This window comes from Rhopilema esculentum, chromosome 11 (assembly GCF_057945365.1).
Source record: "Rhopilema esculentum isolate cy_ngs chromosome 11, ASM5794536v1, whole genome shotgun sequence".
NCBI classification, from domain to species: Eukaryota; Metazoa; Cnidaria; class Scyphozoa; order Rhizostomeae; family Rhizostomatidae; genus Rhopilema; species Rhopilema esculentum.
The window spans coordinates 13,969,465-14,082,829 of NC_142825.1; the positions used below are offsets into that span (position 1 = coordinate 13,969,465).

The window sequence follows — 113,365 nt, forward strand, 5'->3', positions numbered from 1 at the left end:
TTTTTGTTTGATTGTAAAAGTTTCAATTGATGGAAACAGGCTGGGTACTTACAACTCACCTATCTGTAGTTGATAGAATATTAGAATATATCTGTAATTGTAGCATAACTGCAGCTGAATTTCATTAGTAAGTGCATAAACGGAAATGAAACGTGCCATTGATTCGATCAAAGTTGATAGAAATAGCCCTTTAAAACAAATGAATGAGTAAATGTTAGTCTCCACGGAGCATTCTTCACGACATTTCAAGAAGAATGGAAATCACCTTTAGCTCTATTTTTGCGGCTACTCCAAAAAAAACATTTCTATGACTGGGAAAGAAATTTTTCTTCCAATCATTTTTTAGAAACTGATACTCCCTTAAGATTTGATACTTGTGAAAATTTAACGAGACTCTAGAAAAAATTACCAATAGCATTGCAACATCAGCAAATGACAAAGTATTTGAAAAAAGTTTATGTTACTAGACGCTGAACAAGTTTATAACTTTACTTTCCACGCTCGAAGAACTAAGCTTTGAGGATCAGTCCCTCTTGCCTCATATTTTCTGTTCAAGAAACAAACATGGTAAAATCCAGATTACCTTATAATGCAGAACTCAGCAAAGCAGCAAATTCTACGGTCCTGAAATATTTCGAGGTATAGAATCTTGAATCAAACTTTTCATGTGAAATGAAATTTGAGAAAAAATCAATTTGCTGTGGCATGAAGAAGCTTATGTCCTACAACTTCCGTGTTCATCGAAATCAAATTTTTTGTTTGATTGTAAAAGTTTCAATTGATGGAAACAGGCTGGGTACTTACAATTCACCTATCTGTAGTTGATAGAATATTAGAATATATCTGTAATTGTAGCATAACTGCAGCTGAATTTCATTAGTAAGTGCATAAACGGAAATGAAACGTGCCATTGATTCGATCAAAGTTGATAGAAATAGCCCTTTAAAACAAATGAATGAGTAAATGTTAGTCTCCACGGAGCATTCTTCACGACATTTCAAGAAGAATGGAAATCACCTTTAGCTCTATTTTTGCGGCTACTCCAAAAAAAACATTTCTATGACTGGGAAAGAAATTTTTCTTCCAATCATTTTTTAGAAACTGATACTCCTTTAAGATTTGATACTTGTGAAAATTTAACGAGACTCTAGAAAAAATTACCAATAGCATTGCAACATCAGCAAATGACAAAGTATTTGAAAAAAGTTTATGTTACTAGACGCTGAACAAGTTTATAACTTTACTTTCCACGCTCGAAGAACTAAGCTTTGAGGATCAGTCCCTCTTGCCTCATATTTTCTGTTCAAGAAACAAACATGGTAAAATCCAGATTACCTTATAATGCAGAACTCAGCAAAGCAGCAAATTCTACGGTCCTGAAATATTTCGAGGTATAGAATCTTGAATCAAACTTTTCATGTGAAATGAAATTTGAGAAAAAATCAATTTGCTGTGGCATGAAGAAGCTTATGTCCTACCACTTCCGTATTCATCGAAATCAAATTTTTTGTTTGATTGTAAAAGTTTCAATTGATGGAAACAGGCTGGGTACTTACAACTCACCTATCTGTAGTTGATAGAATATTAGAATATATCTGTAATTGTAGCATAACTGCAGCTGAATTTCATTAGTAAGTGCATAAACGGAAATGAAACGTGCCATTGATTCGATCAAAGTTGATAGAAATAGCCCTTTAAAACAAATGAATGAGTAAATGTTAGTCTCCACGGAGCATTCTTCACGACATTTCAAGAAGAATGGAAATCACCTTTAGCTCTATTTTTGCGGCTACTCCAAAAAAAACATTTCTATGACTGGGAAAGAAATTTTTCTTCCAATCATTTTTTAGAAACTGATACTCCCTTAAGATTTGATACTTGTGAAAATTTAACGAGACTCTAGAAAAAATTACCAATAGCATTGCAACATCAGCAAATGACAAAGTATTTGAAAAAAGTTTATGTTACTAGACGAGCCATTCCTACGCAGATATCAAATGAATCTAAAGCTATTTTCTGTCGACTAGGATTATCATCCGCATTATCTATAGACAATTTTCTCTGCATCAACCGTCCTTATGCCATAAAAAGGGTACACGTAAGACTGTCCGGAATGAAACAATGTTCCATTTATTCAAGTTGGTTTGTAAACGATGCTCCGGCATTCATTCCACCTCCGTTGATTCGTTTTCTCCAATTATCCCTGACAGGAATGCAATGACTGTGGTATACTTTAAGCACTTTGCATGGGTTTAGCACCTTGTATCTCAGTCTTTCTTTAAATATCCACAAAATAACATTTTCCATACCATATGTATTTGGAGGGACATCTAATTCAGCGAATTTATCCGCGACCAAATCTTTTCTTATGTAAAATACAAAGATATCGTGGCTTCCAATATAAGGGTAACCATTTCCACAGTGTGCAGATGCCAGTGATGCACTGCAGTTCACAGAATGCCTTGTAAGTGCATACATCAACTTTTTTTCTCTCAAAACAATGTGATTAACCTTTTCCCAGCCTTCCCCTAAGAAGTTGTCTTGGTGGAGCATAATCACTACCTTTCCTTTTAAATATGTTGAAGCATAATTAATTGCATCTTTGATAGATGGTGATGCGAAATTGTTATGAATAACGAGTTTCTCAAGAAACTTTAAATCGAGCATTTTCAAGCGTCTGATGGTTCTTTCTCTTGCGACCAAAACGTGAACATGCGATACAAGTTTGTTTTCAAGATTTCTTTTGAGACACTCGAATACTTCAGCCATCCTTGCCTTTATTTGCTGATCAGTAGGTGGTAAACCATTGATTAACAAACCTTTTCTAACATCTTCGTGATCAAATGGCACAAATGTCGTAACCAGATGAAACAATCCAGGGTTTTCTTGATGGAATAGCCGTCCTGTTTCTGGATCCACTTCTGGAGACATTCTTGGTCTCGTGTCTTGCTTAACTGTTTCTTGGTAATGAAACCTCATGAGCTTTTTACGAATGTTCTTTGACACTTCAGGAAAGATGTTGACTTGAACAAAAAGGAAACTCAACACTATCAAAGCAGTAAAGGCAAAAATACGTATCTTGAGCATAGGAACCATCTTTGAAGCCGAGGATCTTTGTTGAAACAATATGCTTGGACAGCTCCAAACTACAGAAACTTTTTAATATAGATGTTTCACATTTGCAGCTACAAATCAAAGTTTTGAAAACGCGACTGAGTTATTCCTCTGGGTACGGACTGATATTCTCGTGAGAACAATATAACTCTAATCAAATTAATGCTGTTTATATCAGGATCGGCTCCAAACTATAGAAATTAGTTGAATTCAAGTATTGATCCAGATCCAGACAATTTGAATTCTTGCCGTATGACGCCGAGCACACATTGTCAACGTCAACGGTATGCTTTTAAGCATGCGAGGCAAGGTTCCCCAATTCCCTTTTGTTTGGGAAAGATTTATAAAGATTAGACTTTTTATTATATCATTACAAAATCTGAATATCATCAGTTAGTATTTTGAAGATTAAATAAATTAAATAAGTACCCAGTACCCCGTTTAAGCATTTAGTTCTGTCTAATTCAAATTTTACCCCTGATACTAGCAGTCCCTCTTCACTCTATAGCTGAAACTTTACTGAAGAAAGTTACAACTCAATAGTGTCACGCTTTTGCATCATTATCATCCAAATCCTGCATAAAAAGAACTTTTTGGTGCAATTTTAAGCTCTAAAATCAAAACATTTCTATAATCAAAATATTCTTTTGTTACCCTCATTTCAACAGCCCTCTCCAAACAAAAAGGTAGTGTCTGGGACCTTGCTCATTTAGAATTTTCTGTGCTAGATAATAATCATGTTCACAAAGGGGAACTGCAGAACTTGGATTTACATCATGCAGGTACTATCGACACATTTTCGTGTAAACAAATATTTTTTCACAAATTAATGCTTTGCTAAGCTACGTCGTGGCAACAAATTTCGACTTGATATTTCGATTTTTGAAAATTTTCTTATTCCTATGTTTTTATAGTTCCTCGTTTCTATTTCTATTTTTGTTAAATGCTGTACTACCTCAATGTTATAGCATCATATCATTAGCACAAAAATTGTACATTATGAATACAGCAGCAATTTTTTTGAGTAGATATTTTGATTCCTGTTTTCATTTACCTACATCCTTTTTTTAGGTGACGTCATTAAGATGTGATAACGTAGCATGCCAAATTTACAAGTAAAACTTTGTTTTGATGAAGATATATTAAGATATATTGGGTGAAGGCTTTTCAAAGCGAAGTTTGAAGTAAACTTTTCGGCGATGTTAAAACAAAAGGACACTTTGCTACTATCTGTGACAAATATTAATGCAAGAGCCCACTTGTTATCTGCAAAAAGCTCTAAGACAAGGGCTTATCATCCTGCAGGTTTTCACAAGGGTGACTGTAAAGGGGGGAGGGGGGTGGTGGAGGAGGCAAAAACTATTTTCCAACGTATCTGATTATTTATCAAGGGCCGTGGCCTTCTCACCCTCAGCTTCTGCAATCCCCATTGCTGTCTGTCTCAAGCGGGCCTCCTCTTAGGCCCTGTTCACACAATACCTGATTCAAAGCACTTTATCCGTAAAACTGGTCAATTTGATGAATTGTGATGTTGTTCTTGTAAAAATTGTTTTTTAATTGCAATCTGTCTCTTGTTTTTGAGGCTGTGATGATATTCAATAGTAATACGCAAGTAAGGTAAACAGTAAATTTTATCGCAAAATATCAAACCTGTTAGTCTTATTATTCCTTTATGTAATGGCAATGGTAATAAACATGCTAAAAACCAAGTACAGGACGATTTTTGTATGGTATTAAGTACACGGGTTTACTAATGCTGGGGGCCTTGGGCAAAGAAAGTAGACCGTGTGCAGAGCGTGATCAGCAAGGAATTGAATTTGCAGGGGCAGGGGCGAAGCCAAAACCTTTTTTCACTGGAGAGGGGGTGAAGGGGAGTCGGGGTACGGAACTGATTTTTGCCGACAAAAAGGGTGTGACCACTCTTTAAGGGTGTTGTCAACGGCCATAAGATAAAAAATCTTATGCTATACGTTGAAAGTTCGACTGCTAAATAAATATTAATTTTTTACAATTGCTACAAAAATGTTACTATTGTACAACAGGTTGAGAAAATGTTAAAGGCGCAGTGTCCCCATGTCCCCCTTTGACGACGCCCCTGGGTACAAAGACCGAGATATAACTTTTTGTTTGGGGGGGGGGGCAGCCCAGATAAATCAGTGTAACAACAGCCATTTTTTCAAAATAAAAGTAGCATAAGTTTTGGGGGCCAGGGCCCTCCGGGCCTCCAGTGTCTCGGTCCTTGCCTGGGTAGCATAAATGGTAAAGCTTATAAACTCTTTACAAAATATGAATATGTTTGGGCCTTCTTTGCTGCACTCTAAAAAATATTGGATGTTTTCGTACTAGATGTTTTGGATGTTTAAAAAATATTGGATGTTTTCAAAACTAAAATGTGTAATTTGAATTTAAAGGCTGTCGTTATTTTCTTTCGATACCTTCTGGCGCCATTTCGATCTTTGCATCCCACAATGCTCTTCTCTACCATTGAGGCCTTCAGTCAACCAATGAGTGATGTCATTTGCAGGTATCCAAAATGGCCGCGCGGTTGTTCAAAGTTTTAAATCACAATATCATAAGTTGAAAACATACCTGGAGACACAATATCATATCATGTTTTGAATTGAACAAAAATAATTTTTTAAAATTATGGATACGGTCTCGATGATGGATGAAGATCCAACACTTCCAATTGATTTTGATCAGAGGTGAGTAATGACGGTTGTAATACTGTTGTTCTTATTTTCAAATACTGATAAACAAAATGATCACATGTAATTACTGGTCCTTCAGTAAATGCAGAGAAAATGGACAGTTGCAAAGACAATGTCGTGAAATCTGATTTACTTCAAATTTAATTTCTGTAGCATCATTAACAACGCGGCGTGATTGCTCTTTTTGATTTGATTTGCCCAAAATGTATATTGTATACCTCGTTGCTATGCTATTTAGATGCAAATAGTTCAAGGCAAGATTAATTTCGTCAAATGCTGTGTTTGAAATTTTGAAATGTAAATCGAAAATATGAAACCTATTAGGTCTATAAGGTGTTTGTAAGTTTGATTAGTAAAGTATTCATAACGAAAACAAGTTATGTTATTGCCGCGCGAAATCTGATTCCTTAGGTATCTAATAAAGCGCTATATTAGGTACCCACGGTATAAGATTTTGCACGTTTACAGCCTAACCTGATAATAATGGTTATTTATCACGTTAACATCTCCTTTGGGTCAATATAATATATATACAATCCTTGCCAAAAGTCTTGGTACACCAAGCTAAAATTTTGCATAACTTCAGTAGCATCCCCCTCTCCCCCTTGAAACAATGTTGAATAACAACAGTTTCAAAGCTTGAAATTGGTCCAATGTCAGTTTATTTGCTAGGGTAAGTAATAGGCTTTTCAGCCAACATTGTTTTTGGGGGGAGGGGGGATATTTCTGTATCTTATAGCCGGAAACCTTTATTTCTTCAAAATCTTTCATTGGTTGCAGGGTGTTCCAAGGACTTTTGTCAAGGATTGTAGATATTTAAAAAGCATGATAATTCTAACTTTAGATATTGGCCCAAAAACCTTGAACATCATCATTGGATTTTTGATGTTAGAGAGGCGATTTTTGGCAATTGTAACTAAAATCAATATTGCAATCCCATGTAACTAACTCTTTAGAGTTATTACAGCATTCGTAATACAGAAAGAAAAATATCTTCTTTAAACCACACTTTCCATCCTGGATAGCTTCATTTATGCTGGCAGCTACACTCAATGCCTTGAACTTGCACCCCTAGACTGGAAACTTTGTCGTGTTGCCGCGACAAATTGCCCGCACATTCAAATTTTCTATCTGCTAACTTTTGCATACTGGCCGCCAAGTCCTTATTTGAATACATTTTACATTATTAACAATTCAAATTTCTTAAAAGTGTGTGATTTCAGGCATGCAGTCCTGCAGTCAGGTGCATGAACTTGCCCGCGCAAGAAACAAAGTTTCCTGTCTGTCTTTAAAACCATGCCTGTCATACTTTAGTTGTAATACCTTTGCCCAAAGGTTGCAGCTGATAGTGTGATGTTGCTTGCAGCTTCACTTGGCCAAAATCTTACATGTTTTCAAAGCTGGCAAATATTTTCATCTCCTCCACTGGCAAAACAATATGCTGCAGGCTACACTTCTAACAAAATCTACTTTACAACAATAAAGGGGAAAATACCCCGACTAGCAAATGTTATGACTACCAAGTTTCCATAATGAAGAGTTGAAACTATAATGCCAGTTTCATGCCAAAAGCCACTAGAGTTTTTGTAATAAGATTAATATACTTTTTTTGGATAAGGGATAAGAGTATCATCAAAAATACTGTGTGTCATCTGATCTGGGACAGGTTTTAAAATATAAAAAGTTAGATTCACAGCCATTGAAAGAGCCACAGCCATTGAATAGACTAAGTACTGTATCTAAAATTAGTACAAAAGCAATAGCCCAGGGACTAAAAGGCTCTGATTACCAGGAGGCCATTGCATGAGAGTTTATTATCAGAACGCCATTGACTCCATTATCAAAAGGCTTATTAAAGGGGCTGTGTCACATGGGGCATCTAGTGTGGCAACATGCCAGTTTGAGATAGTTGTTTGGTGGAAACAACCTACATTTAATTGCAAAATCAATATTGAATAAAACAGTTTTTTTTGTATCAGTGCCCATTGTGCGAAGCTTTTGCATTTTTGAATGTTTTATGAAAGGAAACAAATAATAAAGGTTCTTCCTTCATTCTTATCACCATATTTTTTTTGGATAAAGGATGGAGATACTAAAAAACAAAGACAACTCGCAGGCTACAACAACTTGCAGGGTGTGGTTTATAGAAATTGGCCGAAATGATGCTAAAAAACCTACCTTACTGATGTAAATCATGAACGGAAGGCATTATTGAACGAAAGAAAGAGAATATCTTCACCACAATTGAATGAAGCTTAATTTCCTTTAGCCTAGACCAAATTAACATTCATTTTTTGTTTTAATAGTTGATACATATGCAGAAATTTAGTAATTTTCCATTCCATGTTCAGTAAATATGATCAGAAAATATAATTTTTCAAGCTCATCGGTGCACCAAAGAACCATCTGTCATTATCCTGATGTGCAAGTCAGGCCAAAGGGGCACTCCTGTGTATTTGGTTTGTTTACAAAACCGTGACTCCATAGAAACCTTTGCCAAAAGCCTGTGTGCCATGTTAATATGAACCTTGTCTTTATTTATGAAACTTATTGCCTTTATTTTCCCTTCTTCAAAATTGCTGTAAACTTTTTTTAAATTTAAAATTGTTGAAATTATGTAATTACTTGTAACGCTTCACTGGATTTAAAATTTTTGAAAGTAGGAATATGAAGATATGCTGGTGATCTTATCAGATACTCTAAATTTTTTATGCAGAAATAGGCACTTGGCTATACTTGAGTCTTCCCCAAACAATCTTGAATGCAAATGGTGTTGAGAATCAGATGAGCAATTATATGTTACATATCAAACCTAGTTTGTTTCTTCTGGAATATGCAGTTAGTGAAAATGGTTTTGATTACACAATATTTAATTTCATGGTCAAGATCTGTGTAGTCTACAGCATTGCTGGTAGTCTACAGCAAAATCTGCCATTTCTTTGATGAGCACAACTAGCAATGTCTAATACCTTGCTGTAAATTGGGTTCGAAAATGCATAGTAAATTGTTTGTTTTAGTAGCTTTGACTTTGTTGTCTTTTATGGGTTGTTCAGTTTCAAAATTTCAGAAAAACCTATAGGGTCAGTAGGGTCATCAAAACCTACTGTTAATACTCAACTAATTTTCTCTTTTTTAGCACAAATATGCTAAATTTCCTGGAGAGAGATAAAACAGAAGATGCTGCAAGCCATAGGGAGAGTCTTCTAAGCCCTGAAGGATCACTTTCAGAAGCAGGTTAGTCCACATTTATTTACTGTAAAATCCTTAAAGTAAATATTTTCTTACCAGGGCAGTTTGGATGAACTTATTTTTCAAGAAATTGGTTCTCATTTGTTTCTAACAGTGGCTGGTCCCAACTGTCACAAACATTTATACAAATTGTCTAAATCAATTATATTTTCCTATATGCTCAAAATAGCAGCTCACAAAAGATTATATTGCAAACCCATTGTTTTTGGAAAGTAAGCAGACAGTAAGGTGGTTGGCCTCCGCAAAAAGCAGGCAGATGATGTAAAACTTTCTTGAGGTGTTTAAAAAGATAATCAAATTGAATTTTGATATTTAATCACCTATTTTCAGGCATTCACTACCTATATATCAAAAAGTATTTTCATGCCTCTACAAACAGGGAGACATGGCCAAAAGGATTTGAAAAGGCTGGTGTTGAATCCCTCTTCTTGTTTGTGTCAGGAGGGCATTTTTACAAAAATGTGAAATTAACCAATAAAATTCTTTGAAAAGTAATTTATTGAGTCTGCAACCGAATAAAATGATTAGCCAGCTCTATCTAGTGTTCCTAATTGTCAAAAATTAATTATTGCTCAAATTTAGTTCTTTTTTTGCTAATTCCTAGCTTCTGATTTGCTCTCAACTCAACAGTTTATTTGTTTTTGAAAATTATAATTTCGAATATTTTACAGCCCAAAACAATTATGTATTATTTTGTGATGGTTAAAAGTATATAGACAGGAAAGACTGCGACGGAAATCACTACTTCTGACTCAGCCCTAATGCATGAAAACCAATTCTTTTTATAACAAGTCATTGACAAGTTACATGATCCTGAATAAATATAGGCAATTCAAAAATCCAACAAAAATCCAAGCTGATCCTTTTGTAGATCGACCGCCTTTCTCGAGTTATTTAGGAGGTTGTTGAGATTTGCTTGATACAAAGTTTTTACATTTATTAGTAGAATTGTCTAGGTGCACCAATCCAAGAATCATACGAAAACGCTAGAATTTATGTAAAGTAATTGTTCTTTGATTTTTCTTTGATTTTGCGGTAATCACTTGGGACGAGATTGTTCTTATTTTGAATTCAAGTGCGGATTGGATTGCTTGAGCAAACGTTGATTATCATTATTCCCTTACCTATTGGATACACACGTAAAGTAAGTTTACTGTTCAGTTCTACAAATGAGAATTTAAGTGACACTGGAAATGCGTTGGGATAAACTTATAATATCTAGGCACAGGTTTGTGCGTGACATGTAGAAAAATTGCTATACATAATCGGTTTTTAAATTATTGTTTATCGTCGATAAAACTCTCAAAAACACGCTGGTAAAATTTGTGCGCTTTATGATTATATTCCTACTATTTTAACAATCCGCACACAACAGAAATCATGAAAATTACTGTTTTACTGCTCTCATATAATGCTAAATGCCAAATGTAAGCAGAGGTCTATAGGCTTTGGTGTATTGAGCAGGACAGTTCCAAGTTGTAACTCTATGTTCGATGGTTCTGTCTACACAAAGGAGTTCGTTTTCTCTCTTGGACTCCAGTGGTAATTTTTCTTTAGGCACGCGCCACTGATTGGTCAACTATACCGGTCTTGTGCTTGCGTTTTTCTGGTTGGGTTCGTGTTCTTTCGGACCCTTATTCTGGCGTTTTATGCTCTGAGGAGTGTCAGACGCCAATATGTGGTAAAATGTTGGCCTTTTTCAAAGCCATTTTCAAATTCTGTAACGCAAAAAAATTGTTCACTAAATGAATCACAAAATCTCAGCACTACAAACCCCCACCAAACAGTTGATAAACTATGATAAATTCAAACACCAATAATTTTGACTTACGGAGAAGATAAATGTGCGGGACGTATTAAGAAAAGCCCTGAAATTACCCTTGAGGGTCTCTGGCAGATGAGTTGCCTTTATAAACCCTGAAACCAAGGGTGCCACGGAGGGGGCTCTTTGTGGCTCAACCCCCACATTTTGGGACAACTTCCTATCAGTCTTTTTTAGTTGGTGAATAGTTTAAAGATTTTGTATACACAACAGAAAATCTTTAACACAAATTTGAGAATGTTGGGTGTCGTCAAGGATGTGACGTCTAGATGTTGACTATAGCACAGACCCCTTCCTAATTGTTTAGGACGGCACCACTCTCCACAACATCTAAAATGCATTTCTTACTTGGGTTTGAAGTGCAACCAGGTACTATTGGATATTCGTCTTAGCACTTCGTTTAATTTCTCTTCAATAAAATATTTGCTTAATGCATCTTCATTATCCCGTTCCGGCTTGCTTGATATAAAGTTCATGCATATCCCCGTGGAAGCTCTGCTATGGAGACACCAAGCAAGGAAACATACCAAACACCTAGAAACATATTATTTTTTATGGAAAACATATTTGTGAAATAATCATTATTTGATTTAACTGTAATCAATTTGTACATGATTGTTCTTCTTGTGAATTCAAATGCAGATTGGTGTGCACTATGTCCCGTCAGTCAATCTTTCGGGCGCATTTATGATTTAGGAAACGTTGATTATTAGTATCCAATTACCTATTGGATACACACATAAAGCAAGTTTATTGTTTAGTTTTACAAATGGGAATTGAAGTGACAATCAAAATGCATTGGAATATGCCTTCAATATCTAGACACAGGTTTGTGCGCGACATGTGGAGAAATCGCTATGTGATAAATGGTTTTAAATGCTTTGTTATCGGTAATGAAACTCTCTTACACGTTATGCTGAAAATTTTGCATTTTACGATTTTATTCCTAGTTTAACAGAAATCATGAAAATTCAATTTTTACTGGTCTGTCATTATTGCTCAGTGTTATATAGGCACGGCTGTATACTCGTTGGTGGATGGTTCCAAGTAATACCTGTCAGTTCCAAGTGTCATCATCCGACCATATACAGGGGCGCATCCAGGATTTTTGGTGACTATAGCTCAAATCTTTTGGGATCGGAACCACGCCCTCCTTGCTTGCGAGACACGCCCACTATATGGGCAAATGATAAACCATGTGTGTTTATAGTTGCTTCGTATTCATAAATATCCCTTCGAACATCCTTTTTCTATCTCCAGGGACGCCAGAGAAGGGGGTGTGGTGGTACAACCGCCCCTGTTGCCCTTTGACAGAAGGGGCAAGGGTTCTTTTTAATAAAGTTCCCCTGAAACTGGCCAATTGTAATAATCAGAGAGATTCATATGAAATTCTGAATTTCTCAAAACATGTAAAATAATTCCTTATGCCGAAAGCCAGCCAATGTTGAAGATACCTACATATAATAAAATTGCAGTTACGTATGAATTTGAAGAAGCTGAGAATTATCTTTCAAAAGCCCTTTTACTCAAGCCTGCCCCCCCTCTTGCCGCTTGGTCGTTCCGCCGTCCCTGTCTATTCCCTAGTAGGTCCTTGCCTTTGAAGCTACATTACAGGGGAACCAGGATGTGAAAACGAGCTATAGTCCACTGTTGCTTTACAGGGGACAGAGAGCGGAGAAGTACCGTGGATACTCATATTCTATTGGTTAAAAGGCCATTTTCAAACCTGACTATAGCTTCACTATAGCTCGTGCCAAAAATTATAGTACGGGTTTCATTGTCTTCGATGTCTTTTCCAGAGCAAATTCCCAGACCGACTTTAGCTCGGAATATCCACTGTAGCTCAATTCTGGTTGTTTACTGTCAAAAAAAAACGAAACTACTGATGCGTCTAAGTTTTAATATCTTATCTCGAGAGGCATTGTGATGACACATTGCCAGCATTGCATGTTTGTTAATCGCATTTGATAACCTATACCGCTGCTTTCAAATGTTGGGAGGCTTGATAGCAGAGGAAGAATTAGCACTTAACTTTGAATTCCGAAAATCAAACACGAAGATTTTGACTATAGCTCGGGCTACAGTTTCTATAGTCTGGATCCGCTCCTAATATATACAGCATTAATTTGATTAGAGTTATATTGTTCTCACGAGAATATCAGTCCGTACCCAGAGGAATAACTCAGTCGCGTTTTCAAAACTTTGATTTGTAGCTGCAAATGTGAAACATCTATATTAAAAGGTTTCTGTAGTTTGGAGCTGTCCAAGCATATTGTTTAAACAAAGATCCTCGGCTTCAAAGATGGTTCCTATGCTCAAGATACGTATTTTTGCCTTTACTGCTTTGATAGTGTTGAGTTTCCTTCTTGTTCAAGTCAACATCTTTCCTGAAGTGTCAAAGAACATTGGTAAAAAGCTCATGAGGTTTCATTACCAAGAAACAGTTAAGCAAGACACGAGACCAAGAATGTCTCCAGCAGTGGATCCAGAAACAGGACGGCTAATCGATCAAGAAAACCCTGGATTGTTTCATCTGATTACAACATTTGTGCCATTTGATCACGAAGATGTTAGAAAAGGTTTGTTAATCAATGGTTTACCACCTACTGATCAGCAAATAAAGGCAAGGATGGCTGAAGTATTCGAGTGTCTCAAAAGAAATCTTGAAAACAAACTTGTATCGCATGTTCACGTTTTGGTCGCAAGAGAAAGAACCATCAGACGCTTGAAAATGCTCGATTTAAAGTTTCTTGAGAAACTCATTATTCATAACAATTTCGCATCACCATCTATCAAAGATGCAATTAATTATGCTTCAACATATTTAAAAGGAAAGGTAGTGATTATGCTCCACCAAGACAACTTCTTAGGGGAAGGCTGGGAAAAGGTTAATCACATTGTTTTGAGAGAAAAAAAATTGATGTATGCACTTACAAGGCATTCTGTGAACTGCAGTGCATCACTGGCATCTGCACACTGTGGAAATGGTTACCCTTATATTGGAAGCCACGATATCTTTGTATTTTACATAAGAAAAGATTTGGTCGCGGATAAATTCGCTGAATTAGATGTCCCTGCAAATACATATGGTATGGAAAATGTTATTTTGTGGATATTTAAAGAAAGACTGAGATACAAGGTGCTAAACCCATGCAAAGTGCTTAAAGTATACCACAGTCATTGCATTCCTGTCAGGGATAATTGGAGAAAACGAATCAACGGAGGTGGAATGGATGGCGGAGCATCGTTTACAAACCAACTTGAATAAATGGAACATTGTTTCATTCCGGACAGTCTTACGTGTACCCTTTTTATGGCATAAGGACGGTTGATGCAGAGAAAATTTTCTATAGATAATGCGGATGATAATCCTAGTCGACAGAAAATAGCTTTAGATTCATTTGATATCTGCGTAGGAATGGCTCGTCTAGTAACATAAACTTTTTTCAAATACTTTGTCATTTGCTGATGTTGCAATGCTATTGGTAATTTTTTCTAGAGTGTCGTTAAATTTTCACAAGTATCAAATCTTAAAGGAGTATCAATTTCTAAAAAAAGATTGGAAGAGAAATTTCTTTCCCAGTCATAAAAATGTTTTTTTGGAGTAGCCGCAAAAATTGGGGCTGCAAGAGGGACTGATCCTCAAAGCTTAGTTCTTCGAGCGTGGATATTAAAGTTATAAACTTGTTCAGCGATTTACCGCTATCAAGCAAGAACCTATCAAACTTGTGTTCCTTATATGAATAATTTACACCGTTCTGTATAAGATAACAAGGAAAGCTGCTCGAGTAAAAATATAGAACCTTTTTGACCAGCCTGTGTGCTCGTAGGTTAAGGCAAAAAAGTCTATTAGCAAAACGGCTGTGCAAAATGGCAAAATTGCACCTCGCCAGTGATGTGTAGCAACCAGGGTCAGCATAGGCCATAATTTTACCTTTTCAAGCTTTGTCATGCAAAGGCTTTACCAAATAAACAATGACTAAAAAAGGTTTTTGACTTTCTACGAAAAAGTCTTCTTTCGACGAAACTAAATACCAACGGAGTAGAATTAAATTTGCAAGATAACTTCACTGACAGTAAGCAATAAGTCAAAGTCAAGTTGCATTACAGGACAATGAAAGAGGGCAGGCAAAAAGGCAGAATTTATACAAAGCCACGTAACAATCCTAGACCAGATGGTGAACGAAAGCACTATTTTCCGAGCTGAAAATCGACGAGACCAAGCTTGTCTCGCTCAATGTTCGGCATAGTGTCTTCATGTTGATTAGTTCTAGGTGGCTTTTCAAGGAAAAAGAGGATCTTAAGATTGTCAGGGTGCATCTGGTAAATACTATACGGAAAAAAGCTATTGTTAGTATGACTTGTAGACAAATTCATTCATAAGTTCAAGATATTACGCTATTTTAACATAAATTGTACAAAGCAACTTAACATTGAAACGCTTGCACTGCCTAAGTTCTGCCAAAATTTTCTATTAACATCGGCTATCTTGAATGTAACCTCCTATTTATCCTATATTCAGTTATAATAGATTTTTTGTGGTCAGCAGCCCAAACATACTGGCTACTGCGATTTTAAACCCTTTGTTGGAACTTTTTGGGATGGATGCACTGATCTATAAAAAAGACTGGATCGAGCTTCTAATGTGACCCGAGTGTCGCCATCCAAGAAGAGGGCCCCATAACAGCCCCTGCTAGGCGACGACCTCAAGTGTCAGTCCTAGCAATGTTTTCAGCTGTTCTGGCCTTGTTCTTTCTCAGGACTCAAACACACAGCATTGCAGCTCTCACGTATTCTCATCGTTCAAGGATTGTTTTGGAGGAATGGCTTCCCGCTATCGTTTTGGGCCCTCTTCCTTTTGAAAATAAACAGGCTACAAACTTTGGTGTTTCAAGACAATAGCAAGCTCGATCCAGTCTTTTTATAGGCCAGTGGATGGATGGTATAATCATCCGTTTTCTGCCGAGGAACTCCATTCATTTGTCAGTCCAAGAGAAGGTCAAGAGTGGTTTCTTCAAGAGAAGACACTCGTTTTTTTAGAATTGAGCTGCACGGTTCCTTTGCGACGCAAGTTGTGTTATTTTTGACAAAATTTTTTTGTGTTAGTCTATTTTTTTTCAGCACAATCATAACTTGAAAATACCAACCCAAAGCAATCTAACGATTCCTTTTATTAAAACATGCTCGTATTCAAAATTTTGTTGTCGTTTTACAGATAACAAACACGCTGTCCAGAAAATGGAGCCGAACACACCTGAAAGAGGCACACTCAGGGAACATGAAGAGGTGAAGATAAATACATTTTTATTTTACAATTTTCGCCAGGTTTTCGGGAATTTGATTCCAATTACAACTGGAAAATTTGGCTCAAAGTTGGCTTTGAAGTGTGAATTTGGTCTAAACCTCTTTGATGGTTCAATAGGTTGTTGAATTTTCTTACTAGATTTAGATTGCTCTAGTAAGTATTGGAATATGTTGGTTTTCAGATCATTGGAAAGTTTAAAAAGGAGAACTTTGGATTGAAGCTGAGGATATATTTCTTAGAAGAAAGATTGCAAATGGCTTACGAGGAGGATACGGAAGACGTTTTAAAAACGGTGAGAATAATTTAGCTTTCTTTTGAAATCATTTATCGCTTAAGTAATGTTAAGTTGATGCAAAGAAGATGCAAAGATGCCCCCCCCCCTCGATGTTCAAATGTAGCAAATTTTGCCACAAAATGGAAGCTATCTTTATAGCTGTAGGAGTTCAACTTGTCGGCTGGACAGTTTTGAAAAAAAAGTTTATAGATGGTTTCAAAAAGAATAATGTCATGAATGTCATAATCAATTTTTTTATCTCTTGCCAACCCCATTTTATTTGTCAGCCTTTTTTTCAAGTTTCTGAAAATTTCCAGCATTAACCTCCCTAAGTGATTTGTTTTTAAAGATTGTTGCTCGTCCCATTTACGACTTTGCTCTGGGCCGTTCATTTCCGCATTGGATCGCATCCTTTTCCGCTTGGTTTTTAAAGTTTTAAGAAAGCGAATGCGAGATGTTAACTGAGCTTATATAAGATCTCGCGTGCAGATGCACTCAAATACAAGCCTTTTGCTTATCCTGTTTGTATCAAACATGGTTTCGTCATAATTTAATTTATTGGAATGTTGATTACGGTAATAGATTGCTTCTTTTAATTTACTTACTCGGGAATGAAATACCAATGCAACATAAAGGGCATAAAGCTCCCTCAGAAAAACTGCCATAGACATCAGAAAGGTCAGTCATGAGGCTACATTCCCACATCATCGAGAGCGAATTGGGCCGTTGGTGCATCGGCGCAAATCGCTCAACCTACCATATAGGGGTTACTATAGGAAGTTACACAATAACCCCCAAATATGATTGATAATTCGGATGGAATGGACAGGAAAAGCCTCTTTTCCCCACTAATAGCCGATGCACCAGTCCTACCTAATAGCATCAGAAAAATCTAAGATGCCTAAAGGTATGAGAGGTTTTAACGATGCCATAAAAGAAACTTAACACCCAAAGTTATACTGAAAAGGCACTTAGCATAAAGAAACAAAATGAGGGAGGGAGGGCTGGAAAAATACAATAAAACAGCCTAGTTGTATTGTGGCTTCACTAATTAAGATGAGACCCACGCTATGCCAAAACCTTAAATACCCCTAGATTAACCAAGGGAATGAAAACGCCACGAAACACACATCTTACCCTAGTTATACAAATCAAATTCACAGGAGGCCGAAAGACTACCCGCATTGCCCATAAACTAGTAGAGCAGATACAAGAAAAACGCGAGGAAACGTGGCACAAGAAAACATAACGAAATAGTAATAACAACAATCTCATGCGATTAAGTTAACGCTCAAAAGCTCCTCGTGAAATAAACTCTGATTAATTTACATTTAATCATCATGAAATGAATCTCATATTTTCATCATTATCCTTTTTTTTCTCTGTGCAATAGACCAATTCGACTTACGGCCTCATTTTGAAAAATTCTTCAAATTATTTTGTACAAAATTTTTGACCTCAGATTCGGATTGCGAGCAATGATATAAGTATACTTTGAAGTTTTTACTATGGTCTTGCCCACGAAATTGATTTTATGACGACAAAAAGATAAAAATTTTATAACCGATTTGACCGTGATTTCCGACTAGGGGGGTAAAGTTTCACCCGGAATGATTTTTGCGGTCAAATCCCTTACAAGTTTTCAAACTTCATTTCTCCGTAAAATCTAAAATATAAGCACAAACAATATGAAAAATTGTATCCGGCCTAAAATCATGGTGATAAAACCAAATTTGAGCTTTAAAAAGTCGTATGATTAGGTTAGGAGAAATTTTCAAGACGAGGCCGTAAATCGAATTGGTGTATAGCCTGAAACCTAGTCAGTAGCCTGGAACCTAGTCAGTTGCCCGAAACCTAGTCAGTGGCCTGGAGCCAAATCAGTAGCCTGGAACCTAGACAGTAGCCCGGAACCTAGTCAGTGGCCTGGAGCCTAAGCGTAGCCTTAAGACAAGGCTGTACTCGAGAGCCAGGACAATAGTTCTGCGCTTTGTTCCAATTTCACTAACATTTATTTTGCTAGACTTAAGCTTTGAGAAGTCAATCCTATTTTAATTGTTTCTTTTATAGAATATTGAACTGAAAGTTAACATCGAGCAGCTGAAAAAAGAATTAGGTGAAAAGCAAAACCTTCTGATCAAAGCTTCGTAAGTCATTTTATCTCGAGGATTTTCCTATAGGTTCCTATTTAAACTTTGGCTATTATGTCAGCTGGTATTCTTGCACCATTTTTGTATCAATAAATTTATTGCTTTTTGCCTTTGTTTTAGAATTTTATCCTATAAAGTTAGACCTTTTAGTTGGGACATCCTATTTAATTAGAATTTTAATACGCCTTTTTGTAAACAGCACCCCAGTCCCGATTAAGTCTTAGTAAAATAAGAGACAAACCTCTTGAAAGACCTTTTAGCTTAAAGAAATATGCAGGTTGTGAGCATATTGCAAGCTAGCTGAACATATTGTGAAAGGGTTTTTGAAATGCTGTTTAGGGTCTCCTTACGGGGGATAGACAGAGAAGAGCGTGAGTGGATGATGTGAAAGATTAAATGAACATTAGGGACAACGGTACCCTTAAAAGAATGGCTACAGACTTTAGAAGTTGTTCGGGAGATGAATCATACCCGTCTCCCAGACATGCACTAGTCCCCGTTTCATGGTCATTGCACATGCAGATTTTCACTTGAAGCCCTGGCGGGAAATTGTATGGTCCCAGACAGAACAGCTGTACGAGTACTGTTATTGATGCGCATGTGCTATGACCCTGCAACACTGATTGGTTTAGGACGGTATTGTTTCGAAACAAAGGACTGCAGGTTTCGTCCCCCGAACAAAATGAAAAACATGGTTATCGATCTTATATGCACCTAGATGCTACTATTAATGATCAGTGAATGAATCGATAAATCTATGAACAGACAAATCGATGAATTCGAGAGTCAGTTTTTTGTTGGCCGTTATTGTTGCCAAGTCGTGCTTGTCTTGTGGATATTGGGGGCATTAACTAATCAGATCTTTAAATGGGAAAGATCATTTTTTCCACAGCCTGTTGCTTATATTTTTTGCCGAGGATTGCACAAATTAGCCTATACATTTTCTATGCATTTTCAAGATCTGCTATTTAATTAACTTATAAGAAGCCTTATCCTTGAAAAGTATAGAAATTTGGATCGTTTTGTCTGTTAGGCTATGGTAACTGGCAATAATGAAGTCCCTTTCATGTGTTCCGAGTATATTTTTTTTTCCTTTCTTTTTTTGGAATTCCAGAAAAGCAATAGAAACTATCACAATCGAAAGTGAGAAGCACATTCAGAAGGTATGTGTATCGACGTCATAAAATCAGATTATGGAAGTAACACCAGATCTCGTGTCTATAATATTTATTGCCAGGCTTGAGTGTAGGTTGCTGACTGCCTCACTTTGTATGAAATAGTGTCTTCAGTGTATTCACGTTTTAATCGCAAGGTATAACCCAGCTACAGAAGGTAACAGTGAAAGGCAACAGCATGGTCTATGAAATTTTCTTTTATTTCAAACATTATTATATCAGATGTTCGGCTGCCTTTTCGAGAAGTTTTTGCAGAATTGTTGGTTTATTAGCATTTGTGCCTGTGACATCTATAGATAGGATTACCGTGTCAGTTGTTTTTATTTTTAAATACTCTGCTACAACAGTCAGAAAGACCGTATAATGCAGCTAAGGAATTCTACCCGAACTTCCCAAATCGAATGTGCAACATGATTGCGTTTTGACTTCAGTCTGGATTTGATTTGTAGTCTTACTGGCTCTGTAGCCGTGAGAAAGATCAGTTGAAATTATGATAATTTAAATTGCGAAAATATGATACAAATAACATGACCCCAAGATATTTTTTAAAACTGTGTTTTAAAGAAGCATCCCTTTAGAGAAATAAAGATGGCTTTTCCATTTTCCAGATGCTGTTTGTTCTTTATTTGCGGAAATAACATTCCGTATTTTTTATCGAGTAGAACCTGTCCTGGAATAAAAGCTCCATTCAGCAATGGGCAACTTCACTTTTAAAACAGGGGATAGTTATTGGTTATGAGTCATTGAAGAGATAAGGTTCATTACATATACCTTTGCCAAAAAAGTAATGAATGGTTTCGGATTAGAGAAAAATTCATTTTACCGTCTCGAATTATTTATCAAGTTAAGCATAAGCCTGTGTTTATTCTATCATTATCGTATCACTGTCGGCGTATTCTAAGTTTCAAAAGTAAGTAGAAGATAGAAACTATGATTGAAAAAAAAATATAGTAGACAGTGGCTTAAGGGGTTATTCCTTAAAAAGATAATGCTGAAAAAGATTGGTAAGAGAAATTTGCAGATAATTTGTTACCAATTTTCAGATAAAAGACGAATTCACAGACCAGTATGATCAAATGCGCGATGAGTTGCAGAAGGAAATCGACCTCAAAGCTAAGGTGTGACAGTTTTATAACTTTATCACTTCAGGCTTTTGTCTGTAACTTCTCATGATTAGACAATGTCTGTACGACGGTCGAAACCCTGTTACTTTTATCTATACCCAGGTTTGAATCAAAAGATACAACACTATTGGTTGAGCTGTACCCTTTCCATTATCAAATCATCCACTTACTGTGGCTTTTGCATACAAATTGCCTGTATTTTGAATTCTGTTGATAAAAAGTTGCTCTATGCTGTACTGATGATTTTCACAACCTTTTTCATGTGATTTATCATATTTTGTACTTTATGATTTCTTAAATTTTTGAAATACTAATTTGCCTATTCAGAACAATTGGGCGAATTTTCTCTAAACCTCTATTTTTGTTGAACGCATTCCCTTCAAAATTCTCATTTAATATTGACATAGAAATGACGAATTCCGAATGTAGCCATTTCATTTTCGGAATGGATTCGCTGTCTTAGTAACAGTACGTACTTCCTTTCATATCTATTAAAAATAAAGTTCATTTTCTTTGTTGGTCGCCCTTCTTCTTTGAATTTGACGCAGTTATTCTCAACTTATGGAAAAGATATATGAACGTTCCATAAACACAATGGTGATAGAGCTTTTCAAAATCATAATGGATTCAATTCTTGAATGTGTCGTATGTAACTTATTTTCACCGTTTTATATCTATATTTCATTAGAATGCTGAAGAAACAGAAAAAAAGATCGAAAAGTTAAATGAAGAACTGGTGAGTGAACTGTTTTAGTATGCAGTAATACTATCAACCGGTAATTAAACATGCAATGATAAGGGTACTTGACTGATGGGTAGCCTCTCTATACCCTTCACGTCTGCATTCCAACTTAACAATTGGCCAGTTGGTGCCGACATGTTGGTAAGTGATATGGGATGGGAATGACATGCGAAATAGATCGGTCCTGCTGTTGACTTTACCTGATTTTTGAAAGTGGTATGTTTCTCTGTAAAAGTATTTTGAATATTTTCGGATCATTTCAATGGTTGCTTTTACAACATGAATGATTAGCTGGTTAATTGGTTGTACTTTATAGAAAGAGGACATCTTTTGTCACTACTTTTTATCAAACTGGGATGGCCCCTCAAAAAGGCGGCGTGAAAGGAAAATCAAATGTTTCTGCACGACTCCGGGTTGGCGTATATTTAGAGTATCTAGCATGTTTCTTTTGCCATAAACACAGTCTGCTACTAAATAAGAATATTCTTTAAACGTCAGGAAACTTAGATAGATTTGTACTAGTCTTTTTTAACAACTTTAGCTGAAAGCGGAGCAATCCAAACTGCAGCTGCAAGAGAAGCTTAATGGTGTTGGAGTTAATCCAAATGTCATTGAAGAACTGGAACTGAAAAAAAAAGAGTTTGAGGTGCGAATCCTTATCTTCACAACACGAATACATCTTACGTTATTCTTACTTGTTGAGACATGAATAGAAAGGATTATTTTTATCAGACAAATAATGAAGGCAGTAAGCATTGAATGTCATATTTTCAAATCTTTGTGTTGCAAAAGTTTTGACTAGAACTTATAGAAAAGTTATTTTCTCCTTCATATATGATGACCCTGATATTTTATTTATTTCTGTGTTTCCTCAACCCTTTTTTATTAACACTCACATACAGATTTTTAGCATATGCTATTTAATAAACATCACAGTTTCTCGCAGTAATATGACTTGTGATTAATGCTTGTTTTACGCAGTGGTGGACAATGTTCCTGAATAATAACCAGGAGTACACAGTTTTGTATTATGTTTAGGTGCACATCGATCTATCAAGCTAGCTGAAAGTTCTATATTTTCTTAAAACATACTTTCAATTTTTTCCAGGATAAATTTCAACATGAAATTCAAGAAAAGGATGCGTAAGTTTTCTATATAAGGTATTCTTGCAACTTACCTTATGGCTGTTAAAAATTCCTGATGGCTAGAGGTATAAAGATATTTAGTCAACTAATAAACGGTGCGGTGGTTACTTTAATGTTTGTAAAAATTCAAAGGATTTCACCCAAAAAATCTCAAAATTTTTGTTTATACAGATCTTATAAATCCAGAAGATATAATTTGAATTTTCGTCTTATGCTGGTGAAAATTAGCGAGATTTTGTTATCAACATGGCATGCTTTTAAATAAGCACAGTGTATTCAAATGTATTCTTCTAACCGCATGATAAATATTTTTAATGACAGGAAAATAAGGGAACTAGAGAAGATGAAGTCAAGTTTTGGTACTCCAGGCGAGGTACTGAATATCGTAACGTATTAAACATTATGTATTTTTGTCTTGAAGAAAGTATTTTCTTATCCTTTTCTTATTGAAGTGTGGTAAGATTATGTACAGCAGTGGAACAGATTAATTTGATGTACAGAGCAATTGTACTACGAGTTTTGATAGAATAATCAAGGCAAACATTGAATAAATTCTGCTGGTCAAGGAAGTGACCTTCCTTCCTTCATGGATGCGTCACGAGATATATTTGAAATCACAATTAACAGCCCTACGACATTTTCTCTAACGAGATATTTTTCCATTAAATGCAACTAAAATTGAGATTTACCGTCTTGATTAACCGTCTTGATTAACCGTCTTGATTAACCTTCTTGATTAACCGTCTTGATTAACCGTCTTGATTAACCGTCTTGATTAACCGTCTTGATTAACCGTCTTGATTTACCGTCTTGATTAACCGTCTTGATTAACCGTCTTGATTTACCGTCTTGATTAACCGTCTTGATTAACCGTCTTGATTAACCTTCTTGATTAACCGTCTTGATTAACCGTCTTGATTAACCGTCTTGATTAACCTTCTTGATTAACCGTCTTGATTAACCGTCTTGATTAACCGTCTTGATTAACCGTCTTGATTAACCGTCTTGATTAACCGTCTTGATTAACCGTCTTGATTAACCGTCTTGATTAACCGTCTTGATTAACTGTCTTGATTAACCGTCTTGATCAACCGTCTTGATTAACCGTCTTGATTAACCGTCTTGATTAACCGTCTTGATTAACCGTCTTGATTAACCGTCTTGATTAACCGTCTTGATTAACCGTCTTGATTAACCGTCTTGATTAACCGTCTTGATTAACCGTCTTGATTAACCGTCTTGATTAACCGTCTTGATTAACCGTCTTGATTAACTGTCTTGATTAACCGTCTTGATTAACCGTCTTGATTAACCATCTTGATTAACCGTCTTGATTAACCGTCTTGAAAGACCGTTTTCTTGGGTTTTTCCGCGATATCTTGGTAAATTGTTGGAGATCGCCGTCTTGTTTTTGCTAGAACAGGACTATCAATCTTAGCCCTTTTTATGGTCGAGTAAGGATAAATCATGCGATTAATTTTAATTATTTACTTTATGCTTTATGCTTTAAATATTTTAACAAAGGGGATAATACTCTTGAAGCAGAATGATATCATGTTTTCAAAAACTTTTTTTTCCTACACGTAGATTGAAGAGCTTCGAACTATTGTCACCGAGAGAGACGTAAAAATTGAGGTGCAAATTTTTGCTTATTTATTTTACGCATTTGCGTGATACGTTATTTTAATGATCAAGATTATCTTTTAATCATTATTTGATGTTTATTCTGAAAGCTATAGCAATAATGCTATTGAAGCAATATAGCATTTGCGCATGTGAACAGGGAAAACAGCTTGAATCTTCCAACACACTTGGTACATCTTTTGATTGGTCTTCTTTGCTTGGTGCAGTAACTGATGTCATTTGCAATGGCCTTGGTCAAACAAGAAATACCGTAAATCCTCGAATTAGCATCCTGAGGGCTTATTTATTTTTGATATTTTTAGATAGGGGCTTATACGAGGGAGGGGGGGGGGCTTATAAAATTATTGTAGACATGAATTTGGTGTGGTAATTCAATAAAACGCCATAGGCAACCTCGAATGGCAAAAATCATCAAATGGATGTGTCCAATTCGAGAAATCACGGTAGCAGAGGGGGCTTATTCGAACGGGGGGCTTATTGACAATTTTAGTTCTAGGGTGGAGGCTTGTTCGGGGGGGGGGCAATTCGAGGATTTACAGTATAAACATTTGTCTATTTTTACAAAATTAGTTTGAAAACTGCGACCTTTAATTGAGCTCTCCAAAGAAAGGTTCCAAAGGCCTTTGCCTCCCATTTAAACTGACTGCTCTATATTTTTTCTGGTTGCATTTCCTCCACCCATATATATAGTTATTGAATCTATAAAAACGTCACGTTAATCTCTTAGAACCTCAAAAAGGAGCTGCAAAGTATCGCTTCACAGAGCCCTGAGAGATCAAATCAACACTACGAGGTTATTCTTTCTATGATGTTTTAGTTGAGTTTTAAAAGCCTGATTTCTGCCTATTCATTCATCAATTTAAGCCTGTGAACCCTGGGAGGTTAGATGTAGGCTACTAAATATGCCCAATCATCTCTTTTTTCTCTATCAAAGTTTTAAAATAACACAAAACAAATTTTAAAATATTTGGGTGCTATCTAAATAGCGGGAATGGACAGTATGTAAATTATGTCTCATGTGTTGGTAATTTTATTTTCGTGATTATTTTCTAGGTTCTCTACAACAAGTTAGAGGCACAAAATGCAGATAACGAAAGTAAGCTGAAAGATTTGAATAAAGAGCTAAAGAAAAAGACAAACTTGGTCGAGGTGAATATTGTTTGCATTTCCATAACTTGGATGGAAATTTTAATGATAGTCTTAAAGCGTGAACTTTTCAAAAGCTCTTCTGTTTTTTTATTTATTTTCATTATTTATTTATTTTACCAGGAGCTGAAAGACTATATCAACAAAACGGAGCGTGTCAATAAGGTAATTCAAATATATTTCTTTGTAGTTTTCTTTGTTATTATCATTCATATCGGCCAGCTGAAAATTTTGAGACTTTCTATTCGCTTAAGTATGCTATTTTTTTTTATTCTTTTTGGTTAATTTATAGTCAGTTAACAGTCATTGACTTGAATCAGTTTTCTGTCGAAAAATTCTCACTGTTCTAACATCAATTATTATGCTAGGGCCTAAACCATTTTTTTTACTTCCTCATGCACTCCATGCACCAAAACTTTTAAGAAAATGTTATTTTCCAAAAAGTGAATCTGTTCGTAGATAGAATTCATCATTTGACTTAACTCAGACGATTTAACTGAAGCAATTGAAACTGGCTATTTCCTCATGATTTTGAACCTTTAACATTCCCATCTTAAAGTTTTCCATACTTTTGAGCCAGTAAAAAGAGGAACTGAAAATTGTTTTTAGCTTTAGTATTCTACCCTTTAAAGTCACATTCGTATTGATTACAGGAATTGAGAAACAGCGTTCACGACAAAGAGACAGAAAAGCACCGTAGTTCAATGTCTCTACAAGAACATATCAGGGTAAAGCTTTCCTTTTTATATAAAAGATATGTAATCGTTCTTGACTCATTCTTGGTAGAAATTTACTGAAGCTGATAACATCAATTGCATGTGTTGAATTTTGATAAATAAATAATATTTTGTCATTTCTTCCCAGTAAAAGTTTAAACTGAAATTGTTAGATTTTTTATTATTCTTCCTGTCAAAGTTCCTAGGCTACATAGATTATACAATAGCTTGTTAACTTGTTATATTATGTAAATCATCCTAAATGTTGTTAAAGTGTTATGTTAATTTGCTTTAAACTTTCTGATGTCCTTTAAAATGATTAAGCAATGAATTTAACTGCAAGTGTGCGAATTTTGAAATAGAAGTATTTTGTTAAAATTGCCCGGGAGGTTAGTATACAATCTAATTCTATTTAATTAAAGGTCATATAAATCATAAAGCATCATAAAAATGATCAAATATTCTGTTAAACTCACATTTAAATAGCATTTATAAACATATGTATTTTTCTAAATTTAATTTGCATTTCACAGTGGAAATTAAATAACAGATTGAGAGATTTATTAGCTTCAGTGGTGAGTTTTTCCGGTTAACTTAAGCAATGACATAAATTGATTTATTATAAATGTACAGAAAATTAATTATGAATAAACTATATAATAAATGAATATTTAAAAAGAGAGCACGTAAAAACAAATTAAATTTTATCAACATTATATTGTACTGAATCTTTTAAAAATTTCTTTAAAGAAATCATGTTTTAATCAAAATAAAAAGAGTTAATATATAGCCAATTTCTTTAAATCAGGTATAATGATATTTCGTCTTAATAGCTTCTAGATTTCTTAATCTCAAAAATTTTTGTGCCGATGAGAAATTTTTCTTGGAATTTTATATAACTTGCAGTCCACAAGAGAAAGAGTTGTTGAATAAGGATAATTTTAAGGAAAAGTAATATTATTTCTTTACAGAGGCTAGACTTGGCACTTTCAAATAAAGAAAAAGAGGTACTTTCGCTTTGCTGTCTTTTTAGATTAATTTACTCCTTAAATACCCCTTTATGAAATTAATCTGTCAGAGCTGAATTTTCTTTATGCGTTTTATTGACATCAATGTGAATATTGTAAAGTTGTACCTAATTCACTGCACAAAGGAGTTTTTACTTCAACTCTCTTGAAAGAGACAAATGTTTTACATGCTGTTGAAGTTTAAGCACCCTTTAGAAAATTTACCGTTTCATGTATTTTTATTAATATCAGTTTAAAAAATTATGTTTGACCACCTTTTTTAATCTATAGCTTAACAGATGCCATTCTCAAATCGGTAAACTTGAAGAATTTATCAGCAAGCTACAAAATGAACTAGCTACCCAACAAGAGGTAACCTTAAAATGTATTTATACATCCATACATACACAAATGGTTCATCTTATAGCTACTTTTATGATGTTTACTGTTGTGAGAACATTTGCATATGTCCCTTTCATTTTCTTTTTGCATCTAACCAGGTAAAAGATAACGAAAGTAAAGGTGACCAAGAAAAGCTAGAAGCCATTGCCTCTTTAAGAGCCGACCTTCAAGAAAAAGAGCTTTTGTCTAAGGTTCGTTTGATTATATGCCTCGTATTTGGATATCTGTTTTATGTAAATTTATTTCTTGTAATAAGAATCCTTTTCTAGAAGTTAAATTTTAAATTAAAGCTTTAACGGTATGTCTCCATTTTTTCAGCGTTTTTCAATTTTCCATTAACAACATAGAGCAAAAATGTTTTTTATGCGCGCGCATGCTGACGTGATTTGCCTTCCCGTAAAAGTAGTGTCGTTCTGCCCCGATAAGAATGATGTAAAAAGATATGAGCAAGCAAACCTTTAATTTGAACCTTTATTCTACTTCATTTTTATGCATTATCTATAAATATATTATCTATTCAGGGCATCAAATTAAGGCTTAAAGCACACTAACTCGTTCCTTGTTTCTCTATGCTACACTGTCAAGCTAAAATATCCTATGCCTAAGCCTGTTTAGCAAATAAGCAAATAACAACTTTTTCAAAAGTAAATTTCAAAGCGTTTACACGTTTTCCGGAACCTAAGGCGATATTGTACAAAAACCATGAGCATTTTCTCAATCACCAGCTCAATGGCTTTTTTTCAGAAATACAAACAAGTTCTTGACGACAAAAACAAAGAGCTTTTGGTTGGTGATTTTATATTTTATATAAACATATAAAGCTTGTTTATGCCTCTCTTGCTTTGCCAATAAGCAAATATTGGCATGCAGTAACCTATGTCATTGATTAGAGAAAATCGTCTAAAATGATTCGAAAATCACCAGGACGTGCCGCATCTTGGCAAGCTCTAAGATTCTGGTTACTATCTGTCTCCCTTACTTAGATTTTCAATCTGATATAGGTTTAGCCATTAGTGTATTATAAGGATTTTCATTTTCTTTCTTCCACAACACATGTCCCAACAAGCAGAGTTGTCTCCTTTGATCTATTTACCATGCTATGTAATGATAGATCAATGGCATATCTTTGATTTGAGCAGGGCATGTGGTATTAGATTTTTAGATTGACAAATTAGTAGTGATGCAAATTTGCTTGTATATTAATACCCTCTAAAGGCAGTATCCGCGTCTCACAACCTTTCAACACCTTCTAGATAGCACTTTTAAGTTTGAGACTGAATGATCTTCCAGACTAGCTGTAGAAATGTGAAACTCTTATTTTTGTGACACTTTCACAAGTAGAACCTAATTTGCTTTGACTCAAGTGTTACTAAGACTAAGAATCAACAACTGCAAACCTTTTCTTCTAGTATTTTAATAGTGCCAAAGTAAAGGCTGAGCAAGATCTTCAAAGCTGTATTGCTCAGAAAAATGCTGAGATTCAGGTGAAAATTTTAATGCTGATGACCTTTTTGTTATAAAGTCAAGATTTTAACAAGTACAGTGAACATTAAAGGTGCACAGAACTTCTAGATATTATCAAATTCTTAGCTAAATGTAAATGATCCACCAGTCATCATTTATACCTTTTTTCCCATCTATGACAACTAAGATCTTTGTTCAATTTGTCCAATGCTTTCGTTATTTGTTTCATGCCTTTTTCTTTCTTGCAAAGCATATTCGAGCCCATTCATTCTAGAGAATCTTTTAAACTAGCTTACTTTGTTTTAGGCAATTAACGAGCATTTGAAGAACATTGACCAGATGAACAGGGACAAACTATTGGCTTTAGAAGACCAGTGCCAGGTTTGTAATGCCATAAACTATACATGTTTGTACTATATTCTAATACCTGAAAATTTGCGAAGAAATGCTATTATGGAGTATGATTAGCTTTTTGCTGTCTGAATAAGACATGCCTATTGACTAAACAGAAAAAATAGCAATTCTTTTTGGCATTTTGTATGTGAGTTTTCCTTCTATTTTTAATTGTTTTGCTAAGAAACCCGGGAAATCAGTTTAAGTAGATTAAAAGTCTTTTTTCTGGCAGTATGCGATCTTATGGTGGACGAGTGACAAGGGCCAAAGTTGAAAAATGCATTGTGTTTAGAAATACTGCTAGAAAAAGGAATGTTTCTTATGATTAATTTCATTTTACACCTCTATTAACTAAAGAATTTTTCACCAAAGAGCCCTACGTTCATGTTGGCACAAATGCACAAATGATGGTCTTGTTGTCTCAAACATTTTTATACTGCATTCATTTGAAATTCAATCCAATTAACAGAAATTACAAGAAGAGTCACAGGTACAGCTGAATAACAAAGACAAGCTTATCCAAAGACTGGCGAATGCTCTAAGAAGTAAAGACATTTTGATAGAGGTAAGTGTTGAAGCATATTACTTACTGTCTTAAAAACTAATTTCCATTTGTTCAAATTATCATTTATTTTTTAGCCTTCGGGTCTTGGTTAAGTTAAAGTTTTTCATGTGAAACAAACCGCTGGCAATAAATCGTTATACCATATCTTGTCGTATCGTTCTTTGTAATGCACTTTCTCCTCTCATTTTCATAATTTTCCTTCTGTTTTAATTATAAAATAACTTCCATAGCAGCCTTTTAATGGGAAATTATCACATCCCTTTATAGGAGCTTGTCATTCCGCAAGATATATCAGAAAGTGGATCAGAGGTAGCTTCACATCCTAGAACACTGCTATATTATGTTAAAATCTGATATTGAAGGATCTCTTCCATTTGCCATTACCGTTATATCATATATGAAAATATTATATTAAAATTGTTGTCCATTTCTAATTCTGTCTGGTATTTGTTCACTATATCGATTTACGCCCTCGTTAATTTCATTTTTATTTGGATTTTACAGTTTCCTCTCTTCCGCTGCTTATATTTTTTTTCCTGAATATTTTTTGAAATGTTTTTTTGCAGCAGACGCCACAAGATTCCGGTTCTCAAATACATGTTCTTAAAAAGCTTAGAGCGAAAATTAAAGACATGGATCATGCCTTAGAGGTGAGAAGAATGAAGAAGTATTTTTTGTTAATTTCACTTTCCACTTTTTTAAGAGCCAAAATTCAACATGATATAGGTTATGCAAGAAACAACGAAGACTTCCCAATCTTGATTGGCGTGTTATGGTATTATGTATGATGGGCGTATTTTGGTTCTCTATTGTATTTTTTATTCATTTTTTCATTAGTCACTTGCTTTTTCTATACTTGAATCTGCGTGGACAGCAATAGCAAATGTGCATTTTTCTAATGTATTGTTTTATGCTTAAGTAAAAAAACATTCTTCTTCAGACTAGCCTTGATGAGAAGTTCAAGTTGCTAACGGAAAAAGACAAAGAAATTCTCGAGCTCAAGCGGTTATTGAGAGAGAAAGACAGGGAAATCGAATCGTTAAAAACAAAAGTTGCCTCAAACGAAAGAGATATTCAGGTATATATATTCTGTTTTCCTATTTGATAAATATCTCTAGGAGTCTGATCCAGGCGTCTCCCCTCCATTAACAAATCCTACCCTTATTACACTGTTGGCCTAATTTCAAGGAGACTTTATCCCATAAAAGCGATTGAAATCTTTGCAAGAATACCACAAAGACGGTTGAAAAGTGAGACCGGCAATTGATAAGCCTTGCATCTTATTTTCTAATGCTCGTGCTGTAGAGATTATTTTTCTTCCCAGCTTCACTTTCTTAATGTATGTTCATTATCTTGACAAAATCCTCACCTTCGAAATAGTGGTGTGTATGCAATGGGACAACTATCTTCTTTCCTTTTCATACTAATTTGGATCTCTTTTTTGTTTTAGAATCGACAAAATCTCAGTTTAGAAAAGGATCAAGTATTGCAAGATCTTCAAAAGGCGCTTGAATTCCAGGAAAATTCCTTTAAGGTAACAAAAGCAAGTTTATAATTTTGTATTGCAGTCAGTCACCCGAATTTTGGATAAAGACATAACACGATTTTTTTAAGTAACAAAAAGTTAATGTTTATTGAATGAAACGTAGGTCATTGTAACAAAATATTGAAATTCTTTGAACAATAATTCATCCTGCATTTTAGGTGTCGAGTGAAACAGCGGCCAAGGAATTGGAATCATACCAGTTAAATGCCATGAAGCTTTCGAAATTACTCGATTCAAAGGAATCTCAACTTAGAGTAAGTTCTAAAGATCTAGTTTCTTCCAATTTTGTGTCCTATGCCAGCTTGGGGTATTTTGCGTATTTAGTTGTGTATTGCCAAAGTTTCTTTCTTGGACCCTTCATTGATTTATCAGCTGACTGTACTCAATTGCAAAGTCGAAAAGACATGCTGCCAATATTCCTGCTGAAGAATTATGGGCAACTCTGGGTCTATGTTAAAACCCTTACCTTTCTTGCCGTAATTCCCTCCTAGAAAATCCATTTATATATTTGATTTGATGGCAAATTCTATATCCTTAACGGTTACAAAAAGTCGATTTGCGAGTCTTCCCTTACAAAACTGCCTTGCAAGTAAGCTTCTTGTGGCTATAGGGTTATGCGTTGACGGCAATCATCATTAAATGAGGATGATTGTATCCGCAAGTATAGCTTTTCTGACACCTTTTTGGTTAGGCAGCTATCTTCAACTCAAATTGAATCAATACTGAATTTTTAACCTGAATACTTTTGAAACTGCTTTATCACAAGCGCTGCAATGGTATTCGTTATTTTTCTTTTGCGATGCTTTGCACCCTTACATTCGTTTACTGTTTCCATCATATTCTAGGAGCTCCAAAAGTATCTGATACAGAATTCTGGCGTTGTGGTAAGACCAATCTTTAGTTTTCTATTTAGTATCTTCATTTTTGTGCACTATGACTTATATTGCTGATCATGGTACAGGTTATGAATCTAATATTTTCTATAAATCTTTATCTTTTTGCAACTTGGGATTATATGTAGTATATACATGAAAAAGAATAAACTACACAAAAGTGATATTCAGTAAGAAAACTACACTAAGAAAAGGCAACTTAATATATATCTTAACCTTGTTGCTCGTTAACGAAGTGTCACTTTAAAAGACACAAAAACGTACTGCAAAGTCTTATTTTCTACCAAGCTCCGTTTCCGCCTTCATATTAAATCATATTAGTCGATTCATATCTATATACAACAGTAATAATAAAAATACATACCTTATGTATACAGGTAAACTCGTTAAGCAGTCGTTAAGCAGAATAAATTTGCTGCTATCAACCAAGGACCTGTTAACCAAGTGTTCCTAAAATACATGTTTTTAAATAGATGTAATTGAAAAACTATTTATGTCTAAAGAATCTTTTGCTTTCGTTTAATCATACTGTAAATTGCATATTCGCCAATTCTATTTTTTCAGGATGAAAACGGTTTACGAGAAATAAATGAACAAATGGATGCCCAAGGAATAATTATGCAGGTCTGTTAACATCTCTGCAGTTTAGTTGTTTATGCTTAAAACTTCAATTTGGTCATTTATGTCATACTTTCATCTGACAATGTTGCCAGCTCAAACAATCTTGTGCTCTGTCCTATGTGACCAGTATATTTATTGCACAAAATTCACGTAGGACTTCCATTTTCCTCCAAAATATTCACTTCAATCTATGGTGCTTTACACGCATTAGTACCCCTCAATATTTAATAACTCATCCGACGATAATATCTCCCTAGGAACTGACTTCAGAGAGGGATGCTGCCGTAAGCAGAAACGAGATTAACAAACAGAAGTTCATTGCAGCTCTGAATTCAAAAGATGCGCAGATAAGAGTACGTAGACTGTGCACAGCTGTGACCAATCAACTTTTCTATTTATCTTCGTCAACCTTTATTTATGGGGGAAGACTTTGATTAAGGGGGAATGCCATCATCAATTGGCTTGAGCAATCTATAGCAGATTGTTTTAGAGTCGGCTATATAATGTTTCGGTGCTGGCCAGGACTGAGGTAATAAACAATGTGCATGATCTATTGTTTTTTATTTAATATATATTTTTATTTATTGACCCTCGTCAATTACTTTTTAGGATGCTTTTTCACGAATGGGAAGGCTTATGGAGGAGAAGAACGATGCCATAAAACAGCTCAAGTCCCTGGTCGAGCAAAAGAATCACGAGTTACAGGTAAAACTTATCAAAATGTCGTACTCTTTCGTGTACCTAAGCTTGTAATTCTAGATAGTTTTGACTAAATATTTTATACTTTTACTCCATTTTGCCGATAAAGTACTGTTCCTGCCTAGTTCTATTGGCTCCTTAAATATGTTGTACAGTGTTGTTGCTTTGACGTTTGTCAAGTTTGGTCTCATGTTTCTTGGCATTATATGTAAGTGATACCGTTTTTGTTTATGTTTAAAAGCATCCATCGAAAGCTTCCCAAACATATCTCTTTACGTGTACACATACCAGATAGTTTTCTTCAAATGTTATTAGCTGGAATTGTGTTTGTGTAGGTGGTAGAGAAGAAGTTGTCCGAAATAAGAACAGAAAAGGACTCCTTCGCTGCTGCAAATAAGCAAACTGCGAACGAGAAAGATCTGTCAATCGAGGTATAACATTAATTGCATCCAATTTCACTTATTGCAAGTACATCACACGCACTTCTACACGCTTTGTTATTACACTAAATTGCAATAGAATGTATAGAAATGCGTGCCTTTAGTTGAAAAAATCAATAGAGTTCTGCTTGTTGTACGTCTAATAAAAAGTAAAAATTGATACAATAAAGCAAGGACTTTGTACAAGAAATGAATTGTTAGTACGACTTTTAGCCGAAAGCTTTTAATAATTATTAATTTACTAACTCGGGAATACCAATCCAACATAAAGGGCATAAAGCTCCCTCAGAAACTGCCATAGACATCAGAAAGGTCAGTCATGAGGCTACGTTCCCACATCATCGAGAGCAAGTTGGGCCGTTGGTGCATCGGCGCCAATAAATACAATGAAACAGCCTAGTTGTATTGTGGCTTCACCAAGCAAGATGAGACCCACGCTATGCCAAAACCTTAAATACCCCTAGATTAACCAAGGGAATGAAAACGCCATGAAACACACATCTTACCCTAGTTATACAAATCAAATTCACAGGAGGCCGAAAGACTCCCCGCATTGCCCATAAACTAGTAGAGCAGCTACAAGAAAAACGCGAGGAAACGTGGCACAAGAAAACATAACGAAATAGTAATAACAACAATCTCATGCGATTAAGTTAACGCTCAAAAGCCCCTCATGAAATTAACTCATTATCATTTTAGCTGAAAACCATGCACACGTCCCTTCTATAGATTTTCAGCATTCATCCCTTATTTCTTCGATCTCCTTAAAAAGGAATCTCACGAACATCAATGGAAAACAGTTCTGGCAAGAGGCCACACTGTATATGTGGAAATTTAGTATGCCCTTATAGACGGAAAACGGTTTTTGAAGAGATCACGTTTTTTTTAAAACCAGTATGCCCAAATAAAATGCGATTTGGTCATTCTGCTTTTTCGAGCCAAATTATAAGCCTACTTATTGAAGCGTGAATCCAACAATGATTCTTACGTTGATGAAAGTGCTATAAATTTGAAAATCTTCTAACAGCCACGAAAATAGAAGCAAAGCGAACAGCAAAAATATGATGAAATATGACGTAAACAGCTAAACATGTTATACCAAGATCTGGACAAAACTGGCACTGCATTTTGGGTTATGATACAAAAAGGTCATCCCCAGTCATTTCGGCTATTCAATGTGCTTGTCAAAACATTTGACTACAGAAATTGTAATCCAACGGGAAAAGAAGAAAAAGAAATGGAATGCCAACACTTTTTTGTTTCTATCGAAAAAACACTTACTAGCAAGAGTCAATTTCTCCCTTTTTTCCTTCCTGCATATGCCCCCGTCCATTAAGAGTTCCTTCCCTAATTTAAATTTGTTATTAGTCATTAAATCATTTTTGTTTTAAATGATCGAGTCATTTAACATACATGATATATGCCCACTCGTATACAATTCTATTACGGTAGGAAATTGCAATCTTGATTACATGCGTTGTGTGTAATGAAGAAATATCGCTACAATTTCCTTTTCAGAACTTAACTAAAAGCGGACTCGAGAAGGACAGAATTATAAGTGAACTCCAGGTATAGAATTCTTTCTTCTTCAGTTATTTTAAATTCCTCTTTATTGAAATGAATGGCATCAAAATGCCACGTTAAGCCCATTCTGTTGTCTGTCGATGACAAGCGAATTTCATACGCGAAAGCATTATATTTGAGTTGGTAAATAAACGAAACAGAGATAAGTCCACTGTGTCATACTATGGACCCTTATCAGGGGTAGAAAATTCGGTCCCCCGCGCACCCGAGACGACAAGTTTTTATCTTCGGGAGACCGTTTTTCACTACAATGGGTAAGCGCCGGGCGACCAAATTTTTACTGGAATTGTCCATCCCTGTCGCATGAGTTCCGCTTTTGGGAGACTACAGGCCATATGCAGGAGAGCACTGAAAGAGCTGCTGGTCTCCGACCGGGGCAGCACTCTTTTACTAGAATGGTCCATCCCCGCTTATGAAAACGCAATTTCTTGGTTCTTTTTTTTGTTTCAAGGAAAACTTGGGTATTTCATAATTGTTTTTGCCTTCAAAACCAACTGAGGGGCAAGTGAAACGTTCGAAAAGTATTTCAATATGGCTACATTATTACCCCTGAAATAATTCAACACATATGCAAAATCCCCAGGTTATTAAAAAATTGTTTGTATTTTTTTTGCAGGAAAGACCAAATATTCGACCGAATGACATGAGCCAATCCTTGCATTTAGAGATTGTGAGCAATGTCAATTTCATGATCATAATCTTCGTTGCCTTCCTCCAAATTATCATCGTCATTACATATCGACACTTGCTCATCGTCCTAAATTATCATCATCTGCCATAATCATTTCAGCATCGTTATTACCATCCATGTTATCATGATCAGCCGCCTTTCATTTGCTGCTTTAATTATGATTGCAATCATTCCAACATCTTGATCAATCACCTCCATCTTCATGATCATCCTTAACCTTAGTACCTTGGTAAACATTTGTATTTTTTTTCAAGTTTGCGTTTATTATTTGTTTAGGACTCCTTGAAAGAAAAATTGCAAGATGTTAAAGAGCAGCTACACCTCAAAACAGGTTAGATATAACTCTATATTCTAGAATCAATTTTTGCTTTCAAATATCATTAACTTTAACCGAGCAATTTTCCCATGATAGCCGTTCATTTAACCGGACTGTTTCTACTTAAAAACGTGTTCCTATAATCACTGTTTTGCGTCCTGCTTGCATTTATGCATAGAATTTGTGTCTCAGAGAAAATGCTCTTGGCATGACTCGTTTCTCTGAAGCCTTACCCACATGTGTCGCTGGAGAATATTTCCTGTCAACATGGCTCGGATTTTGAATGCCCTTGCGTTTAAGAAGTCGTCTTGCGTACACTTTCGGTTTAATCACAGTTTACTTAGACGCTGCAATGATTTTTCAGATGCAGTGGAAGTCTTGATTGCAATATCCAACAGTCTCTTCACATAAGCCTTTGTGAATATACCCCCAGACGATCCCTTATTGCTACCCCCAGCTCGTAGGAACTAAAAAATGTTACAAAATCATTTTTCATCTTTTTTGGTTCAATATTTCTCTCCCAGATGAAGCAAATGAATTCAAAGTCGAAAACAAACATCTTCGCCAAACGCTGGAAAGTGGAAAAAAATCGGAGGTTAGTTCAGCAGTAATGTCAACCACTCTTAAGCCGTAACTTTTTTTAGGCATTAGAGTGTGTCTTTTGCAATATTAATCTGTATTAGGTTTCAAAAATGTGGTCTTTCCTTCCCCCCGTTTTTAGCCTCTATTGAAGTACAATATGATTTTTCTACAGAATATAGAAATAACAATGAAATTTGACACCCTCAAAACTGAACTGGAAGACAAAGACAGGAGGCTCCAAGATGCCAGGTTTGAAATATTTAATCGTTAATAATGTTATTTGAAATCCTGACATGACTGAATTAAAGAAACATGTCTGAGCTATTGTGTCATCCTTATTTTGAGAACTTTTGGCAACACCTTCCAATGATTGGTAAATTGTTGGTCCATATTTGTTGGTTTATGAAGATAAAGTTTCTTATTTTTCAATGTATCATCATGACCATTTGCTAATTTTATTTTGTACTTGTTTGTGTTTTATGTAAAAGGCACATTGCACATTGTCTTTCCTTTCACATTGAATCTTATTTTCCGTAGGGGTGAGCTCTGGGAACTGCAAAAGGAAATAAGTCGTGCTGCAACGCTTACTGTATGTATTTCTTCTACGTTAATTATATTTGGTTTTTTTAAGTATTAAAGGCTCTTTTCATTCACAGCAATTGTTGTAGTACTGTTCGGTTTTATCGCGTGAACTAAAAACCCAATTAACTTTTATAGGAAAGTCTACAGCAAAAGATTTTCAACCTTCAAGCAGAGAATGGTGATCAAGCAAGTCAGATTGAGAAGCTTAGAAAAGAGTGCCAAGAAAAAGAAGAAACATTGGGCGTAAGACTTATACGATAGATTGCCATTTATGTTATTCTATCAATTCATTGACATCATCTTTGAATAGCTCAGCAGCGCATCGACAGTTGCATTTTCCTCCAGCTGCAAAAGATTATTAAACGGCATTGAGTTATGATTAATTGAGAGAGTTTACCCAGATACGCTAAGTCATGATTTTCTTGCTTCAACGCTGTTGGTGGGCCTAGAATTGATCACATGTATTCATCTTCCGTTCAAATCAAGGTGTCAACAACGGATGCCGATATCACATGAATCTACAGCGATCACATCACATGCAAACGAACCCCTTTAGAAAGACTTTTGTCCAAATTCTAATCTATTTTCAAACTTCATGTGTAAAGATTGACTCCCGTTTTTCCCAAAAGCATCTTATACCAGCAACATTGAAAACTTTCTGTATTTTTAAAGGAACTGAGGAAAGATGTCAGTGGAAGCAAAGAATTGAACGAGGCATTGCAAAAACTGAATCAGCAGAAAAACAGCTTGGAGGTCTGAAGTTGATTAGAATTACAAGGCTAGGCTTACTCGTCTTCGTCTCACAATTTACTTCCAATATGCTTGAAGTTAGCTCATGTCATAGATTCTACAATTTGCATTTTAATACAGTTCTTCCTAACATAGCTAATTGCCTTTACTAAAAATGAAATATTCAAATCTGCCGAGAAGAAATCATGAAAGCATCATTCATTTAAATCTTGTATGTTTTATATTTCGCCCCTTCGAGCTCTTCACATTGCTATCGATTCGTTATTACGCCCACTCATAGTTTCCTGTTCATATTTTTCTCTAATAAAAATCCTTAAAATGTGAAATTTCCTGGCTGCAACTTCTGTGTGGGGTACGCCGGATTATCTCTGTTCTGTTCAAACTAGCTCGCTTTTTCTTAGAATGCTGTCAATGAACTCCATGTTGAGATGGAAGTTGTTCAGATTTCAAAACGATCTTTAGAAGTAAAACTAGCAGAGGCTGATGATGTAATCCAGAAACTGAGAGACGAAATATCAAGAAAGGCCGAGTTGTATGATTCAAAAGTGAGCTTTCTTGTTTATTATATTTATGAGATTACTGTAATAATTACCGAGAAGGTTTTTTTTGCCCAATGGTTTTTTACCCAAGTTTTTTGAGTAAATTTTAGTTTATTCTTAAAAAATATATCGATTATATATTGCAAATGGCTTTTTCAAAAAAAAAAACTGTAATATAAGGTATTGAAAACCTTTTTGTGGATGTTTGAGCAACTGTTCGGGTTTTATTTTGCGATAACATCGACGAAGAATGTGTCTTTTTACTCTAGGCCCAAGAATGCGAGGATCTGAGAAGGGAAAATCACGATCTGAAATCTGAGTTGGAAAGGGGAAGTAAAATCCCGCAGCGATATGAAAAACCCATTGGTGGAGGCACCGATGAGGTAAAGTTTGACTCCTATTGTCAAATCAACCTGGTAAATCATATTGAGATATCTGGGCATTAGATAACACAACTGTGTGTTTTATTGTCAACCTCTTTCGTAGTTGTTCTTAAACTTTCAGGTTTCCGCAGTTTACCGAAATTTCAATGTAATAGAACAGTGACAAATTAAGACAAAAAGATCGCTTTCTTATGTGTAAAATTTATTTTTACGGCAATAGTTACACTTATACTGTCTCTATCTACTATTAGATATAACCAGATAAGAAACACAACAGTAGTAATCTTTAATCACTGTATTACAATTGTTCCCTTGCTCTACAAATTCTCTCTTCTCACACTCCCAGCTCTCTCTATCATTTCTTGCCTGACACGTGATTAAGTCACATGATTGAGTCACTACAATGATAAAGCCCTTTGGGTATTGTGGAATAACATTACTCTTTGATATTGCATGTCCAATAACACAAGCGAGGGGCAAATCACGTACGAGATTAGTAATCACTAGTGATTGATTTATGATTAAATCAATTTTGTGTGTGATTAATTTGATTTTTATTGATTAAAGTGATTAACTTTTGATCAATTTGTGATTTATTTGTGATTATTTAGAAATTTAATCATAGATTCAAAAGTGCTCTCAATTAATTTCATGCGCAATAAACGTCGTTTGAACGCATGACGGTAAACTAATTCATAAGCTTATTTAAACAACAATATTTCATAAATTAAATGTCAATCTATCATGTCAGTTTAGCAACGATCTTGAATTTGAAAAGTGAATTCTGTTCATTTCAAGACTGTATCTCCCAGGCAAAGTTAAATATTGTTTTATTAGTTTTATTTAGCGGCGATGGCGCACTTGATTTTGGCGCGTGCACCAGTATGGCGACGAGCCTACGTTTCTTTCGCACAGTGTTCTACTTGTTAATGTTGGTTGTATGGAGAGCAAATTCAATGAATTTAAGAATAATTCAGAACGTCGTTTAGAGGACACAAGAAGGTGTCTTTTGATAGTGAGTAGGTCTTTTATAGACTTTTGTTCAAACAAGATAACACGTATTTGCTAATAATGCACCAACTCATTGCTACAGGCCTCTAGATGCAATAATTCTGTATTTTCTTCTTTTAAGGCTTGTTTCATTTTGTAGGTAGATTCAAAGGAGCTAAGGGACTTGCTTAAGATGCAAATACAAGAACAACAAAGACTGTTTAAGGTGACGGAGGAAGAACGAGCTCAGTATCTTAAGCTTATAAGTGAACTTCAAAATCAAAGTGCGTCAAAGTGAGTGAATTATTTTCTACTTTTGTAACCACGATAAACGATACTATTCGTACTTTCCACATAAAATATTTTAAAAGCCTTGATCGTTTGTTTGGACCCGATGTCAACATTGGACATTAGAGCATGTTGTAGAATTTTCATATAAACCAACTCGGACAAGCTAGTATTGTTACTAATTTGTCCATCTTGCTTTCAGAGGAAACGCTGAATTGGAAGACGAACTGAAGTCGGTGAGTGACCTGCGATTGCAGTACGAAGAAAGCATTCGTCATAATGATGCTTTGCGCCATCAGTTAGAGACCCAAATCCAATCCGCGTTGAAACCGTTAGCACAGCCACCGTCCTCTGAAAGCGAAATTCATAATTTGAAAAGGAAGCTTGAAGAAAGTGAGAGCTGGAATCGGTCATTGCAAACGCGTCTTGAACAACTTCTACCTCGTGCGGCTGGAGTAGGCGCTTCTGTTGACTTTGTTGATGGAACGGGCGCAACAGTTTCTGAAATTGATGGCTCTTTTCAGAAGCTTCAGCAAGTATGTTTCAGTCTGTTATTGTTTTTACTGTTTGCTGGTCTGTCATAAAGTACTCTGTGCCGTACTAGGCAGAGCTGTACACGCTTTAATGTAATAAACAGTACGGTTCTGAGTTGCTTTAGTTATTTTCACGATTAATGCGATCATCAGGCAATTTATATTTAATCTGATATTACTGGATATGTATGACTCTGCAACCGTTGTCGCTTATTTAAGGCCTTTTGCTTTTTGAAAAGGAGAAGCAACAAGCGCTACATGAGATAGAAGAGCTAATATCAACACGAGAGCAGTTGAAAGGGAAGCTGGAGGAGGCACATCTAGAGAGGAATAACACAAAGAAAGCATTAGATGATCTGAAACGCCATTATGATAGATTTGCTCAACTGCGAAGCAAAGAAATTGAAACACTTACTAGTAACTGCGAACAGGCGAAAACGGTGATTAGAAACATGGAGGAGAAGGTTACTTCATTGTATTCACAACTACAGTCATTGAAGGGTGGTAAGAGTGCCGAACAAGAAAACTTAAGAAAACAAGTTGATGGCCTCAGTGCTGTTAATGATGTTCTTCGAAAAACACTCAACGAGAAAAGTGAAGAACTAAAGGAGGCAAACGAAAATGTAAGTAATTTGCATTACATGAAATGTATTGCATGAATATGAATGAATAAGTCTTTTTTTCTGCATTTTTACTCGAATTGGTGACTTTTGTCTCATTCAGTAGCTCCGTGCGGAAGGGAATTACCGGTGAAAAACACCCAAACAAACGTCTAGTCATAAATTTAAAAAGGTATATATCTTTTGTCAGTTCCAAATAAAACAGATGTGATGCAACCAGAAAGTATTGCGCTATCAAAGTGGCTTTCCAGCAGTTGCAGGCACCTAGGGCGGGGACGAGTCGGGACGGTCGCCCCCTCTCCCAAATACTTTGGAGGCCAAATGTCTTTTGTTCTTAAACAATGGAAAAATTTGACGCCATCTTGTGAATATAATATGCTTGCTGCCCCCTCCCAATATTTGACCAAGAGTCCGCCCCTGCTTTCCAGTTATGAGAATCTTTGTTTACCAAAATATTTTCGGATATCTGGTTCAAAATGTTTCTAGAAACGCCTCCTCCACCCGTTATGCTCTGTGCTTATTGTTGCAATTTTTTAGATTTGTCTATAATCTTTTACAAAGCCATGATATTAATGAGCAATTTAGAAAATCTTTAATACGAAGGCCATACTCTAATTGAAATTTAAGCATGGTTTTTCTGTGTCGTTGTACAATCATGACTCTAAGTTGCAATTTTCGATACTTTCTGTCTTTTAATACTTTAAATTGTGTTGGCCTACCATAGGCCATCTATAGACTTTTTGTATTTGAACAGTAACAAAAATAAAAATTTCTCTTTAGGTACTTAAACAGAACGATGTTTGCAGAAAGCTGGAGAGCGTGAGGCAGTCCTTGGCTGACGATCAGAAGCTCTTGATGGAGCAGATCCAAGAAAAGAACGGACAAATTGCTAAACTCAGAAAGGATGTTGAAAGATTTAAATCTGAAATCGAAGAAAGAAAAGAAGATTATGGAAAGCTAGTGAAAGAGTGTGATGTCTTGCAAAGAGATCGACAGGTTCTTCGGGATTTGAATGAGCGCCTTCGCAATAAACTTGACGAAGTTTCACAAACATATGATAGCTTGAAGGGCACAAATGAAACCGAGATCCGAGCACTGAAAGATGATTTAAAGACTGCTAAATTTGCTCTTGAAGAACAAATGCGCGAGAATGAAGAGGCAACGGCTGTAACCATGCGACTAAGAGACGAGATTCGAAGTTTGCAGGAGTCATCTCGTGAAGTACAGAGACTCGCGGACGAGTTGAAGAGAAGTCAGAATGTTAACAGGGCATTACAAAGGCAGCTAAATGAAGATGCACAGGATCATGAGAGAAAGGTATCGGAGCCTGAAATGAATTTGATGAAGCAAAAGATCCAAGAATTGATAAATTTCAATCAAAAGCTGGAAGAGAAGTTGAGGGTCTATGAGAGACATGCAAAGACATTACGAGAAGAATCTAACCGGGAGAAAGAAGCTTTTAATGCCGAAAAAGAGGCTCAAACAAAAGAGATCCAGGATTTGACAAAAGACGTCTTGGAGTTAGACAGAGCAAATGCAGAGTTAGAACAAAGAGTTAAGGATCTGATTCATATGTCAGAGAATTCAAAAGTGATGGTTGACAGGTTGGTCCCTTTCTTCACTGCTCATTTGCTAAGCTCGTTGTTGAAGTTTTTATGCGGCTTGTTATCGGTATATCACCAAATGTCTGTTATTGCGCAACGGTTTGAGATTCAAGTAAAATTTCTTGCGAAAGGTCTTGTTGCATTGCGCAAGCATCTTTTTAACTCCAATTTTATGTGCCACTGCAATTCAGCAACAATTTGGCACCCATTAAATGACCTTGATTTGTGATGGTAAAAGAAATGAAACGGAAATTTTAAAGCTTAATTGACTAATTGAAAAGCTTGATTTTTTTCGCTTTACTTTAAGAGTAAATTTTCTTACCATCATTAATATTCTAAGTGAGAGTGAAAATCTTAACCAGTAATTCTCCTACCATCTTCTTTAACACGCAGTAATAGAGGTATTATTGCGTTAGTGCAACAAAAAACAAAATATTCTAAGGACCCTTGACAGGGGTCTTGTAGCAGTAACATAGCTCTCCGAGGTGATATGAGATTCTTATTCAAAGTCTTTGAACTGTTATATTTATCTTTCAAATAGAAAGAACGTCTCCAATAAGGGCTTTTCCTCTTTTACAAGATCATTCAACTAGCAAGAAAAATATTGGAACTAGCAAGAACTGTGCAAATAATTGTTGCCTACGTCATAACCCATCATCTGATTTTGTCACTATTTCTTTCTATTTGCAAACTTGTGATAAAGTTTTAGAATTCTCACCAGAATGGTAGCGGTTTTTCCTATTGAAAATAGGGACTCATTCATATCTTCACAGATTAGAGATGGATAACAGAACCAAACAGGAAATTATTGAGAAGTTCGAAAATGAATTCGCAAAGCAACGAACATTGTTTGACGTTTCGACAAGCGTAACCCCAAACAAAGGAGTGAGTATGTACTCGCAGACGACACCAACCAAGTTGACTCGTGAATACCAAAGTCAAACAACACCTGACAGCGCGTTAAAGGAAGCTTTGCTCAAAAGAGATGCATATATCGATGCTCTGAGGAAGCAAATCGAGTTTTACAAGATAGAAAAAGGAAAAATTGAACAGGAAAAGAGAGGCAAGCTGGAGGAGGATTCCAGCAATAACAATAACCTGATAGCTTTGCATATTGCTGAAATGCGTGAGCTGCGAAAAGAACTGGAACAGAGCATTCGCAACAATGATGCTTTGCGAAGCCACTTGGAGCATCGTCTTTCGGAAGCTGAAAAAGAGGCTGAGCAGATGAAAGACCCTCACGCCAGGGTTTCATTACTGCGGGAGAATGATAGGCTGCGTGCAAAGATTGCGGGTCATGAAATCGAGATAGATGAGATGAAAACGAAGCTGCTGCGGGAAGACCAAAGGTGATGTAATTTTTTTCTATAATTATTCTTCATTTCTTTTTGCTGATCTTTCGCTTGATCTTCATGTTTGAAAAATTCCCGGTACTACTTAGATTTCCCAATGCTTCAAATTGCATGCAGCTTTCTCGATTTTGGAGAGTTTCAGTGGCTAGCGCACACGATCCGATATTAGTTCAAAAATGCTTTGGCTAACCCTCGAACTAATCCTAATATTTTCTTAACTTTATTACCGATTCGCCTTATTTTTGTACGAATTTTCTGTACTTTTTACTTTTGAGTTTATCACTGTTCTGGGGAGGTTTTATAATTGGGTAGCTAGCACCTCCACCCATCTGAATGAAAATTTCAAAGCAGTGACGTAACGGAAGCAGCCAGGGCTCCTAGGGGCTTATCAGTTTCATCATCAGGTACCATCTTCTATCAGAAGGTTGGCTACCATGACCCTCCAACTATCCCAAAATCTGAGTTTTGGAGTTTTGGTTGGTCGTCATGGTCATAGATAAAACTAAGGGGCTTATAGTAGAGATGGGCCCCCAGAAACAGTGTTTTTAAAGGGACACCATCCCTCTTTTCAGGAGTTCTTCCGCCCGAAGCCATTGATCCCTGGAGTCGTAGCTCATCCACCCTCCTTGCCGGTCTCCCGCCGAGTTAGCCGTTGGCCATCGCTCGTAGCCCTAAGCTAGGGAACCCTGCCAGGTGGTACCAGTCGGGTCAGGCTGGACCTGTAAGCTAGTGGAGGGAAGGGACGCTTTAATTCCCTATTCGTGTCCTGTCGGAGCATGCATCAGTTTGGAGCCCCAAAAATAATTAGCAGCAGTAAAACAGTATAGACGAAACATACAATGCTAATAAACCGACCTATCATTCATTTGGAATGATATATCATACAGGCTTGAGACCTCTTTTACTCATTTCTCATATCAAATTACCAGCTTTAAAGTTAAATAACAATGACAAATTTTTGCTTAAGTTGCCTATAGTTTGGGGGCTCTTAGTTTTTGAAATAAAGGCAACTTCTTTAATCCACTGATTCAAGAGGATCACCAGGCATAAGAAACTTCAGCCTGCTCAAGTGCTACCCTTCTTGATGCTTGCATGGGCTCAAAGCCGTTCTATATCGTAAAGAAGGCTACAGACCAGCCCCCCCCCCCTCCGCCCCCCACACCCTTCATCAGCATAATGCCAGAGATCTTCAGTACCGTATCAGAACATATTCATCTTAGTTTTTTGCTTCTAAAATCCTATACCCACGTGTAAATAACATGCTAATACTGGCAAAAAGGAAATTCATCGCCACGAGATTGACCAAAATTTCTTAACTAGGTTCTTTCTTGCAGGTCTTCAGGGCTGTTTCTAGAAAAAGACAACCAAATACAGCAATTGAGGATTAAACTTGAACAAAGAAATTTGGAATTCGAACGAATGCAGACATTTGCTCCAAAAGAAACAAGCTCCACTGTTGCATCCCCAATACAGTCTATTGCTCATTTCACCCAGACAACTCCGATTAAGGCCATAAGTTTATCTAGCAAAGAAATTCAAGTAGATACAATCGCCTTAAGAGCTGCAATTGAGAAGAAACAGCTTGAGGAAAAGTTAACTGCTTTGATGGATGAGTTAAATAGTAAAGAGGTTGTTATTAAAGACTTGGAAAAAAAGAATGAGAAGTTTAGGGAGGCATTTGAAAGTGAAATTAAACTGAAATCGGAGATAAACAACATGAAACTTTTGTTGGAAAGCAAAGAGTCTGTGATAAGTGGTTTGGAGTTAAAAATCAAAGACCTCGAGGTCAATTTGACAGCGCAAATGAACGAATCTTTCCTTGATGCAGAGAAAAAAGCCACTAACGACGAGTTAATAGCTCTGCATATTTCGGAAATGAGGAAGCTTAAAAGTGAATTGGAATTAAGTATAAAAAATAACAATGAATTGAAGTCGCAGTTAGAACATCGACTGAATATGATCGAGCAGGATGCGAAGAAATTAAAAGATCCTCAATTACGATTGAGTTTGGTTAGAGATAATGATCTTCTTCGCACACAAAGTATTGAGAGACAAAATGCTGTTTTAAAGCATCAAACGACAATTGACCGCCTCGTCGCAGAAAGAAAAAGGTCAGTAACGATTTTATTGAAGATCATACATTCAGCATTTTATGATCTGCGCCCTTTTCTTTTAGCAAACTTGCTAGCCAGTGTTATTTTGTAAATTAATCTCAGTTCGTCATTACGTGTTTTTGAGAAAGAGGCGTCAATACATATTTCCTATATAGAATTTAAAGTCCTAGTCAAATAATTAAGCTTTCTATGTCCAAACAATAATGTCCACAAATTTTATACTACAAAATTTTAAGATTTCTTGAACTCTTTCCAGATGAGCAAGGCCAGGGATGGTTATTGTAAAAGGATTGAGAATTTCTCTTCTATTCTCCATATCTCTCTTTTGGAACAACCTTTTTTGGATTATTTGTAGTGATTATAAGAGCATAATCCTCTTTTGTCTCTTCGTAGCACTTTCCTGTCTGTAGCTGGTCTAAATTTGTATAGAATTTTAAACATGTGTTATGTTGATTCTTTTCTTTGCTGTTCAGTGATAAGGAAAGCATCAAGAAATTGCACCAGCAAGTTCACAACTTGAATAAAGTAACGGCAAACCTAAAAGAAGAAGTTACTTTGTATGATCGCTTACAAGAGCAGCTTACGGCGTCTGCTGCCAGAAAACAAGCTAAAAGTCATTCACCTGGTAAATTCCGAATATTTGTCCTTTTGCCTCACTATCTTTTGTCTCCTTATCGTTTTTCAAATTATTTGCTGAAAGAGGAATGTATTGTGGTAGAGATGTTTAACATATTTGTTTTTTTTATTATCAAGGTCTTGGAAAACTAACACCAATTTAGTTATCCCCCTCTCCCCCTTGCTCGTTCCTTTGTGACTTGTGTGATATTTGTTTAGGCAGTGCTTGTCAACTCTTTTTTATCCTCGGCACATTTTTTCATTGAAAAGATCACGAGGCACACCACCAACAGAAAATGTTAGCAAACTATAAAGTCGCTTTATCGTAGCATATGGAACAGGAGTAAAATGAACACAGTGAACAAGTATATCGTAATAGAATAAAATGTTTTTTCACTCAGTGTGAACCCTGTGCCTGTTTTAGAACAATTAGGTGAAATTTGTGAATTTTCCACGGCACACCAGACACAAGTATGCCGTGCCACGGTGGTTTAAAGACGCTGGCCTAGGCTATCGGAATTTTTCTCGGAGAAAAGAGAGAGAAAGTGGCAGTATTCGAAGGTGAATGGAGAGTCTGAAAACACGACTCGGGCTGTGTTGTGTAGTTTTAAAGGAATTGTGTGTTCAAACCACTATAATTTCTTATCGCACTGGTGCGGACATATTACCCGGTACACTTAATTCATAAACTTAATCCAGAATTAAAAAATTAGGAAACGTAACAAATATTTTGCAATTGAAAATATGTCAGTCAATAGTCTTATAGTTATCAAAAGTCAGATATCTATTTATGAATTAATTGAAATTTCTTTGTGTTATGTTGTCATCTTTCTTGCCCTGTCTTATATTAAATTTTCATATAACTTCTTATGCATAATACTATGATATTAAACATATTTTTACAATAAACTTCTTATGACATTATTTTGAAACTTCTTGTTTGTCTCTAGATAGCGGAATTGAAGTAAAACAAAGTCCAAATAAACATAGGCATACATCAAGATGGATTTCAATGCCTTGAACAATTAAAAATTATAAAATATTTTTTACCATTAGAATAAAATAGTTGAAATCAAATATTTTATAAATTGTTAAATTAAACCATAATGCTTAAAACATTAAAACAATATAACTGTTTTCAGATATAAATTGTTGTCTATAAATAACTATTATAAATTTATTCTTACTGCTATTAATTCGAAGTGTAAATAGTGATATAATTATATTTATATTTGTTACAAAGGTCAACATATTTTGCTTTAAAGTAAACTCTTTGTGGAGTTGTTTACCTAAAGGTCAATTAAATGTAGAAATTTACTCAGTATCTTGAATAAAATGAACATATTGGAAAAATTTTCCACTTTGTGTGTTTTCTTAAAGCTAAATTTGATTAAATTTACATTATTAGTACCTATGCTTTGCAATTTTATCAGTAAAACATTTATAATGTTCCTACATGTAAGGTTAATTTAAATCTGCATAAAAAATGAAACCTAAAATAATGCTGATTCTTTTTGGTTCCATTCTTGCTCAATGTTTATTCACTGGCGTAACACATGCTAAGGAATGGTTTGCTTTTATACTGAAAAATTTATGCAATTATAATTTGTTTTATTATAAAAATATTTAGATTCAATACTTCGCAACTGAGAAACTCATTTGTAGGAACAACCTTTATGTTTTCTTATAAATGGACAGGAAAAATAAAAAAAGGCTGAACAATTTCTAACAATAACAGCAAGAAACTCACCAAATATGAATGTATGTCTAAATAGAACCATGAAATCTGCTTGTATGTGGGTTATATTAAACCAAATTTTGAACAGATTATTCAAATCTAATTAATCTTTGATTTGATATTGCTCTCCCATGTAAAAATAGAAAACAGATAATATAAGTACCCTAGTCATGAGGGCTAAATTCTTGGGTGATTGGTTTCTTTTATCGGCGTAGATGTGGTGCCATCTGGTAGGCTGCAGTTTCTTAGTTGCAGGGCAATACTGCGCCTAAAATGTTACCCCGTATTATTAATGTAAGAGTCAGTTCTAACGACAGCCTAAGGGTTGGCGACGTTTACGTGAAATGTTGCCAAGGAAATGAATTATTTCCATGTTATGTATCTCTCTCAATTATTTTAAATCGAAGAATGTATTCTTAATGAATAGGATACAATTATAGCCACCTTTAAAGAAATTCTACATCAAATCTATTTTCATATACGTATTCTCAAGGGACTGTGTGATTTGCTTTTGAGCTTTAAAAGTTCTTTGGGCGATTTTCAATTCCCTTGAATCTGTGATTACCAGGTTTTTCCTATTCCACACAGCTTGATTTAATGAACTTTAATCACGTTTAATATGTGACAGGGTACGCTGTTTAGGTGCCCCTTGGGCTTTTGTTTTTTGGGCACAGATTGCACGATTGTGGAGTTTGTGTTTATTGTAGCAGTGCTCGAGTAAGCTTCACATTGTGTCTTTTATACGGCTAAAGCAACGAGCGTGCAAGTATGCATTGGCCTTGGGTATATAAACTTGAGTATATGGCCTTGGGCAAAAGTGCATTGGCATTGGTCTTAGTATAGTTTTATTCTCACACACTACAAGATAATCTGAAGTTAGACGTAGAGAGGAAAGGTTTTCCTTTGCGACCCTGCCCACCCTACCCATATCTAGATATTTCAGGTGTTTGGAGGCATGTTAAATTTATCTTTCTTTTCTTCGTGCATTAGTTAATGGCCATATGGCTTGCAATTTTTGCATGAACAAGGTGTTGCTTGTCGGCGGAAGAAGGCCATTGTTCTTCTTCTCAACCCCCTCAAAAACTGTTGGGTTTTTATTTATGGCTGTCTTTGCGATTGGCGCACTGACAGCCCAAAAATAAATGATCCAAATGACGAGAGAGCACCTCATTCAGTCTTGATTGATAATTGGTAAAATATTCTGTGGACCATCTTACCCTTATTTGCTAACGGTTTTTGTTTGGTAACCTGGAACAAATATTAATATTAGTTATGCATGGAAAGACCTTAAACCTTTAAACCTAGGATGGTTACAGTTGTTTTCCCATATAAGTCATCCAAACAGTCACTGCACCTTTTATATATTTCTTCGATGCAGTGTTCTTTGATGCAGCAATTACCATGAGAATGGCCTCTTGTTTTTCCAGATGCAGCTGTCTCAAGAGACAACACGTCAGATTCTAATTTTGACGCATCGTTGCTGCAAATTCTTCTCGAAGAGATCAGAAATTTGAGGGTTCAACTCCAGAAAAGCGCCGAAGCAAACATTGCATTGAAAGATAAGCTGGAGGAGCAGCTGGGGAGGTCGCTCAATTCATCAGGTAAGATTTCCCATTCGTCACTTCTCTACAGATTACGGCATCTGAAAAATCTATTTGCCCCCTGATGTGTCTACAAGGCTTTCGTCTATTCAAACTGAACATCTTTCTCGCGTAATCAAGGTTATTTTCATCATCAGGGCAAATTTAAAGCTTTTTTATACTATATTTTCTGAAATCCACAATCTTTCTGAAATCCATATATTTGTCTTCCAAAGGGTTCAGTTCTCCAGCAAACCCGACATTGGAGCCTAGGCCCAATTCTGAGGACGGAAAAGGCGGAACTGTGAGACGAGCGTTGTTCTCGACAATACCCCTTAATGATGGAGTCCTTAATGACCAGGCTTTTAACCAGCCCGGAAATGTGCGACCCAGATATCTGTCACAAGAAACACCAACAAAAGAAAATGGTATTCATTTTTGTTTTATTATCAACTTAATTTTTTTGTTTTATTAACTGGTATTTATTATATTTTTTGAATTAAGACATGGTGGCACAAATTTTGAGTAGCAAGGATTTTCTCTCCTTGTCTACAAAAAAATACCTGGATATATATAATTTTCATTTTGTTTTTCCACATCGCGAGAACACAGCTGAAAAAATTAGATATTCTCTGTTAAAAATCTGTAATGGCAATGCTATTTTGATGAATTAATTTGATACTATCCCAGCATTCTCTAATTTATAATTTTTTCTCAAGGTTCGCCGGCCTCGAAGTCGAAATTCCTATCACAGTCAAGTTTAGCTGCGATTGTTGATGACGCTGCGAATGAGCAAATGTTTATACGCGGAAAGCTCGAAGATTACGTCATACTTAAAAATAAACTCGCAAACTGCTGTCAACGCATTATGCTGATGCAGGACGTGCATGAGATTATACAGTCCCAGAGGAACATCACAGCCAACCAGGTGAATACTAATCAACATTGAGTTGAGTTTCTGGATATCGTAAAATTCGCCGTTATAATTGATGGTTGAGATCTTATGTTTCAATTGTTGTGGTGAGGAGTTCTAAAAACTGCTCACCAATAAATTTTTTTTTGATAAAATGCATGCCAGCTATTTTTCGATATTTGTATCACCACAATTGGCATTTGTCAAAGTGTTTCTGATATAGTTTTTATGTTGTCTGTAAATCTTTTATTTGTTTGCTTGATGATATTTAATTCATTGGCTTATAATGTGCTTATTCAAATTTAATTATATGCTTGCTAAGAATTCAAACCCTATTATCTTGATCAACCTGATGAACGCTAAAGATAAACTAGTGCAATTATGTTTTTTTCTACTGCGAATAAATACAACGGTAAATGTTTCAATCAAATCAACAAATTAAAGGTTTTCATCATGGTTTTGTTATTTAACAAGTTAGCTTTTTTATTTACAGATGACCGAGTTGCGGGATGAGCTGGACAGGCTCTCTATCGACCTTGGCAAATGCAGAAAACTAGTTGATTTGATGAGACCTGAAGAAAATGGGAAGAAAGAAGATATTCCTGACAATTCAATGCTACTTGAGGTGCCAGCATTCTTCTACTCCTTTGAATAATTCCACATGAACTACCTAAATCTGCGCCTCCATTAACGTTCTTGCGATGACTTCTTTTGTCATCTAAAAGGCTTCCTGTTTTAGATTAATTGTCTTTTCGGGGTGAAATAAACTGTATTCTTTGTTTACTTGTTCTGTCATACATATGATTGCAACTTTAAAATGGCAACCCTTTTTTTGACTTGCCCCTATTACATGAAATTTGTTCCTTTCCTGAGGAACTGCGTCATGATAAATAGGCCGTCTTTTTACCATGACGCATGAATAGGCCGTCTTTTTATCATGATTTTATCTAGGGGTTATTTTCTTTCGGCGTGATTGTTGCAGTTCCATATGATATTGGCATCCATTGTTGACAGTTTGCTATTGAAGGAAGCTGTTTTGTAAATCAGTACGAGCTGTGTTCTTTTGATCAGGGGTAGGCCTACCAAAAGCACTGCAGCACGAAAATCATGACTCAGCATTATTGGGTATACCCTCTCCTTTTATCAGGACTCAATGCCTTTAAACACGATACATGTCATAGCATGCCTAATATGAAGATTTTTCTTTGAAATGCTATGTTGATTCTTTCTACATCGTATTCTTCCTACTACTTCCTACTTCCTACACAATTTTGTGTAGTGATTCATATTAATGTTCTACATTTTATATAGCAAGTATTTTGCAGCTTTGTTTCAATTGTTAACCTAATGGATCAGCAGCAGACAGCACCGAAAGTGTTGCAGCAAGGGGATTCATTTTCACTCCGTTTTAAGTCACCCATATCCAAGAAATTCATGATGGCTTAGTTAAAATCTTTTACTGTAATGCTGGAAAACCGAGATTGTTGTATCAAAACATACATTACACCCAGTTTCATTTATGCGGAATTACTCCTGATAGCTTGAAAGTTGAATAAATTGTCCTATTTTAGAATCGGCAACTGAAATCAGAAATAAATAACCTCAAGAAACGCCTTTCCTATCAAGACAAATTGATCAAGTCATCTCTGCACCGCCTTGAGGTAAACATTTCTAGCTCTCTAAATTTCTTCCCTCTTTTCCTTTTTTTCTTATTTTCTTGTTGATATCAATTGATAGCTGTTTCCAGACAACAAAATTATCATTTTAATACACTTTGATAGACTTTGATGGAAGTAAACGATTCATTACTGGGTAGAAAAAATGGTATTAATAAATATTAATGTAGAAACTTTAGTTTATTTTCGCTAATTGAAAAAGTTAATTTTTATGGATAAGGTTGTAATATTGCATTTCCTTGGTGCAATATTCTTTGTACTAGTCATTTACCAAATGTTTTGCATTAATAGGTAAGTCCTAGGTGCCAGTATCAATTTATTTTACATTGTATCGATTACTTAACTCAAAATATATCTATTACATTGTGCATATTCAATGTATCAATTAATTAGTTGAAGTTATCAACAGCATATCTCTACATTTTGAAAGACTTTGATTTCGTAAAATGTGGACTCATTTAAAGCCCTGTACATTGCTTTAAGATGTTGATTTGGTGTTCTTTGAATAAGGTAATTTTTAAGGAACAAAACACGCGTTACAATGGACAATTTTGGTGAATATGACAACGATTTGGTTTATGAATTCAAGGATTAATTGTCAATTTCGACCTTTTGACATGCTAACTTTAATCTTCCATTCAACTGCCAGTATGGCGACAAATCCGTTGCTATCCTAACTTCTTTAAAAACGAAGACAAAATAATATTCACGCTATTTTTTTATAGGAATCAAACAAGGTTAAAGGTGATTTGGAGCATCAAATACTAGAGAAACGTAAGCATCAAATACGAGTTTAATTTACAAAAAAAACCTGCCAGGAACAGTTTCTACGCAAAACAATCAGAAAGACACCATAATACTATTGTTTTCAATCAACAATCGAATAAATGAACCTCAAAAGTTGTTTGGAATTTTGAATGGTAGGAATTGATCATGAAGGAAATATGGGAGTCAAAATTAGTTCCCATCTTGCTTGAGATCAATCCATATTTCATTGTAACTATGTCCTTTTGTTTCATTTTACCATAAGAATTACTTCTATGCCTAGGTATTGTCCAAGTACACTTGCGTAAAATAATTTTATTCTTTTTTGGAGTTAATTTTAGTTGATTCAATTGTTAAAAAAACAATTGTACGATTTGTGTTCATTGTTATTTAGTTTTTACAGCAAAATAAACAGGCAAAGCTCATATGGTAAAATTCTTAGTAAATTTACTATTCCTGTTTTAAATGGCAAAGCATTTGAAAATGGCTTTGAAGAAACAAACATTTCTCAACATACTACTGAAAGCTTTTTCGTCTGAAACTCTTCAGAGTATGAAACGTCATAATAAGGGTCCAAATGAATTTTTTTTCATACAAATTATTATATGTTATAATTATTAGCTTGTTTGTATCTTTTCTCGTACTTAGTTTGTAATTTATTAAATTATTTAATATATTGTATAATGGTATTAAGATGAAAATATTGTATAAAGTGAGCTTTTAAAATATTAACATTAAATTTGTTTTATTTTCCAGTGAAAACAACTCATGGAACAATGATCAAAGCAAGCCAGAATTTGGAGGTAATTGTTTTCAATTTCATTCTCGTTATTTTGACTTTGAATTTCTCAGAGCAACAGTTAATTATCTACTTTGGTCCACCGTGAAAGGATACAGCTTGCACGTGGCTTGTTTATGGTTCTAGCAAACAAAACTAACTTTCTCAGAAAATCACATAAAATATTGTTTTTGGTAAAATGCTCGGCACATTTTCCCGGACTTGAATTTTTTAATTACAGCAGCAGGTTATTTAGAAATTTTGATGACACGGGTACACGGGTTTAATATTATATCTATTTACAATGGTTATATATTATAGGGTACATATTATTTGACGTAACACTGCGAGTTACTACCACAATGCGTGACTAGCGTCATCACAATATCGTAATAGGCATGATTGATTGCTTTGGTATTTATGTCGAGCTTCGGTTTAAAAATTCACGAGTTCAGTTTTGATGTCATTAACTTCTTTGCAAGTTGTTTCCATCAATATCATTTTGACACTGAATATTGTTTATTTTGTTGGTTTAAAACCCGGTTGTATATTTGATGCTGTAATTTGATAAGATGTAACTGCATATATATCGATTTCCCTTAGGTGTAATTAATTGCATCCCTTCACTAAATCTTTTCATAAATTATCAACTTTTTTTTCATAAATTATCAAATAATCTTTACATAATCTTTTCATTAGCCATAACGAATTTGTGTGTGTTTGTTGCTGGCATTCTCGACACGTTGCGGTGTTACTTATTTCCTACATTTTTATCGATTTTTCGCCGCAAGAATTCAATCGGAGTCTTGTCGAGCAGCCTGCTCTCGTGGCTTTTCCTTTCTTCATACTTTTCATAAAAGACCGATATTTCTCCATTTGACAAAAACAAGTATTAAAAAACGCAGCGATATTAGGCAACGTAAACAGCTGCTGATATAAACAGTACAACCGTTTATTATGTGTATATTATGTATATTATGTGTTTCTTTGGAGTATGTTATGTGTTTCAAAAATATTCGAGGCTTTTTTCTTTTATTAAATTTTCTTTTGCAGGACAAGATTGTTAAATCAAAGACGCCACCGAAACAAGCAAGACCTCCGATATCATTATCCTCAACTAACTCCAACTAATATAGGTGAACAAAAACTGTTGTGCCAAAAAACTGTTTATAATTTCAAAACGACGTATCGAATAAAATGGCTTTGTAGATATATTAAAAGTAGTTCCGTGGTCAAACTTTTAGACATAAATTAGAATCGCTTTTTATAAACCTGTAAATTCAATATGGTTGTTATCATTTAACCTAAAATAAAGTTTTTGTTTTATCTTGACTTCATTTTACTGAAACTCAAGTGATCTATGACAATGAATTCTTAAGAATTAAAGATGACGAAACATTTTCAAGTACGAAAAAGTTTATGCCTTTGATTTTCTTTATCAACCGACCACCTATGGCAAAGACATAAAAGATCTTTCTCAGATTGCATGGCCTATGGCAAAGACATAAAAGAACTTTCTCAATGTATGCCCAATTACTGTCTCTACATCAAATTAAATGTTTAATAGATTTGGAAACTTCACGGAGATTATATTGTGAAAAATATCCCTAAACTGATTTCAGGGCCAAATGATTTTAGGACCAACTGATTTCAGGACCAACTGATTTCAGGACCAACTGATTTCTGTACTTGTTCCATTTAAAAAGATCTGTTCGATTCAAAGTCATAAGTAAAAATTCAATTTGAGGTGAAATTCTGGCTTCTAGAATGACGCTGTTGACAGAACAAATGATCTATTTTTTCATAAAACTTTAAACTGTTTGAGGGCAGGCATAAAAAGAAAGACGTTTTCAAGACAAACTTCCATGTTTCGATCCACAGCAGGATAAATATCTCTTCTAACTTGAAGTTTTCGATCTATGATTTGACACTTGATACTCTTAAGAGTGTCTTGAAAAGTTTGTATGTTTGAAAAGTTTCCAATTTGTCAAGCAAGCTCTTTCCTTTATGAGTAACCTTTTCTTAAGAATTTGAAGAGCTGCTACAAATGGCAATAGAGTATTCATTTAATCAAATGTTGCTGCCAAGAAATGATTAGTTGGCAAAATTGTCATTTATCAACTCACAAGAAGACATTTTCTAGAAGACGTTTCAAGAAGACTAGAATGACAGTGACGGAAGCTATATCGATGTTAAATAACATTAAGCATGCAGATTCAACAAAGTATTACAATGTGCGTGTGAATAAAGGAAAGGCCACGATAGCAGGCTGCTCGACGGACTCCAAAGGAATTCTTGCGGTGAAACATTGATGAAATCGCTGAAAGATCCGCGATAAGCAAGTATGGTACAAGAAACAAGACTGATCTCCAAATCCCAAGGCTAAATTTAGACTTCAGTAGAAGAATTTTAATCACATTGGTCTAAAAACCTGGAATTCTATCCCAAAACACATAAGAGAGTCCAATACAATAACACTGTTTAAGAATGGACTAAAAGTCATTTCCTAAGCTGAAGAAAAACATTTCCACAAGAATCCATGGAAGAACAGTACTGGTTTTTATATCTGTTTATTTAAATTATCAACTGTATTAGTTAACTTTTATTTGTAATTAGGATTTTCATAATTGACACTGAATGAATGTCGTGATTAGATAATTATTTAAAAAATTTAGTAAATAAGTAACACCACAACACGACGAGAATGAACAACAACAAACACACGTAAGCCAGTTATGGCTAATATTTAGCCCCGGCATACGGGGCTTCATCAAAGCAAAAAACATTACCAACAATACCAGGAAGTATAAACTGTCTACAGACAGCCTGATCTTCAGGGTTGGGACTTGCTGACAAGGGTTTGCGCAAAGTGAATCCAAAGCCGTCAGTCATTGAAGAGCCCTTTACTGTCTTGAAAACTTACCTATTTATTTGCTAAAAATTGTTAACTAATTATAGACCTCTTTCATTGTCGACAAACAAAACCCAAGTCATTTTCCATGCAAGCATATGTTCATAGGGTTTTGCAAAAGAAATGAACCTACTTTAGGTTTTATAGAGAAAAATCCCAAAAACATTTTCCTGATAAAATTTGCAGAGAAAGTCATCTCATAAACTGATATTGTGGCTTACAAAGAACATTTGAATAATACAAAATGCCTACTTGCAAGATGAGCACATAAAGATTTTAAAGGTAACACCCTTTTATGGGAATACAAATCAGTGCCTTATCTAAACGTGTTTCCCCACTAATAGTTGCTTGGGATTTGATAAAGTGGTCTGGGAAAAGCAAAATTATTGCCAGTTTCGTTTTTGTTCAACTAGGTAAAAACTGACATTTTCCAAAAGGTTCCCTTTTCTTAAATCTTCTACACGATGAATAATTGATAAGAGTTAATTTTAGACCTTCTTGAAAAGGGGTTGCTATCATAACCTAAAATGACAACCATCTGGCATTGATATCTTAGTTCGAGCCTTTTCATTCATTTTTCTGAGATAATTAGACATGTTTAGAATTGTTACCGGAGCTTCTTGGATTTCGCTGGTTCAAATAAGAAGAGAGACAGAATTGCAAAACCAACTTATCGTGTTGTGCTTAAAATCAACACTAGCCTAAGCGATGTTGAGTTGATTTAAAATAGGAGAAGAGCGGCAAGAAGAAGAAGTAGTATCAAAAGCATTGTTGAGGCTGGCACTGATAAAGATCTGGCACGTAAAAGAAGAAGAGACGAGATAGACAAAGATTCATCTTTTGAAAACGTTGGCAGCAAAGGAAGAGAAAAGTAAGCTATCCTGGGGTTGTTGAAATATATATGTAGTGTGATCACATGACATCAATATGTGCAAGAACTGGTAGGGAAGTAAGGAAAACATACATGGATATGTATTTGCAATCGCCATGCACGCCTCGTCTTGCAGTGCAGAACGTTTGGACGATTTGCTACAACCATCATTAATCGCAGATGGTACGATAATCATAGCCAGATAGGCAAGGCAAACAAGGAAATATATGGAAGAATTGGTGGGCATATGTTCGTAGTGTTCAATGTTGCTTGATGTATTGCTCTCAGTGATTGGTCTCGGTAATCTCGTGGAATTCCCTTTCAGCAAAGGGACTTCTTGCAGACTAATGGAATAACCAAACAAATTAAGGTGTCTACAACATGGAAGCCACTCAGAAAAGCTTGGTTTCATTGTCAATACAGACATGCACAAGATGAATGATGAATTGAGCAACTGGATTACAATACCTCTCGAACTGATTGGCCCCTTGATCGAAATCAAATCCACAAAAAACGAAGGCGCGGCCAGATCCATGTAGAAATTTGTGCTCTTGGAAAATACCCTTAAATTAGGCGCTGATTGAAATTCAATAGAGGAAGATACTTTTTCATCACGATTCAGCTTATGGTAAAGATAACAAGAACCGTAGCTCAACCAATCTTAGATTTATCGACAGCTTCAAACGCAAGAGATACAGATTGATATAATGCTAACATATATTTCTCTATTATCATTTTTTAACGCTTTTCAGAACTAACGATTTGTCCTTCAAATGACAAGAGCCTCGAACATGGTTTGGTACATTTTGGTTGTCAGGAATGCTTGAGAATAGGGTGTGGAAGAAGAGCAAGGAACCATTTAGTTCTGATTCATGTAACTGAGCTATGATAAATGCAACGCAACGCAACAGAGCTTTTACTGTCCGAATAGACATTAGCTAAAAACAGAGCTGTGCGTTTAAGTTTAAACCAACGAATACTATAGGCACGTTTTATTCATCATTTGAGCGTGTTTGATCGAGTTTAACTGAAACTTGCTAAACGACTCGTTAGTTTGTTTCATAAAATCTAAAAATTCACTTTCGAGAGTGCATGAAATAGGCAACGTATGAATAACATCGTTTTCTTGCGATTTTCCGTCCAAAATCTCACCTCTTAACACGAGCAGTTTCTTCAAATATTCAATTAAAGAACTGTTCGGCTTGTTCAAGCCCTGGCATATCAACAGTCTAGAAGCACGCCAGGATTTTGGCTTCAAGATCCCTATGCGACTAAACTGTCGTGTGCAAATATACACAATCCCAGCATTATAATTCGTGAAAATGTCACCGATTTGGCAAATTAGCATGCCTCCTTCTTTTAGCAAACTTAAACCAAGGGCTAAAACTGAACAAAGGGCATCTTTGGAAGTTTCACCACCAAGGACTTCGTTAGATTCGTAAGCAGATGAAAACAGCAAATCAATGGTCTTGTCGTTGCTGTTGTTCGTAATACCAATCATTTCTGTAACTGTTTTAACAAGTTGCGAACTCTTGTCACTGCTCTTGGATGTTGGAGTTGTGTTGCGACTTAATGAAGTGACAGAAACGCATTCACTTTGTCTTAACGGTGCCAGTTCGACTGTATCAATGGTGACTTTGCAGCTGTCTTCGTAGTTGATATTTAGGGCGCAGGGCGCACTGTATGTACTTAGATGCAGCAATTCTTCCAATTCTTTCACGACTGCTGCATCTCTGAAGAACATTTCTATATTCAACGTCTCATGATCTTCCCCAAAAATCACGTTTGACGTCAGACTTAACTGTCTAGCTTCAAACAAATCCTTAATTAAGTAGTTCGAGGCGAATTGAGTACTTGCAACTGTCGAAAACTTCTTACCTAAAATGGGACGCCAGTCAATAATTTCACTTTCTGTGATCTCTTGAAAAATGCCTGAAAACAGATGATAGGTGTACGAATGTGCCCCGACGTCTTCATTTGATCCTAGGAAATGAATGACAGAGAAATATTTCTAACATAAACCAAGATGCCTTTTATTTGACAAAGATAGCTTGTCTCTATAGGTAGGTGGATAAAGTTGATTGCAACAAAATGTGTCATTCTTCGCAAAGAAAGAAATATATTTAGTCATGAAAAGTAACTGAAAAAAATGAAAGTCAAGATCTTTCTTTGTTGACTGGCAATCGGGAAGAAATTGAAAAATTTAGACAAAGGACACAGAAAATATTCTGGATAATTCTTCTCCCTTATTCCTGGCTAAGTTGCGCCTTCAATATTCTGCGAGGCACACAACAAAAGATCAGGACATACCGTACGCTTAAAGCTTATATAAAATTTTATTACCGTCTAAATTGGCTCGCTCGAGCCATGTAGACCTCTTCTGCTGTAATCTTTCGTAGAAGTTGCCAGAAGTGAAGTTGTGACTGTGTTCCTTGCAATAAGAGCTTGGAATTTTGTCCGGAGAGGCACCTTTCACGTACGTCACAGTCTGGTTCGAGCCTAGAGGTCGTAAATCGAAATTTTTAACGAACATTTTGCATATGAGATCTTTTTGCCCATTTATAAACTTCTTTCTTTTGCCTGGCAAATGCTGGAAACTGCTGATATTAGAATGGATTGCTTGAATCTGGTGGCGAATGAAAAACTCTTCGCATTCCAGAAGCTTTGACAGGAAGCAATCGGGAATATCTTCAAGAGGAAAAAGGCTCGATGTGAAATCAGATGAATTGGTTCTTTGCATTATAACTTCGTAGAAATTTGTTCCAAGGACATCTAGGCCACGAAAACCGATGCAGACAATGTATACTTCCGAATTCCCAGGTTTGCTTGGACCTTAAAAAGAGTTCCCACCAGCGTTAAAGAGATAAAATGGCAAATAATACAACATAAAATAACTAAAGTTGGCAAATCAACTTTACCCTGAAAACAGACTAAAAAGCATTTAAAGAATCAGAAAAATGCACATTGAAAACACATTAACGAATATAACCATACTTAAAAACTGAATTCTTCAAAGCAAGCACAATTTTTTCACAATTTGATCATAACACAGGTCTAATTATTACTTGTTTCATGAGGTGAAGATTTCACTTCTCAATTCAGAAAAACAGATGCTCAAAATAGGTAGGCTGAATGCCTGAATTCTCTGTCGGGATTCTACAGACACCTTGTATACAAATTCGCAATTAAAAAAAGCATCAAAGAATGTTGATCTTGTTTACGTTGTATTCTTCAATGAATATAAAATTTCGGCAATATGAGATCACAATAAACTAGGATCAAACAAAAACCATTATTTGGATTCTCACGATTACGGTAATAGCGAAGGACCTCTTAAGATTCCACACGCCAAAGAAAAATATCGTGATTTCGAATATCATGTTATGAGCTCTTGTCATAACAAACATCGTGTTTATGAGACATCTCACACTGGTATTTGTCAGCCAAGTTTTTAACGCCGGTAAAATTTCCCCAAATAACTTTCATAATGGCAGCAAAATAATCCCAATTAAGCCAACATTGGATTACATCTATTCTTAGCACCAATGATATCAGTATAGAGAAGCCTTTTTAAATGAGAAAAATGAAGTAGAAACAATAAATGACCCAGACTTTAAACGCAGAAAAAAATAGCCATATGAGAAATAAACAAGGTTTCAAGGCAGAGAATTGAAAAGGATAAAATAAGAGAAGTAACAAGTACTGAAAAGAAATGAATTGAAATATGACATGAAAGTTCACCTGCAGGACTATCAGGAAACGAAATAACACAATTCGTTGATTATCCAAAGCTAAATGACATGGGTATATTTTGTTTTAAGCATCATGCATTAGTTTTTACAAATTGCTACACTTTTGGTTCACTTGGCAGATCAAAAATTGGCAGAAATCCATCTTGGAAGAAATCCAGGTTGGCAGAAATCCATCTAGGCAGAAATCCAGGTTGGCAGAAATCCATCTTGGCAAAAATCCAGTTTGGAAGAAATATAGCTTGACAGAAATAGATCTTGGAAGAAATCCAGGTTGGCAGAAACAAATCTTGGCAGAATTCCATCTTGGCAGAAATCCATCTTGGCAGAAATCCAGATTGGCAGAAATCCAGATTGGCAGAAATCCAGATTGGCATAAATATAGCGTGCCAGAATTAAGCTTATCAGAAACCCAGACTGGCAGAAACCCAGACTAGCAAAAAATTCAGATGGGCAGAAACCAAGGTTGGCAGAAACCCAGCTTGGCAAACAATGTTCTTCATTGTGTTTTATACAGAATAAGGTATTTCTGTTAGTAAAGATGGTGATTTTGACTCCTTGGTCTGCCATTTGTCCAGAGGGCAGATCCTGCGAGAAATCTGACAAAGCTTAGCATTAATGATAGTTTAGGCTGCAACAAGTTTCTCAGGGTTGCTCTATTCAATTAACTGCAAGGTTAGAATTTATGATTAAGATAAAGTTTGATATAGTTATAATAGGGTTGTCCCCATAAAGGGAGAGAAAATTCCAAATTTTAGATCACAGAGCTTCTCTTCTGGGCTTTATTTTGATCACAGAATTTCCCTTCCTTCAAAAAGGAACTCTTAGGTTACATAAATTGCCTATTACCTCTGCATGATCTAAAAAACAGCCACTTTAGTCAAACAGATTTCGTTATAACTCAGCAGAAAATAAGGCAAAACGAATATGAAAGAAGCTTATCAAAGTATCTATTAAAGACTATGTGTAAAGTTTATGTGTGAAGAATATGTGTAAAGTTGTTTATATCTCAGTTGCTTTCTTGGTTTAAATTGTTTGCAAATATATGCAGAGGTGCTGATTCAGTTCTAAGCACTCAATCGGTCTCTGTGTCATCTCCTACACAAAAAGTAATATTTTTTAACCATTTTGCTTTCAGCCAAATTAGCTTGATTTTTGTGTGCACTATCTTTATGTTGAAAAATATGATTAGATTTACATAACCTATCACTTCTGACAAAAAAGTACAAAAATAAAATAAACAGAAATCAGTGAAAAGAAGCAAGCAAAGACCTTAGGACACATTTGGAGAGGATCCATAGCGACAGTCTTTTATCAGATAGTAGAGAATTTAACATTGGTATAAGGTCATTTGGCATGTAGAATTGGAAATAAGGGTAATGATGTTAAAAAGTGGGAAAATATAGGGAAGCAAATAGCTCATTTCCTAGAGAGCTGTTTGCTGCAGATTTTGGACAAAAAGCCAAGAAACTTTTTTTAATGGATGAATGAACCTTAAAATCAAGATTGTGCAACTGAGCACCAGTAAATAACAGAAACTAATAACACTTTTTCGCAAGATGGGAAAAATTTCAAAACTGTTATCAATGATAATAGTAAGAGCTGAACTAATTTGACAATTTTTGTTCTCTCTTTTTCAAGAACCACAAACGTCATAAAACTAACCTGGCTTGCAAAAATGAACTTGTTCAAAAGCAGTGCAGAGCAGATAAACCATTGAAATAGTGAATTCTTCAAGCACAGTAAATGCCTTCATGATAAAATTTCCTCTAGGTGATATAATATTCAGCGCTGTTACAAATTCCCAGTAAAGCAGCTGTGCAACAAGAGATTCTTGCATGTCAGGTTTTTCTGAGCAATCAATACTGCCATCAGCAGTTACCTAAAATAAAAGTAAACAGAAAATCCTCATACTTTCATCCTACTTTTGTATGTGTTTCATAGCTTCAATGAGTGCTTTGGGGGGAAATCACAAGCAATGTAATTTTGAAAAAATGAGCAGAAAAGGATTATAAAAGCTTTTACGTTTTATAGGAGGTCATTTCAAAGTATCCCAAACTCTATATTTAGGAGGGAAAAGATGGATGTGTGGGGTCAAAGGTCCCAGGATAAATTTTAGTGTTCACACCCTCAAAATACTCTGCAAATTTGCTCATTTATGCTCATCCACACCTTCTGAATAATGCTTCTTCAGATAAATTCACTGATGTTTTTTGACAAATGGCACCTGTTATTTTTAAAAAATCTTCATAGAATCTTCACATCTTGGCAAGAAATACAACTGTTCTGTTATTGTATCATTGTATCAGCTTTAAAAGTTCTCATCTGCTTGAGGATTGTTAGTTTTTAGTTCTTAGTGTTGTAAAATTGTTAGTTTTTAGTTCTTAGTGTTGTAATATATCTTGGTTGTAGAGTTTTGTGTATGAATTGTATTTAGGATTGTTTGATAATGAATGAAATGAAATGAAATGCTTTAAGATTATCTAGGGCAGTCTACCTTACCTTCTTGACTCAAAGTGTTTGCCACAGATTGAGCAGTGACAAATTTCAAAGAATGCTCCGGATGCAATAGTGAACTTTTGTTCCCAAATTGCTAAATGACAGCCAATTGGTTACTGCACACCAAAAAATCTCTGCACATCAAAGATACTGCTGAAAGGTTCTTTACTCGATCAACTTGAATTGGTGCCTGTTATCAAACCTCATTAATCTGAGACCAAATAAGTTCCAACTCTACAAGAAACAAAAATCGATAGGGTTTCTTACCAAATCTATTTGAACATTTTCCCTGCAAACTTCTTTCAAGCTCTGCAAATTTTTTAGGCTCATAATATTGCCTGTGAAATCATCGCCAAAGATCCAATTGGGAAGTGTGTTTTTAATAAATCTGTCATCATTTATCATCTCCTGAATGCTGTTGCCTTCATAGTATGGATTGAAAGTTGTTGCTTTCCAGTTTAGTGACAAACCAGGATATCTAATAGCAATATGATGATTCAAACATGTTACGAACGCGCCAGGTGCTTCACAAAGATGAACACTGGTCAGTGTTCCTTCTTTCTTGGCTAAATCTCTTTCTACCAAGTCAAATGTATTAAGAATAGTGCAAAATTTCAGCCAGGCTTGGGTGCATAACTCAGCATTTAAATGTTTCTTACAATACCTTGTGAGATGTCCGCAAAGGTTCATAAAATTTGTATGTGTACGCCATATTTGAATATCAAAATCATTCAATTCTGATTTTGTAAAGTTCAATTCATCTTTCAATTCTTCTTTACGCCGCAAAAATTGATCAAGAAAATGAGTGCGAAATGTTCGGTCGTCCCCACTTTCCTGTTGATCTTTACATTCACTGGAATATTGTAACGTCAATTCAAAACGCTTCCCAAATAATTTGCTCCATTCTGACGCCACAGCAGACATTTCTACTAAAACGTAACTTCAAATTAAGCTCCTGAAACTAGAGGTATTTTCTTGCACTGTAATAAGAACAATAAAGACTCCATTTTGTGGCCTAAGCCTCAAGATGGAAACGAGGCAGCACTTTCATTTTATCTCTTGTCTTCTGTTGAGAATATCGTAGTTATTATTAAATTAATTTTTCTTTTTTCCGTATAAAGCTCTAATTTGTCATTTAGATGTAAAGAGCTTATTTAAGTATTAAATTGTTCTTTAGTTAATTTAATTGATGGTGATGATGACGATGATGATGATCAAAAACAAAAATCGTCGGTTGAGTTATCCATTGGGATAACATTTGATGAGGAGAGCCAAAAATTTCCGAAAAATTCTTTCTGCTGTCACAACCAGGCTAAAATTCTTCAAGTCCTTGATTACACCTCATTTTCCAGTTTTCATCAGTATTGCTTTGTCCTCTTTTTCAAAAATATTGACACGCGTAATGTTCAGGCATTCTGAAATTACACTTGCGTCATTTTTAAGGTTAGAGCGATATTGAAAATTGCTTTGCTAATCTTTGCAGAAGGATTATGTTTCCTATCCTTACGTAAAGTAAATTGCATAAAATGAGACCTAGATCAGACAGAATAGATACTCTAAAAATTGTCTACAACCAGTTTTGTACGCAATGCCAATGAAGAATCAATGGTGGAATTTTTCGGCCTTTTTGGGAGGCAGACATCTGGAACCTCAAGGGTAAGTGACATAATGGTTCTTATATTCAGAAGTTCCTGAATAATGTTAACAATGCACAGACACGCTACAGGATCTCAAAGAAATTCAGTGGCGGAATTTACGGGGATGTGTGGGGTACCCCCCAGGTTTTGCTAAATCGGTTAAAGCTTTTGCCGGTAAATTATGTCATTTGTTATCAAATTTGCTTGATTTGTGGGCATTGCCAACCCCCATCTGAAAAATTAATTTCCGATACAGAAAAAATTAGGCAGCTCTCGCATCTACAGATTTCCCCAAATATATTGAGACCATTGTCCCTTGGTGCACTTTTCCAATTACTCTGGGTAACAGACTCACTCTATATAAAATAAGAGAGTGAGTCTGGTACCCAGGGTATCTTCCAATCGGAAAGGGGCAAAAACACACCATTATTGTAAATAAAGCCCGCACCAAAGGTGATACCAGGGAGCAATGCCCTCTTCAAATATCGAGCAACCCCTAAACTTCCATATAGCTAAACATGTTGATAAATACCTGGGTTTCAATAAAGATTAACTTTGAAAACGTAGAAATATAAAAAAAGAAAGCCACAAAATGCAAAAAATCACTGAGTAGTTTATTATGAGTATCGTAACAAGGGGCTTTTTCATAAAAGAATTCACTTCCTCCAAACACCAACCATTATGACAGCAACCATTTCAACTTCAAAGTGGTCCTTTATCACCACAAGAATCTTAAAGCTTTGGCTTTGCTGCAAAAACACTAGAGGCAAAAGCTCCAGCACCGGCTCTTTATGCTTGCATAAAAGGCGGTAAAAGGTAACTAAATTTGAAACGTGAAACAAGGCAAGACAGTGAAAACTGAATATGTAGGAAGAAATGCTGCAAAATAAAACTCAATTCATCGTTCACTTCATAATGATTCTTTTAAGCCTCTTTAGAGAAAAGCCTCCCTGTGGTGATTGCAATTCTCTTATAAAACAATTTTTTGGTGGTACAAAACTTGAAAATAGCTTTGAAAAAAGCAAACATTTGAGAAAACTAAAGCTTTTCGTCTGACACTCTTCAGAGTTTAAAACGTCAGAACATAGATCGAAAGCTCTACGCTAGGAATTATATATACCCAGTTGTGGATCGAAATAGGCCAATCAGAAACACGAGCAAATGACTGTTGAGTTTGACCAATCAGCACCGCTTCCCTATTGAGAATGTTACCAATGGAGTCCTAAGATGAAAATAAACTCCTTTTGTCTGCACAGTAGTGATTTAGTCAAAAGTCAAAAGTTTTGTTTAGTCAAAATTTCAGTGAAAAGTTTAGTCGTTTGCCACCCTGTTTAGTGTTGTTTGGTCGTGTTGAGTATTGTTGGTCAAAAATGTTTAACGTTGTTCAGTGTTGTTTATCAAATGTTTAGTCGTTTTGCCACCAATTAAACATTTGTTGTAATCGCGCAAGTGCACTAGTTATGGAAATCCAAAGGTTTTCGTCTGTTTTTGTTGGTTTCCCTGTCTTTACGTGACCCAAAAAGCCTTTATGAAACATCTGCATATCTCGTTGTACGCTACTGTGTCTTCTTCAACAGTCAACTTTGTTGTTAATGTGCTAAAAGTCTTTTCTTTCCCCGTCGCTACATCCATTTCTTATTTTTATCCACCGCTTGTGCATGCAACAAATTAAACCAAAAGCATATTCCTATGCAAGATCCCCTACAACCCAACAACGTCATAGACAGCTCGCAATTCAAAGAAGTTTAGTAAAGTTTAGTAAGAGTTTAGTCGCGTTTTTCCACCCTTGTTAAACTTCGCTCAACTTCGCTAAACAAAAGTTGACTGAAATGTTTAGTGAAATGTTTAGTCGTTTTGCCAGGACTCAAGAAGATTTGGTCAGGCATAAATGAAATCATAAGCAAAGTACCTAAAACAAAATCTGATGAAATTTCACTTACTACTGCAAACGGAAGCATACTAAAATATCCGCAACACGTAGCAAATAAATTTAATAGATATTTCACAAATATAACAAGGAAACTGGTAGATAAACTTGGTACCCCGAATCCCACTTTACTGACTACCTAAAAGATTCACCGTCTGAAAGTATTATGCTGCTACAGAAACTGAAGTGCTCGATGAACTAAATAATCTTGACTCAACCAAATCAGCGGGTGCATACGGTATACCTATTTCTTTGATCAAAACTATAAAAAATGAAATAACATGTCACCTGGTGACTCTGATAAATCTCTCTTTTTGTAGTTGCTGCTTTCTGAAATTTTTAAAATATGAAAAAGTAATCAAATTTTTAAAGCTAATTCGAAAAATGGAGTCTCGAATTATTGTCCTGTTTTTGATAAAATTCTCGAAAAACTCATGTATTCCAGATTGAGTGGTTTTATTGAAAAACATAACTTACTGTATCCACATCAATTCGGTTTTCAAAAGCTAAAATCAACTTCCTTTGCTATTCTGGATATTTGTGATAAACTAGTTAATGCTTTAGAGATAAACGTTTTTCTATGTTGCATATTCTTAGATTTTGCTACTGGGCCTTTGATACTGTGAATCACGAAATTTTACTAACTAAACTAGAACACTATGATATACGAGGAGTTGCTCTTAAATGGTTTCGAGCCTACCTAGAAGACAGGACCCAACGAGAAGCAGTTGGGGGCTCGTTATCTGATTCATATTATTACCATCATGGAGTACCCCAGGAAAGCATGTTCGGGCCTCTTCTTTTCTTAATTTATATAAAAAAATTCCTCAGTCATCACATATCACAAGTTTACATCTCTTTGCGGACGACACAAGTTTATTCTATTCTAATAAAAATATTGACCATTTAGAACGAGTCGTTAACTGTGAACTAGCTAAAATTTCGGATTGGTTAATGGCTAATAAATTGACCTTGAATGTTAATAAATCTAATTTTATGATAATAAAACCAAGACAGAAGAAACTCCCGAGAAATATAAATATTAACCTTAACAGTGTGACACTAAAAGAATCGGATTGTGTTAAATAACTACAATCTTGGCAAAAAATGCTGAGACCATTGCAAAAAAAGAAGCTATTTGCAAACCACCCACCCTCTTTCCCCCCGAATCAATGGTGTGATTGGATTGGTAACTAATGCTGTAATTCCCACTTATTCTGTAACCATCCTAAACAACATTGACTACGGGGGGGGGGGGGGAGGGAAAGGGGGTTTAGGTCACCAGCGCACATTTTATGAAGATATAGCACGCGAATTCCCTTTTCGTTCATATGTCTCAACTATTTTGTGCCAAGATTGTAAGTGTTTGTATTGATAAAAACTTAACTTTGAAAATTCACATTGATCATATCACAACTAAAATGGCGAAAAGTATTGGTATTTTGTCGAAGATTAGGCATTTTGCACCAAAATCAACATATTTAATGTACTAATCAACATATTTAATGCTTTTATTTCACCATATATTAACTACGTTATAACCAATTGGGGCGGTGCCTATCCCAGCTCGCTAAATAAACTTGGCAAATGTTTAAAGAAAGCAGTGAAAATTATTACTTTTAAAACGCAAATGGAATCTTCGAAACCAATCCTAAAAAACCTTAAATTGTTGAATTTAGAAGACACGTACCAACTGAAATGTGCCAAATGTATGTTTGAAATATCTAAAGGAAGCTATTCCAGCCTTTATTCACACTTATTTCATCAAGCAGCAAGCATAATATTAATACAAGGAAAGCTAAATCTGGTAAATTTGATACTCCAGCAGTAAGAACTAATTATAAGAAAAACTTCATTACACATTCAGGAATCAAAATTTGGAATAGTATCCCTCAGAATATTTGAAATTCTAGTACAAAGAAATCCTTCACTCAACTGTACAAAAGAATGCTATTCGACAGCTATTAAATGTAAGCTTTTGGGCAAAATGACCCATTGAATCCATGAAAACCTTACTCCGGAACATTTTGCTTTTATTATTCTTAGTTTTATTTTATTTTTCCTTTTAATCTTGATAATATTTTCCGATTTTTGATAAAAGAGTAAAGCAATTCTAGAAAACTTGTGAAAAATTTATTAAGTCTTTATAATTTGGCAATTGTAAATCCTTAACTTTGAATCAGATATTCGGTTCTTAGCTAATCAAAATATTTTACTGAAGGCATATGGCTCGAAAGCTCTACACAGAGTTATTTTCATATGTCCATCACCTCTTCTTGTTAAGTGATTCTTTATTAAAATTTTAAATAATTTTCTTAAAATCGTATATTAAATTTGCATCTTTTTTTCATTAAGTATTATTGTAATTAATTGCTGAGAATTTTTAATGAAATGAAATGAAATGAAAATGAAATGAAAAAACTGGTGAATAATATTTGATATTGGCATGGTATTGAAGATTACCTTTTGATTTTAATGTAAAAAGAGATACTAAAAAAGCAGTCTTGTTTCTATGTGATAGCTGAATGGATTTAGCCCAGATACTAATGTAGAAACTTTAAAATAACACGAAATAGCAGAAAAGTAGCACGTGTGAAAGAAGTACACTTTTTATACGATAATTTTCAGAGTATGTAGCTTGGGATTTTGCACAAAATTCAGAGAAAGTCTTTTAGTTCTATAAGTCATTTCCCCTTTCTGTGCTCAGGAACATTTTCCTAAAAAATTTCCCTCGATCGTTTAAAAAAGGTTTTCTTTTTCTTGTTGTATACAATGCCTGCAAAAAGGACTTGGAACACCCAGCAATTTGCATAGCATTTTATTTCTTTCAATCCTTTTCCTTAAGAAAATTATCTTTTCTCCATTTGACGATTGTTGATAGTTTAGAGAAATATCATACATGTAACCAAAAGAAGTTACTTTCTAGTATCTTAACCCGTTTAATCGTAAAGCGACATTGCTCTTTGGGGGAGAGTGACATTTGTACTTCTCTGGGGGAGAGCTTCTTAATTTGAGCTTGCAAACTGACGTGAATGTTCAAAACCTTTTGGCAGGCATTGTTTTTATCTCAAATTTAGTAATTTGCCACAATTGCTGACTTTCCTTCCCTCTATTGTAGTTCTGGACAGGTTTCAAAAGCATGAAAATGGCTGGATCCTTTGTGCTTCAAACTTCAAAGTGCTTAAATTTTCAAACGACTTTGAACACAGAATCTGCTGTGAATCTTATTCTTCTTCAGACGGTTCTACTGTATTAGGCTCCATTATGATAAAACTGTCCTGAATTCTGGAAACCAAAAAAAGAGACAGATAAAGGCCTAAAAAGGTCCTGCCTACAAGCAAACATAGACTTTGCAGATATTTGGCAAAATGGATGGTCTGCGGAAGGAAAAATAGTCTGGATAAATGCTGCTTTCCCTGAAGAAGTAGAGCAGATTTTGGCTGGAAAAGAGAGCAATAATGAGAGCAGCGATGAAAGCGAGGATGAAGAATCTAGTGACAGTGATGAAGAATTCTTATGAAGCGCAGGTACGATCCCTTTTGTACTTTTAGCAACATTTTAGGCAATCAAACACCTGATGCAACCCCCGTCTTAACAATCTTAGCCCCCCCCCCCCTCCGATTCCTATAACTTGCTGCTACTTGGTAGAATTAACAAAAAGGCATCAAAGCAGTGTTTAAAATGGTATAAAATGATGTTTAACACCGAGAAAGATATGTTTTTGCGAAATAATTGATTACCATACCCCAGGTTTGAAAAATGCCCATATATGGTAAACGCAGCGGGTACCGTAAGTTTACCAAAGATTTTCTTATTCAGCACAAAATTCTACACCGGAAAAACATTATCTAGTAAAGTTCGGCTCCAGGTTACCCTACCTCATTCTCCGTCTGGTTTATAGCGGATCCTATCAGCGGACCTATTGGGTATCATCTACATCCTGTTTGCTTCTAGTTAAAAAGAGTGAAAGGAGCGACTTCCTTCTGAGCCAGGGACAACAAGTTATTATCCTGCATGTTCAAGCCAATGTGATACTTCTAATGTGATACAAGCCAATGTGTTCCAGTTTAACACTATAATAACTGGCTTGACTGATCTATTCGCGTAACACGACTGTAGAACAACTTCAAACCAATATCGCGCTACTTAGCTGCCGAACCAAACGCATAAATTACTCTCAACGGTTTTCTGTTCTGAAATGAGGTGGGGTGTGTGAAAACCAAATAGCCTGTCGTTTCCCGTGATTATTAAAATAGCTAATAATTGAAAAACCACCCCTTTTTTATAAGAAGCCGCTTTATAAGAATCTCACTGGTAAAAGGCCAAAAAAATTAAGAGACTAAGAAACTGAGAAAAGGCACTAAAAAACTTTTCAATTTTTTATTCTTGTTTGAAATACGGAAGATAACCACTGTGCATGGTTTTACGCTGCGCATGATTGTGCCAACTACATGACCATGACATCATCAAACGCAAAATATCTGCATTTCATGACAAATGGCACACTGGTGAAAAAAAGTGGTTCAATACGAAGTTTGGGGAATACAGAGTTTTGTTTCAAGACAAAAGTGAAGACTTTATTATTCATGCTAATATCAATGGAGTAGATATGATGCTACTTGATTATCGTTAGATATACAACTATATTGAATCGATTTTCCAGCCTAACTTTATTTTTCACTTGTTTTCCGCTGTTTTGATTCTATGCATGCCAGATCAGAAGTTTTTTCAAATATCTAATTAAGAAACATTTGAGAAAGTTTTGCTCGTAAAATGTGTCCAAAAATGTTCTAAAATCAAGAAACTTTCACCGGTGAGGCTTTAGCTAGGTTTCTCACAGAAAAGGGGTATTTCTAATAATTCAGGTAACACTGCAAAATGTAATTTGCTTGCTCTATTTATTAGTTCGACGTTTCATCTGTGATTTAATTCAGTGTCGTGCCCGCATCCTTCTGCAGGGAAACCCATTCCTTTAAGGCTCAACATCTGCTCGACATTCGCTAAAATCAAAATGTATAGAACTTTTGCAAGATATGTCTCCTTTCTCTCACAACAGAGAAGCTGCAATGAAAGTATTGTTATCTCAAAATGTAAAGCATTGCCGTTGCGGAAGATTTTGATAGAGATCAGCGCTAAGTGAAAAAACATAAATATTTTGAATTCCGGCATGTTTATGTTATAAATTCGTTCATCATACTGGGTGGTTTGTCAACTTTCTTTTACAGTCAATCTGGTAATTTGCTAGGTAAAAACAGTCTCAGGAATAACAATGAATGGAGGAATAAAACATCATGAATGAAAACCATGAATGGTTGAACCAGTCATTCAGATTGCAGTTGAAAGAATTTGACCCAAAAAGTCCTACGTAGGGTGTTTTCGCTATGCTTGGTTCCAGTGAATCAAAAGTTTTTTCTATTCACGCATATGTCTAAGCGCTGTTTTTAAAGTTCATATTTTCAAGGAAACATTGTTGTCATAAAGGTGTAACACAAGATAAAAAGGATTAGCATTTGATAGTCTTTAGAAAATTTGCCAATAGAAAATAACACCATGTTCGAAATTAATACGATTCTACAACACTGTTAATCTTAATGCTTGAAAATTTTAATCATCATTGAATCTTTAAAAAGAATGCTCAAAATTGTATGCAATTACATAAGTTCTAAGGACCATAAATCTAAATATAATAGGCACGTACTCTTATCATATAATAACGGATTGGTTGTCAGATTTTCTGGTTGGTGTGGCTGAATTTATTTTTGATCCTCCAGATTTATATCCTTTTATTGAATCACAGTCACTCCGAGGACCACCAGGAACACCCTTTTTTAAACAATTTGCTAGATAATGGCAAACTGCATTAAACGTTCATGTGTCCCTTGTAAAACCCCTTGTAAAACTCAAATTCTTCTTATCAATTCAAATAGCTTAGCTTAGTGTTCTCCGTCTCATCTGTTACTGCCATTACGTCATGTCTATCAATCATTTGACAATTTTTTTGTTTTAACTAACAGGGCCTACGCCAAAAATTTGAAAGTGGGGGTGGGGGGGGCCAAGGCTAGCAAAAGTAGCGGGCAAAGGCTTTTTCCCCTTTTACTTCAGCTTTAAAACTACTTGCTTAGCAAAAAAGTGGGGGGCCATGGCCCCTCCGGTCCCCCCTTGTTGGCGGGGGCCTTGATTGACTTAATAAAATATCATTTTGTAAAGACATCTTTTGGTTATTGGTTATTATGTTTTGCGCCATCGTAGCAGTTGTTATTGGTTCAGCAAACAGACATCCTGAGGTCACTGCTTGTTGTTTTCATTTTTTAGAGAGCTAGTTGGAAACTGTTTCCTGGCAACTTAGAGAAACACTTTGAAATGATCATATGTTCATTCTTTACTCTAAATCCAAGTATTGATTCGCCCTTCCCGTTATGTTTAAAGTTCTATGACCGGAATAACAAAAGCAAAACCAAGATAGTTAAAGAGATTTCAGAAAAGTAAACAGATTTTCACAGATAACATAAAAACACTGCAACTGGTACAATTACTCTCTGCTTACAATTTTAACTGAAAATCAAAACCTTGAAGGAAGCAGCATAACCAGGGTGGGAAGATTGGAAAGGGAAAGAGGAGCGGATAAGCGGATAATTTTTGGAGACGACACCCTTGAAACTTTGGAATAACGCCGATGACTGTTGCCTACATATGACCCAATTGTTTATCATGTGCCTAATGAAGCCGATCGTTTTATTTTGCAATGGTTGGTTAATCTAACACGATGACAGTCATATGTAGCTTTTGTGACTGGTCCTCTTTATTCGACAACTGGTTATTATCTTCACAATTTCTCTCATGATCTATTTTCTGAATTGTTTCAGGTGAGGAAGCTCTACGTGGAAAAACTGATACTTTAAAGTTGTAAGCAAATTTCTACAAATAATAAACAGTTATTCAAACGCTTCAAACTAAGTCAATGCTTGGACAATGCTGGGAGGAACAAACCTTCAAATCCTTGACAACCATTTCAGCATCTAGTTTTTTTTTAAAAAATACCAACCTTTATAGACATTAGCAAGGTTTTGCAGTCTCTTTTGACCCAATCAAAATGACCGATTTGATGCTTTTACTGATCATTTGTTGAAACTGAAATGCATTTTTAATTAGCTGTGAATAGCATAGCCCCATTTTTGAGCCTTAATTCCCCCATTTTTGAGCCTTAATTCTTAAAACATTCTTAGGCAACATAGTGTGTAAATTTGGAAAGAATCGAGAAAGAAAGTTCAAATGCTTGTTACTTTGTTTTTACCATAAAAATATGATCGGGAATGAATTATACCAGCATGATACAAACTTTACATGCACACCTTGATCCTTTTGCTCAAATTTTTTGTTCAAAATACAGAGACAAAATAATCGACGTCAAACTGCTGACAAACCTGCTAATTATTCCCATTTATTTTCTCAAATTGCAACAGTTGTAAGTTTCATTGTTGTCCACAAAAAACTTGTATTTAACCGGAAATGTTTCAAGAAAGCAAACACAAGCTCCAACCAACCCATTACGAGTGAAGAAGCCAGCAGACAATTTTTGCGACCACGCCCTTTAGATTGGCTTAAAATACATTTCAGAGACTTTTAGCAGTTATTTTTTTACAATCGTTTAGAACATTTAACTTTTGTCTGAAATACTACCAACCCACTCATCAACCTGAGATACTGATTTTATTGCAGATTTTCCCTTTTTTCAAAGAACAATTTTCTGAGTATTGTGGGGGGGGGGGGCGTCCGCCACCTTGCCCTCCATCGCGACGCAACCGTTTGAAGGCCATATTTAATAGAACAAAAACTACTTTGGAAATACATTTATTGTAAAGCGACAAGTCTTTGGTCGAAGATATTGTTGCTAGATACGTTAACAAAAAAATTTCGTCGGATAAATTTTCGGCGGATGAACCTTGTCAAAAAAAATTTCGGACGACTTTTCAGAATTTCGTCCTGACAAAATTTCGTCACGTTTTGAATTTCGCCGAAGAAATTTCTGTTAAAATTTTTGTCCGCAATATTGTCGCGACGAAATTTATTGTAGCAAATGTACGTAATATTTAGGTATTCCATCATAATTATTATAACGATAATTCCATCGGCAGGATTTCCAGAAAATGATAGACAATAGCTCACAGAATGTTGCAAAAATATTCAAAACTAGAAAGGATCACAATTATTCGTAAAATGTTATAATTATATCTCACATTTCATATTTCACATTTCATATTTCACATTTCCTATTTCACATTTCATATTTCATATTTCATATTTCATATATCATATTTCATATTTCATATTTCATATTTCATATTTCATATTTCATATTTCATATTTCATATTTCATATTTCACATTTCACATTTCACATTTCATATTTCATATTTCATTTTGCATATTTCACATTTCATATTTCATATTTCATATTTCATATTTCATATTTCATTTTTCATATTTCACATTTCCTATTTCATATTTTATATTTCATATTTCATATTTCATATTTCATATTTCATATTTCATATTTCATATTTCATATTTCACATTTCATATTTCATATTTCATATTTCATATTTCATATTTCATATTCCATATTTCATATTTCATATTTCATATTTCATATTTCATATTTCACACTTCATATTTCATATTTCATATTTCATATTTCATATTTCATATTCCATATTTTATATTTCATATTCCATATTCCATATTTCATATTCCATATTCCATATTTCATATTTCATATTTCATATTTCATATTTCACATTTCATATTTCACATTTCCTATTTCACATTTCATATTTCACATTTCCTATTCCACATTTCATATTTCATATTTCATATTTCATATTTCATATTTCATATTTCACATTTCATATTTCACATTTCCTATTTCACATTTCATATTTCACATTTCCTATTCCACATTTCATATTTCATATTTCATATTTCATATTTCACATTTCATATTTCATATTTCATATTTCATATTTCATATTTCATATTTCATATTTCATATTTCACATTTCATATTTCATATTTCATATTTCATATTTCATATTTCATATTTCATATTTCATATTTCACACTTCATATTTCATATTTCATATTTCATATTTCATATTTCATATTTCATATTTCATATTTCATATTCCATATTTTATATTTCATATTCCATATTCCATATTTCATATTCCATATTCCATATTTCATATTTCATATTTCATATTTCATATTTCACATTTCATATTTCACATTTCCTATTTCACATTTCATATTTCACATTTCCTATTCCACATTTCATATTTCATATTTCATATTTCATATTTCATATTTCACATTTCATATTTCACATTTCCTATTTCACATTTCATATTTCACATTTCCTATTCCACATTTCATATTTCATATTTCATATTTCATATTTCACATTTAATATTTCATATTTCATATTTCATATTTCATATTTCATATTTCATATTTCATATTTCATATTTCATATTTCACATTTCATATTTCATATTTCATATTTCATATTTCATATTTCACATTTCCTATTTCACATTTCATATTTCACATTTCCTATTCCACATTTTATATTTCATATTTCATATTTCATATTTCACATTTCATATTTCATATTTCACATTTCATATTTCACATTTCCTATTTCACATTTCATATTTCATATTTCATATTTCACATTTCATATTTCACATTTCATATTTCACATTTCATATTTCACATTTCATATTTCATATTTCATATTTCATACTTCATATTTCATATTTCATATTTCATATTTCACATTTCATATTTCATATTTCATATTTCATATTTCATATTTCATATTTCATATTTCACATTTCATATTTCATATTTCATATTTCATATTTGATATTTCATTTTTCATATTTCACATTTCCTATTTCACATTTCATATTTCACATTTCCTATTCCACATTTTATATTTCATATTTCATATTTCATATTTCATATTTCATATTTCACATTTCATATTTCATATTTCACATTTCATATTTCACATTTCCTATTTCACATTTCATATTTCACATTTCCTATTCCACATTTTATATTTCATATTTCATATTTCATATTTCATATTTCATATTTCATATTTCACATTTCATATTTCACATTTCATATTTCACATTTCCTATTTCACATTTCATATTTCATATTTCATATTTCACATTTCATATTTCACATTTCATATTTCACATTTCATATTTCACATTCCATATTTCATATTTCATATTTCATATTTCATATTTCATATTTCATATTTCATATTTCATATTTCATATTCCATATTTTATATTTCATATTCCATATTCCATATTTCATATTCCATATTCCATATTTCATATTTCATATTTCATATTTCATATTTCACATTTCATATTTCACATTTCCTATTTCACATTTCATATTTCACATTTCCTATTCCACATTTCATATTTCATATTTCATATTTCATATTTCATATTTCACATTTCATATTTCACATTTCCTATTTCACATTTCATATTTCACATTTCCTATTCCACATTTCATATTTCATATTTCATATTTCATATTTCACATTTCATATTTCATATTTCATATTTCATATTTCATATTTCATATTTCATATTTCATATTTCATATTTCATATTTCACATTTCATATTTCATATTTCATATTTCATATTTCATATTTCACATTTCCTATTTCACATTTCATATTTCACATTTCCTATTCCACATTTTATATTTCATATTTCATATTTCATATTTCACATTTCATATTTCATATTTCACATTTCATATTTCACATTTCCTATTTCACATTTCATATTTCATATTTCATATTTCACATTTCATATTTCACATTTCATATTTCACATTTCATATTTCACATTTCATATTTCATATTTCATATTTCATACTTCATATTTCATATTTCATATTTCATATTTCACATTTCATATTTCATATTTCATATTTCATATTTCATATTTCATATTTCATATTTCACATTTCATATTTCATATTTCATATTTCATATTTGATATTTCATTTTTCATATTTCACATTTCCTATTTCACATTTCATATTTCACATTTCCTATTCCACATTTTATATTTCATATTTCATATTTCATATTTCATATTTCATATTTCACATTTCATATTTCATATTTCACATTTCATATTTCACATTTCCTATTTCACATTTCATATTTCACATTTCCTATTCCACATTTTATATTTCATATTTCATATTTCATATTTCATATTTCATATTTCATATTTCACATTTCATATTTCACATTTCATATTTCACATTTCCTATTTCACATTTCATATTTCATATTTCATATTTCACATTTCATATTTCACATTTCATATTTCACATTTCATATTTCACATTCCATATTTCATATTTCATATTTCATATTTCATATTTCATATTTCACATTTCATATTTCATATTTCATATTTCATATTTGATATTTCATTTTTCATATTTCACATTTCCTATTTCACATTTCATATTTCACATTTCCTATTCCACATTTTATATTTCATATTTCATATTTCATATTTCATATTTCATATTTCACATTTCATATTTCATATTTCACATTTCATATTTCACATTTCCTATTTCACATTTCATATTTCACATTTCCTATTCCACATTTTATATTTCATATTTCATATTTCATATTTCATATTTCATATTTCATATTTCACATTTCATATTTCACATTTCATATTTCACATTTCCTATTTCACATTTCATATTTCATATTTCATATTTCACATTTCATATTTCACATTTCATATTTCACATTTCATATTTCACATTCCATATTTCATATTTCATATTTCATATTTCATATTTCATATTTCATATTTCATATTTCATATTTCATATTTCATATTTCACATTTCATATTTCATATTTCATATTTCATATTTCATATTTCACATTTCATATTTCATATTTCATATTTCATATTTCACATTTCCTATTTCACATTTCATATTTCACATTTCCTATTCCACATTTTATATTTCATATTTCACATTTCATATTTCATATTTCATATTTCACATTTCATATTTCATATTTCACATTTCATATTTCACATTTCCCATTCCACATTTTATATTTCATATTTCATATTTCACATTTCATATTTCATATTTCACATTTCATATTTCACATTTCCTATTTCATATTTCACATTTCATATTTCATATTTCACATTTCCTATTTCACATTTCATATTTCACATTTCATATTTCACATTTCATATTTCATATTTCATATTTCATATTTCATATTTCATATTTCATATTTCATATTTCACATTTCATATTTCATATTTCATATTTCATATTTCATATTTCATATTTCATATTTCACATTTCATATTTCATATTTCATATTTCACATTTCCTATTTCACATTTCATATTTCACATTTCCTATTCCACATTTTATATTTCATATTTCATATTTCACATTTCACATTTCATATTTCATATTTCACATTTCATATTTCACATTTCCTATTTCATATTTCATATTTCATATTTCACATTTCATATTTCACATTTCATATTTCACATTTCATATTTCACATTTCATATTTCACATTTCATATTTCACATTTCATATTTCACATTTCATATTTCACATTTCATATTTCACATTTCATATTTCACATTTCATATTTCACATTTCATATTTCACATTTCATATTTCACATTTCATATTTCACATTTCATATTTCACATTTCATATTTCATATTTCATATCAAATTCTAGAATAGATTTGAAAAAAGCAAACATTTCTAGATATACATAAGCTCATTTCCTGACACATCATCAGTACTTAAGTTTGAAAATATGTCCCCTGTCCGCTTTGGATATTTTAAGATGCATATCTTCTGTATCCAACAAGTAATGTTGCCGGAAGCTATTATAGATATTTGAGAATTATATCTCTGATGGCAAGCAATTATATCATGGTAAATTTTAAAATAAGACAGTGCCAACACACTGAATTTACTGTACTAAGGCACTGTACAAAAGTCAGCTTTTTCCACTAAGTGAACAATTTAATTATTGTTTCATCTTTCGTTTTGTTGCACCTTTCGAGAGAAAAGTCTAGGGAAGATGTTTAAGAATCAAATCCACAAAATTTTGAATATTTTTTATGTAAACGCCACATCATACGAACATAGGCTCGTGGCCAACTTTTCACCCTAATTCTCGCCCCAGTCTCTTGATGTAAATTAAGCGCGCGAATATAGAAAAAGTGTATTACGTCCTGGGTGGTTTAGAGTCTTATTTTGGGCTTTCCATCGATCTATCTGTAGTTATTAAAGTTTTAGAAAATGTCTTTATTCAGAGAACAGACAACGCTTGTATAAATACCATAAATTCTGCAAAACTGACCCTTAATGACAGTCAAATTAACCTGTCCCAAAAAAGCTTACGTGTGGTGTTTTCCCTTTGCTTGGTTCTACAGAATGACAAGTTTTCCCTATTCACGCTTACGTCTAAGCTCTATCTATAAGCTTCATACTTTCAAGGAAACGTTCTCATCATAGCTCCGTAATACAAGATACAGAGGATTCACATTTTAATAGCCTATTGACAAATTATCGATAGCAGATTACTTACGGTACCGAATTAATACGATTTTGCTAGGCTGTTGATCCAAAAATCTGTCTATTTTTATCCGGATTTAACTTCACGAAAGAATGCTTTCTAAATTGATGCAATATCATACTTTATACCGATTGGAAATTTAAGAATAATAAATAATGCTTTTATTATATAATAACGGATCGCTTGTCAAATTGGCTGGTTGGTGTGGATATGATTATTTCTTGATCCTCCACTTTGTCCAACGTTTTATTGAATCATATTCACTTAAAGGACCACCAGAAACACCTCTTTTATAACAATTTGCTGAAGAATGGAAAAATCCTATTAACGTTTCTATATCACTCAAAAACAGTCCATTTTGTTTGTTCTTAAATGATCGTCCTAGCTGTCTCATTTTTCTTTTTGTCGTAGACCTTTTCCAAAACATTGATAAAAAATTAAGAAAAATCAAAATTGTAGAAACTACCTCTTATGATGATATTGTTAAGGTAATATCAGTTTCTGATAAACAGTTTTTAAGATTTTATCCAATCCTGAATACACGGTTCTTATCTTGGTCATAAAAACAGAAAAAAATAGCTTCGAGGCACTTAACAGAAAGATGAATAAGAAACATATGCTGAACAGAATATGAATTATATATCTCAAAACATATGCCTAAAGCATTTTAACTGCTTTTAAGATAAAACGTTTATCACTTTATTTTACTTCTCGAACCTAGGTAGCTCCAAAGTGATGACGTCGCAAAAACTTTTAATTTAACTTTAATTATCACATATTATTATATAATTATCATAATTATTTTTATCACATAGCTAAAAGAAGTATTAAAAAAACTTTTATATGTGCAAAGTCAGCTTTATTGTAATAAAGTGGTTGCAGCATGATTACATAAGCACAGATTTGTTTCTGTCAAATCATAGCAAAATAACAGTAATCCGTTCGCAATCATGAGCATTTCATCCGGCCATATCTCAACCAACCCTGAACATATCTAGCTGATTTGAAAATTTGAGGTATTTTGTAATTTTCCCTAATTGTCATCAAAACCCAGTTATTGCAAAAATAAATTTTAGATCTTGTCGAATATTGGGACTTTATTATGACACCCCACCCCAACCCCCCATTTAGATCAATTGAAACGTTTCCGACGGTAAAATTAAAACTTCTGTTAAAAGGCTTGGAATGTGTTGTTTTAGCTGTGAGAAATAATGCTATAATGAAGTTCACGCTAAGCTAAAACTAAGCGAAATCAGCTCTTTCGATGTTCTCAAAGAGAAATCGTTATAAATACAAGAGATTGGCTATATGTTCTAAAGAGTAGATATTTTAGCTGTCTCTTTTAAAGTGTACTCATCGAGAGTGAAAAAAGAGAAGCTTCAAGCCTGGTTTCCACTTGGTCGTTTGGGTCGTTTGAGTCGTTTGTTGTTGATGCTGTTCATTGCTTGCACCATGCATCGCTCATTAATTTTGGCGGCGTGCGTGGAAGGAACGATGGTAGCATTTGATAAACAACAACTGATGTTGCCAAGTCAACTATTTCTACCTCTGGTGACTTTGTACAGACGACGACCCAAACGACCCAAACGACCAAGTGGGAACCAGGCTTTAGTAGGCCAAATTTTCCTTACGGTTGCGTTTGCGTGGCTTTTCCTAATATTTCCTTATAGGTTGATCTATATAGTTATTTCGACTTGCTTTGAAAACACAATCCCTAACATTGTTTATTGCCGCCATATTGAATTAAAAAGTATGGCCAGAAACAGTTTTTTCTGACCTCATGAGAGATTGGTTACTTGCTTCTCTCAAGTATACACCAATTCGACTTACGGCCTCGTTTAGGAAATTTTTCTAAATTTCATTCTACGACCTTTTCATGCTCAGATTTGGCTTCATCATCATAATTTTAGGCTAGATGCACTTTTATAATATTGTTTGTGTTTGTATTTTATATTTAACGCAGAAATGAGGCTGTAAATTGAATAAGTGTTACGTCTATTTTGTTTAAAATGAGAATAACTTCGCTGGAAACATGTCTAGCCTCAGATAAAAATGAACAATATTTGTTTAGAGATTTGAAGATTTGGAGGACAGATATTATCAGGAAATTTATCCTAAATGGTTCACAAAACTGTTGCTTAGTGGTCTTAGAACGAATTCATAGTATAAAGATGTGGAACTACTAACATAGATAAACATACTTTTATGAAGCTATCTGGTGTTCTCGTGTATTTTGTTGAGATAATATAAGCAAAAACTATTTTCGGTAGATGCTATGCTCTTGGCGTTCTTACTAATCGTGAAGTATGAAAAGCCTCTGTTAAAGCCTCCTTTATTTTAAGTGCCTCCTTTAAGAAAATGCCCCGAAAAAGTTTGAAAAATTTGAAAGAGCAACCCGGGCGAAATATGGTATCTTAACAGCTCTGCATATCAAATGTCACTTGAGTCAATGCCGTTATCAAATAGATTATTCTAACATAACAGTTATTTTGTTATTTCTGGGAACCAAAGTTACTTTATATTTCAAAACCAAAGAATCTCAATATTTATATTTTCTCGCAAACTTTAATTATTTCATATTTCAATTACCCCTTGTAGGGCCTCTTTTGCTATCGCGGCCGCGTCTTCGTGGTTAATTTCATTGCGGATTGCGGCATTTGGTTGATTTTTGCACGGTTTTGCGGCTTTTGGTCCCCCTGTAATAGGCCCTTCTGGTCAAGACTGGGAAAAGTATAGGCCAATTTTAATAAGAACAAATATCTATCAAGGAATCAGGGGAGCCAAAATAGCTTGCTTAGAATCTGGGCCAGTTCTGGGAGAAAAGTCCAATTGCTGGTACATTATCAGGGCCTTCTGACTTAAAATCATTCAGTAGACGAACTAAGTTACAAATTGAGAATTTGATTGGTGACATAAGGTAGAAAAGATATAACAAGGCTGCATTCCCCGACCATCAAGATAGGAATTAGATAGAAAGATTGACGCAAATAAATTTGCTTCGGTATTGTGGTGCTAGAAGCAGAACTGATGTGGTTTTCAGGGAAAGAGAAGAGGACTCTCGGAGGTCTGGAAAACAATCTTGACCAGGGAGCGCAATTTTATTGATGCGCCGGACGAGAGTTGCTTTGGTATTGTTGATGGTCTTGATGCATAAGTTGTGCGAGAGGAACAATTAAACCCTAAACTGTTAAAGGCAAATATGTTTGCAAAAGTTTTTGAACATGTTTATCCTCAAAATAGTGTATCTAAAAAGTTATTATCTGGTTATCGAGTGCGAAAATAACTCAAATGATGAGCACTTTATCATCAGATGCGTTGAAAGCTGTTGTTATTGATTTCGTTTCTAACTTTTACAAAACCATTTTAGCAAGATATCCTACCAAGGTAACACAAAGTATTCAGTTGGTCTTGCTGACCATTGAAAAAATAAATCTAAATTTCTTGCTAACTATAGATGAACGGAAATTCTACGCTCGAAGTCATAGATTGGATAACAAGAAGAGCCTACGGCACCTCTCCTTTACTGATATGCTGTGTTTCTGTTTCTAGCGACAGCTACGTTGCAACGGCTCAAACAGCTTAAAGCAATAATGCCTCTTGTTATTATTTAGAAAATGAAAATAATTCTAAAGCAGCTGAAATGCCAATGGCGGTTACGGGGTATCAAAAGGAATTGTTTCTATCCACTAACACGCAAAGGATTAAAGCCAAAAATAAAATTCAAAGAAACTGTAAACTGAGATAAAGTTTTTTTTAAAAAATTCTCCAATATTGCAAATATTTATAACGTCTAGTTGACTTTCACACCAGCCTCAAAACGACTAATTGTGATGAATTGTTTCTTTTGTTTAACAGACTGTATAAAGAAGCTGCTTAATACATGGAATGCGCGGGAAAATCTAGTTTGTTTTGATAAGTTTTCAAAGCCATTTTATTCAGAGAACATCTCCTAAAGGCACCCTTGTTTACTTAGGATTAATGCTTTTTAATTTTGCAAATGATACATGCACTAGAAAAATTCTTAATAAATTTTTTAGCAAATGTAAGAAAAGAAATAAACTTTTGCGACATTGTAGGAAACAGCATATCGTGAGATTTACAGTTTGTTCAATATGGTAGCGAAATAAAAAGGTCAAGAATTACATAAGGTTACAAATTATAAGGCTACGTTTTATAGCCTTCGTCTCAAGGCGAGCACGTCTCTTTACGAAAAGAAGGTTAGCGTAGAGTTCATTCAAGAGAGACTTAATTTCAACCCTAATATGGGTAACAATTGTTTTGCATTTGAATTGAAACGATCTTTTCAAACCAAATTCACGAGAAATATGCAAAAATATACATCTTCAGAACTCGGACTTTTATAAGTATCATCTGGAAGCTTCAAACCAAATGTTTCTTTTTTAACCTAAAAGATAGCCTATACTAGTTTTTGTTATTTGATGCAAGTGGAAATATATCTATTTTAAAGGCTCTTGTGCAATCGGCACGCTTTGCGATCATCAATCAAAATACTGTTCTAATATCGTACTGCATGAAAATACAAAACGCAGTCAATCTATCAAGACAACTGGCGCTAAGCATGCCGGTTGCCAAGAGCCTTTGAGTAAAGGGCTAACAAGAGCAAATGCCGAAGGTACAAATTTCACTGTTCAGCATCAAAATTCTAAACTACTGTCAAAACTAGTGCAATAAATATATAAAACCTCTTTTACATCAATAAACAGTTTACATCACCAAGTCTAGTAGTAACTCTACGTACAAAAAAACCAGTTAACAGGACGATACCACGGTGTGCAGCAAGGTTGAATACCCTGTTACATTCCAAAAAAGTTAGACTTTATATCAGGGGCTGTGCACCAGTTTCAGTGTAGGGAGGCTGAAATGGGTGTGTTTGAAAATTTTTGAGGCCACGCCCTCTGGACACAGGAAAACGCCTCTTTTAGAAAATAATTCAATAGCTACAAAAAGAGAAATTAAACACAGAGATAACCAAGTTAGAAAATACATCGTATCGCTAAACATAATAAAACACCTAGATTATAAACAAAAAGGTTCTCAGTCAAGAACAACTGCTCAAACATAGGCGTTAGCTATCCAAAGTTGCGTTATAGAAAACCTTTCCAAACTTTTCTCGTCTATTGTTGCATATAAGTTGTAACAGGATAATTCTTAGATTGTATAACCTCGTTTTCATATCTATCTCGTTTTTCTTACAATGCTAATTATGTTAATTATACTTTTGTTCATATAACAACATATAATGTTTTTCACGTGTAAATAAGTTGGTTGCTTCAAGATCTTGAATGAAATGAGATGATAACAAAACAGTCGTTTTTCTTCATAAAATCCTCCTGCAATCAGATGCGTCACTATCACAAACTGAGGCAGCCTTTCCACTAGCCTGGGTTAAAACATATCCGGGTTAAAAGTTATCCGTTTCTGCGTCGCGTTCCCACTAACCCACTTGAAAAACGGATAAGTTTGAAAACGGGTCTCAAAGTGGGTCAGTTTTTACCCGGATATCTTTTGACCCACCTGCGAGTTAATGGAAACGCCGAAACCCGGATAACTTCTGACCCACTTGCAACAACAGCAACATTTAAGAATTGAGATGGCGCCAAAAATAAAAAAACAAAATCCTCGATGTCGAGTTGTTGTACAAATGGGTTGGGTTGTACAGTTGACATTAAATCCACCATGGATTGATTGAGAGAAATTTTCTTCCTGAACAGAAATATGCATCTTACTTTGCCTTGAGTATTTTCAGTAGGCCCTCTCTACATATCCAAAATACAGACATTGCAAGAATATAGAAAGTTATTGACTGAATTGTTGAAAATAATCGAAAAATAACAGAAATATACCTAAATGAGTTAATAAATAGACCAAGTAAGATCAAGCAGTAGCTATATAAACAGTTTGTTCCCTTTTCATTTCATACTCTGTTCATAAAAATAATAAAAAAGACGGTCAAAACTTTTTTATCTCTGTAAAAGTAAGGGGGAGCTTCAACCCCAAGCCTCCCCCCTAAGTGGCGCCGTACCTGTCATTCATCAAATGAAGTTACGAATCAGACTCAGCAACAGATCCAAAAACTTGCTCTTGGCGTTGCAGATCTTTCGCTCTACATTCGTGCCCGCGATACCTCGCCTCACCAGGCTATTCATTTGCCTCCTCTCAGCGACCTTCATGTTTTAAAATCAACCAAGGATCAAGCATAGGCAGTTGCCTCTTTGGCTAAATATTATATTCCTTGATATGAATGAAGGCAAACAAACTAATGATTTGAATGTTTGAAGATTTTTTGTTGGCACAAAATCTTAAAAAACCAAGACCTCTTTAGGTAAAGATGTGCCTTGTGTCCATTTCCCCAAAGGCATGCTGAGATGGAAAGAGGAGTCTAAATTTACATATGTGCCCGTCCCGATATACATATGTGGCATTACTATTAAGTCTGGTTTTTGAACAATTTTTTTGCGGTACAGAATTTGAAAATGGCTTTGAAAAAAGCAAACATTTTACAACATACTAAAAGCTTTTTCGGCTGAGAGTCCTCAGAACATAAAACGTCAGAATAAGGTTCCGAAAGAACACGATGAAAAATATACACCCAGTTGCTTTTTTCAAAGCCATTTTCAAAGGCTGGTTTTCGTATATCGTAATTCGTCGGCGACAATCCCCGGTGCACAGCACTCCTGGTGGTCGGAGACCATCCCCGAAGGTCGGCATTCTTTTTCACTCTGATGAAGCCCTGTATGCCGGGGTGAAATATTAGTATCTATTAAATTAAACTTATCGTGTATATTCATCGCACAACATTGGATTCTTGTCGTCGTTTTGCTTTGTTTCTTAATTCTACTCGTATCTTATTAACTCATTGCAAGATCCACAGAATCCGGGGACAGCCTATTCTGCGGTTCTTCCTTCTCACACAAGAAAATGATGTTTGGCTGTTATTATAAAAATTGCATAGCAAGTGCAAAAATGTTTGTTGCTGCTTATCTACAAGACCACAGAGTAGATACGAAGGCTGTGATTGCTCTGATTAAAGCCACAGGGTAAACGTCAAAAACTTTGCCATCATGGGTAGAAAAAACTTGCATGATAAGTGCAAAATAGTTTGCTGTGGTTATGCAGTCTCACTTGGCAAGTTCAGGGTAGTTTCTCTGTGGTTATGCAAACTCATTTGATAAAATGCAACATTAGATCCTGTGTTATGCAAATCCACCTGTCATACAAATTGATTTGCTTTGATTATGCAAGCGAATTGGTACATGGAAGTGATTAACAGTCTTCATGCAAGTTCACCTGGTATATGCAAAATAATTTGCTATAATTAGGGAATTTTCTAAAGCCCCCCCCCCCCTGCTCCGCGGTGCCTGTGCTTGAATTATGCAAAATTACTTAATAATGGCAAGTGATTTGATGGGGTTATGCAAATTCACGTGGTATAACGCAATCTTTGCTTTAACCCTCCCTTAAAACTAGGAAAGAGGCTAGTTTTTGTGATTTTTATCATACAAGGGGTTCTTAGGTCTGTGTTTGATGGGTGCTAACGTTTTTTCCCTGAAATCAAACACCGACCATTAATTGTGTTATTGCTCAGGCATTACAAGGGCTGATGCACCGAAAGCCCAGAATGTTCTTCCTGAGATAGGGACCTACAATACTTGCCAAAAGCACTTGGAAAACCCAGTAATTTACGCTGCATTTGACATCTAACAATTTTAAAGTGCCTGTGACATGATTTTCGTACTTTTGGGTTTATATATCTATTCTTATCTATTCTATATGTAAAAAGGCCTGTTATTTTCATTTCTGAGGTTAGATTTTACGTTTCGTGAGAAATGAAGGAGTTATTGGCGATCTTCTATGACAAAATTCGCCATCTTGGTTTTCAGAATGAGTAGACAGTGACGTCACGGGAGGGACCCGATCGCCTCCTCCTTCGAGTTTTTGTATCGTAGTCAATGAGCGAAATCTAACAGGTCCAAGATGAGCAATATTTCCAGAGAAAGTAGTGGCAGCGAGGATGAGATTTTTGAAGGTAACGCTTACATTGTTACAATAGCGAGTTCCTCCCATGACGTCACAAGAGAACGGCGAATGATGATAAAGCGACTTGGCTGGGCCGCATTATTTTGCTTAATTTCAATATCAAAACGCTTTTTTTTCAAAAAACGTTCAGATCTACTATAAGAGCAGTGCAACGCTTCAATTAAGAGAATAAAAAAATCAGGTCACAGGCACTCTAAGTTCCAGCCTTGCAGCTTCCTTGTTACTTGGGCCAGGCATGGAATCAATTTTTTTGTTTGTTGTTTCCAGTGTTGCTGACCTTGCCATAACTTCTTTATGGGCAGAGTTTTGATATATGGCTAGAGCTGTTTTAGAGCAGCATGCTTTCATCTTACTCACTTGGCACCAAGGTTAAAACCCACTTGGCACTAAGGTTGAAATTTGCCAGTGTCATTAGTTATCTTCTTCAACCATTGCTTGAATGTAGGGATTGTTAAGCCACGAATCATGAAACGTTTGTTCATATTACTTTTTGGAAAGCTTTACCTTCGCTTCAACATAATTACGTTTCATTTCTACTCGCTTAACTCCATCACTTTTTAACCAAAGAATGGTGGACTTGTAAAAATAGTTAGCAGTAGCTGACCTACGCCAACAACACAGCAGTCCAAAGGGATTATCTGAGAAAATCTCCTTTGAAACACTCATGTGTATAAGGAATTTCACATATCAAATCGATTTAACAAAGCTGTTCTGACGATCCAACAGCGAGGAATCACAAAAAATTAAAATAAAAAATGAAATTTAAAATTTCCTTAAAATTACCTCAAAATATCGATTTCCTCAAAAATTTCCTTAAATGGACCAAATTTTCTTAATCTGAGGAAATTTCCTTAAAGTGGAAGCATGGGAAGTGTTTCCTAAAATCCTTTTTCACGTGTAAACAAGTTGGTTGCTTCAAGATCTTGAATAAGATGAGATAATAACAAAACAGTCGTTTTTCTTCATAAAATCCTCTCGCAATCAGATGCGTAAGCATCACAAACTTGTGCATGAACAGTCTTTTGGTGGTACAGAACTTGAAAATTGCTTTGAAAAAAGAAATCATTTTATAACATAATGGCTAAAAGCTTTTTCGTCTGACACTCCTCAGAGCAAAGAACGTCAGAACAAGGGTCTGAAAGAACACGATGAAAAATATATACCCAGTTGGGAATCGAAATAGGCCAATCAGAAAAACGCAAGCAAAAGACCGGTAAAGTGCCGCGTTCCTAAAGAAAATTACCACTGGAGTCCAAGAGAAAAAACGAACTTCTTTTGTCTATACAAAGGCTGCTTTTTTGTTTGTATGTAGATCGATTCCAAAACTGCTAGATGGAAGGACGACTTAGCTCTGCCAATTATCCGAAACATGTCGTCATTATAGAGTTTTGTGTTAAACAATAGATTTTCCAGTTGCGTGTCAGTTATGTAATTTTTAATTTTGTTAGTGCTCCCTTGTTGTTGTTGTTTGTCTGTACATTGTTTGTTTGTTTATCTGTTAGTACATTGTTTATCCGTTGCCATGCCATTTCCCATTAGTTGCCATCCAGTGGCGTAGCGTGAGCGAAGAACTTAGGCATGCGGTAACATCAATGATATGGAAGCGCCGAAGGCGCTAGATTTACATAAATTGCTTTTGTCAGCCTTGCAATTTCCCGTACTGAGCCCTTATGCGAAATTGTCTCTTTACCAGTATTTCCGCTTGAGTGATGTTGCCTCAGCTGAAAACAGCAAGTTAGATATAATTATGGTAACATATAATCAAGATAAAATAAGGGAATCTTGATATAATATTCTGATTTTATCTTGATAATATACGGTTATTTTGAATGAATGAAATCATAATTTCAGTTTCTTGATAGTACAAGCGGTGATTAATGATAATCATATATTGAATTTTAATTTTTAAAATAGCATTCAGAGCACAGATCAGAGACTCCGTCTCCGATACAGGTTAGAAAGTGGAGGGGGCCAAGGGAAAAATTATCACCCATGCAAAAAGTTTTCGAAAAAAGCTCAATTGTTTTGCAAAATTGTTCAGAATAACTATTTGTGCTAAAACCGTTTAGCAAAAGATCGTATTCATATTCGTCAAGAAAAGGCATTTGCCCTCCTAATGTAAAATTGTTTGATACTATATTGCATCTGGGGATTCCCGCAAGGAGGAGCTCTCCACATTGCAAAATGACTATGGTTTAACACACGGCAGAGCCTAAGCGAACAGGAGCAAACTGTTTCTGCTCATTTTCTATCCTCGCAGTTAACAAAGATGACAATAATGAGCTGCGAGAGTTATTAGAATTAAAGATGTTTTCATGTGTAATTGTTTCAGAAAGCTGTTCCCTGCAAATCATCGACTACTTTGCAAGGCATGCGCTCAGGTCTACCGCATGCCCTGGTCCGTATATTAATTAGATTTGAAATGATGTATCACGCAAAGAATATTCGTAAAAAGCAGCTTATAGGCAGAAGAATGTTGTGGATTATCAAATATTTGGGAATTCTTGCGTTCAGGCCGACCGCAAGCACCAGTCCGGAAAATTCTAACTTCTCTCAGAAGCTTCTCTCGAGCTGCACTGCACTGCACTCCAGCATTCATGTTTGCACTGGAGTAAACTGCATGCTGCTCATGACCAGAAAGAGAAGCTGTTTATTGGGAAAATGTTATGCATTAACTTTAACACTACAACGTATTTATTACCGTTAGAATTGTTGCAGGAATTTTAGAATCGGTCTACAACTTTTTACGCTTGCGCCGCAAGCGTAGCATACATAGGCGCTACACCACTGCTGCCATCACTTGTTGTCAGTGTCCTATTGTCTCTTGGTCATGTGTTTTTCATACATGCTGCCATGCAGTCTGCGTTTACACGATACCGGATTACTCACGTATCGGATTACAGTAAATTCCCGCATATAAGAACCTACTTTTTTGAATTTCAGGCTGAAGTAGGTTCTTATTGGAAAGGTACTTGGATTAATTTCAGGGTATGAAGGTTCTTATTCGAAGGTTCCTTATTTAAAATTTTAGCATTCATTATCAAGAGATGCATTCAACCCTGTTTTTTCCTTTTGGCAATGTTATTAATGCAACATTACAAAGATATTTACAGGAAGAAATTTGAGCGCACTGGCTGCCTTATGACAGTGGATGGATCTGGAGATGATCTCATATGTCCTCAGGAATTGAAAATTATGAATTCTAATGCTTTTATTTCATTTTTCAGCATTTTGGATTTTGCTACATATAATTATGTTAAAAAGTCAAAGTGCGTTCTCTTTCGTTAAAGTGTATAAAACGCTGAAAATGGACAACTGAAAATTTGTATACCGATTGTGATTCTACCTCATCTTTAAACATCTGGGAGTAAATAAGGACCATTGAAAACTCTATTTTTTGCCCTTGGGATAAGAACCTATTATATTTTATCACACTTAAACAGGTTCTTAATTACAAGGTGCATAATTTAGGAAAAACAACCTCTAGGTTCTTATTTTTGTAGTTCTTATATGCGGGGATTTACTGTACTTTTCATATCAGATAGGGGTCCCGTTTACACGGCCCCGCATCAATCCGATACGTTACCACTTTTGCGGAGTGACATCACTCCGCTGTGAAAGTGGTATGAAAAGTGATCCGATACGTCCTGTACCACATTCCATCTCGTGTAAACGGGTGAATCCGAAACGCTTCCACTCCGGAACCTCGTTTGAATCTCAAAGAAAGTCCTCATCAACGGATTCTACATCTTTACCCTTCGGGTAAGATTCGCCAAATACTATTTTATCTTGTCATCATTCGAAATTAAATGTTTTCAATTCCTTCTCTTGAAAAGGCATTCACTTACACCTTGACAAGAAGAATGCTGCAAAGTGAATAGCGGAGCGTTGTCGTGTAAACAGGATGAAAACGGTATGAATATCAATCCGGTATCGTGTAAACGCAGTCTAAACAGTATGCTTTTCATATTGGATAGCTGAGGCCAATCCGGTATCGTGTAAACGCAGACATAGAGTCGTTATGTGAAGCCGTCAAGGAAAGTCGTGTGTTAGCCGTGTCGTTAGAGAAGTTGCCGTTAGCCGTTCGCTTTGAATAGTATAATCGCCGCCGATACTGTTTCGTTCAAATAAAGGCCGCATTGCCGTTGAAGCCGTTTCGCTAAATTGTTTTTTCTCAATTCATATTTTGGTTTTAGTTTTCGATAAACTGTGGTTTCTATTGCACTTTTCTGAATCAGGGCAACTGTAGAACAGTGTTGTTTTACATTTGCACAATCAAACATGTCGACATTATAGTGTTATGAAATGTTTGCTTTTTCAAAGCCATATTTAAGAGGCATATCCATCCCAAATGGCTTGTAGAATTCCACGATTACCTCTGAAACAAAACAAATGAAAGGGGCAATAAAAGGCTTTGATTTTGCTTGCTAGGCATACCTTATAGCTTAAGCTTATTCATATGAAAAAGGAGTCGGAGATCAATCCATAGAATTTATTTAATTTTGGCCCCGGTTGCTTTGTAATTCTTTTCGAACTTAATTGTAGATCCCAATGGTGAATATTCCCTAAATATACTCAAAGGTACATACTTACATTATGTACTTTAATGTTTTTTGCACGAAGATAAACACCGAACCGAACTAGTGGCGTAACGAAGGCCACAGAGATCCCTAAAGATTTTAGTCCGTTACACCACTGCATTGAATAGACAATCAACACCAACTTGTAATTGTTGCAAGTATCAAATATTGGAAATATTTGGTGTGTATAGTCTTCACGAATAAATAATATCGGTTGTTGCATTGATTGCTTTAAAAACAGTGCATTCGGAAGCGATGGGAAGGGGGGGGGGGGGGGCTAGGGGCTGGAGGCCCTAAAAAGAAATGTCAAACACAAAATTTCAGCTTTTTTTCAAAATCGAAAAACAAAAGAATTTTCATAATTATTTGCTTTGGAGTACCAAAGTATCTTCATTCTTTCTGGTTGTCAGGAACTTTCTGAATTGTCAGGGAAAAGGGCATAAACAGACATTCTTATACTCTGGCCCGGGCAACACAATTTCATCCTGCCCGCCGAATGCTTTTTATCTCGAAAACTTTTTGCCAACATATTTAAAATTTGGAATTCGATTTATATTTGCTTTTAAGTTTCAAATGCGTTCCGGGAACAGTTATTTGTCTACACGAGAGTAACGAAATAGGAAATGCCTCATTTAATCGAGTGATCGATTTATAGGATTCAATTAATTTATTTTAATTCATTTCTTTTCTCCATTTTACACGTTGTTATGCTAAGATAAAACCTTGCAAAACTTTTCCTTTTTCTTGTCAACAAGTAAAACTATGGAAACTAGTTATGAAAACCTTAAGAATATTGCCTTTAATTTTTTGCCGTTAAAATCTATTTGAGGTGTTGTTTCTGGCAATTCTTGCATTAATATAATCTAAAAATGTTTTTGCCTCCAACCATGGTGGTGGCCTACAATCAAAAACATACGATTTTGGCCTTTCTTCAAAATACGCTGTGCAGTCCCTCGATCTGACTTCAGGCGCGTCAAATCGACCCAACAAGAGACTAACTAAGATTAACGTTCTCGCCTAAAAATAGCATAGAACGATCTTCTAACTCAGCCTGGTACAAGAAACAAAAAGTTTCAAACCTTTGTGAAAAACTTTTTTTTGGGTTTTATGCGAAGGTAGGTAACATAATGTGTGAGAAGGAAGAACCGCAGGATAGGCTGTACGCCGGATTCTGTGAATCTTGCAATGAGTATTGTTATGAAAGGTATACATAGGTAACATAGGCAGGCACAAAATAAAAGGCCTGTCTATCTTATCACTAAGTTGAATAAAATGGTGAAAGCGTGGTAAAAATGAGATTAATTTCATTTTGAGCAGCCTTATAACACAAGGTATGTAAAAGTTGAATACCAGGTGGCCCCCAAAGAAAATCTATGTGTTTTTCTGGCCCAGCACTGGCGTATTGGTTTCGAACCCCTGGTGCGTTTTGTAAACTCCACTAGCCTGTGACGCAGGTACAACTCCATTTCTTCCTTCTTCCCCCTCTATTCAATATGTCGCAGTAATCTGTTTTGATACGCGAGCAATCTTGAATTGCGTAAACAAAGCCAGACTGAAATCTAAAACAACATTCTCAGTGCGTCGTATTTTACCGTTGTTGTTTTTTATTTTAGATACCAAATTGTAAACAAGCATATGCTAACCATTACTATTTCCGTCCGCTAAACAAGAAAGTTTTATTATTATTGTAGAAAGACCTGAATAAAATATTTTCACGAATAGAAACTATTGGTTATGAATGCAAGACGGGGAGACCACCTCCAGATATCAACATGACATGTCTGCTTACGAAATGAATCAATAAAGCTTTCTGAAAAGGGATCACTTCCCCTCCCTTACGTGAAGCGACATCCACAATAGTTTTCACGCGCATGCTCGTTTGATGCGAGGGCAGTTGACGTACCCAGGTATAAAGAGTCTCACCAAATCGTCTGACCATGACAATACGTTTCTGACCAATTATCGCTGGGTGTTCTGTAACAAGCGTATTATCTTTTACTTCCACGAGAAAAACAGGCCAATTAATTACGTAGGATGACATTATTACGCTGACCTAGCTCTTGAGTATAAATAGCTGCAACTCTATCATTTGCATTTTAAACCAGACGAGACCCGGAGTTACATGGATTGGCATGGAATTCGAAAGTTGATGCAAATATAAGGTGGCAATCATACGAATTAATGTAAGGTTATAACTGTTATCTTATTTCATTTAATTTTTCATATTTTAGACATTGGTTGTCATGTTGTAGAGAGTCGCTTGGATACAGTTTCTGAATTGATAGTTATGCAAGAGACGTATTCGTATACACCAAATGCTGGATCAAGGGTTTAAATCTTTGCGATAGAATTTCAAAACATTGTTAGAGGAGTACATTTTTACGATCAAAATACCGCTTACACCATTGTAGTTCTTCTTCAAGTGTATCACGAGATAGCGTAGACTTTCTAAGCATACTTTAAATCAAAGTATTTGCTTTTGATGTGGAAACATTTCATAATTATTAATTTCCTTTTATAATTACCAAAATTACCAAACATTCTTCTGTAACCAAGCTTTTACTGACAGTTTTTCAGATTGTTAGAAATTCAAATGGTCCCATTTTACTCGTTCGAATGTACACATTGTCTGCAAAAAGTACGGTTGTTTTAGAATTAGACGTTTCTTTTAACATCAGTGAATGTAACATTGTCTGCGGAAAACGATGAGCTACGTTCGAGTTACCTTTTTCCGTTTGCTGGACAAGCAACTGAAATAGAACCAGTAAATTAGAGTTTTAAGGAGAGCACTATCTTATGTCTGCTTCGCTAGTTTTTTGTTTGTTTTTACCTGGCATCCTTAGATCATTTTCAAAATGATAAGCTTAGGGAACAGTGTCCTGGTCCTTCTTCTCGATTTGTCCACACCTCGTGATTCCTGTGCCCCGAAGTGCCGAAAGCTGATTACTCCCCTCAATTTTTGTGAAAGTTTGGTCATGTCAGAGACTCAAACCCCAGACTCTACGATCTGTATTTTGACATCCTAGCCACCGAGCTATCCAAGCATCATCTTGAAAATGTTTTTTTCTTTAAACCAAAAAGCGCGTGCAGTTTGAGCTATAAAACCTGTTATACATTGATTTTCCTCCAACTAACTTTAAATGTATTACTTCAAGGTTATTTTCAAACCGTAATTACTGCTCTTTGATGAAATCAAATGCCAGGTTGCTGCGTCGAATGTAACAAAGATGCAATTAAAACATGATTATAACGATATTGTACAAGAAATGAATATTTGATGCAACGTCTCGAGCATAACTCTTCGCTCCTTTTTACAAGAACCAGTATATTTGAGTTCAGGTTGTTTGTTTTTAATTATTTCGAAAATCTCAGGCTGGATTCTTCTCAATTTGTTCTTAAACTTATAGGGTATAAACAGTGCCATTGCTCGCTTTTCGTTCCAGGGAGGTGTTCACGCCTCATTTGCCATCAAAGTAAGTGAGACAATCTTTATTTGCCGCCATGTTTGAATATTCACCGAAAAAGCACCCACACATGGCTAAAAATTCTCGTTTTTTTAGATAAAATGCTGTTCCAAATTGCATTTTACAGTAGCTCAGCCTCAGCTTGTTTTTATTTTGTTCTTAACTTTTTGACCAATTCTGAGGCTCGTGTTCTTTTAAGAACAGAGCGTAATAGAGGACGTTTGCATGGCTATTAGACGCTTTAGATGTGTTATCTTTAGATAATGCTGTGCTACCAGAAGGTTCGGAGTGTTGGATAGTCAGGAACAATGCTGTCACTATCATGAATCAGCACTTTGCTGAAGGGATAAAATAATGAAAAGAAAAGTTGACAATCATGGATTTATTTCAGAATAATGCGGGCAACCAAAATATTTTTGAGTGCAGAAGGAGATTACAGAGTTGAAAAAATATTTTACTGAATATATTTTAAGCACAAAATTTAGAAATTTTAGGTTGTATGCTACTTTGTTTCTAGCATTAAAAAGCTTTATGCCCCAGTAACTTCCATTGTAAAATGAAAGTTAAAGGCCAGTAAATAGTTCGGTCGTAAATCAATCGAAATTCAGCATTTCAGATAACCACATTGAATATCAATCCGGATTTAACCATTTATGCTAGACCAAACTAAAATAAGTGTATTAGAACTTAAAAAAGACCTCGAAGCACTACCTAATACGGAATTGAAGATGAACCGCAAATCTCCTATAAACTAGGTGCTTTTTATGACCTCGCCACTTCCATCACGCGGGCTAGCTTACTATTATGAATGCAATAAATGTTTTGGATATCGAGTCTTTGTTGAACCATCACTGTAAGCTAAACAGTGTGCAATGAAAACTGTTTACTTACGAAAGACAGCAATGTATGCTGTGCCTGAAGGCCTTCTTTAAAATAAACTTATTCGAGGTTTGCCTGATTGGAATGTTTAGACTTTGCCTCCCAATTTAACCCTCACTGTTTCCAGCTAATTCTGTAATTATTTTCAAAGTTATGTGATCTTTCTTCAGCTTCTCTTTATAATTGTAGAATTTCCACTGGTGCCTATTCAAATTTGATGGCTCTTAATATGGCTATTTAGTAACGTTTTGAAACTAAGTAATGAAAGAATTTCAAACCCTTCAACGCTTATTTCAAACACTCCGCTTTTCGAAAAGCAAAAAATTATCTCCCCCTTAAGCTTATGTCAATCCTGTGCCATTTCGTTACCCAATAAATACTTGCCTTAAAGCCTTGCAAAAGAAATTATCAAAAATCTGTTATAAGCTAATTAGGGGTTTTGCGAAAGGGGGAGTGTGGGTGTGCCACACCCTCCCAATAATACCTCATCAGGAAATTTCAGGTAAAATCCGCTCAGTGAAAGAAACGGTTTAGGTAGTTGAGAGATCTTTACGTCTTATAATCAATGAGAAATCAATAAAACCATCAACGGTAGTTACTCCGTTGGTTAAATCTGATATTCTTTTATATGAATGAAGGTAAACAAACTAAGCGTAAATGCCTTCAAGATTCTTGTTGGCACTAAATCCAAAAAAACCTAGCCTTACTCATGTACAAGTGTGATTTGTGACCATTTTCTCTAAAGTATTTGGGTATGAGCGTCAACTGCCATTCAGAATGAGCTTGCTCTAGAAGTAACGCAACAACATGGGTACTTTCAACACCACGGCAAAATTATACCAGTCTTTTTCATCTGCAGTTTAATCCGTTTGCAAAAATGAATATATTTTCATTAGGAAAAGAAGGATTGCTTTAATTGAATTCGCTTGAAAGAGTGCGTTTTCCAGGTGATTGCAAACCAGACTGCTTTTGAAACACTAAGAGCACTCTTATGTTCTGCTCCCATCTTGGCGTACCCTCAGTTTGATCGACCTTTTATTTTGCAAACTGATGCATCAAATGTTGGCCTTGGTGCTGTATTAGCGCAATTAGATGATAATGGCCATGAAAGGGTTATATCTTATGCCAGTCGGACCCTATCTCCTCGAGAGCAAAATTATTCCACCATGGAAAAGGAAGCCCTGGCTATTGTCTTTGCCACTCAACACTTTCGTGTTTATCTTGTAGGCCATGCATTCCAGATTATCACTGACAATCAGGCCCTTAAATGGTTGCATACTGTAGAACCTAAGGGTCGTATTGCCAGGTGGCTCATGGATCTCCAAGAATTTGATTTTACAATAAGCCACAGACCTGGTAGCTCCAACCAAAATGCAGATGCTCTCTCTCGTTTAAATCATTACCAAAATAGTCAAACCAACCCTGCTGTAAGTTGTTTAGTGAATTTATTACCAGATGCAAATCTGCATCAAGCTCAGCGTGCTGACCCGCATATATTGAAGGTTATTGAAATTAAGGAACAAGGTTTTCCAAAACCCCCTTCATTTGTGTGGAAAAGGAACCCCAATCTTTCATCTTTTTGGAGTTGCTGGGATCAACTGTATGTCAGTAATGGGCTGCTGGTAAGGGCCTTGGTATCTAAGCATGGGTTTTCTAGGGAACTTGTGGTTATACCTGATAGTTTAATCCCTAATATTCTCCAAAGTCTTCATTGTGGCCCATCTGGTGGACATATGGGCATTAGGCGCACTATAATGCGGTGTAAGGAACGATTTTTCTGGCCTAAAATGATTGATTCTATTACCAACTTTGTTCAAAATTGTCCAGCTTGTAGCCAAGGAAAACATGATTCCAAACAGACACGAGCTCCTTTGCAACCCATTCAAGTCAGTGAGCCATTTGTTTTTTGGGCAATAGATTATATGGGACCTATCTCTGAAACTGCTAGGGGTAACAAACATATTCTTGTCATGATGGACCACTTCACCAAATGGTGTGAGGCATTCCCAACAAAGGATCAAAAAGCCGCCACTGTAGCCAATACACTTGTCTCTCGCGTTTTCTCCAGGTTTGGTCCACCGACGGTCATCCACTCAGACCAAGGACGGAATTTTGACAGTACATTAATGCATGAAATTTATAATATCATGGGGGTTAAGAAGTCACGAACAACAGCCTATCATCCGCAGGGTGATGGGTTGGTTGAAAGGCAAAATCGCACCCTGCAGGACATACTTAGTAATTTTGTATCAGACCATAGTGGTGACTGGGACCAATGGTTAGACCAGGCCGTCTTTGCCTATAACACAAGTATACATGAATCAACAGGTTTCTCTCCTTATGAGTTAGTTTTTGGGCACCCAGCACGCATGCCCATTGAAATTGAGTTAAGTGTACCTCTGCAGAATCCATCAAGCCAATCTGATTATAGTCAGTCCTTACGCAAGGCTATCCAGAATGCCAATCAGATAGCTCAGAAAAACTTAGAAATAGCTAGATCTAGACAGAGTATGCATTATAACAACAAGACCCTCAAAGAATGGCAACCTTTTGATATTGGACAAACGGTTTGGCTATGGCGCCCCAAAAGCTGGAAGTTTGGTAGGAAATGGGTTGGGCCATACCAAATCTGCACTCGACGTGGGGTTAACTATAACATCAGGTCAAGCAATGGCAAATTTCTTGTAGCCCATCACAATCAACTCAAGGCTTGCCCTTTGCCCCTGGGCCAGGGTCAACCATTCCATCCAGTCCCTGAAACTCCAGGGATAATTCCTAGGGAGGGTTTTCCAGTTGTCCAGCATGAAGAGATGCAAGGAGTTGTTCAAAGGGGTACTGCCAGACCACCTCACCTTCGTCAGGTCATTAATCCCCCCCAACGTTACGGAGAGGTTGTTGCACATTAACACAGACCAACCTTTGCTACACTCAACATTGTAAGGGAGGGGAAGGTGTAATGTACTAGCCTGTAATCAATCTATATGTCATCATCTCTGTATCATGTTTGTAATGTACTGCTGTCACTATGCTTTGTACTCTGTTGTTGTTGATTGATTGTAACCAGATTCGTGTATTATAAGTAATTGTAATTAACAATGTAAGTTAGTCGTGATTCAGAATATGATGAATACAGGCGTATAAACCAGTGTCTTTTATTAGCGTTAACGCTACACAAGTATCAAAATTCGAAAGTTTTATGTTCCTTCGGCGGCAACCATAATGCCGCCTCGGATAGCAACTATGTCCTTTGCCCGTCCCAATATACAGACGTGAGTAGAGTCTTAGGAAGAGTAAAGTCCGTTATTATCATATAAATTGGAGTTTCGATTTTTATGCCATAAGTTAGGTTGACAAATGAATTGCAAAAGTTTTCAGATAGTAATTGAAGAATTTCAGGTAATTATTTTCAAATCAGGGAAATCGTAGTTCACACAATCCCCCCCCACCCCCTCAACAATGCTTGCCTCGTGACGGCCCCGAGTCTAAACACACTAGTTGTAAGGCCTGGCCAAAGGAATAAGACATCCTTAAAACGTTACAGAACATTTTTGCTCCAACATTGTTGGACGATGTTTTATGGCCTGGCCAAACGAATCAAAGAAATGTTAAAGCATCTGTTATGGTCACGCACTGCCGCGCAATTTCATGCAGTTACTGTGTTTAATTTGCCGAATTTTATCATACTGCGCTTTGCAATATTAACAAATGTTGTCAGGGGTGGTAAAACGAAAGCAACATTGTTGATCAAACATGGGAACAAATTTGATGGAAATCAAATTTGGTAAAACATCGTAAAACATCGTAAAACTTGATCGCCAAACGAATAAAACATGTTTTATGCAACAATGTTGTATGATGTTTTATGCCGATGTTTTTTTCGTTTGGCCAGGGCTTTAAAATAAACTACCATTACGGTTATTTCACAGCAAAGCGGTAAATATTTAGAGTAGATGACACACAAATAATGTCCAAAAAAATTAAGAAAAATTTATATTAGGGCTAACGAAGTCACTTGGGAGAAACAATGGCCTGTAAGCTTAAATCATCCCGTTTTCCTTCCCGTGAGCCTTCCCACTAATAAATATCATGCAAAAAGAGTTTTTGAAAAAAAGTTTGAAATAATAGTTGAAACAAAAAAATTGTTTTTTATCCTGCTGAAATTAAAGTTTTTAATTAAAAGGGATTAATCAATCCAAAGAAAGCTCAAACTTTAAAAAAAATGCTTTTCTCGAATAAACCCTATTCAAAAAGTCGGAAAATTAATTAATTACCAAAATGTACAATCTAGAAACTACGAGACTCCTTGAAAAATAATGATTGAAATCAGGGGCTTCTTTGGGGGCTTATACCAGGAGGGAAAGGGGGCTTATACAATTATTGGAGACATTAAGAAGACATTATTATAATAGCCTTTACCGATTTACGCATGTTTTTTGCTGTCTATGCTCGTCGTCTTGCGGTGTTTCTTCTTCACTACTATTTAATCGTTCTTTCGCCGTAAGCATTCCATTGGAGTCCGTCGAGCAGCCTGCTGTAGTGGCCTTTCCTTTTATTCACACATTATTAAAATTCCGCGTTTATCTAAGTAAGATTTTCTTTATAGGTATTTAATCAATTACTACCAAGAGTATGAATTTGCTGTCGAAATTCAGTAAACGCCATAGGCAACCTCAGAAAGCAATTGAGTTGAAGATGAAATGGTCAAATACGGTACACTCTTTTTTATGAGAACACACTTTATAAGAACACTGAGGCTCGATTTGCCCAAAAGAAAAGAACAAGACTAGAACATGTTCAACTTCAGATTCGCATTTTTGAAGTTAAAAAACAATTCGCATTTTGAAGTTCGCAAACGCTCAACTAATGTACATTCTCTTGACAAAGAGAAACATTGATGGGATTGTCCATAAACACTAGCAGTCATTGGTTTATTTGTAAACTTTACCCAGTAGAACGTCTTAGAAACTATATACAGGACAGTATGTAACTTCCCAAATATGTGCAAAAATCACTCTTAAATGGAGAGGGTAGCAGAGCTCCTTTCTATTGTGTTGATATTTGAATCAATAATTTCAGAATTTTCAGTCTGGGGCTTTTTTTGCAAGGAAATGGAAAACAGAGATCAAAATACGTACAATTCGAAAATTTCACCTTAATCGAGCCAATAACAAAGGAATAAGAGATGTACGAAATTCAAATTTCAGACATAGCTGTGAGAAATTGATAACCAAGGAGACAATGCTAAATATTTCAAAGTCTGCATAATTTCATTGCTCAATGAACAAAAATGTAGTAGGGGGGGGGGGCGGATTCCGGTTAATAGGGTCTCTTATTTAGGACTTACGATGGTGTCAGGCGATAAAAAAAGAAATTCGCTTCTAAGCAATATCGTGAAAAGAGAAATTGCTGAAACGTCTCCCTGCAACAGGTTTGGGGAGTTTGCCACCCTTACCTCAGAGGTCTGGCTATGTGCTTGGATAGCAAGCAACTGCGTCGTTTTATTTACAGTACTTTTCATGCCAATGAACAATCTTGAATATATATATCCATTTTGAATGGTAATATTTAGTTGCATATGAAACATAATTCTATAAATGCTGAATTGAACAGTTTTTTATAATGCATTTGATTTGTTGATAGCTATATGATTATTCTAAACTTCTAGTCAAGGCTAAATCTATTACAATTCATATTCACTCCATTCGACTGCTAGCACTAGAAGTTTACAAAATCTTGCACAACTTGAATCCAGCCTTTATGAAAGACTACTTTCTCCCAAAACCCAATAGCTATAATCTTCGAAAAATAGATACTCTATCTGTTCCAAAGGTTAAAACGACAAGTTATGGTATAAAATCTATTAGCTTTTTGGGTCCAAAGATTTGGAATTCTCTTCCAAATGAAATAAAATCATCAAAAAATGCAATTCAATTCAAAGTTCTTATAAAAGATTGGTACTTCGAAAATCAATGCGCCTGTAGCGCTTGCAGTCAATGACTTCCATAATGCAATCTCTTAAATTGCTTCATGTTAGTGTTTACTAGTGTTCACACTATTGTCAAACTAACAGTAAAAAAGGTATCATTATTATTATTATTATTATCAATTTTCTAAACAGATGAAAAATTCTTGATTTGTTTTATTTCAGGTAAAACAGCCATCATAGACTGTAGCAATGGGTGTCAAGAATGTTGACGAGTATGTGCTTAACCTGTTTTTCTTTTGATTTAATTGTCAAAAAATCAAAAGATTCGATAAAAAATCAATAGATTCACTGATTTCGTGATTTTCTTCGCCATGAATTCTAAAGAAAAATTAATTGTAGTTCAAACTTTTCTTACGTTAATCTGCTGTTTTCAAGTAATTTCATTAAGAAAAAAAATGCCATCAGGATGAAAAGAATTACCCAAATCTTCTATTATGTTATTTCGAGTATATAAAGAGGCAGATGTGTCATTTGATAGGCACCATTCCTAAATTTCATTCGAAAATTCCCAAACAAGTTTCAACTATCGTCAAATTTTTCAATAAACTTTTAAACTTTCTAAGTAAAAATACTAACTTGAATAAACGTTGACAGTCAATATTTCGTTTTTCTTCTTTAATTTGTTTTTTCTCTCACATCACAGCAATTTATTTGACGAGTCACCTCACAAAAAATACAAGGAGTCGACAATTATCGATGAAGGCAAAATAACTGACTTCAAAATCGAAGAAACCGAGGAAAAAAAGTCTCAAGAAGAAATAGCAAGAAAGATCTTTTACATCATACTCGAAGACTGGATGTACAGCTATGGAACTAAATACGATGAAAATGACTACAGTTCACTGCTGGATATGCTCGTAAAGCTTGTTGCAGAACAATTGCCTTTGAAGTTCTTTATCCCGGCCTTTCCATGCAAAAGTTGCAACACAGAAACAAAGGTTCTGGGGAGACTTCCAGATTTTGCTGAAGTATTAGCCATCACTGCTTTAGTCAAAACTCTACGGAAACTGGAGACTGTCTACGCTAAAGGAGCAAAGTTGACCATTCTGTCTGACTATCACACTTTTGATCAATACATCGGCGTCAATGAAGAGACATATCGGGCTTACCACGAAGCGTTGAAACGGATGGTGAACGAGGCTGGGGCCTCTGACATCATAGAGCTGATATCTCTATCCAGTTTTCCTGAATTTCTTAATGTTCCTGGACCAGAGTTGTGCAAAAAATTGAGGGATGAATTTGGAGGAAGCCTTGTGCTGGAAAACTTTGAAAATGCACTGAAGCAGGACGAAGAGATGCTAGAGAAATACAAACAGCTAAAGAAATTCATGCAGTTTGATCAATCACATCGCTTGCCTGGATCACAGAGAGCCAACACGACAAGAAGTTTCATCAGAGGGATTGCAAGAGGTATGATAGCCCAAGGTATAGCACTGGACAACTTTCTGAAAAAACATATCACCGAGATGAAATGTATTCGCCTCAGTATTCACCAACACCACCCTGCAACAGGCAAGTTTGCTATTGACATGTACAAAGAACATAAATGCAGCGGAGAAATCCTTCGCACACCCTGGCACCATGTTGTTGTTTTTGACACTTTAACAGGCGAATATTTAATCGATCACAAGCAAACCATTGAAAAAAGAAAAGTGGACGGTTCAGTTCTTGTCACTGTCCTCTACCAGGGACAACCATGGTTGCTTTTGAGAATTTACCTTGACAAACAAGTAACAGCAACGTTAGGTGTATTGCCGTTACTTGAAGTCTCTTTAATCAGGGCACGCTGTGGCTTGGTCGTCCAGTGCCAGTCTGCTTCTCCAAATGGGATTCCAAGTTCAGTAATCAAAGAAGAAACTTTGAATTCACTTATCAAAGAGTTCGGTTTGGTGGTTTTGAGAGGATTTAAAAATATCGAGACAGAAGAAGAATTAATCGAATTCTACAAAAAGAGAGCAAAATTTGGCATTATCAAGTGGAAGTTTGGATTCATTCACAAGGTTACCCCGAACAAAGAAATACCAGGCTACGTTAACAGCAATGGTGGCCTTCCGATTCACTTTGATTTGAATGCACCTCCAAAATATATGCAAATATCACAAGAGGAGCATGCTTATGAGGAATTCGTTTGCAGGGAGTTTTTGCTCTATTGTAAAGAGATTGGCAATAAAGATCAAGGAGCTACTGTATTTGTTGATGCTCGAGGAGCTGTTTTGTCTCTTACTGGCCAAAAAATTACAGAATGGAAAAAGACTACAATAGCCTATGAAACAGATTTGAATCTGAAATCTGAAAAGAATCAAAAAGAGTTCGGTCATAAGAGAGGAATGGAATCATACTTTGGTGGCATTGGTAATGTCTATGTTTACCCACTTGTTCTAAAATGTCCATGGACTGGCAGCGATGTCTTACGGTGGTGGCAAACATGGACAATGGAGAGGCATCCCCAAAGTGAGCAGCACAATTGGTCACAGATAAGGTCGTCCCCATCGGAAATGGAACAAGATATCAAGGAACTTGAAAGGGAAATCGAAAAGGTTGCCTTCGACGAGAGATTTTTCTTTGAGCATGCGTATGAAGAAGGGGACCAGGCATACGTAAACAACTATACAATGCTTCATGGGAGAAAAGCGTTTGAAGAGTGCAGAGAGCTGTGGAGACTGCAGGCAGTTCCACAAAGTGACAATATGCCAAAATACTTCAAGGATAATGTATTCTAACTGCTTTGTTTTTTGCTGTGATTTAGCAAGCTCTGTTATAACAATTTTTATTTAAATTTTAACAGTTCAACCTAAAACTCCGAGCGAACACCGAGTAAACTCAAGATTTATAAACATTTGCTGATTAATAACAGCTTTATTTAGAACCACATCGTCATACCCAGTTGACATGCTTTATTAGACGTTGTGCCATTCGTGTGGTTTACGACGGTCAATTGATTAGGACGATGTATAGCGTGAAAGTATTTTAATAAGCCTTGATCGTTAAGCTTCCCAAATATGTACTTGGAAGCATCCTGAATGCAAAACCAAAATCAAGAATGAGAAACGTCTATTAAAAACAATTCAAAAACAGAAGAAATATCCAAAACACAACGTAACTGTAGAATGTAGCTTTGTGATAAAATAATCATTTACAATTTCTTCCCTAAGAAACGTTAAAAATTTCAGGCAAAATCTTGCAAATAAAAATGCAGATTTTCAGGCAGCAGCATAGTCTATGGCAACAGCAACATCAAAAGCAATATCCTTCCCGAAAGCACCCTAAAATATTTGTTTCTTTCATGAATTGAATGCTAATCAAGTTTTTGATCTATATTCTGACATCTTATTCTCTGTGTGTCAGACAAAAAGCCTTTTTTTCAAAAAGATGGTTGTTTTCAAAGTAATATTAAATTTTGTACTATCAAATGATTATTAGCAAAGAAGTAGTAATCTGTAATTAAGGGATTTAGCAGTAACGCTTTTTCCATTTTTGACACTGCTTTGCATTCCAGTGTTCCTTTTTTCAAGGCAGAATTCAAAACAAATTCTTTTTTGCTATCTTGAGCAATTACTGTCTACGTGGTATAAGCGAGTACTGTGAAAATGTTGTTTTGCTTTGACCTTGGCTTTGTAGCCAGTGGAGTTGCTGAATTGATAAAATATTAACTACAATATATGTAAATAGAGTAGCATAATCATTCTAACGGGAGTATTAGAGTTTATTTCTATATTTAGCAGCATTATTCGTCAAATATATATTTTCATTCAAATAACTATCGGTCCGATCAGAACTGTATCAGATGAAGATTTTATCAAAGCAATTTGATAAATCTTTTTAATCGGCAAGTATTCATTCTAAAAATGTCGTATAGCATACTTGTATTAACAGAGCTTGTAATTATATCTTCAGAAATCAATCTACTCTATATTCTCATATTCAATTCTATGAAACAGTATTTATCATTTTACATTTACACTGAATTTAAATGACTACGATATGCATGTTGATTTGGGTTTTAATATACAACTCTTGCTAATAGTCCTTGGTACAATCAGTTGCTGTTTTGCAGAAAAAATGTACCTTTTCCCCTTTCCTCAAAACAATATTGGTTGTAAAGTAAAATACCATAATTATTCAAAATGAATCCATTGAACTGCACTAAAATTTGCTTTTTAACTTTGCAGAAAATAAAATTGTTCAGAGAGCGTGTAGGAGATGCGGTATAAAATATCAAAAATTTTGTATAAAGTACCAATAACTGTGGTAGGCATTACATTTCCAAGAGGTCGCTGATTTTGCAAATGGCAACGAGAATCACATGGACCTTGAAGCGCAAAGAATTAACGATCATTTTGTATAATTGAAGAAAAGATGATTTCAATTGATATTGAAATTGATATTAATATACACATGGAGCGGGCAAACATTCAAATGAAAAAATTATGCATTCAGAGTTATACGCTAATGGAAGTTGAAAAGGGGATGGCTAGGGGTGGTAATGTCCTTTCAAAGAGTCAATTGTTTTTCTTGAGTTTGCCACACCTTCCAAGAAAGTGGTCCATAGTTAGTCTATGCATGAAAATCTATGTCAGGAGTATTTTTTATGCAAACCGAAAAATAAAAATTTGTGTTATGTTCTCCAAAGTAAAACGTAACCTGTCTGCTAAAATTTTTCGCTTCATACAAACTTCTCAATTTTGAATTTTTTTTTCGAATCATTTTAAAGACCCTAACTTTTAAAATACATATCAAACTAATATATCATGTGAAAGGAATTTGAAAATCCCTTTTTCCTTCAATTTTTTTCATTTCTGTCGAAACAGTTCCTCTTCCCAGCAAAATAACGTCGATTCAGCATCTAAAGCCGCTTTTCCCATCAGTCTTTGCTTCAGTAATGACAGTTTTGTCTTCTGCAACTCCCTGTGATCAATGGCTAAAACCTTGCAGCAGAGGTGATCAGCCACTCAAACAACCTCTTTTGAATTTCTGCAGCTTTTTTCCAATTAATTAATTACCCGAAATCAGCATATCTTTGCACATCAACGATGAAATCCAAGTCGAAAGCTGAAAATGGTGGGGGCAACAGCGTGCTTCGATGCAATGATTTTTGAGGATTTAAAGTCAATCAAGATCCTTGCAAGCTAATAAATATACCTTCACAAGACTTGTAGCATTCGTAAAGTGAGACGATAGCAAAACAGAGGCTCATTTATTAAGTCTACTAAACAGCTGCGACCCAGTTGCATCAAGGATACCAGAGGGTGCAAAAGAACTGAAACTCTCAACCATATCCAATTGGTTTCATGGAGATTTTCCGAATTTCTCATTATGTCCTGTTGCAATTTTAATATAGAGCGGACAATTACTCTCTGCAAATGTTTACAAAAAGAAAAGGGTATTTTTCTAATAAACTGTGTTTCATGAAATTACACTTTGGAGAGAAAGATCAATACAGTTTCGTTGGTAACCTGTAAGTCAGAGTTTTTTTAGGTTGGTAATGAGGCAAGGCATAATCAAGTGAAAACATAATCATTACAATTGCTTGAAAAATACAAAAGCCCTGATGTCCGATCAAATTAACCAAGCCATTGTTAAAACAACGTTTCGAGCATAGCCCGTTATCAAGTAAAATCCTATTGACCGTTATCAATTTTACTTGCTCGAAATGTTGTTATTCATCTAATCATTTTCTTATTCAAACAATCTTTTGGTGGTACAAAACTTGTAAATGGCTTTGAAAAAAGCAAACATTTAGTAAACTAAAGCTTTTCGTCTGACAATCTTCAGAGTTTAAAACGTCAGAACATAGATCGAAAACTCTACACTAAGAAATATAAATACCCAGTTGTGGATCGAAATGCCAATCAGAAACACGAGCACATGACTGTAAAGGTTGACCAATCAGTGCCGCTTGCCTATTAGAATTTTACCAGTGGAGTCCTAAGGTGAAAACGAACTCCTTTTGTCTACACAGTAGCGGTTTTTTCGTGCTTATGTAGATAGATTTTAAAACTGCTAGATGGAACGACGATCGGGCTTTACCAATAATTCGAAACATGTCGCCAATATAGCTTTTTGCACAATCTGGGTTTTCTAGCAAATGCTGCCCGATAGCAGAATCGCAGGTTTTAGTTGTGATTTTAGATTTGCAATTTCTTGTTCCTGTTACAATTTACATTCATCGTTATTACTACCAACGTTGGCGACCAAAAAAGTAAAACATTCTGGGGATGGTGGAAAACTGCACCTGAAATATTTTCAACATCGACTTAGACTTGAGATAACTTTCCCTCTCAATATGCCGAAAAGAGCGTTAATGGATTTGAGGAACGACGTCACCATGGTTGGCAGCAAGAACAATTTTGCAGAATTGATCTACTAGGATGCCTGAAAACCCAACTAAAATTTGTACAATAAAAATTTAGCCCGAAAGAAGGTCCTGGTGGTTGGGTGCGGGAGTGCTGAGGTGAAAAAAAGGAGTTGAGGGAAATACGTCTTTGTGTTGAAGTATGCACCTTTTTGGAGAGCGGCCGTTTCGGGCTATCCTTTACGTGCACGTTCGTTTTCAACGGGCTTCCAGGACGGTGATCGCCTTCCGCAACCCCTGATGGAAGGTCACGTGCCCGCCCGAACGGCCACCACGACAAAAGCTTCGGAATAAAATAGAATCGGCATGTTCTGTCAACCAATCAAGATTTGATCTAATCTAAGACAAGGGCCTTTAAAGTGTCTATGCAGCGACATTATACGTCCTGTTTTTTTTAAGAGTTTTATTTTCTATCTTTTCCGCTACGTTTGACACCTAAATTGTCATAATTTGATTAGCAAAAGTGTGTTTAATCAGAGTTTGAAATTATGTAGTGCTTGCAAAAATCAAGGCCAGTTTGTGACATCACAGTGATGAGTCAGGTCAACAGCAATAAGGAAACTGCGGTTAAGCCTGGTTTCCATATAGCCGTAAGGCTGCCTGCGACTGCCTGCGACTGCTTTCTGCCATCTTCCATCTTCCACCCTTACAGTAGCGCCGGCAAATGGAAACGTTCTGTTTTCAATTGCCTGCGGTATCGGTAACTATGCCAGTAACTAGGTAAAGTTTGAGCGGGAAAAACTGGCGGGCAAAATTCAACAACAAAGCCCTGTTTCAATTGGTTCTTGCACATCACATGATCCGTTTGAACAAAAGAATGCCGCAGGCAGCCGCAGGCAAGGCGTTTCCATTTGTAATTTGTCTGCCGGCGGTACCGGGAGGCTGCCGTAAGAGCCGGGAAAAGTTGAACTCGTTCAACTTTCTCCCGGCTCTCCCGGCAGTCTTACGGCACTTCAAACAGCTGCCTGCGGTACCGTTAGAAAGCGTTTCCATAAAGAATTATCTGCCGGCGATACCGTAGGGATCGAAGATGGAAGATAGCAGAAAGCAGTCGCAGGCAGCCGCAGGCAGCCTTACGGCTATATGGAAACCAGGCTTTAGTAAGGGGCAGGCACGCCGGAAGGAATAAAAGGCAAGGGGGGGGGCTGTGTGTTACAAGGGAGCATTTTTTCATCATCATCATTAACATCATCATCATCATCATCATCATCATCATCATCATCATCATCATCATCATCATCATCATCATCATCATCATCATCATCATAAGCATCATCATCATCATCATCATCATCATCATCATCATCATCATCATCATCATCATCATCATCATCATCATCATCATCATCATCATCATCATCATCATCATCATCATCATCATCATCATCATCA

At 35.2% G+C, this 113,365-nt stretch overlaps 3 protein-coding genes across 6 annotated transcripts; 2 read left to right on the forward strand and 1 right to left on the reverse strand.

The window, feature by feature from the left end:
* The first annotated feature begins 3,728 nt into the window (after positions 1-3,728).
* Positions 3,729-58,264, forward strand: LOC135694067 (uncharacterized). Of its 4 annotated transcripts, none has more exons than XM_065212723.2 (59): positions 3,729-5,819; positions 8,962-9,059; positions 16,112-16,182; positions 16,383-16,493; positions 18,543-18,619; positions 19,737-19,785; positions 20,841-20,915; positions 21,610-21,657; positions 22,205-22,309; positions 22,772-22,806; positions 23,131-23,182; positions 24,397-24,444; positions 25,181-25,246; positions 25,507-25,602; positions 25,723-25,764; positions 26,253-26,327; positions 26,849-26,890; positions 27,287-27,322; positions 27,614-27,694; positions 27,823-27,915; positions 28,469-28,510; positions 29,134-29,208; positions 29,495-29,569; positions 30,051-30,146; positions 30,414-30,455; positions 30,713-30,796; positions 31,087-31,224; positions 31,597-31,680; positions 31,851-31,946; positions 32,538-32,576; positions 33,150-33,209; positions 33,464-33,559; positions 33,816-33,911; positions 34,241-34,336; positions 35,864-35,914; positions 36,546-36,599; positions 36,897-36,951; positions 37,461-37,531; positions 37,691-37,767; positions 38,056-38,107; positions 38,236-38,343; positions 38,773-38,853; positions 39,252-39,395; positions 39,659-39,772; positions 40,923-41,056; positions 41,253-41,586; positions 41,823-42,206; positions 42,984-43,807; positions 44,581-45,156; positions 46,494-47,270; positions 47,747-47,898; positions 51,054-51,227; positions 51,443-51,634; positions 51,926-52,134; positions 52,613-52,744; positions 53,691-53,780; positions 54,521-54,569; positions 55,317-55,363; positions 56,392-58,264. In XM_065212723.2, the coding sequence occupies exons 1-59, from the start codon at positions 5,761-5,763 to the stop codon at positions 56,467-56,469; spliced, it is 7,437 nt and encodes a 2,478-aa protein (XP_065068795.2). In that variant the 5' UTR covers positions 3,729-5,760; the 3' UTR covers positions 56,470-58,264. The 4 variants fall into 4 exon arrangements, with proteins under 4 accessions (XP_065068795.2, XP_065068796.2, XP_065068797.2 ...); XM_065212724.2 differs by having other exon boundaries at positions 30,716-30,796; XM_065212725.2 differs by lacking the exon at positions 26,849-26,890.
* On the reverse strand, positions 57,707-66,389 carry LOC135694070 (cap-specific mRNA (nucleoside-2'-O-)-methyltransferase 2). The gene is made up of 4 exons (XM_065212728.2): positions 65,636-66,389; positions 64,535-64,751; positions 61,464-61,952; positions 57,707-61,103 (listed from the first exon to the last, which is right to left on the reverse strand). The coding sequence occupies exons 1-4, from the start codon at positions 66,290-66,292 to the stop codon at positions 60,100-60,102; spliced, it is 2,367 nt and encodes a 788-aa protein (XP_065068800.2). The 5' UTR covers positions 66,293-66,389; the 3' UTR covers positions 57,707-60,099.
* A 30,801-nt stretch (positions 66,390-97,190) lies between these two features.
* On the forward strand, positions 97,191-108,476 carry LOC135693824 (uncharacterized). The gene is made up of 3 exons (XM_065212406.2): positions 97,191-97,475; positions 105,784-105,833; positions 106,265-108,476. The coding sequence occupies exons 2-3, from the start codon at positions 105,811-105,813 to the stop codon at positions 108,339-108,341; spliced, it is 2,100 nt and encodes a 699-aa protein (XP_065068478.2). The 5' UTR covers positions 97,191-97,475; positions 105,784-105,810; the 3' UTR covers positions 108,342-108,476.
* Positions 108,477-113,365: the final 4,889 nt, after the last annotated feature.

Coding starts and splice junctions, on each gene's coding strand:
- LOC135694067 (XM_065212723.2), top strand. CDS start 5,761: ATGGATACGGTCTCGATGATGGATGAAGATCCAACACTTCCAATTGAT. Junction 31,225..31,596: donor CAAACGAAAGAGATATTCAG/GTATATATATTC, acceptor TTTTTGTTTTAG/AATCGACAAAATCTCAGTTT. Junction 52,135..52,612: donor GGAACATCACAGCCAACCAG/GTGAATACTAAT, acceptor TTTTATTTACAG/ATGACCGAGTTGCGGGATGA.
- LOC135694070 (XM_065212728.2), bottom strand. CDS start 66,292: ATGTCTGCTGTGGCGTCAGAATGGAGCAAATTATTTGGGAAGCGTTTT. Junction 61,953..64,534: donor AGTTCATTTTTGCAAGCCAG/GTTAGTTTTATG, acceptor ACTCTTTTTAAG/GTCCAAGCAAACCTGGGAAT. Junction 61,104..61,463: donor CGAGCGAGCCAATTTAGACG/GTAATAAAATTT, acceptor TTCATTTCCTAG/GATCAAATGAAGACGTCGGG.
- LOC135693824 (XM_065212406.2), top strand. CDS start 105,811: ATGGGTGTCAAGAATGTTGACGA. Junction 105,834..106,264: donor GGTGTCAAGAATGTTGACGA/GTATGTGCTTAA, acceptor CTCACATCACAG/CAATTTATTTGACGAGTCAC.